Here is a 120,588-nt window from a genome sequence, read left to right as displayed (position 1 = left end):
TCGAAAGCAATGTCTCCTCCTCCAGCTGGTCATACAGTACCATAGATGTGAGCTGAGAGATGGCTAATGGGGTAACCATGAGGAGTGATATAGGAATCGGGGCTACTTCTTCATGCAATTGTTTGTGCCCTCTGGTCTTGCTCATGCTTGGTTCTGGATATACCATTTCATCTTATGTAGTTTTACTACTGATCCTGACCAACTTTATGACTTGTAAAATCCAAGAGGCCCCAACTCAAGATGGATAGTTCAGGAAACATTGTCATTTGGTGCCTTCTGGTCAACAGTTCTATCTCTATCAGGTCTTAGTACACTAGGAGCTGTTTTTCAAGATGTGTAATTCCTGCTATAGATAGTGTGACCCTGCTGAAAAGCCATAGGGGCTGGTATTGTGAGTTTCCTATTGGGTTGCTCCACATTGCATCGTTTCCCACCACTGACTCCTGGAAAATGATCGGGTGTGCCAGAGTGTATGGCCCATGCAGAAGTTACTTGTGTCACAGGTTTGGACCTGCCACCATGGCAGACTTCAAGATGTGACCTCTGCAGTTAGACAGGGCCTCTCTCTCAGAAGTTTCCCACGTTTGGCTTAATGCTTTGTTGTCACCATCTTGAAATTATTAACCATTTTATCTTTGAACTTATGTTTTGTTAAATGAAGTCTAGTGGCAGAGATCGTATGCATGAACAGAGGAGATAAAACAGGATGGGGATACATCAGGCAGCAGTCAGATAACAAGCAATTGTCACTTGCACATGCCTCAGGGCAGTCCAGGGAGTCTTTGGGCTCCAAAGCAAAAACAGAGCCCATGTTGGCGGCAGCCACAGCAGAGAGAGCAGTGTGAAGCAATGGAGAAGCAGTAGTGGTGGTGACAGCAGTAGGAAAGAAAAGGCGCTCTTTATAAGGCCAGTGCTGGGACTTCTATGGAGGTCTAGCTTGCCCATCTGTTCCCCAAATCCCATCTTTGCAATGTTTGCACAAATTTTTGAGAGCTGGAACAGAACTGCAGCTTTCAAATAATATACTTTGTCAGTAAATCATTACAAAATAAAAACACATATAGATATTGTAATAAAGCACATCAGAAAATTATTAGAATTCTTCAAAAAGTTTAGAGCCTCTGGTTTTAAAAACTTCTGTAACATGACAAATCAAATATCCACAAGCTTAGAAATAAACATTAAATTTAAAGATCATCGCATTTGATGGAAAAGAGTATTATTTTCATGTGAAGCTCCAGATGAACCAATTAGTAATGATAAAAACAATTTAATTTTCCCTTGTAATTGAAGATGCAGTGACAGAATGTATAAGCAAGCACATAGAAGCTTGAAGCCCCTTGCGGTTTCTTGTACACCCTTCACAAGTTACAGAAAATGTCAGAGGAAATATTACAATGTAGCTATTACACCAGCTATAATTTTGTAATTGCAAAATTACAATATTTATGATTTACATTTAAAATTAAATTCATATCAAAATAAAACTGATCTGTAGGAAGAATTAAAGTTTGTAGAAAAATTGTTTCACAAGAATCACCAGCTCTACATGTGCTAAAATTTTTATTTTAAAATAATCTGTCAAAAATTTATCCCATTGTTATACAGCCTATCAAATACTCTTAACAGCTCTGGTAACAATTACACTGAAAGAAATATCCTCCTAAAAATTAAATATCATCAAAAATTATTGGCAATAATGCATTTGCCAAGAGCAACTGACATTGCTTTCAAATATATCAACTAAAAATGAAGTTGCTAAAAGTACAGATTTTAATAGCCTAAGAAATAGATTTACAGGAAAGCAAGCCAGAAAAAATCATATAATCAATCAAGATATCACACTGATAAGGTATCTTTTTTGTATTATATAAATTATAACACCAAAAATATTTTTTGCAGTTTATAAGATTTCGATGTTGCTCATGTATCACGATAAACCCCACTGAATTTTGTAAGTAATATAATATTTTTAAAAGAAGAGGCTTTATTTTTTAGTACTGAATTGCCAGCATCACTACTCTTATGTTTTGGAGTTATTATTAAGTAAAATACAGGTTTCTTGAACACAAGCACTGCGAAACCTTGATAGTGGATCTGATAACCAAAATGGTTACTAAATGACTAACAGGCAAGGAGCATATACAGCATGGACACGCTGGACAAAGGGAAGATTCACATCCTGTGTTGGGTAGAGGAGAACTGGTACAAGAGTTCATAATGGCATACAATTTAAAACTCATGAAGGGTTTATTTCTGGAATTCTCCATACAATATTTTCTGACCATGGTCGACCATGAGTAATTGAAACTGCAGAAAGTGAAACTGTGGGAAAGAGGGAACTATGTGAGCCACGGCAGAATCCCCAGGTGGAATGAGTTATGTACAGAATACAAAAAGGTCTACCAAGCACTGTGCTTCCTTCTTTGTAGTAAGAAATGCAAGGTGCAGCAACTTGTTTTTTCTCTGGAGGCAATGCCCTGGCACACCTTTGAACCCCTAAAATTGTTAACTGAAGTGCCAAGTCCCTGAATTTTCATAAGGTCTATCTCCCACCATCTGGAGCACATGTGTTATATCAAAGATTCCAGCATGTTAGCTGCCTCTTATTCATTCTGCCTGATCAGCATTATATCATCAACGTAATAGATGGATATGTTCTGTAGGATGCCCAGAGAGTCTATATTATGACATATAGTCATAGTAGGTGTTTTAACACCCAGGTCTGTTAATTCCTTCATTTCTGTTATTATGTTCCTATGAACTGATTTTCCTGCTGGTTATTGGTCATATTTTCCTGTTTGGGGGCCTGTGTAGTTATTTTTTTTGTTGGATGCAAGACATTGTGAATTTCATATTGTGAATATTTAGATTTTGTAGTCTTCCTTTAAAGAGTGGGGGCCTTGTTTTGGCAGTTAAGTTATGGTTCTTGCAGATCAGCTTCCTATCTTGAATACTTGTTGTAAACTTTGTTATCATAGGCATACAGTACTTTTCACCCTTTTCTGGGTTCTCAGCTGAATGTCCCTTGTGATTAAGGAATCTTTCCCTCCTGGCTGGTTTTCAAACATCTCCAATTCCTTTGAAAATTACTGTATTTCCATAGTCATTCATTGTCTTACCTTATGGTGCCTTTACCTTATGCACACACACCTCTAGCGCTCAAAAGGATATTTATGCAGATTTATGGAGCTTTTTATCTACATAGCTTTCTCCGCTTTGGAACTTTGCCCCACAACTTCCAGCTGCCTCAGTTTCCCCTAAACTTAATCTCTGTTCCCTCAACTTTGTTCTTTATGGAATCCTCTTTCTGACTCCCTGGTTCAGAATGTGCCTCCAGGTAGAAAATTGGAGCAATACTTCCTTCTGCCTAATACTTGCAGTTGTATATATAGCATTTCGAAGTACTTCCACAGTTATTTTGACATTATAGTATAGTGCTTTCACAAGTTTTAAAAGATCTTTTGTGCTGAATAACCCAGCTTAGAGAAAATACACTTTGTTAGGACCCAGGAGGTACAGCCTGTTGTTGAGTTGAGAATAAGTCTTGACAGACAGTTCACCGTGTCACGGATATTTGTTTTCATAGACTTCAGCAGAGGGGCATGATAGAGCTGCTCTAGAGCTACCACAGAAATTTTTGAAGCCCTAGTTTCATGGAATTTTTCCCTAAAGGTTACTTAATAATGTGGTTGGGTGACCATGTTTCAGGGGTTTTGTTTTTGTTCAATGTGCACATCCTTCCACATCTTCTAAGAGGGTTTTCAAAAATTTACCAAGAAACATTAGGCTGTCAGGATATTCCTAAAATTGTTGGTTTGTTGGAAACCACTGTAAGAGCTGAAGAAGAATAATCGGGCTTAAGAGTTAAGAGACCTGACTTGAAATCCAGCTCCAAATTTAACAGCTGAGTTGTAGACAAAATCAAAAACGATTAAATATAAGGACCCCAATTAGTGTTCGTTGTCTTGGGAATTAAAACATAGTAGAGCCCCGACTTTACCCACCAGCTGATCTTACTATCTAGTAAATATATTCCTCTTTTCTCTTAATCGCTAACTTAGCTGAATCTCTCCTCCTTTTCGACTTATCTTCCCTCCATTTTAGTTTTCGCAAAACGTACTCAGAAACAGGCCCTGCCGGAACCCAACCCGAGCCTGACAATGACTGAAATATAAGCGCGCGCCCCGCACTCCGCCCGGGTCTTCGCGAATTTCGACCCACTTCCGGATTTCCCTCTCTGCTGCTCCCGCTCGCCCTTCTTTTCGGCCCGCAGCTCCGCCCCGCCGCTGTCACGTGGCCACACGGCGTGCTCCGCCCCAGTCCCGGCTCACGTGATCACGCCTGGGGAGAAAACGCCTGACTCTAGACCCCGGCCTTCACCATACGGCCTTTTTCTTCTTGCGGCTCATCAGCCTCTTACCCTTCAGCCACCTGCGGGTCTTTCGACACTGTCCCGGGGTCCTCCCCGGAGCCTTGTCCACCATGCGGCTCCTGCCTCTGGCCCCAGGTGGGCCCCGACGGCGCAGCCCCCACCACCTCCCCTCCTGCAGTCTAGCACTGCTGCTGCTTTCGCTGGGCTGCTGCCTGGTCTCCCGGGTGGCGGCGGGCTCTCGGAGGCCCAATGTGGTGCTGCTCCTCACCGACGACCAGGACGAAGTGCTCGGCGGCATGGTAACTCCTCTCTGTTTCTGCCCCGCCCCTCTATCTCTTGGGCTGACTCCCTGGTTTCTTGCCCTCTTTTCCCATTCCCACCCGACTCCCTGAACTGTCTGCTTTTGCCAAGCCAGGCCCTTTACGAGGTCTGAGGGGCCGCAGGACTCTCCTCTTCTTTCTCCAGCGGCTCTTCTGGATTGAAACGCATACGCGCACCACACAGAGCTACACAGAGCTACACAGAGCTTCTAGTCTGGACCGTACTGCTGCGGAGTTTGCGTTCATATCTCAAGATAAACAGGTGGACGCCAGTTAGGGGTGGGTTGAACCAATGAGGAGCAGGTGCTGGCTAAGAACACGCAAGCCGCGTTTGGTTTTCTTTAGGATTAGAGGCTTGAAAGACAAGTCAGGCTCCTTCTGTGAGGACCTAGGCCACCTCTGCCTTTGTCTTTGTGTACAGTGTCAGTGCTTGATATGTATAAAATAAGTGCTGAAATGGACTAATCTGGTTGATAGGTTTCGAACTATTCAGGGTGTGCTTTGCCTCTCAAGAATCAGGAAAGTCCAATTAGCCTAATTGAACACCTGGCTGATGCATTAGATACTGTCAGTGTTAGATTTTATATCAAATGGGTGTTGTCACGAGACTTTATTCTTTCCCAGTTCGTTTTGCTTCTGTAAGTTCTCAAGTTTATGACCCTCAGGAACATCTACCCAACTCCCTACTCATGAAGGCCCGGAAAGTGGCTTGCCTAAGGCACGTAAATAGTTGAAGCAGTCAGGACGAAATCTTGACTAGTGCTCTGCCCCTTGGATATAGTATTCCTCTTTTTAAGTGCTTAATTGCTTTCTTCATTTCAGTTCTCTTTTTGCTTTCAGCTAAGTGCTGAATTATGGAAACAGGCAAGAGGTTCCTAACTTTTACTGTGTGGTAACACCTTAGCTTAGTGTCCTTCATCCTGCTGATTTCAACCCATCGAGTGAGTTGTGAAGTCAGTTTAGTGAGTAGCTACAAGCATTTTCACTTTCCTATGATATAAAGTAGAATAGAAAGTGTATGGTACATGTGGTAAAGGTAAGCGTATCAATATGCATATATTTCTAGGTTGTGAATTAAAATGTGTTTCTTACTCAGGGCTGTGTTCAGAGTATGAGAGTCTTTTCTAGCTAATGTTTAAGATGCTTGCATTTTTGACTCCATACTTCCTGCCACATATGCCTCATTGCCTTTCAGTTTCTACTCAGCCACTTTGACATTGATGTGTCTTGACTTAATTGCCCTTTTGGATTTTATTTTGTTTTTCCACCATTCCAACAGCTAGGCTTATCCTCCTCACAAAACTTGTTTTAATTAATAATAGTTTAGCGACTAAAGCATAATTTAAAAATAAAGTTTTCACACTTCTGTTAAAAAAAAATTCATCACTTTTTAAGGTGCGTTCAGAATTCTCTTCAGTTCTTGTAGACCACAGATGTGGTCTATATATATGTATCTGAGGTCTCTTCCCTTTAGCATGTTAATATTTGCTTCTTTAAACCATAGCGGATTCTTTTTAATAAATGTTTATTTATACTGGACAGAAGAACCCAAATCTAGTGGAGAGAAGAAGACAGCTTTCATGTTCCCAACTACCTGGAGAATTCTGGCTTCTCTTGTAGACTTTTCTGGAATATTCTATTACTAGTTGTCAAATGGGACTTGAAGGGGAAGAGCTAAGACAGAAACAGCATTTGAGATCCTACTTGGAGCTAGAGTGTAAGGTGTTTTATACTTGTGCTTCAGTTATCGCAGGAGTCCTTTGCTGTAGGTATTATCCTTATCTCAAATCAGAGGAAATTAGAGTGGGGTAAGTAACTTGACCAAGCTTCGTATAGCTAATGAGGGGCCAAACCTGGTGTCTTGTGATCTCACAGCCCTGTGCTTTCTCCTGTTTGAGAATACTGTGATAATACTGACTTACCAGATGTCATTTCCCATATTCACATCACACAGTTACTTATACCATAGATTACACATTCTTTAGGTGACATTCAAGGGCACCAGGGTGGGTCATGGAACTCTTTAAACATAATTTTCTTTATATATTATCTTCATTTTTGTGGAGAGAAAGGAGGTCTCTGACCCCCCCCCAAAAGATTATGAATTGCCACCATAGTTGGCAAAATAGTAATTATTCCCCCAGACTAACTCAGGTGAAAGGATTATAGTACTTGTGTGATTGTGGTTTAATGTGGAATCTTACATCTTTGAAAGTCTTTACGGTTATTAATATAAATTTCTTACTATGCAACCCTGTATCATCCTCTGGCTTCTGCCTAACTCTCTGACCTTGTTTTATCCCACTCTCTTACAGTGCTGCTTCTGCCACACTGGCCTTCTTTCTGTCTCATGTGCCTCTTTCCTTCTCTGGCAGCCTTTGTACTTGTATTCACTCAGCCAATAAGCATCTTCTCCTGGACCTTTGCATGGCTGACTCATCATGTGACTCTCAGTGCTGAAGTAACCTTCTGAAAGAGGCCATTTCTGACCACCCATCTAAAGTAGTTTCCTCTTTTCCTTCCACCATATGTAAGCACATAATTCTGGTTTATTCTGTTTATAACACTTTTCACTGCCCAAAATGTTTGTTTACCTGAGTCCTCAAAAGTATAAGAATCATCTGGGGAAGGACATTCTATCATTTGCCTAGATCAGTGCCTGGCACAAATTAAGTGTTTAACTCATGTGTCATGATCACCATATAGTCTTACTATAAATCAGACATTCTTCAGTAGCTTTGCATATTTATTAGTTAGTTTGATGATTAAGTCCCATGTAATCGACTCACATGGTCCTTTTTCCCAGTTACACTTTGTCTTGTTTCCCCTCCCTATGTCCTCACTGTAACTCACATTGATCATCCAACTGATGTTTTATTCAGCCCAGTGTTCTTTACCTGAGGGTAGCACCCAGATCATGGTTGCTGACATTGCTTCTAAAGGTTAGCAAAGACATTATATATCTCTAGCATTTCCTGGGAACCTATTACGGATCTACTCATGCAATTATCAAAGCTCTTCTTGAATAAGAATTCTCATCCTTTTGAGCTTACAGGTTCCTTAGGTTTTTCTACTATCTATATAAAACAATGAGGAAAGTCATTTATACACTACTGAAAGTGAGGCCGTTGTTAACATCATTATATATTTGGATTATTTTTCAGGAATACAACAAAGTACACTTAAAGCTGCATTCAGTATGGTCTTAGATTTCAAAAGTACTTGAGTATCATGAACTGACTCATAATACAACTAAAATAAGCCTCCTAAATAGTTCTTGCTGTGTGGAATCTAAATGAAGATTAGTATTTCTTTGATTTGTATTTGAAGGACCGTCTTCATACTTTTATCGTCGCTATGAGATTTGGTATTAATAGTTCTCTGTACCTGTCTGTGTCTTTGATTTTAAACAAAATATAAAAAGCAAGGATAGAAAAGAAGTAATTTCTGAGTAGTCTTTTGCTTGACAGGGTTCTGTATACATACCTGTTTGCCATCCAGTTCAAGTCCTTACCTGAGGTGATTTATCTAGTGCAGAGGGCTGTGAGCTGTTAGTTGAAAAGTGCGTTTCTGGGCTCCACCACTGAATGTCTGGTATTTGAGTAGGTTTCAGAGCTTCAGGGCGTTGCTGGCTTTCAGAACCTGAGTATTATATTTGTTTTAAGAGGTGGAAGACCCTTTTTATATGATTTCCCACATCCTGCTTCTAAAGATGAAATAATAGTTATAGGTCTGCCCTATCTCATAAGGGGGCTGGCGATTAATGAGAAACGGGCACAAAATTTCATTACATTGAAATCAGTGTTGCTAGAATAATGCCATCAGCTGTGAACTTTACCTTCCTGCAAGCATTATGACTTCCTGAACTTTTTGCATAGGAAAGCGCTGACTAGCCAAACCTGTTTGCTTCATCTCCAGAATCACACTCTCTTGGCCATTTCTTAGTGTCAGACAGAGCTGATCGGTTGGGGAAAAAAAAGTTGAGATAAGATGCAAAAACCATGAATTTTGGTCCGTGTGTTGTAGTTTATTGGTTTAAAGAAATTGTTTAACAAATATTTACTTTACAGACACCACTAAAGAAAACCAAGGCGCTCATCGGAGAGATGGGGATGACTTTTTCCAGTGCTGTAAGTTTTGAAGCTAATTTGTCTTTATGTTCTAAGAAGAAACACTCTCTTTGGGGTAGTCTAGTATAATCTGTGTGTTTCTATCTAGTTAAATGCCTGATCTGAAGGAAGGACTTTATTTAATGTGATATAAATTCTTTTAATTAAATTAATACTTCTTACCGGTTGAAGATTAACTGCAGGTATTTTCTAAGCCAGTCTGATCTGTAACTCAGAACTAGAGAATTTTGAAACTGAGCTTTGAAAATGAATCATAAGAACCAAACATTCATGCTATGTAAACTGCTACATGGTAAAAGCTTGCAGGCCACTTTACAAAGCCTAATTAACCCTGATAGCCAAACATGACAAAGGTAATAGGAAAACAAAACCCACAACCACATATATGTGTGTATATATGTGTATACATATATATGTATGTAGAAAGCAAATAAATGTATATAAACAGATGCAAAGACTCAAAATACTAACAAATTCAAGAACCATATACATACCCAAGTAAGTGGTAGCCTAGCTTAATATCAGAAAATCCATTGAACAGCAGCATAGAATTGTGCTTAAGAGCATCAGCCCTAGAGCTAGATTGCCTAGTTTTGAATGCTCTCTGCCTCTTTTCTAGCTGTGTGACCTTGGGCGAGTTATTAACCTTTCTGGCCCTCGGTTTCTACATTTGTAAATGGGGGTACTAAAAGCTATCTCAGGGTTTTTGTGAGGTTAAGTGAATTGATACATGTAAAGCAAGCACTTATATCAGTGCCTGACTTACACTAAGTACAATCATCCCTTGGTATCTGTGAAGGATTGCTTCCTGGACCACCCTCCACCCGCCAAGATACCAAATCTGTGGATGCTCAAGTCTTTAAATTAAATGGTATAGTATTTGCATGTATATTGCACACATATTCCTGTATACTTTCAGTGGTCCCTTTTTGGCACCTGCGACTGGTGCTTTTATGAGAATCTAATGCCTGATGATCTGAGGTGGAGCCAAGGCAGTGATGATAGCGCTGGGGAGTGGCTGCAAATACAGATGAAGCTTTGCTCATTTGCCTGCCACTCACCTCCTGCTGTGTGGCCTGGTTCCTAACAGGCTGTAGACTGGTACTGGTCCGCAGCCCAGAGGTTGGAGACCCGTGCTTTAAATCATCTCTAGATCACTTATAACACCTAATACAATGTAAATGTTATATAAATAGTTGTTATACTGTATTGTTTAGGAAATAATGACAAGAAAAAAGTCTGTACATGTTCCATACAGACGTACCCATATCATAAACCTAACTACATATAGTTCACATCAACAACATAACTTTTTTTCCCGACTATGAATATTTTCAGTTGGTTGGTTGGTCGAATCTGTGGATACAGAACCCACAGATACTACATAATGGTGATTATTATATTGTCTACCAACACGGTATTAATAGTTGAAAGAAGGATAATTATATGTTCTTCTCAATAGATGCTTGAAAGTCCTCTGAAGTTTTAGCATCTTTTCCTGGTAATTTATTAAAGTATTGGAAGAATACATCCTTATGATGAATACCTCAGACAAATAGCACACCTTATAGTTAAGGTGAAAGACTCATGTCACTACTGTTAGGGAGAAGACAAGTGCAGAATACCTCCCAATTAATGTTGTTCTGAACTGTCTAGTTGTTGGCATACGTCTCATGGAATTAAGAGGTAAAACTTATGGGAAAAGACAAATATTTCCACTTACTTGGATTTTTTGCCTAGAAAATAGAATTGTTGGAAAACTTAATAGCATTTAGTAAGGTAGAAATGGAAAAAATAAAAATTTTCTTCCATAAAACCAGTTAGAGAAATATAGCGGGAGAAAAGTTCCCATTCATATAGCAGGAAGAATGTAGACTCTAGGAATAGCTGGTGGTGGCTAGTAATGGTTATTTAAGATCTATGTAAATAAAAGTTACAGAACTCTGTGACTGATATAATATGCTCTACTGGATACTATACTATAGTATGCAGATATAGGAAACAGTATGATATTGGCCTAAAAATAGGTCAGGAGACAAAAGGAAAGAATTAAAAGAGTTGCCAATGTAAAAATTACAAAAGTCAAACATCTAACAAAATTAAAGGGCAAAAGTAAAAAATGGGAAGTATCTGTAACACTACTGAATCCTTAAATTTTATGTAAGAGGCCAACAGCTCAGGAGGAAAAAATGTGCAAAGCACATGAACAAACCATTCACATAAACGATTGGTCAGTATGTGTGTGGAGAATGTTCATCCTCACCAGTATTTTAAAATGTCAAATGCAATTTGAAAGACCAAATAAATGCTAAGTATTTAAAAGGGATAATATGTAATTTTGGCAAGGGTGTGTTCAAATGAGCATTCCTACTCGGCTGGTGCAAGTATAAGCTAGTATTACCATCTGTAAAGTGGCTTGGTGATGTATATTAAAAATTATACAAATATTATTGGGTATAATGGGTTAAATATATTGATGACAGTAGCTAATAGAAACATAGCATAGAAAAAAAAATCCATATCCCGTGTGTAAGGTAATACAGGAAATGTGTAAAGCTATAGATCAACCTGAAAATTACCCTCTACTTCTTAGAGACATTACATTCAAGTAGTATCCTTTATCTTTAGTTAAGACCTGGTTCCCACCACACTGTGCTCCTTGCATGTAACTATTTCTTAGGCAGCTGAGATTAGAATAATTTATATTATCCTTCAGAAAGAAACCATCTGAAAAAGAAATCTATTCTCTTGGTTTGCTTTATCTCTAGTTTGTAACTTAAAGCAGCTCAGAAGTGTGTTATGTATAAAGAAAATCTCTATTCGATGGGAAACTGGAAATTTGAAATTAAAGTATTGAGCAGCTTTCTTTATTTTCTTTAGAAATGATGAGAAATCCATCTTTCTTGTGTAACTTTGTTCTTTTTGCTTCTGTTTCCTTTGTAGTATGTGCCAAGTGCTCTTTGCTGCCCAAGCCGAGCCAGTATCTTGACAGGGAAGTACCCACATAATCATCACGTTGTTAACAACACTTTAGAGGGGAACTGCAGTAGTAGATCTTGGCAGAAGATTCAGGAACCGAATACTTTCCCAGCAATTCTCAGATCGGTGTGTGGTTATCAGACCTTTTTTGCAGGGAAATACTTAAATGAGGTATGTTGAATGATCTAATCCTTTTTTTAAAAAAAGTAACAGCTGAATTAATGTAATTCATGTTAATTGTTTTTTAGTTAGCATCCATTCAAATTATGTTAAAGGGGTTTTGGTTTATGTTGTTTTCTCCTAATCTGCCTGTTAAATAAGAACTTACCTACATGAACATATTTACATGACTTGGTTACTACAGTTATTCCTTTAAGTAGTTTCAGGAGCATTTATTTGAAATTATCCCAGGACTACTGCTGTCTGATGCATCTTCCTCTTTTTCCTCAAGAATTCTGCTTGTCATGTGGCTGTCATGGTATCTTTGTTTCCATTTCCTCTTTATTAGGATCAGAGTGAATTATTTTTTCCTCTTACTATCTTCTCTGAATTAGAACAACTTATGCTTAACCCATTCTGCAACCTGAAAAGTGGGAATAAAATGTGGAGAAATCAATGATAAAGAGCACCAAGAGCCTGAGATCTTCAGGACATTAAAATTTACGGCCGAGTAGTTGGTTTGATGGCCTTGTGGACATGGATGAAGAGATACTTCATTGTGACCTGCCAGTGCCGGATTTCATGGCCTCACATCCACCACAGTTGGCCTTGGCTTTTAGAGTTCAAGCTTAAAAGAAATAGCAGATATGAGAATGTTTGGGGTTATCCCTTATAGTAAAAGTAGGGATGCCGGACAAAGAAGATGTACATTTTCTTATATGCTTTAGATCTGTGGTTGCTAGAGATTTTAATATCTGATCTGACATTTCTTTTACTTCTCCCCCTCCCCACAGTAATTAGGTGGGTTTGAAGGAAGATGAGCCAATTTGAAAAGAATTGTGAGAAATAATTAAGGATACTAGGTTATTGGGTTAAGGCTGTGGGTCATAAAAAGAACCTGTACTACTTTATATATGAAAGATCATCTATCCTGTATACAAAATAAAGAGAAATTTTTTCAAATAACAAAGATTTAGTTCTCAGGTATTAAATTCTGCCTTTCATGTGCAGTATTAAACCTTGTCACAATACAGTGGGATGATTCTATGGTTTCTTCACTTATTCATCTTATCAAATAAATTGAGTCCCAAAATAAATTTCATCAGCAGGACAACTGAAGTTTTAGGCTGATAGTTCATAGTTGGATTAGTTTCGCTGTTAGCCACAGGTCATGCTCTCAGTAGTACAGCAAATGAGCCCTGTGGACTTTTTCTATATAGGGCTAGAAGTAAATAGTTTAGGCTTTACAGGACAATATATCTCTCTTGTTGCTATTCAGCTGTGCCATTGTGGCCTGAAAGCAGCCATAGACATGTAAACTAATGAATGTGGCTATGTTCCAATAAAACTGTATCATCACTGCAATTTCAATTTCATGTTATCTGTTGCATGTCACAAAATGGTCCTCTTTTGATTTGTGTTTATATTTTTAAATGGCTGGAAAAAAATTCTTAGCTTGCTGGCCATACAGAACAGTAGACAGGCTAGATTTGGCCCATTGACCATAGTTTGCTAACTATTGCTTCAGAGGTTTCTAAGAGTATAGTTTTCTTTACTTTTAGCTGGTTTATATGTTTGGGGAAAGTGAGCGCTTAACTATGTTTCAGGGACTGATGTAAAAAGATTCCAAAAGTTTCCTGTTTCTTTGTGCTCTGGTCATATCTAAGGACTTCTAATGCCCTGCTTCTCTTGTTTTTCAGTATGGAGCTCCAGATGCAGGTGGTCTAGAACATGTTCCTCTGGGATGGAGTTATTGGTATGCTTTGGTGAGTGATTATTGAAGTGAGTGACAATTACATACAGTCCTACCGATGCAAAATATGTTTACTTTCTGATTTAGCTCTGACGTTGAAATAACTTGTCCACTTTTGTGATTGGCTATTTTATCTCCTTAAAGGAAAGTCTTTTGACTTGTGAGTCACTTTTTTGTGGGATACTTTTCTTGCATTACAGAAGGTTTAGCAACATTTTGCTGTTCTACTTGACCCACTCCTGGTTTGTTTGTTTTTTAAGTAGGATATATTATTGAAACTATGTTAGAGGTTAATAAATGCTAGTTGAAAAATCCAATGTTGACCTGAGTAATTATCTTTTTTACAATGTCTTATCACTCTTTAAACAGAGTATAGTTTAGCCCAGCATGGTTTCTGACTTTCATTTTGTGTACTGACCTCATAACAAATTTTATTTTTGTCTGTTTAAGGAAAAGAACTCTAAATATTATAATTATACCCTCTCTATCAATGGGAAGGCACGGAAGCATGGTGAAAACTACAGCGCGGACTACCTGACGGATGTTTTGGTGAGTTACTGAAGCTCTGTCCTTGCAGATTTGGCTCACACTTGATTGAAGACTCTGCCTAGAAAACCTGTAGTTATATTTATCCATCTTGGACAATGTGAATGAATAATAACTTGATCTAACTGCCAAAGAATATTTCCAACTGATTAAAAACTCCTAAGGGTATTTTTCTTTGTATATAAGCCAGGCTCAGATCTAATGTTCTTGAAATCCCAGCAACAAATCCCTTTTCCCAAAGCTAATCTCTAAGACTATAGAGATTACTTCAGAGAGGTTTTATTTTGTAAGGATTTCTACTCTTGACTCCAATTTTACTCATAAGCTATAAGATAGCGGCTTCATCATAAGGGTTGGAGGATAGGGAGATGGGAGTTCTTTAGGCATTGGGTATTTATATATTAATAAAAAATTCTGAAGTTGGGTGAATTTGGGACTTCCCTTTCCTGTCTAAGGTGTTCCTAATGATAACTCCTTAGAGCATTCATTCACCAAATATTTCAGCACTTATTATTCAGCAGGTATTCAGCAGTAAATGAAGCAAAGTCTTTGATTCTGTGGAAAGTAACTTTTTAGTGGCTGATTTTATTTATACGTATGTGTATGTACATACACCTTCATTGTTGTTTTGTTAGATGCTGATCAGTTAGAGAAATGATACAGGCTATGGGGATTACTTAGGTAATATTTAAACAAAATCGTGAGGGAGAGGAGAGTGAACTGTAAAGGTCAGGGGAAAGAGTGCCACAGACAGGGAATGAAAAATGTGAGGGCACTGAGGCAGCAGTTTGCCTGGCATGTTGGAGAAACCACAGATTTCTGACAAGGCTAGAGTAAATTGGTAGGCAGAGTGACGATAGGCAATTAATACAGTCAGTATCTTTCAAGTTTAGTATTGGGAATAAATGAGGCTATAAGTCAGCTAGAACAGAGCTTGCTTTGGCAACACATATACTAAATCAACTAGAACAATTCGCATGTGTGGGATGCTTTCATTTTCATAAAGTATCTCCAGATAGCAAATATAGAATATACGTCCATATAAATTAAAGCCCTGGTGTGATTTACTTGGATTTAATATTACTGATTTAGCTTAGCTACTTTAGCTGACCTAACTTATGATATCAACTCTACACATTTTTGTAAGAATAAGGTAATATACCTTTTTCTGTTGTGAATTAGATTGACTATATTCTTTAAGGTATCAAATGTATATACTCTAAGCTGCATTAATGTAAGTTAATACTAAAATGGCCAAATTACTATTTCTTATGGCAAATAACACTTTATTTTTAGATCATGTAAAATCATCAAGATTTTAATTGCTTTTTTAGGATGGTGTGCTTTTCAGTTTTTATAAGTATTGCCTAAAAGCCAAATATTTGTTCCAACAATATGCTTGCAAATGACCATGACATAGATTATATGCTAAGATTGGTTAAAGGCTAATAGGACCTTGTACCTTCTGTTCACCAGAGAACATGTATCTATCAAGTCCTCAACTAGTGGATAGGGTAGGAGATGACAAATCTTTGTATATGTCAGGCTAATGTCTCCTTGGACTTCCTGGATTACAAGTCCAACTCTGAACCGTTCTTCATGATGATCTCCACTCCAGCGCCTCATTCACCTTGGACAGCTGCACCTCAGTACCAGAAGACCTTCCAGAATGTCTTTGCACCAAGAAACAAGAATTTCAACATTCATGGAACGGTAGCTTCCCTTAATCCTTGAATTAAGCTATACTCAATATAGTTAATTGTATACTAGTCAGGGAGCCTTTGAGCTTATAGTTGGTTTTCCTTCTAGATCTTTTAAAGCTAATTACACCTGTCTATAATACAATAGATAGTATAAACTTGCTTCAGAAGTACAGATAAGATTCCTGCCACATATCCAGTGAGCAACTGGAGAGTCCACAGGGAACGTTAAAGAGATGCCATCTTTCTTGACTACAGGCTCTCCTGATAACCTCTGTGCTGGCTCTCCTCTGTCTGGCAGTGGCTAAGACATGTCTTTTGGGGCCAAGTTGGGCCTGCAGCAGCCTACTCTGGGTGGCCCTCACCAGGCCTGAGGCATAGGAAAAAGAGGGGTGACACAGTGCAATATTGTTGGGAAGGGAAGTTGAATGGTGAGATAGATAAGGTAACATAAGAGCTACAACCTATATATTTGCCTCATATGCCAGTTACTTATCCTTCCCTTGGCACAGGGTATTGGCACTGGTTCAAATGCAGAAGGCCTCTACTACTTCATACCTCTTACTCAGAAATCTTAATTGCTTATGAGTTGGTGGAAAGAATGAGTCTTGGAGCTAGTCTCAGCACTACTACTTTCTGGCTAAATGACCTAACCATGAGGTAGATGCTAACTTATTTTTCTATCTAAAGTGGGAGATCCTAATCCTCAAGGTGACTGCTATATGGATTAAAGTACATAGAAACATCTAGCATATTGCCTGGAATATTGTAAGCATGCACTTATTAAGTATGATTTTTAAAGCTGAGTGAACTGAGTTTTAAACTAGAAGGCCATCTCAAATTGTGTTCCAGAAGAAATTGATAGAAGTTCTCAGGACCACGTAAGTTTATAAACTTTAGATTAAATAAGTCACTCTGCTATAGGATATTTCAGTTATTCAGATTCCAACATGAATTTTCAACAGGAGGATATGCTATAACAGCATTTCTCAAACATATTAACTAAAGAACACTTTGAGGATCATAGTTTGGGAGATAGTAGCTTAGGATTTTAAGAACAGGAAGGAAGAAGAGAATGGTGTATGAGAATATTTTTGTTTTATTAAAAATTTGATTTTTTAATTTAAATGAGAAGAACCCTCCAGATTTAGACTTGAAATTTTAGTGACAAGATTTTCCCCAGGGTTTGGGATGATGGCTATCTTGGGTAAGAAAATAGAAAGCAATAAAATGTGGACTTATTAGGCAAAACTTAGAGGAAAATAAAGTTAATATTTATCCTTTTGGAGTTTGGGTAGTAGACCCAAAGCAGAGACTCAGTTAAAAATTTAATCTCCTTTGAGCCAGTAGTTTCTCCTTATCTCTCACTAAATCTCTTATTAATGCTTATCAATTCTGTTGACAAAGGAAAAATCTAAGGAATGAGTGATAATCCACAGAAAATATTTTTGAGAACACGGGAGGGAAATGAGGAAGAGAGAAAGTCTGAAATAGCTTGAACAGGTTCCAGTTAGTTTTTGCTAAAGTGTAAAATCCTTTTAATTATCTACTCTAGTAGATTATTTGACTGGATGACTCAGTGTTAACATTTTTTTTTCTTTGAAATTTTAGAACAAGCACTGGTTAATTAGGCAAGCCAAGACCCCAATGACTAATTCTTCAATACAGTTTTTAGATAATGCATTTAGGAAAAGGTAAGAGCCGCTATAGTCTCTCTTTTTTTTTTTTTTTTTTCTTTTTTAGGCCAGGCAACCCTTGGTTGACCTCACAGATTGCAAGGAACTTGTCGTCTTAAGATCCCCTTTTTTTTATTTTTTACTCCTACAGTACCTGGTCTTCCTAGCTGATCTCCCATCCAAGTACTAACCAGGCCCAACCCTGCTTAGCTTCGGCGATCAGACGGGATCGGGTTTGTTCAGGGTGTCATGGCCATAGACAAGCTGCTATATTCTCAATCTGGGTGGTCTTTGAGGACCCTCCAAATCAGCCTATGAACGGGACTGTACCACATGGTTATCCTTGAGACAAAATCACGTTGACGGAGGAGACTCTTTCATAGGGGATCTGCTGCCTCAGAAGCAGAGATTCCTTAACATTCAGGGGTATGAGGTGGCCTTTGGACCCCACAACTAATTAAATAATCCATTTTTTTGCTTCATTAAAACATATTGCAAACTGGAGCCATTTGATTAAGAAAAAAGTTTTCTCCATTTAAAGAAAAAGTAGCTTTGTTAGAGATCAGTCCCCTCAATATTTGCATAAGACCCAAAGGCTTAGACCAGAGCAAAATATTTACCTTTGCTGTTTGGAATTTTCAAGACATTCTTTTAAGTCATTTTTTAAAAATCCATTACTTTCTCTTAAAGGTGTATATTTTAGACCAGGGGTTGGCAAGCTTTTTCTGTAAAAGGCCAGATAGTAAATAATTATAGGCTTGCAGATCATTTCTCTGTTGCAGCTGTTTGGCTCTGCTGTAGGAGAACAAAAGCAGCTCTAGGTAATATGTGAGTGAATGAGCATGGCAGTGTTCCAATAAAACTGCGTGTGTATAAAAACTGAGTTGTCATTTAATATGGTACGAAGTTTCAGATTTGCAGAAGTTTTGGAAACCTGTTTCACTATGTGAATATACTTAATGGTACTGACCTGTACACTTAAAAATTGCTAAGATGATAAATTTTTTGTTTTTTACCACAATTTAAAAACTGAAAAAATGGGTAATGGGCAGGCTTTGGCCCCTAGCTGTAGTTTGCCAACCCCTAGGTTAGACCAGTAAACACTGTTGTGGCACAGGTCTATCTGAATTAATCTGTATTACTCAGTACTGAATTGACAACTTTCCCTTCCAGTTGTCTGTACTCTCATCACCAGTGGTAGTAATAAAGCTAACTAGTAATAAAAAGCCTTAGTTATTTCTTTGGAAACAGTTAAAGTTGGAATGAACTAACTATATTCTGAATTTTTCTAATCTGTTTTTTTGCAATGAGGGCGTCTGAGGAAAGGAAATATTTGGGATTTGAGTGTTTGGGGAGAATGCTTTAGAGGTTTTGTGGGTGTCCTTCAGCCACGTTTCTGAGGTCCTATTGCTGTCCACATCCAGGTGGCAAACTCTACTCTCAGTTGATGACCTTGTGGAGAAATTGGTCAAGAGGTTGGAGTTCAATGGGGAGCTCAACAACACTTACATCTTTTATACCTCGGACAATGGCTATCACACAGGTAAGGGGCATGGTTAGGTACTCCTGTGACCTTTGCAAGGTGTCTTTTTTTTTTTCCACCCAACCAGTAGCAATGGCAGGAGCTCTAGACCTTTTATAGCAGTGGAGAGGCCAGAGGGAGGGTCTTCCCTTCAGGACCCCTCTGGTTAAGGGCCAACTCATTCCCACATGGAGAGACCATGTTTCATTATTTGCTACATTATATGCTAAATTACATGATATTCTAGGAGTCAGGAGCAGAGTAGGCTTGATGGGTCGGAGGCAGGATTTAAGGAGGAGGTAAACTGAATTAGATTTCAAGGACAAGTAGATCTTAGAGAATAGAGGTAAGATACTTTCCACAGGAAAACCAAGAGAAGGTTGTCTTGTGGCAAAAACTCTTATGAAATTGTGAAATTAGTTATTTTGATTTGTGTGTGTGTGTGTGTGTATGTGTATGTATATGTATGAGTGGTTTTTGTTTTGTTTTTTCTTTTCCAAACTGCAGTATAAGTCAGCCCAATGCCCTTGACTTTCATCCTTTCTACTTGGACCTTCTGTGTAATTAAAAAGCAATGTCGTCTTCTTTCCCCACCTATAAATTTCATAAACTTGAATTAACCTGAGGCTTGCTTATTACATAGGAGCAGATTGACTGGGCGTTTAATGTAGTATTGTGAATATTTTTAAGCACCCAAAGTAGAGACTAGTAAAATAACCTCCATGTGGCCAATCTTTTCAATTCTCTCTACCCTTCCGTTTCTTTTTAGTGAAGTTTTGAAGAAACCCCATACATTGTGATTCCACACATCAACACTTGATTTTGCATCTGACTAGTGTATTATGTGTGAGGATCTAGAAAAAGTCCACGTTACCTTTAGGTTTTACAGGTCCTAAAGTGTCATTTGCCACTGATTTATTGGAAAAACTGGTCTTTTGTCCTGTAGAATATCTCACATTCTGGATTTGGCTAATTGATGTCTTGTGGTGTTCTTACTTATTTATATCTGGCATTTTCTAGAGATTGGTAGTTAGATCTAGAGTCTTAACAGAAATTTACATTTTCAGCAAGAATGCTTTGTTGGTGATGCTGCTGTGTACTTCCTATTGCATCACTTCGTGATGCCTGTGGTATCTGGTTGCCTTACTTTAGGGATATTAATATTGATTGATGGCTCTTGTGGTATCAGCTGGAGCCTGTCCTGTGAACTTTTTGTGGCTAAAGCTTCTGTTGATGATTGTTGCTTAAATCCATCATTCCCTCAAATTGCAAAATGTTGACTTCGTTAACTCTGTCCTTTTTCATTTATTAGCTGGAATTCCTCAGGGAAGAACTTTCTCTCATCAGCTGTTTGGTTATCTTAACATGCAGTTTATTCAGGAAAGGCCAGATAAATGTTTTTGTCTCTTTATTTAGCAGTTTTTAGAATAAACTCATTAAATTATGATCAGGTCGAGTATCATACATAAATTATCTTTGTGTTTCAGTACTTTCCAGTCTTTCTTTTTGCTTAATTTTTGCTATATTAGACCAGGGAATCCACCTAGGCATTTATTTAAAGAAGACGAACTAATTGTTCATCCTGCCTTATAGTAATAAGATAGATGCTCAGGCAAATTTAAGCTTCCTATTAAAACACCATAATTTAGTAGAACAAAGTTGTTTTGATTATTAAATGAACAAATGCATGAGTGATACTTCTATCTTGGCTCCTTCGTTACCCTATGTGTTTTGTTTTCAGGACAGTTTTCTTTGCCAATAGACAAAAGGCAGCTATATGAGTTTGATATCAAAGTTCCACTGTTGGTTCGAGGACCTGGGATCAAACTAAATCAGACAAGCAAGGTAGGTGCCTGACAAATGATTCTGTTTATAGGTAGCACTTGCTTGAGAAAAGAAAGCTAGTTCCTCCAAAAAGGAGGCCGCTTAGATTTCTCTTCCTATGAAGGAAAAAAGGTGATTGGCTTAAAATCTTTTAAGTGGATTTTATTAATAAGTCTTGGAAACAGTGACTTTTTCTAAACTCCTGCCCCCGCCATTAACTGTATCCCGCTTCATATATATATATACACACATATATATGTGTATATATATATGTGCGTATATATATATATATTTCAACACGAATAGCTTTTGTCTTTTTATTTATTTTAAATTATAGTTACATACAATATATATTAGTTTCAGGTGTACAACATAGTGATTAGACATTCATATATCTTACAGAGTGATCACAATAAGTCTAGTAACCTTTGGGCACCATACGTAGTTTTTATAGTATTGGCTATATTCCCTAGACTGTATTTTACATCCCCATGACTAACTTTATAACTGGCAGTTTGTATTTCTGAATCCCCTTTACCTTTTTTGCTCCTCCCTTCATCACTATTCTATCTGGCAACCGCTAGTTTGTTCTCCATATCTATGAGTTTGTTTTTGCTTTGATTTTTTGTTTAATTCGTTTTTTAGATTCTACATATAATGAACCATACATTATTTGTCTCACTTACTTCACTTAGCATAATACCCTCTAGGTCCATCCATGTTGTTGCAGATGGCCAGATTTCATTCTTTTTACGGCTGAATAATATTCCACTGTATATACATACGTACCTTCTTTAGTCATCTGTTGATGAGCACCTAAGTTGCTTCTATATCATGGCTATGATAAATAATGCTGCAATGAGCATAAAGGTGCATATATCTTTTCGAGTTAGTGTTTTGGATTTTTTTCAGATAAATACCCACAGGTGGTATTGCTAGGTTATATAGTGGTTCTACTTTTAATTTTTTTGAGGAACCTCCATACTGTTTTCCATTATGGCTGCACCAGTTTCCCATCTTACCAGCAGTTCATGAGGGTTCCCTTTTCTCCACATCCTCATCAATACTTGCTGTTTGTTGATTTACTTATAATAGCCATTCTGACAGGTGTGAGGCGATATCTCATTGTGGTTTTGATTTGCATTTCCCTTATGATTCGTTATGTTGAGCATCTTTATTGTGCCTGTTTGCCATCTATATGTCCTCTTTGGAGACATGTCTACTCAGGTGCTCTGCCCATTTTTAAATTGGATTGTTTGAATTTTTTTGATGTTGAGTTGTATGAGTTCTTTATATATTTTGGATATTAACCTCTTATTGGATTTATTATTTGCAAATATTTTTTCCTATTCAGTTGGTTGCCTTTTTGTTTGGTTAATGGTTTCCTCTGCTGTGCAAAAAAAGATTTTTAGTTTGATATAGTCTCATTTGTTCTTTTTTTTGCTTTTGTTATCATTGCCCTAGGACATATATCCAAAAAGATATTGCTAAAACTAACACCAAATAGTTTATTGCCTATATTCTCTTAGGAGTTTTATGGTTTTAGGTCTTACGTATAAGACTTTAATCCATTTTGAGTTTATTTTTGTATATGGTGTAAGGAAATGATCTAGTTTAAATTTTTTTTGTATGTATGTGTTCATTTTTCCCAGCATCATTTACTGAAGAGACTGTCCTTACCTCATTGTATATTCTTGCCTCCATTGTCATACACTAATTGACAATATAAGTGTGGATTTGTTTCTGGGCCCTCTATTCTGTTCCATTAATAGATATGTCTGTTGTTGTGCCAGTACTATACTACTTTGATTACAGTAGCCTTGTAGTATAGTTTGATATCAGGTGGCGTGATACCTCTAATTTTGTTCTTTCTCAAGATTGCTTTGGCTCTTTGGAGTTTTTTGTGGTTCCATATAAATTTTAGGATTTGTTCTAGTTCGGTGAAAATTGCCCCTGATATTTTGATAGGGATTACATTGAATCTGTAGATCGATTTGGATAATATGGACATTTTAATGATATTCTTTCAGTCCACTACAACAGTCTATCCTTCCATTTATTTGTGTCGTCTTTATTTTTTTTCATTGGTGTCTTACAGTTTTCAAAGTACAAATTTTCTACTTCTGTCATTGAATTTATTCCTAGGTATTTTATTCTTTTTGATACAATTGTAAATGGGATTGTTTTCTTAATTTCTTTGTAATAGTTCATTATTAGTGTGTAAAGCAAAACATTTCTGAATATTAATTAGTGTCTTGCAACTTTACTGAATTCATTTATTCTAACAGTTTTTTGATGGAATCTTTCAGGTTTTCTATATATAATAGCATGTCATCATCAAATAGTGATAGTTTTACTTCTTTCTTTCCAATTTGAGTGCTTTTTATTTCTTGTCTAATTGCTGTGGCTAGGATTTCCAATACTACGTTAAAAAAGGAAAAAAGTGAGAGTGGGTATCTTTATCTTGTTTATGATCTTAGAGGAAAAGCTTTTCAGCTTCTCATCATTGAGTATGATCTTAGCTCTGGATTTGTCATATATGGCCTTTATTATATTGAGGTATATTTCCTTTAGTCCCACCATGCTGAGAGTTTTTAACATAAATAGGTGTTGGATTTTGTCAAATGCTTTTTCTGCATCTGTTGATAAGATTATTATATGATTTTTATCTTTCATGTTATTTATGTGGTGTCATGTTGATTGATTTGAGGATATTGACCTGACCTTGCATCTTGGCAATAAATACCACTTGATTATGGTGTATAATCTTTTTAATGTATTGCTGAATTTGGTTTGCTAATATTTTGAGGATTTTTGCGTCAGTGTTTATCAGGGACATTGGCCTGTATTTTTATTTTTTTGTGGTGTCTTTGTCTCATTTTGGTATCAGGGTAATGCTGGCTTTCTGGAATGATTTTGGGAGCCTTCACTCCTCTTCACTATTTTGGAGTAGTTTGAGAAGGGTAGGTATTAATCCTTTGCTTGGTAGAATTCACCTATGAAGCCATCTGGTCCAGAGCTTTTGTTTTTTGGGAGTCTTTTGATTATTGATTTTATTTTATTAGGAGTTATCTGTTCAGATTTTCTGGTTTCTTCCTAATTTAGTCTTGGAAGATTGTATGTTTCTAGGAATTTATCTATTTCTTCCAGGTTGTCCAATTTATTGGCATAAGATTGTGGTATTTTCTTATAATCCTTTTTATTTCTGTGGTGTTACTTGTCACTTCTCATTCATTTCTGATATTTATTTGGGCTTTCTTGATGAGTCTGGCTAAAGATTTATCAATGTTTATCTTTTAAAAGAACTAGCTCTTAGTTTCATTGATCTTTTTTTTTTTTTTAAATCTCTATTTCATTTACACTCTGATCCTTATTTCCTTCCTTCTCACTTTGGGCTTTGTTCATTCTTTCCTAATTTCTTTAGGGATAAGGTTAGATTGTTCGGAATTTTTTCTCATGTCTTGAGATAGGCCTATATTGCTATGAATTTCCCACTTAGAACTGGTTTGGCTGTGTCTCAGATTTGGGGTCTTTGTGTTTTCATTTGTTTCAAGATATCTTTTGATTTTCTCCCTGATTTCTTTGTTAACCCATTGATTGTTTAGTAGTGTCATTTAGCCTCTATGTGTTTGTGTTCTTTCCAGTTTTCTCCTTATAATTGTTTTCTAGTTTCATACCATTGTCGAAGAAGATGCTTAATATGATTTCAATCTTTTAAAATTTATTGATATTTGCTTTGTGGCCTGACATGTAGACTATCCTGAAAAATGTTCCGTGTGTGCTTGAAAATAATGTATATTCTGCTTTGGGGTGAAATGCTTTAAAACACCGATTAAATCTATCTGGTCTAATGTATCATTTAAGGCCATTGTTTCCTTATTATGTTCTGTCTGGATGATATATTCATTAATGTAAGTAGGGTTTTAAAGTCTCCTACTATGATTATAGTACTGTGACCTCTCCTTTTATGTCCGTTAATATGTGCTTTATGCAGGTAGGGGCTCCTATACATTGAGTGCATCTGTACATTGGGTGTATAGATGTTTACTAGAGTTATATTCTCTTATTAGATTGGTCCCTTTATCGTTACATAGTGCCCTTCTTTGTCTCTTGTTACAGCCTTTATTTTGTTTATTTTGTGTGTGTGTGTTTTATTTTTTGTTTACACTCATTTACTGCAAGCAACTATATTGCAAACTCATATACTATCTGATTTTGTCTTGCTCCTTAGGATTCATGGCCGTGCCATCTTTTTCAGCCTTTGTCTTAAAGTCTATTTTGTCTGATATATTGCTACCCCAGCTTTTTTTTATTTCTGTTTGCATGAAAAATTGTTTTCAATCCTTTCAGTCTCTGTATCTTTCTGAAATAAGTCTCTTCTAGGCAGCATATGTATGGGTCTTGTTTTTTTATCCATTAGGCCACTTGCTGTCTTTTGGAGTATTCAGTATTTACAATTAAAGTAATTATAAATGCTTATTTATTGTCATTTTATTATTTTCTGGTTGTTTTGTGGGTCTCTATTTCTTGCTGTCTTCTCTTGTACATTGACTTTCTATAGTGATATGTTTAGATTCTTTTCTCTTTATTTTTTTGTATATCATAGGTTTTTGGTTTGTTATTACCATGTGATTCAGATATATCAACCTATGTTTATAGCAGTCTGTTTGAAATTGATGGTTGCTTAAGTTCAAATATATTCTAAAAGCATTACTTTTTTTTCAGTTTTTATATTTTATTTTCACATCGAAAACCAGTCAGATTTGCTTTGGCCTCAAAGAGCATGTTTATGTAAAATTAAATTAACACTGGCAGTGAGTCAGCTTTTTTTTTTTTTTATGGTGACATTGGTTAACAAAATCCAGTAAGTTTCAGGTGTACAATTCAACAATAAGGCATATACATTGCATTGTGTGTTCACTGCCTATAGTGCATTACATTTTTTACTTACCTTCCCCACGTTTGTTTTTGTCATATTTTGTATCATGTATGTGTATCTCTTAATTTGTTGTATTTACACGATCTTAACTACTTCTGTCTTCTAATCTTTATATTAGCCTTATAATTATTTAATCGACTACTTTTACTGTTTGCAGTGAAATTTTTTTTCTTGTATTATTTTAGCTTTGGCCTTTTTATTTTCACTTAAAGCCCCTTTAACATTTCTTGTAATGCCAGTTTAGTGGTGATGAACTCCTTTAGCTTTTGCTTGTCTGGGAAATTCTTTCTCTCTCCTTCAATTCTGAATGATAACCTTGCTAGGTATAGTATTCTTAGTTATAAATTTTTCCTTTTATCACTTTGGATATATTGTGCCATTCCCATCAGCCTGCAAAGTTTCCGTTGAAGAATTAACATATAGTTATAGGGGCTCCCTTGTATGTAACTGGCTGCTTTTCTCTTGCTACTTTTACGATTCTTTAACTTTTTAGCGTTTTAATTATGATGTGTCTTTTTGTGAGCCTCTTTGGGTTCATTATGTTTGGTACTCTCTAGGCTTCCTGGACTTGGATGTCTGTTTCCTTCACTAGGTTAGAGAAGTTTGCAATCATTATTACTTCAAATAAGTTTTCTATTCCTTTCTCTCTGTCCTCCTTCTGGACCCCCTATGATGCAAATGTTGGTATGCTCAATGGTGTCCCAGAAATCCCTTAAACTACTCTCATTTTTCTTTTCGCTGTTCCATTTGGATGTTTTCCACTACTTATCTTTCAGATCGCTGATTTGATCTTTTGCTTCACTTGATCTAATGTTGATGTTCTCTAGTTTATTTTTTCATTGTGGTTATTTTATTCTTCAGTTCTAAATTTTTTTTTATATTCTCTATTTCTTTGTTCAAGTTCTCACCGAGTTCATGTATTCTCCTGAGTTTGATGACCATTGTTTCTAACTCTTTGTCCAGTGGGTTGCTTATCTTTGTTTCGTTTAGTCTTTTTCTGGAGTTTATCCTCTTCTTTCATTTGGAACATATTTCTTTGTCTTCTCATTTTGGCTCTGTTTGTTTTTATTTATCAGATCCACTACATTCCTGGTCTTAAAAGAATGTCTTATGTAGAAGATGTCATGTGGGACCCAGTAACACAGTCCTCCTGGTCACCTGAGCCAGGTGACCCCTATGTGGGTTGTGTGTGCCCTTCTGTTGTAATTGGGCCTTAATTGCTGCTGGCACAGTGGTGGGTGGGGCTAACTTGTGTGAGCACTAGCTGCAACTACAGTGAATAAGCTGTTGTGCATAGGCTGACCTTGTAGAACGGGAGTCACTCTAGCAGGGCCCCAGTTCCAGCCAAGACCTCCTATGTGGTGTATTGTTTATGGAGCCACTTGGGTGGGACTCCAGAGCAGTGTGAAGTTGGCTGCAGGGTACATTGGATCTGGAGCCTCTTGGGCAGAGCACCAGTGCAGGCTCAGGCACTTTGCTGTGCTTGGAGTCACTTGCAGGACCTACGTTATGAGCTGCAGTTCATTGATGCTTGTGTCAGGCTTGGATGCACTCGGGACAGGCTGTTACGCTAGCTGGGACTGGCCGCCAGTTTTGCCATGGTTGGGACTGTTTGGTTGGAGCTACAGTGGGAAAGGCCAGCCACCATTTGTGCCAGTTTTGGGGCCTTATGACATATAGATATTATTAGCCTTATTTTATAGATGAGGAAACCGAGGTACAGAATAAGATACGGAAGTTAAATGATTTGCTCAAGATCATATAGCTAAACAGTATCAGAGTCCTGTATTTGAACTTGATCAGTATGGCTCCAGAGTCCATATACTTAACCATTACACTGTAGCTCAGACAAGTATTTATTAAGTCTTTTCTTGTTCCAGCACAGTATGCCAAGAGTCTTGGATACACAGCAATGAACAATCAGGAGAAATCAGTTCTTAATTCTCTGTGTCAGGGAGAGCCAGATACTTTAAGGACAGTTATCAGTGAAAGTCTCTGAGGCATTTGAGCAGAGACCTGGATGTTAAGAAGGATTTAATCATACAGGCATCTGTGAGAGGGTGTTCTAAGCAGAACAGTAAATGTGATGGCACAAATTAAGAATGAGCTTGGCTTGTTCAAGAGACAGAAGGTGGCACATGTACTGAACTATCTTCACTTCCTGAGTGAACTATCTTTCTCACTTCTTTCCTCTCTATGACTGACTGTTCCTTTTGTGTGGAATGCCCATTCAGTGCCCCTTTCACCAGTCTACATTAATTGTCCTGTAAGGCTTCAGTTTAGGGGTCCCCTCTAGGAAGTCAATACAGCCCCTTACCACCACATGGAGTAGGTGCCCTTCCCATGTTCCCAGCTGGCCTCACACTTATCACACCCTACTGAGTTTGTCGTTTTTACTTTAGGAGTTCCTGGAAGAGGGGCACTATCTAAGCTCAGAATACCCAGTCCTTAACATATATTGGGAGACAGCCACGTTAGTTGAATGGATATTACCAAGGTCACATAGTAAATGGCAGAACCAGGACTGAAAATGAACTGTGTCTATTCTTAAAATTCATGGTTTTTTTACAATGTGCTGACAGATATAGTTTGAGAAGTATGAAATGTCTTGGCTTTCATCTAGCACAAGAATGTCAGAGATGGTGGGTGATTCGTCATGTGTTGGCAGCAGTTGTCTCAGTGCCATTTGTTCTTTGTGAGTGGCATAGGGTTGTGAGTTTGGCATAATGAGCTGAGCTGTCAGCAGCCTAATGGCAAAAACAAGGACATGTTTGACCAGTGGATTTAGCTTCGTGTTGGCTCTTTGGGAGAACAAGGGCAGGTGGTATGTGTAGTTGCCAAAGACTGGCTGTCGAGGTTTTCTCCTCTGGCTAGAAATTATTCTAACTTTCAATTTGGTGATAGACATTCTTCAAACGTGTTTTAAGAAAGGAAAAGATTAGTAGGATAATTAAAATGACACAGCATGATCCAAGAGAAATAGAACTGAATTGGGAGTCAGGAAGACCACATGTTGGCTTTAATACTTTGGATAAAATAAGCATTGGTTTCCCTGTGCGAAACTGGGAGACTGTTAAGTGCACATTCTGAAGTGTAACTAGAAGACACCATGGCTTCTTCCTGTTAGAGAAGCTGGGACTGAGGAGCAAATCCGGATGAAGCAGCCCAAGATGTAGGGAGTTCTTTGCTTTCTCATGCAGTTCCAGTGCTTTCCAGTAAATGGATTTGGGTGCTCTCTGATGTGCTTTGAATTCTTTAACATCAAGGCTTAAATGAATTCTTTAACATCAGGGCTTTTAAATGTCTGTTTGGAAACCCAATGTATCTTCCTAAGAGCCCTCTTATTCTTTTCAGTAATTCTGCAGCACTGTCATTTTTCCAGAGCTAAAAAATAAGCAGATTCAAGGCATGATATCCCTTGATTTCATGCTCCAGAGTTTTTTAGGGGCTTTTATTTCATCAGAATGTCTATGTTTTAAATCCCAGGGACATTCCTAAATAAACTATGAGGCTATGATTTATGAAATAATCTACTTTTGGTCTTGTCAAAGCTTTTTCAGTTCCAATCCATAAGTAGATCTTTGAGTTCATACTTCATGGTAAAACCAGTACAGACAGTCCCCAACTTACAATGTTCTGACTTAGAATTTTCAGACTTTATGATGGGGCAAGAGTGACACACATTCAGTAGAAGCCAGCTAGGCTAAGCCATGATGCCTGGTAAGTTAGGCATATTAAGTGCATTTTCAGTTTTTGATATTTTCAACTTATGATGGGTTTTTCAGGATATAACCCCATCATAAGTCAAGGAGCATCTGTACCATTTTAGAAACTTAAAACATTAAGATTTCTAAAAGTCATTATGGTAATAGACCTATAGTATCTATTCTAATTCTTGGTTGTGTAAAAACCAGAGATAGATATAATTGTTAATACTTTATACTTGGTATTCACTAGAAGTCTCTCATCTTGTGACATTTTGAGACTCTCTACTTATTAGTCCAACAAAATCCTAGAAGGGAAGAGAATTTGTCCATTATTTTTAGGGGTGATGTGATTATTGTGGCTATCATAGATGAAAGAGTCCTGGGATGGTGTTTATGGTACTTGTGCCAAATCTTAGTGTCTCTCCATGTGTACTGGAACTTACAGAGCTTTTCCCTTTCCCCCATAGAGCAAACCACTATTATGGAGAGCCTCCCATCAGGCAGCTGATGGCCCTTAATTCCTAGTAAGACAGGCAATCAACATTTTATATCTCTGGGTTTTATTATTTTGCCGTTTACCCTTGTCTTTATATAACTGCCATGGACATATTAGTAATACCTGTGGACTTGGCTTCACTTTGTTAATATTCTGATCATCACTGAAGATCTGTTAGTCACACATTAGGGTCTTGTTGCCTTAATCTGATTCTGTACGTCATGTTTCTCCTTGTCTCTTCTCTCTTGACATGATCTCTTCCATATTCATACTCATTCTTGTTGCATTATTCCAAGCTGCTTGGTCTGCCCAGGGGACTCGGAACTAGGCAAGATATCTCTAACCTAGGTCTCTAGAGACGTTGTTGTGGGGTTTTCTTTTCCTCCTCGTAACATATGGATTGCTTTTCCCATGAGCTGCCTGACACTGAGTTGTCATTTCTGACAGCTGCAGAATTACACTAATTCAGGCCAGGATCTGTATATCACTGCCTTCTTAGCTATCAGGAAGCCTGGCAGTGGTCTGAAGATGTTTTCTTGCCTTTCATGTCTGTACTATGGTGTTTTTTTGGTTTTGTTTTTGTTTTCATTTTAATTAAAAGTACGAGGATTAGTAGTAGGATATTTTTCGTTTTTGTTGTTTTTTAGGCGAGGCAACCCTTGGTTGACCTCACAGATTGCAAGGACCTTGTCAGCTTACAATGCCTTAGTTTTTATATTTTATGCCTACAGCACCTGGTCCTCCTAGGTGGTCTCCCATCCAAGTACTGACCAAGCCCGACCGTGCTTAGCTTTCAAGATCAGACAGAATCGGGCTTGTTCAGGGTGGCATGGCTATAGACAGTAGGGTATTTTTTTTAATCCCCATTTGGCCTCTCCTAAGATGATATAAGTTTTCTCAACAATTTTGAAGACTGTTACTTCCTTTGAGTAAATGATAGCTTTTATATTTATAAGCTGTTGACTTTGTTTCAGTTACTTCTATTTCCTATGCATAAAATGGGGGAAATACTGCATCATAGGATTGTGGTAAGGCTTAAACGAGGATAAATACTAAGTACTGGTACAGAATAGGTGCTTGGTAAACATAAGTTCCCCCTGTCTCCCTGGTGGATTGCCTTCACCACTTTAAAGCTTTTCCTAGCCTATGACCAAAGTGACTTCCATGTGTATGCTTAGGTTCTACATAGGCCTGCACTGTCTACTACAATAGCCACCAGCCACATGTGGCTGTTGAACCAAAACATATATGAAATAGTCCAAATCGAGACTATTTAAAATACTTGTTTAAAATACCAGATTTCAAAGACTTGGTTCAAAAGCAAAAAAGTAAAATCTCATTAATTTTCTTGTATTGCTTACATGTTGAAATAGTAATATTTTTATATATCAGGTTAAAATAGGTACAATTTCCCCTTTTTTAACTTTAATGTGGTCACTAAATAATTTTAAATTACATATGTGGTCCTATTATGTTTCTCTTGGACTGTGCTTATTTGAGTCCTGAAGAGGCATTGTATGCAGAAGGAAAATAGTCTCACGAACCAAGGAAATAGGCAACGTTTAAATGCAGATGTATAAATACAAGAGAATACATGTAATATAACACATTAAGCAGTTATATTTAATTTCTAGAATATTTGTTTAAAACATCTAAGTTTTGTGCTCTTAAAGGAAACTTATTGATGCACAGTGGAAATAAGTTTTCTCCAGTGTTCAAAGCTTATTACAAATAATTTTTTAGCAATGTTGTCACTTTGAAAAACTGAAGAGTTATATCTTCCTTGGTGGCAAGTATTTAACCTTTGAGGTCTTTGAAAATGTCAGGAGTTCCTTTGAAGTCAAATTTAAATGAATAAGAGTAATCAAGTTGTAAAACACTTTGTATAAAATAATTAGACCAACATTTTTCTCATGATTCATAACAGACTACAGGCAATCCCTGTGGAGTTTTAAAAAATGTTTTGATCAATAAAAAATGTTTTGATCAATAGAATAAGTATATAACTCCCCAGGGGCATATATTATAACCCTTTATGCCTTTGTTTTGTTTTTTTAAAATTATTATAGTTATATTTGAATATATGAACCAATAAGACCTAAGTAAATATGGGCTGTACAAAAGAAGTGCTATTTGTCTAATGGGTGGTGTGGGGGGAAGAAAGTATAGATAGAAAAGGAAAACGAGACCAAATTTTCTACATTGCTTGTTTTTTCCCTCATGTTCATAGATGCTTGTTGCCAACATTGACTTGGGTCCTACTATTTTGGACATTGCTGGCTATAACCTGAATAAGACACAGATGGATGGGATGTCTTTATTGCCAATTTTGGTGAGTATAAACCCCTCTATCAGGTCTGAGCCAAGATTCTGAAATAAATTCCAGGTTGTGTAAATTTAGACTTAAAAATTTAAATCTTAAAACTGTTAAATTTGGGGAACAGATAATAAAATTTTTCTTTTATCTGTAGCAAGAAGTTTTCTTTTAAAAAAAGACTGGACCACGTATAAAGAGTCTATATCCTTCCTTTCTCTGCTCATCCCCCTCCAAAAAAAAATCATCATAAACAAGGTTAAGACAGGTGATAAATTGGGAAAATATTTACAACTTTTGTGGAAGAGGTTAATAAATCCTAATGGATGAGTTCTTAGAAAGCAACTATTAATATCTTAATAGAAAAATGGGCAAAAGAAGTAGTAACTAACCAACTCATAGAGGAATTAAAAATGGCCAAAGTAAATGCAAAAAGATTGTCAGTGCCAAAGAAATGTTTAACCGAAGGAGGCCTTTATCTCCTGTATAACTGGCAGAGATTAAAAGGATTAATACCCAGTATTTGCAGAAGTCTGAGAAAATGTGAACTACATAGACTCTGTTCATAAGAGTGTAATCGGTATAAGCTATCAGAAAGCTAATTTAACAAGACATATCACTTCAGAATACACACATCAAGCAGTCCCATTTAGGAATTTATTTTAAGAAAACAAAATTCATTCAAAAAATATTCAAGTACCTAATTATGTGCCTGGTACTGCACAGAGCTAAATATAAAAAATGTACAAATAGTATTAATAGAAGAAAATGGAAAACCTAAATGTCCAGTAGGGAATTGGTTAAATTGCTGCACAATTAAACAATAGAATATTAAACCAACACTAAATGATATAGATCCGTATATGTTGACTTGGAAAGACGCCTGTCACATACTATAGGGAGAAAAGGAGGTTTTACAACAGCATCTCTTCTCTATTAAAAATGTATTTGAATATGTTTAAGCATAGAGAAGTTTGGAAGGATCAGTACTAAAATATTTTAGGCATATGGTGACTCTTACTCATTGATATGTCCAAATCTACTACCATTTATTATTAGGTAGCATACTCATTCAAGAGAATACATGTAACTCACATTAGTTACGAAATACAAGAAATACCCATGAACCCCTTGTCCCATTTAAGAATTCGGTTATTCCCAGTCCTAGTGCGTCTACCAGTGTGCTCCTCCCCATCCTATCCCTCACCTGCCCCATGGGAGTGATCACTTTACTGAATGTCATGGTTATCATTCTTTGGCTTTTATTTTTTAGTAAGTATTATGTACATATCCCTAAACAACTTACCTAGTTTTGACTTTGTTTCGCGCTTTAAAAATGACATCCTATTGGATGTCATCTGGGACTTTTTTCAGTTCAGCATTGTTTCCAGATTGATCCATGTTGGTCACAGATGCCTAATATTCCATTGTATGAATGCATGACAACTTACCTGTTTCCTTGTCAGTCAGTGGACATTTGTGTTGTTTTAGGAACAGTGCTGCTATAGTATTTATACATCTCTCCCAGTGAACATGTGTGTATACCAAGGTTACAGGAACTGCACATGTTCATTTCTACAACTATTACTGAGTTAATTTACAAAATGGCCATTAACTTACATTCTCACCTGCTATGAATAGGAATTCCTTTTCTGTATGAAACTGTTAGACAACTTAATTTCTGCCAATCTAGTGGGTAAAGATGACCAAAATTATATTTAGTCCTATAGTGCATTTCTTTATTAATAAGGTGAATCTTTTTTTCTAATAGCTTAAGTCACTTACCATACATTTCACTAAAGTTTACAATTCACCAGTTTCGGGTATATTCACAGAGTTGTGCAGCCACACCATAATCTAATTTTAGAACATTCTCATCACCCCCAAAACATTAGCAGTCACTCTCTCATTGCTCCCTCTTCCAGCACCAGGCAAGCACTAATCTATGTTCTGTCTCTATAGATTTGTCTATTGTGGACATTTTGTGTTAAATAGAATCAAACATGTGACTTCCTGTGACTAGTTTCTTTCACTGAGCATAATGTTTTCAAGGATCATCCACAGTACTTCATTAGTTTTTATTGCTGAACAATATTCTGTTGTATGGATATACCACATTTATTCATTCATTCGTAGGTTGATAGACATTTGGGTTTCCCCTTTCTGGCTATTAATAATGCTGCTGTGAACATTTGTGTACAAATTTTTGATGGACAGATGTTTTCAGTTCTCTTGGTTATATAACTAGAAGTAGAATTGTTGGGTCACATGGTGACTTTATGTTTAACCTTTTGAAGAACTGTCATGCCGTTTCTGAAGCAACTACACCATTTTATAAATTCCCACGAGTATTATACAAGGGTTCCAATTTATCCACATCCTCACCAACACTTGCTGTTATCACATATCATGGGGGTGTAAAGTGGTATCTCATTGTGGTTTTGATTTGCCTTTTCCTAATGACTGATGATATTGAACATCTTGTCATGTGTTTAGTGGACATTTGTATGTCTTTGGAGAAATGTCTATTCAGATCCTTGCCCATTCCTAATTGAGTTTTTGATTGGTGAATCATTTTTATATATGCCTTTTGTGTATCTTCCTTGTGAAGTGACTGTTTTGTCCATCATATTCCCCATTCGTGACTTATCTTTTCCCTTCATTAAGATATGAGAACACAGGAGTTGAATGTATAAATTGTCTCTTTTATGATTAGTGTTCTTTGTCTCTTGTTTATAAAAGTGCTTCTGAACCTCGAGGTCAGAAAACAGTTCTGGATTTTCTTCTAAACTTTTTGTGCTTACATTCAAGTCCTGGATATATCTAGAATTGATTTTCTTGTACGAATTGGGATCCCATTTCAGTTTTTTCTCTGTACTCAAATTGTCTTTTCTAGTCCATGGATCTCTCATGCCAGTATCATACTGTCTTGTTATAAAGCTGTATAATTTAAGTCTTTGGGCACACCTCTCTCACTGATCTTAGGATCCTAGCTACCACTTACATAAACTTCAAAAACAGCTTTTCAGATTACCTGAAAAATCATATTGACCTTTGGTTGGAATTGAAATTTTACATCTTTTAACTTTCTTCATATAATTCTTATTACCAGATACTGTGGGGGCCCAGGCAGGCTGCCCCAAGATATCCCACAATGGCGTGTTGATTGATTAAAGTTACTTAAGAAACTGCCTGTTCAAGAAGAAAACCCTGACCTCTCTATCCCCCTGTAAGCAGGAGATGAATCTCCCATTTGATAGCTGCCCTTTTTGCTTCGGAAGGTTGAGAGACAACCTTATCACAGAGTTAAAAGAATCCAGAGTCAAAAGCTTATGTAAACAAGCTTTGTACTGCCTTTAGTAATTTACTACCGAGGCCCAAACTTTGTTTAGATTCCTAATGAATACCCAAACCTGGCTTAGATTCCTTTCTAATGAGCACTAACTTTATTTGTCCTGTCAGTTTGTCACAAATTTATAGTTTGTCTAAAAAGTATAAAAGTACCTGGTTCGATCATTTCTTTGGGCCTCATGATCTGAGCATCATATTGCAATTTCCCCATGAACACATATTAAATTGGTTTTTCTCCTTAGTCTTGTGTCAGTTTACTCTTGTACTTCTAGTCCAGTCATAAGGACTAAAAGGGAGAGGGGGGAAATTCTCCCCCTCCCCAACAAGTTCATGGTGTCTTTGTTCTGACCATGAAGTGGTACTTTGAACCCATTGCAGTCCTTAGCACACCAGCCCTGTTTAATATGTTAGTGCTTGTTCTTGTGTGTATTAAACTATAAATTTCTTAGTATGAGCTTAGAGTAGTTCTTATGTAGAGTTTATTGTTTATTCTAGTCTGGACTTCCAGCTTCTTGCCCTGTAACTGATATTCTTGCTTAGCCACTTTGTAGGTTCATGTTCCTGACCAGCCTCACAGAAAGTCTTGAGCAGTAACTATTAAACGTTCAAAGCATTTGACCATCACTTGTAAGCGCTCTGTAAATACCAGACATGATACTCAGTAGCTTTCATATGCATCAGTTGTAGTCTTTCTCTTTAGTTACTTAGTGAACAGTATAATTAGTTGTGACTTCCAAATCCCCTTTAGCGGAATACATAATTTTTTGGTCTTTTTCAGTCTATATGTCTCATAGGAACTACTTTTGCTCTTCTTTCTAGAAAGGTGCCACTAATGTGACCTGGCGATCAGATGTCCTAGTGGAATATCAAGGAGAAGGTCGTAATGTCACTGACCCAACATGCCCTTCTCTGAGTCCTGGAGTATCTGTGAGTAATAGTTTGAGTTGGCTTAGCTTTCTTACCAGCAGCACAGCGAGGCATTAGTATAGATAGATGTCAAGTACTGAAACCTTTAATCTGAGTCCTACTCCTCCGTCACATGACTGTGGGAAATTAATAGATGCACAATGCAATAATTCTGAAAATGAAAATAATCCTAAAAATGATGGTGCTGACCTGTTGTCATAATGTGTACTTCAAATTCTTCTAATTTTTGTAACAAGTGCACACATCTACCTATATTTCTTTATCAGCACCCCTTCCTGTTTTCCTACCCTTCAAACAGCAGTACCATTTTTTATTAGGAATGTTATCAGTGGCATCCAATTGAGACATGGGGATCCCATCTGTAGCCGTGCCACCGTGAGGGTCTTACATTGGTGGCTACCAGGCTGGTCGTGGAGGTGATAACAGCATCGGCCTCACTTTGGAGAATGAAAAATAGGCTTCCATTTTAGCAAGGTGTTAAGCTATAGTTAAGAACCAATCAAAAGTCGATATAGGAGAAATGAAGAAATAAGTTAGAGTTTAAGTCTTTTTTAGTGATAAGAACACTCATAACTAACTTACTGCAAATGACTCCACAAAGCTCATTTTAGCCTTGGATGACAGTTCCTAATATATCTTATAAGTGACTCATTTGAATATTGATTTCCTCTCCTTATGAACTACATTTTACAGGTGCCCATTACAACTACTTCTTGTCAGATTAGCAGACAGGCATGGCAACAGTCTATAAACACACACCACAGTCATGTGTTCCTTAGTCAAGTTAGCCATCAGAAAGGAACAAAGCCTCACATCTATTTTGATTCACTTCTCCGTGGAAGATTTCTAATTTCTATCCAGTTGTATGTCTGGTTTGAGCCAGCTTGGTTGCCCCTTCAGGCAAGTAGGTAGTTGTTACTATCTTCATTTAACTTTTTAAATATCTCTACAGCAATGTTTCCCAGATTGTGTGTGTGAAGATGCTTATAACAACACGTATGCCTGTGTGAGGACCATGTCAGCGCTGTGGAACTTGCAGTATTGTGAGTTTGATGACCAGGAGGTAAGAAGTCCTGCTGCCTTCCCTACCCTTGTGTTTGTGTCTTTTGCAAGAGTGCTTGGATGGCAGAAGAGCAATTCCGAGGATTCTCTAGAGAAGATGTGTTTATCTGTACTTCCACTTAGGTTTCCTTCAGTTAAGAAAATAAAATACCCCAAGACTTCTTTATGACCTTTCTGGATGGGGCTTTCTCCACTCCTACCACCACCTAGATGTACACTTTAAATGCACAGGCCACTTTTTCAGAATGCTGCATGCCTACTCTGTTTGCTTCCCTGCTACTTTGGGATAAGGGTAAGACACTTCAACTTGCTCAGAAATTTGTCCCCATGACAGCATGGTCCAGTGCTGCTCAAATAGGTTAGTAGTGGGGGTCAGAGGCAGGACCAGGCTTCTAGCCAACACAGATCAGTGTGGATTATCTGAAGGATCACATGAACTCCAGTCCCTTGGGGTTTCATACCGTATCAGAAGGTGCTAACCAGCCCCATCTGGCAACCCACAACTTGCCATATGGAGCTGATGCTCAAGTTTCTCAGAAATTGACTTACTCACCATTTGCTTGTAGCTTGTAAGCACTTTAGACAACAGGCAAGAGAGTTCCCCTCAAACTCAATTCCTGTTCCCCTTCTCCCATAACATTCATGTTTATCAGTGTCATAACTATAAATGATAGTCTGAGGGCAGCCACTTGAAGCCATTACAGGCAAAATTTACCTACCATCTTCTTAGCCTATCACTTGATTCCAATTTGGAGAACAAGTACAGATGGCGGGGCCGGGGGCGGATAGTGATACTAGACATTGTTGGAAAGAATAGTACCTTTTGGAGATACGTCCAAAACTCTTTTTTAAAATAAGAAAACTAACACTTGTACAACAAAGGTTAGAGTCTTTCCTTATCTATTCTCATTTGAATCTTTATAATTCTAAGGCAAAAATAAACCTTCACATGTCAACTCCTGTTCAGTAACTTTATAACTAAGTCTAGTTTGAGACCTTGCCATTTGAGGGTCCTGCCTTCTGCTCTCTGCTTTAATTATAGAAAGTAAATCCCTCCACCCCCACTGCTCCCACCTGACTCTGCCTGAAACAAGCCCTTCTCCAGCACGTGGGCCATAGACCCGAAGCAATTTAACCTCCAGAACAGATGCTCCATTGTCTCATGTGTACCCTTGGGCTCTTTGAGCATCTTGAGACCAGATGATATTTTCTTGGGCATTGGTGGTTTGTCTACCTCCTTCCTCCCCTTTTATAAATAATTCACATGAGGAATATTTCTTTCAGTGTAACTCTTAGTCTTTTCTCTCATCCATCCTTTTATTTCCTGTAGGTGTTTGTAGAAGTCTATAACTTAACTGCCGACCCACACCAAATCACTAACATTGCTAAAAGTATAGACCCAGAGCTTTTAGGAAAGATGAACTATCGGCTAATGATGTTACAGTCCTGTTCTGGACCAACCTGCCGTACTCCAGGGGTTTTTGACCCCGGGTAAGTTTCCGTTTTCTTCAGTGACTTTGCCAAGCTGTTTCTAGCAGTCATGCTCTTGAAGGCAGAGCCTGATGGGCCCTTTTTGCTTTGAGCCGATCTGTGTATCTCATTCTTCCGCTTTAGGGTGGAAATACTTGGTGCATTAGCCTGCTGTGCTGGGAAAAATAGCTGTTTGAATCTTGTGCTCTTTGATGCCAGTCGGTGCTTTAGTTAGCCCTGCTCCTCACTACTGGGGCTCTTCTGCCTCTCCACTTGGCTGTGCTGCTTGTCACTGTACCAACTGATTGCACTACTGACACCTGGGACTACTTTAAAGTAACTGACCAAGTGTTACCCTGCTCCCTAGTGCTTCTAAGAGCATATTCCTTCATTTCTCAGGCACCCCAATTATAGAAATGTGAATGTTTGCCAGTAAATGTAATATATTAGACAATGAAATAGGTGTAAACTCTCAAATGTTGAAATGTATAAGCCCACTGCAGTATGTGAAGGTAGAAAAGATGTTTAACTATCGCCTATTAAGTCAGCTCTTTTCCTCCCACTCTCGTAAACAGTATCTTTTCACCAGTAACACCAGGCTCAGCACACCATGCATTTGAGCCGCCTTTGGCAAGAAGCCTGTCATCTTTTGCTTTAAAATTATGAAACTAAAAATCAAACTTTCATTGGGAAAGGATTTTTCAGTTCTTATACTCTGTGGGAGAGAGGGAAGAATAATGTCCTACGCTGATAGAAAGTAGTAACTTAATTTTTTAGCGATCTCCATGAGAAGTGATATCTTCAGTCTCAATGAGAGGGGCATGTAAGTTAATGAGTAGAGAAACTGGTGGATTATAGACTACTTATTAAAAAATGTAATACTTTTGTTTTTAAATACGGCTGACCCTTGAACAACGTGGGTTTGAATTGTGTGGGTCTACTTATATGTGGATTTTTTTCAATAAGTATAGTCGGCCCTTCGTATCTTCGGGTTTCACATCCATAGGTTCAGCCAATCATGGATCAAAAACGGTATTTTTGCATTTCCAACCATGGATCAGAAATATGTACCGTTTTTGATCCGTGATTAGTTGAATCTGTGGATGTGAAAGTCTGACACTTGGATTTTCAGCTGTGTGGGGTTTGGCATCACTAACCCCCAGGTTGTTCGAGAGTCACCTGTCGTATACAGAGTCAAAGACACATGGATGCCAGCAAACTAAAACTATGTAACAATACAGAGATAACATTTTTCATAATTTTATATCATTTAACCTAAATAACTTTTTTATATGGATATTCTTGTTAATGCACTGATTGGTCAAGCCTTCTAACTGCCCAGCTTTGGTCTTTTCTCCAAGTTAGTGAGAAGTGGGTCCTCACGTGGTATCAATTACTTGAAATAGGAAGTTCAGTCTGTAAGATAAAAAGCGTAAGACGCCTAGTTGACACATGCTGATTTTGCAGTTTACAATAGCTACTTTGATCAAACCAAATAAAGTTAGATGTCTGTAGTAGTGTCTGGCTGACTCTTGGGGTTTAAGGCCAACATCTAATTAAATCTTGAGGATCAAGGGACTTGGGCATCTTGGACTAGGGTGTTTGGCCAGCATCCCTGAGCAGCTGCTGCTAGAACACAGACCTGCTACACCAGCCGGCATCCAGTTGGCCGGGACAGCAGCAGCAGCCACCCCGTTTCTTCTGAGCATCTGGCCTTAATGTTAGAAGGACTCACCCACAGACCTTCCATACAACCCTTAGAGCCCAAGCAGGTCCATTTCAAATGCAGAGGTAGAGCTTAAGAGTCATGATTTGCCCAAGGGGGTCACCCTATTAGGAACTGATAAGATCTCCTGACTTCCAGGCAAACTTTTTTTTTTTTTAACACTAAATTGTGTTGCATACATTTTAGAAGCTTATAACTAAGATTCTAGATGCTGGTTTTGCTGCTGGTATGAGCTTGAGCTATTGAAACTCTGATTCTAGGAGAAGGGAATGATGTCCTAAGGATGGAAAGCAGTAACTTAGCCATCTTCATGTGAAATGATAGAGAGGAATATATGTGAATGAATAGAAGAACGGATTATAGTTTTAGAACTGATTTTCTTTTAAATACCTTAGCCATAGCTTATTCTTTCTTATCAAACCTTTAGGCATATAGATTCCCACGGGCCCAATCCAGCCACCACCTGGAACACAGTCACAAACATTCATTTACGTATTGTGTGTGGCTGCTTTTACGCTTCAACAAAGTTGGGTAGTTGAGACAGAGACTATATGGGCCTATAAATCCTAAAATATAATCTGGCCCTTTACCAAAAAAAAAAAATTGGCCAGCCCTTGCTCTAAAATAGTTTGTCCCAAGAGATAGCAGATAAAAGTAAAATACAATGTTATTTCTAGCCTGCACATGTAAAATCTTTTTCTAGCCAATCTGTATTCTTTGCATCTGCCATGTCTCAACTCAAGTTACCATTTGGCATTTATTCTTTCCCTGGGATAGCAAAATAAGTTATTTTATGTGCCAGACATTGTACATGAATTGCCTTACTATTTTATGGGTAGCTAGAGGGGTTAATGACTTACCTAAGTTCATAATGAGCCAGATTCAAACTCAGGCCTGCAGTACATACCTGTGCTCTTATGCACCAGAGTCTGGGTCTTAACTGTAAAAGAAGAAAGGGCTTTGAAACTACTGGTAGGGCTTTCAGCAAAGGCTAGACTCTTCCATCAGGCTGCTTTATACCTTAGGGATCACCCCCTCCTCAAAAAAAAAACTCAAATCTTGCCTCCTCCTATAATGCTTTCAGGATTAACCTTACTTCAGCTTCCTTCTCTCCTCTCCACTTGTATGACATCGCCTCGTGCTCACTGCCTTGTGATGGAAATGCCCTTAGTAAGCACTCCCATTTTGTACTAAGAACTTTGCCACCAGATTCCCTTCTGGTGATGTAATTGTTCCTTTTATGTCTCTTCCTGCTGTCCCTTCCACTTAACATTCTAAATGAAGTACTCGGTGGCTAACATCAGTTTATGTGACATCTTTTATTTTTCTTCCCTAGATATAGGTTTGACCCGCGTCTCATGTTCAATCATGGCAGTATCAGGACTCGAAGATTTTCAAAACATCTGTAGCAACCTCTGCAGTTGGATCTCTGAACACCTTTCTGATGAAGTGATTATAGTAGGTGTCTGTAGCTAGTCTTTAAGACCATGCCTGGAAGAGTTTCTGGACTGGCTTTAAGTCCTGTTCTAAAAGGCAGCCCAATCAGCTGGCTTCCTTGTGCAATGTGTTAATACTGTGAACCCTGCCCGTGTGTCAGGAGTGGCTGTCCCTGGTCTCTTAACTCAGCTGATAACAGATGCTCCTGAGGTCTTTATTCTCACCATACTGTCCCCTATCTGTCTTGGCGCTCCAGTTCCCCATTATTCCTCATGTGGTCAAAGTCTAAATTTATAAATCTATTCAGATAAATGCAATACTTTAGGGGGGAAATGTTTTCGGTATACAGCTTGACCTGAAATCAAAGGACCTGCATATAGCTTTTCAGATTGAGCACTTCACAATCAAAAGTACTAACATCACATGGCTTGAAGAATAACTTAGAGCTGACTCATCTGATTAAAAACAAGTACATTGTTTTTAGGTTAGGAGAAATATAACATCCATCACAGTGTGATAAGGTCACAAATTCAAAATGTGTCAACCAAGCCCTTTTCTTTTTTTTTTTTTTTTTGGAATTCTGGGCTGGTGCTACACTGAAATAGAACAGTAAATTTTTAGTGAAGGCTAATTCCAGGTAGTTATTGAAGGTGATAGCCATCTACTTTCCAGTGGCTGCTAACCACATGGAGTACCAGTTAACACCAGGGCTACTGAGGGAATGTCTCTTCTATGAACACTTTCCCCTGAGCTCTGAAAAATAAAGTGGCTTAGGTTTCTCAGCAGAGAAAAAATTCCAAGGGTTAGTGAAGGTTGTATTTTCTGAGGGCCTTCTGTAGATAGGGCTCTAGTTGGGATGCAGTAAGTGCCTGTCCAGCAGGGAGTCTGGGTTTCAGCCCTAAATGAGGTTGCTTTGACCCTCTCTGCATTTTACTGACATTCTGTTTAACATATAAAAATTTCTTACAGTTGATGCAAAGTACCAACTACTTTACCCTACCGTCTTCCCTTTCAGATAAGTTCTTCCCGAGTTTTTGGAGTCTTGTATAAGTTGGGCCCCATTAGCTATTTTCCTGTCAAAACCAGATCTTGAGGATTCATCTTCTCTGCTTGTGTTCAGAACACCTACATTTTTATGTTTCTTGGCTCAAAGGCCAATTCTGTTTCCACTGTTTTCTTCACAAGAAAACTAATCAGTGATAGGACAGCAGGGGAGGAGGAAGAGTTGTGGTTTATAACCTGTTCAACTCAGGCAACAGTCATTTTAGCTTTAAGATCTTAGGTTGAGCTTTAAGCACTTTGTAAGACATGGCCATAGCAGCTTTTCTATCAGAATTCCAGATAGCCATGATGGGTTCATAGCCATTGGGTTTATTCCTTTACCTCGTGCAATCTCATTAATTGTGGTATTTAGAGGTGAACTAGGCAAATGAAATGAACACCTCTGCTGTGAATATAGGGGAAAACATACTTAAAATTTCGTAACTGAAAGCAAACTACAATGTTGAATATGGGTATTGGCTTCATTCTACACTTTTGATTCATAACATTAATCAGTCAACTTCTACATTAATGCAAGTTGACCATAGTTATTCCTGAATAAAAAGAAACCAACTCTTAACCAGGTCTTGTACTGTGATGTTATATTATTAATTTATGATGCTGGTTCCTGAAAGTCGTAAGAGTAACACACAAGTCAGCTGCCAATAATCTCCCTGCCACACTGCTCTTACATTCAGCAGACTCCTGTTTGGGTGGTGGGGATGTGGTTGAGGCCCTCTCTGCACCTCTCTTATATTTGGTACATTTCCTACCTAACTTTTGAATGGCTTCTAATTTGACTTTCTCTTGGACTGGCTTCATTCTGGATCTGTGCTAAAATCTAAATTCATTTTTTTGTTAACAGGCCTAGCAGACTACAAAACACACTGAACTTTTCAGAATGTCTATGTACCCACTGCAAGAGGCTTGCCTTGTTTCTCTCTTAATTGTACTGATTTAAATTTTGATTATTTTGAGAAGGCCAGGTTCTTATCTGTGTCCTTCAGAATAGACAACTCTATTAGTAATGAACAGAGGCCATAGGAATGAAGAGACTTTGCCTTATAAGATTACCTATTACAAAGCTCTTCCTCAGACAACAAAGTGGGCAACACCTTTTGAATATCTCTGAATTCGACCAACGGTGCTGTTGCAAAATACACTTTTTTTGTGGTCAGTACATTTTTTTGTCAATAGAAATTGACAACACTTGGGATTTTGTACAAAATAGTAACCATAGTCATGGAAGTTGTACCTTAATCTGTAAGATATTCTTAAACTTAAGTGTCTAAATTAAGGATTAGTACTTTTTTAACAAAAGATGAATTGTCCCAGGATCCTTATTAAGAAAAAGCAAAGGGTATTTAAACTGATCCACCAGTGGAACTTGATGGGAATATTTGGGTTCTTTAGTTTTACCACCACTTTGGTCCCACTGAATTTTGTGACTTCCTATGTTCTCATCATCTGTTCCTAGAAGTTATTCTGTCCTGGCTATATGTCACTTTAGTCATTTGACTTAGAAAGTGCCCTTCAAAGGACCCTGTTCACTGCTGCACTTTTCAACGAATTAAAATTTATTTCTGTTCTAGTGGAAATGTGTCCTTTGTTTTAGTCCACAAGCAGTAATTTTAACGTGATGCTGTTTTAATGATTTAATCACTCACCTAGTACTGAAGGATGGGCCGTTTCCACACCGGTTACCATAGTCTTTACCTAGACAGCTCTTCTGTGGTCCCTGCTGACCGAGATCCCTAAGTGAGCACCATGGAGAAAATCTTTCCTGAAAAATCTGTATGCATTTATAGGTTTGGAGAAAAATTGTCTAACATTGGCTGGCTTTAAATTAGATAAACTAAGCTCACCTTTGAAGGTGCTTTGCCTTGATGTCTAGTCATGTGATCAGTTGCCCCAAATACAGAATGACTTCATAGGGGAGTTGGAAAACTTTCCTAAAAGTTAATATTTTAGGCTTGCAGGCCATGTAGTCTTCTGTTGCAACTACTTAACTCTGCTGTTGTAACATGAAAGTAGCCCTACTTAATGAGTAGCTGTATTCCAACAAATCTTTATTTACAAAAACAGGTATACCATGATTTGCCAACCCCAGACCTAGTAGGTTGCCTCATATTATAAATTATGAAGGCAAGTAGAGCTGTTAGAGTACTCCCATGAAGTTGTGAGATTACTACTAGAAAAATAGGTAACAGGTATATCACAATGCCTAGCCATCAACGAGGGGGGAAAAAAATCTATTTGCATAGACTCACAAAGTGAGCATAAGTATAGACTCTACCAGATCCATTTTTCTAATTTGCCCCACTTATTCTCACTGAGACCACCCTGCCCTATAGAACCAAATTACCTGTGGAATATTCTTTGTTTCATCTTTCTCTACTAACAATGAGTTTAAAGAACTGATCATATGATTACCCTGAAGTCTGTGGAGGCGAGAACAGACAGGCCCCAAGCTGAAATAACTGTGCTGAGACTGCTCCTGATGGCCTAGGAATTATGTAAGACAAGATTTAAATCTGAGACGTGGGAGATTGCTCTTAGAGTATCAGAGTAGATAACCATTCTAAATCTTGGTCTTTGAAAGTTCATGACCACCTTCCACCCAGGAGACCTGAGGTCCATAGATGCCCTCTTAACTTGCAGCTCTCTGATGCTGATAGGTCCTCATATGGTAGAGAGATACAAAAGATACTTGTAATTAGTATTTATTATGATAAAAATAGCTCTGCAGGATGGGTTTTGTTTCTCCTCAGCTTAATTTACCCAAGCTCACAAAGCTAATTAGTCCAAGAGTCAAGATTTCAAAAATCTGGCTTCAAAGCCATCTTTCTGTTAAACTGCTATCTCTGTGATCTAAGGATTGTCCCCTCCATCATATTCCTGAGTGCCTACTCTGCCTGATAGTGAGCTTGGTTATGAAATAGTTATTCTATTCCTAACCTCCAGGACATTAGGTTGAAAAGAAAAAAAAACTTCCAACCAAGAATACTCTATCTGGCAAAGTTATTCTTGAAGGAGAGAAAAAGTTTTCCAGGCAAGAAAAACGGCTTTAGCGTCACCACTAAATCAGCCTTACAAGAAATGTTAAAGGGACTTCTTTAAACTGAAAAGAAAGGGTGCAATTAGTAACTTATGAACGTATAATTCTCACTGGTAAATGTAAATATATAGTAAAAGTAATGAGTTAATCACATTAAGTTAGTGTAAAGGTCAAAAGACAAAAGTAAAAATTAAGGGATACACAAGATAAAAAATGTAAAATATGACATCAAAAAGGGGGGGAGGAGTAGAAGTTTAGAATACATTCAAATTTAACTTATATATAAGCGTCAGGTAACCAGAAGGCAAAAACCTATACTGTATACATAAAAGAATCTAAGCATATGCTAAAGTCATCAAACCACGAACAGAGGAACTACGAGACAGCCATAAAACAACAAAATGGCAATAAGTACATACTTATCAGTAATTAAATATAAAGACTAAATTCCCAAATCAAAAGACAGTGGCTGAATGGGTTAAAAAAAAAAGCCACCTTCCACTCCCACCCCTATCTTTATGCTGCCTACAAGAGATTTCAGATATAAGGAAACAAAGTGAAAGGACGGAAAGAATACTTCATACAAATGGAAATCAAAAGAAAGCTGGAATAAACTTTAAAACAAAGACTGTAATCAGAGACAAAGATGGGCATTACATAATGATAAACGGATATATCCAACAAGAGGAAGAAACATTTACGTACCCAATATAGGAGGCACCTAAATATATAAAGCAAATATTAACCTTCTGAAAAAAATATATAGAACTTGTCCCTGATACCTATATTTAAAGGGAAACTACAGTTTCAGACTAAAAAGGGGAGGTATCACTACCTTTCAAGTGGCATCTTGTCTCACTCCACAGCATGGCGATTGGAAAATAAGTCAAAACAGCTCCTCTCTTTGTACCTCATTTAACTTTCCAGCATGGCTGTGGTAAGCCAGTGTCCAAGTGGCTCCTGATGATCCCCCACAATGCATCAGCACTGGGCCGTGCAACTAACAAGATAGAGTATATGTGAGAGTGTGACTTCTGAGGCTAGATCACAGAAGACACAACCACTTCCATCTTGCTGTCTCTCAGATTACTCTGGAGGAAACCTGCTGCCATATCATAAAGACACCAGAGCAGCCCTGTGGTGAGGTCTGCGTGGTGAGGATCTGAGGCTTCCTGCAAATGACCAGCCCAACCTGTCAGCTATGTGAGGGAGCAGTCTCAGATCTTCCAGCCCCAGTCAAGTTCACATGACGACATCCACCCCAAGCCAACATCTTAACTGCAACCTCATGAGAGACCCCTAAGCCAGAACCATCCAGCTAATCTCCCAAATTCCTGACCCACAGAGACCACAGGATATGTTTAATGTTTTTAGTTGCTGATTTTGGAGTAAATTGTTATATACCAGTAGATGACTAACATAATGACCAAAGCTGGTTTACCAAGAGAAAAGCTGGGGCAAGCCTTTTGTCAAAACCTATCCAACTGTAGTTACCTGGGACAGGGCAAAGCCATCTAGTGGGAGAGATACAACTTATCTCCAAAGAGAAAAAAAAAAAACATCCTATGGACATTATATATTTGATGAATATAAATAAACACTGGCTCCCGGCTATTGTTACTAAAACCAAGTAGAAGCTGCTTTGTTGAAGTGGTTGCTAAAATGTAGTTCCCAACACATGTTGGAAAATATTTTAATGGATTCTGTTGGCTGGCAGGCTCCAGTCACAAATCCAAGTCTTCTCTCCAGGGGGTCTCCATAACACACAAGCTGGTGTGGGGGAGAGCAGAGCACAGGGGCAGAGCAGCTCTTAGCAGCTGCAGCATGCCAGGATTCTGGCTTGGTTTCTGAGACACCTGTTGTCCAAATCAAGATTATCAGTCACTACTCCCTTGCCTGGTCCCAAAACTGGGAAAATTGCTCAGAAGTGCAATTGATTCTGTTTCTGCTTAGGTCCCTGCATGAACACCCCTAGTCCCAGCTGTTCCCAAGTAGCTGTTTTGTGTACTTTTCTTCTCCAGTGCCTCTATCTCCTCAGCATCTCCCAGAGTAGGTGAGCAGCAACTCTATGAGGTCTGAGATCAACCTGACAACCTGGATTCTTTGAGCAATCTGGAATGAAAGACTACTGACCGAGTCGTCTATCGGCAGCCTTCAGCCTTTGACTATGCTTTTATGGATGCTGTCACAGAAAACGGAAGCCTGGGTGCCAACTCGGGTCCTCTGCACAGTAGGGGAAAACAAACACTGGGGCCTCGGTCATCTTGCCCCTTTCTTCTTCCTGTAATGCCACGGAAGGCCCTAGTTAAGAGTTCAGCCGGGGTGAACACTGACTACATACATGCACGAGAGGCAGGAAGCTGCAGCTCAAGGTCAGACTATACAGGAGCCTTTTCCTATCTCAAAGCAGCCCCAGTGGCTACTACCAGACACATCTATGAAATGTTTCAGTCCCACAAATGTGCCCTGCAGCTGGGAGAGATACAAAGTAAGCTGAAGATATGGTCCAGTTCCCCAGGAGATTACTATCTTGGGGGAGGATTCACATGCATAACAACACTGACCAGAAACAAGGATGAAGGCCCCCAGATTGCACTAACACGCGGCTCTCTGGTCTGGATGTCTCAGCATCACTCTCACCTTACAGGGACATGACGGCACGAGCATCCCTAGTCCCAGCTGTTCTGAGAATGTTGGTGCTAACTTGTCAGAGAAGAAAGACAATACTCTGCCACTTATTTATGGGGAGCAAAAGGGAAGGCACTAAATATGATTTCTTGATCTACCAATTGTCCTGGCATCATCAGTGTTTTGCTTATAACTCCATTTCCTTCCCTGAGTTTAAAAAACAAAGTCTCTGCTTGGAAAAGTGTGCTGCTTGGCTCTCACATCAGAGATGATGCTTCCAGCTGAATTTCAGTGTCAACATGATTGGTAAGCATCTTGCTAAAGCAGACATTAACACTCCTGTAGGAACGAGAACTTGGAAAATAATACCACCGTGCACCATATCGGGCTGTACAGAGTACAAAGTATCTTCACATTCATCATCTTACTTGGGCCTCACATCAGCCCCGTGAGATAAGCAAACATTTTACAGGGGAAATAAACTGGATATGATCCACAGCAACTGCCATTGTAAATTTTAACCATGCCCTTGTTATTGAACCCTAGTTTAAGTTCTTTGCTCAAATAGAGGAAAAATAGCAAGAATGACGCTGATAAAACATGCTGCCAAAAGACATCAGAAACCAGTCCCCATCATGTAGGAAATTTTTATGTAAGTTACTAATTCTGATTGGTAACTCTTACTCATCCTTAAGATCTCAGCTCTAAATCACTTCCTCCAGGAAGCCTTCTCTAATCACCTAAATAATAAACTCTCATAAAACTGTCCTTTATCTTCATGACACTTACCAGTTTGCATAACAGGTAGACTCTGGTTTCCATGAAGATAAGGGCTGTGATGTTCTTTTTCACTGTAACTACCCAACACCTAACATCCTCGGGGGGATTTATAAATATTTGTTGAATGAAAAATAAAACACTTGGTGTTCTACTCAACTTTCTTTTTTGTGCAAAGAACAGAATATAAACTGAAAGTTTAAAACAAAGGAATGGTTATAAGAATACAGATTTAACAGAACCCAACAGTAAACCAGATACACTCATTCCTCAAATATGATTACAATTAGTTCCAAGGTGTTGGCTGGGAAAGAAAAAAGGAAGGGGAGGGGAGGAAGAGGAAGAGGGAGGAGAAGAAGGAAGGAAGGGGAAGGTATCATAACAGTAATTCTCATTTGAATAAATGTAAACCCTACTGTTATTTCCAATATGAAAGTAAGCTTAAATGTTAGAATATCATTGACCATATGCATTAAAGCTATACACTGTAGATAACTGTAAACTGTAAATTCCTGAGGGAACTAAGAAGTTTGTAGTAGCAGCAACATCAGTGTTTGTCCCTTGGCAAGCTTTTCAGACATTAGGCAAAACTAAGAATGTGTAGAACTCACTTTTCTGCACAAATTAACAGTAAATTTTTTAAGGAAATATTTCAATACGAGGACCTCGTTTTGTCTTGAAATGTCTTCCAGCAGATCCTAACACTGTCCTTTTCCAACTACCAACTTCACAACAAAAACTTTTTCCAAGACCTGCTTATTGTGTCTCTGGCTTCAATAGCCTTACTTGCAAAAGAAAATATTAAAAAGCATCCTGGAAGAGGAAAACGCAAGGGTGACACAGGTCAGAAACAGTGTTCCTGGCCTCACTCACACCTCTACATACTAGCTGGTTATCGTCCTTGAAGCTCACTCCCTTCCCCAGCACATGCCTACTCCCATACAAAGTTTATTTGGAAAAAAGGCAGTGGAACTTGGACTTTTCTGGAGGCTGAGACCCAAGTTCCTCGATTTCTATGGCTGCCTTTATATGCTAGACAAGCATCTTAATTATTGATAATGCATTAGATGACATGCTCAATTTTACCTAAATATAACTGACTTTGAACGTTTTCCTTGAGAGATCACACATGCAGGAAAAAGTTGAAATGTTGGCCATTTTGAAAAGAATCTGAAGACACTATAGTTGAGTAAAAAAAAAAAAATTTGAAGCTGTTGCCTCCCCTCCTGCAATCATAATACTTCATAAAGATTCTAAGTTTTGGAACGACACTACAGTTTGCTGCTCCAGAATTCATAGAATTTAAGCAAAATTTTTTTGCTTTTTTATGGCACTTGAAAATCAGAAAGTCCTCTAGGGCAGAGTCCCCTACAATCCATTTCAAAGGAACCACACAAATCTTAATTAATCCCACATGTCCATAAAGGGTGTCTAAATTGAGGAGTACAAACGGGCCCAGATCTGTGCCACTCAAGAGGGAGGCACATTAAAGGTCAAACCCATTGTTTAGAAGGTAAAAAGTATCTAACTACCCTCATTATAGTAACTCCCTCTCCAAAACAAAGTCAAAACCCCAACTTCTTTTGAAGTACACAGAGAGCCCTGATGTTTTGCTGTTTGTGTGCAAGCCATTTGAAACTTCCAATACTCACTTTTCTTGGAAATGCGAAGAGAGGAGCTTTAGGAGTTCAGCTGCTACCAAGTGCTACCTCAGCCAAGTCTGAGAATCACAGCTGTCTTTGGAAACTATTATTTAGGATGAAAAGGGTCTGTCCCTCTACCCTGCCATTTTCATTTTATAGAATTAAAGGGAGAGATGTGCAAGGAAGGAAGGAAGAAGGGGAAGGGAGGAGAGAGTAAGGGAGAGAGAAGGGGAGAGAGAAAGGAAGGAAAGAAGGGAGAGAGGGAAGAAGGAAGGGAAGAGAGCAGGAGAAAAGAAACCAAAAACCACTAGCCCCAAACAAAACCAAAAACCCTGCAGTCCTTATCAATGCCCACACCACTCCCCCTGCTCTTATCCCGCCTAGTCCTTATACAAAGCTGCTCTCTTGCACACTTAAACAAGTAATAATCCACACAAGACAAGTGTACACCTTAATGACTTTAAATACTTAGGTTCCTATGTTACTCTGAAGAGGATCGTCCTTGATGGGGAGTAAAACTCCAGCCTTGCAAGTATTTGCTGGCTCCTCTGGAACTTTGAACTCTGAAGCTACTTTTCCTCTGGTGGTTCCAGGAATTATCTTGCTAATTGCGGTGAGAACACTGGGTTGGGCTACCTGTCCTGTCAGTTTTGCCCATGCGACAGAACCTATAAATGAAAACACAGGCAGGTGTTTCACTCTGTGTAACTTGGTATACTATATCACTTGAATGGAATGCTAAATGAACAAAAACAATGGATGATAAAGCATTCTGCTATCAAGGCTGCCCTTTCATTTCCCACAAATCCCAACTGCACCAAAAGAGACCTGCTTTCAGATGAATTGCCCATTAGAGGCCACCCAAGAGGCTTTGAATAGGCAGTTTAATAGAAAATCTGGAATGTGCTCATAGGAAAAGGCAGTGGAGAGGCAGGGGCAGCTCAGCTGCCAGGACCTGGCTCTGCCACTCACAGGGAGCCATAGGCAAGCTGCTGGACCTCAGTGCATGTCTGTTTCCTCACCTGCAAAATGGGGACAAGGGGGAGGAAATGAGTTAATATATATTAAGCTTTTTAGAGTAACACCTGGCATACGGTAAGCACTTTGTTTGAATTTGCTATTATCATATAGAGGCTTTTCCTCTTCTATATAAAAAAAAGGTCCCTAATTGGAATCATCTGACACAGTCCCAAACACAGTACACAATTCTTAAGAGCTAATTTTGCAATATAAGAATATTTATTAAGTTATTGATCAGCAGCAAATCCTGAAGAGAAGCCTCGGGCAGAAAGCTGATTCCTTTTAAGGGGTAAAAATTCAAAAACACTCCCCTGCACCTTGGGTAATAATAACCTATATAATAACACTCAAATTAGATTCCTCTGGATATTTCAGTGAAAAAGGAGCTCTGTAGAGAGCTATCATTTTCTATCATCATGTTTTCACCTGTAAAGGTGCTCCTGGCTGTAGCTGAAATGATTCCGCTCACCAATCCGTGCAGCCTCGCTCCTTCATCAGTGCCTCTAGGGGGCAGCGCAGTAGTAAAAACACTTGCCTACAGCAGGCTTGGAGGCAAAAGTAAACCCAGTCACCGCTGCTGACCACCAAACACTCTCTACCCATATGAGAGAGTCACACTGGCCACAAAATACAAATACTTTATGTTGAAAATGGTCTGTTTCAAGGATGGGAGACTTCAGGGGCAAGAATGGCAAGGGGGGAGGGGCGGGGAGAAAGAGAGGATTTCTAAGGAACCTACAATGTTCTATTTTGGTAGTAGCCACACGTAGCAGTCCACTACGAAATAATTCTTTAAACTATTCACACACTTTAAACACTTTTGAATGTATATACATTTCACAATTAAAGCAATTGTTTTAGGATAGTATTGTATGGGCGGATACTCAGCTAGGGTTATTTTCACCAGAGGATAAAGCAAAGGAAAAATGACATTTGGAAGAACAAATGTGCCCGCTCGAACTTAATAAAAGTTGTCACATTCTGGCACATGTCCCAGTTTATCTGCAAAAGCTGCTCACCCCACTCCCGTGGCGTTCTTTTATCTGGTATATTATCATAAATAAAAACACACAAACATCAACTAACAACATCGACTTTTAATAATGGAAACAAATTGCCATTCCAAAAACAATTTCAGGGAAGAAAAAAATCTTCCCTATAAAAATAAACTCATCAAAATTATAAATATTATAACTTTTTTATGTCTGTGATTTAAAATGCTCCCCTGCAATACTTACCCCTTCATTTAACATCATTCCTGTACCATCACATATCGAAGAGAAAACAGTATTACAGCAAAGCTTAGTTTAATTTAACATAAGAATTTGTACAATGATTTTTAAAAATCTGCGGCCTTAGTGGCCCTCCTTCTTTTACACATCAACAATGCCGCTGCAGTAACCAGTGTTTGGGAGAGAACATCAGTCTTCAAGAACCACGAACTGACAGAATTTCAGTACAGTAAGTTTTCCAAATTGCAACTTGTAGTGCACACGACAATGAGCGAGGTTCTGGATAATACAGGTCAGGATGCCTATTTTAGACAATCTACTTCAAGTAAAAAAAAAAAAAAAAAAAAATTCACAGATACCCATCAGCTACTAGTTTAGGTTCTAACAGTGTCTTAAGCTGAGAAACAAAGGCTTCACAAAATATAAGCTTATTGGGATGGGTAATTAAAAGACCAAGCGGTTGGTAATAGTATACTCAAACCCGAGCCATAGTCTGAATAGTAAAACCAGTATAAAAACCATGAAGGCATTCCCTGAACAATAAAGGTAAAGTGTTGGATGACAATGACACTAAAACCTCATCAATGCACCAAAAAGAAGTTACATGCAAAATTAAACAAGATGTGCCATACATATTTTATACCTAGTTTTACTTTTTTCCCCCAACTTTCCTTAAAAAGCTTAGGAAGATATGATTGTTTCAACGTGTGTGGCACAGCATAACCAACACTTACATCTGCCTCCAACAAGACAGGTGTTCTCTGACAAGTCAGAAGAGCCACCAGGAGGGAAAGAGAAATGCAATGAAAGGCACAGTTCACTTAAAAGGCAAAGAACTGAAGCACCTTGGAATTTCACAAAGAATCCATTAGGTGTCACCAAAGTGTTAACAATTCCTTGGGAATTTATAAACAAAAAAAATATATATCTAGACTAAAAATAGACTGTAAATCCCCCTCTAGAACCACAGCACACCTTTCCCATTGTTTTCAGATTAGCTGCTGCATAAAATGAGGTTATTTAACCTGCTTTAAGGAAGGTTTCTATTGCACATGCATTTCTTTGGTTACCAGGAACGTGCACTTTAGTTAAAATATTTCTACGAGTCCCTCTGGTCAACTGGGGGTGGACTTTCTTTCCTCCCTTTCCTGCTGCCCTCCTCCTTACAGTCTAGTCCCCCTTTGGAACTGAGGGTCTGATAGTACTAGGTCTTTAATCCATATCCCTCTTCTCCATTATGTAAGAACAGACTTCGATTTATAAGAGAAAAGGAGTCGGAAAAGAAGAGACAGGGAGAGGGAAGTGGGGGATGGGGGAAATGGAGGGAGTGACTGTCATAAAGGTGTGCTGTGAGCTCTTTACTGGACAAACCTCCCGGCTAACAATCAGGGAGAAACTGCTGCCCTTACCCGAACTCCTTTTCGGCTTTGAAAACCACCTTGGGGAAAATCTATAACTTAGCAGGAGTCAGCAAATGGTCACTGCTCCACCCGCCCAGAGAAGCTGTTCCCACTGACTTTCCACTCCAGGAAGGCGAATCGTGGCGGGGGCGGTCCACCGAGGGCAGCTCCAGCTCTCCGCCTAGGTCTGGAAGACCCACCTGCCTAAAAGCGGCTTTTCTAGCCAGCTGCAATTCCAAGTCCCTCCTTTTTGGTCTAGCTCCTACTTTCTTTGGCTCCATTCCCACATTTTACTCACGAAGAAATCAAACAGTCCTATAGTGGGATCAATGACTCAAAACTCAATGCTTTTAACTCCCTTACAAGCAAATATACCTTTCTCTCTCCACCATCGACTCGTCAGCCAAACCGCCATCCCTCAGAGTGCCCCACTCCTACCCACTCCTTCTTCCAAACCTGCCTTTTACTTTCTTTGTCAAGTTCCTCCAAAATCCTTCACAAATTCCTCAGAGTTCCTAGCTTCCTGTGCCCTTCAATTCACATGGATGTTTCCTCTGATATTAAAAAAAAAAAAAAAAAAAAATGAGAGACAGGTAGTTTCAACATAAGACAAGTGTTCAGACAGGTTCCTTGTTAAGCTTTTAAAAAAATCATTTGCACATCCTTAAGCTTAACATCATCATCACATAATTCAAATAACTAAAAGAAAATAAGAAAACGAAAACCCAGAGTCCATGCTTCAAAGCACTCTAGAATGCTCCAGATGAGACGACAGATTCACAGCTTGCCGAGAGGTAACACCGCAGTCTGTAACAGAACAAGCTTGCAGAATCCCTTACAGAAGATGCCAAACGTGCAGGATGTTGCGTGACCAAGTTTGGAGAACTAAATCTAGAGATAAAAAGGGGAAGACCCTCGCATCACAGGGCAAGAAAACAGCCCTCCGAGAAGAGACCTTTGCTGCTGGTCCTGCACCAGCCCTGGGTGACAGGGTCCTGCACCATCCCTGGGTGACAGGGAGCCCCGCACTTTAATCGGGTTTCCACACCTCGCTGAGGGCTTCTTCCAGCTTCTGTCTGTAGGCCGCGTAGCGCTTCTTCAGGTTTTGCAGCTGCTCATCTTCCTCCTTGTCCAAGATCCGCAAGAAATTCTGTAGTTCTGGAAGGCTGAAGGCTTCCCACTGTGAGAGAACGCAAAGAAGAAAATTGCCAGGTGTTTAACTCTGTCAAGACTTGGGAACACTGCCCATGAGCACGGGGTGGGGGTGTGGCTGCCCTCCCCTCTGGGGCACTCACAGCTGGGTGCCTCAGACATTGTGGTTCCCGGGAGCTGAGCAGTGTAACCAGCCCGGCCACCCCCTCCACTCCCACCCCCACCTCAGCCTGCCCCACTGCCCTCCTGCTCCCCTCCTCCCACAGCCCTCCAAAAGGGTCCTCCCTAAGGCCGAGGACTCCCATATCCTGAAGTCCACTGGACACATTCACTCCTGATTGACCCCCAGAAGCATCGGAAACGACTCCATACTCTCTCCAATTTAAAACACTCTCTTCCCTCTACTTGGAGTCATCATTGTCACTGTTTTCTTTCTCACCTCTCACAACAAATTTAGTCACTTCCTAAACAGTTCTCCAATCTGCCTGCTTTTCCCCATCTCAACTGCTCCCTAGCGCCAGTCACCATCACCTTCTCCTACCCTGGGATGGCCTCCTACCTGGCCTCCTCACTCCACTCTTATGCTCACTTGCCAGTCTATTCCCCAAACAGCCAGCCTGAACACAGAAGTCCCCCACTCCTTACCCACAATATCGTTATCCATGGTTTCAGTTACCCACGGTCCACCGCGGTCCAAAAACATTAAATGTAAAACTCCAGACAAACAATTCATGAGTTTTAAATTGCGCATTAGTCACTTAGCAGCTGTCTTGGTTATCAGGCTGACTCGACTGTCCCAGTATCCCAGTGCCTGTGTTCAAGTCACCCTTATTTTACTTAATAATGGCCCCAAAGCACAAGAGTAGTGATGCTGGCAATTCAGACATGCCAAAGAGAAGCCTTAGAGTGCTTCCTTTAAGTGAAAAGGTATGTCTGTATAGGGGGAAAAACTGTATACACAGGGTTTGGTACTATCCAAGGTTTCAGGCATCCACGGGTCTTAAATCATGTCCCCTGAGGATTAGGGGGTACCACTTGTACTCTTTATAAAATGCAAATCTGGTCGTGACCCTCCCCTGCTTAGAATCATTTAATGGCTTCCCTTTGTTGTTTCTGCTAAGTGTGAAAGACCCTGACTTCTCCTACACTGTTGCCTTCACTTAGTACCCCAAAGGGCTTTGTACATATTCTCTCCTCCTCCACTTTACCTGGAGAACTGCTAATCAACCTTCAAGTCTCAGCTTAAATGCCACTTTCTCTAAGAAGTCTTCCATGATTTCCTCCCATCCCTTCCCATCCAGGACTGAGTCTCTTATAAAGCTCTCACTGTGCACTGGTAATCCTGATCACAAAAGATAAAAATTATAATTATTTGTTTAGTATCTCTTCTGCCTACACCTTACCTACACCACAGCTGTCATACTTTTCACTATCTAGGCTTTGTCTCTTGCCCTTGAGACTCTGAGTTCTGTCTCCCTAAAAGCACCCACTACTTAGCAGGCACAAAATAAATGTTTGTGGGGTTGTTTGGGGCTAGGTTTTTGGTTTTTTTTTAAAGAGCAGTACATGTCAAGAAGGGTATGTGGTATCACCCTGTCCCACTCTGGGAGGTTTGTTTTCAAACTCCATATTCTCCCCTCCCAATAGGGAGCCCTGAGTCCTGGCTGAGAATCACAGCCACGACCAGGGACAATTCTGATGGAGAACCTCCTGGGCCGTGGGCCAGGGCGAAACCAGGAGATAATCTAATACAAGTGAACAGAGAAGAGATGAAATAAAACCACCCAGTGAGCTCAATGACAGAAGACTTCCCAGAGATGAATTCTGAGCTCGTTATTAAAGAAAATGAGAAACATGGACTAACAGAGCAAAACTTTCCACATTAGAATATTCTGTTAATTTTTAAGTTGTTTTAATTAATTTTTTTTCACATATGTTCTCTAAAATAAAGTAAGTTCCTCCCACTCCCTGACAGCTATAGAAAGTTTCTTCCCTCAATTCAGTTAACCTGAAAAAAAAGAGAGAAACAAGAACACCATAGAGAGATCTAATAAAGCAGTTTGGAACATTAAAATACAATGTAAATTTCAAAACTAAGCCAACATAATTCCTTCCCAGACAATGTGGCTTTAATTGCACTAAACTATGTGCAACACTTAAAAGACCAATACCGAGGAAAATAAAACAGTGATAAAACTATGCTGATACGACTGGCTTAGGCTTTCAGAGAGAAGGTTGACATGTATCAAACTATAAAGCCAAATTAGACTCCTGCACCCAGTTCTTTCCCCAAAATGACAGTGAATTTTAAAAACTTCAGAACATCAGAATCAAAAGAAATTTCAAAAAAGTCCAAAATCACTATCTTCCTAAAACTCCCTAAAGTTCCAATTTACACTGACATATAAACTTACTATTTAGAAACATGTTTATATATATTTCTAATTTATGACTTAAAATCACCTTTTAAAGTCCTTAGTCCCGCTTTACAGATTTTAAAACCAAGTACTGAAAACATTAGTTTTACCCAAGGTCACGATCCTAATCTAACAAGAGAGTAAGTAGAAAGCAGAGTCCTGGTTTCCTCACTTTTAACCTAGAAACCCTATTCTCACTACATCACAAAATAGACGATTCACACTACTTCCTGGTCCAGACAAAAGACTAAGACCCAGAGCTTGAGAGATTTACTCAAATGTTTTAAAGTTGACACAGGATCTAGAAGGACAGTCTAAAGTGCTTTCTCCTTCAACTGAACTGGCCTAAATACACTCCTCCCTGGAGAGAAAATGGCAAATGTTCTTACACACACACACACACACACACACACACACGTAATTTCTTAATCATCTGGGCAAAGAGGAAAAAAGATTCTACAAAGTTAAAAGTCTTTCCTGGTAAAGAAATTGAATTCCTTTTTATTTCCCTTTAGAGCAAATTAGCCTGGAGACTTTTGTTAGTAGCAAACATATGGAGAGTATCAACTTTCAAAGTTCAGCTGGATTTTAGGAATTTGGAGGTAGAAGGGGTGAAAATGACTCTTGGGGTGGAGATCAAGTGAAAAATTTTAATTCTTCCAACTCTGATGATTAGAGACCCATATAATGAGTGCTGTAAAAGAATTATATTGTAGACTAACTTTGGGTTCGTGTCTAACAATTCAAAAACATACAGAAAGCTGCCCTCCACAGGACCACCTCTCCTCCTCCCATGACAGCAGACAGGAAGGCAGGCCGACACCCATCCCTCACTTTCACCCCGCTCACTAGTCCTTTTCAGTGGTAAAGTCACTAGACTAGAGCAATAAATAACACAGGGTCAACTGCTCTGTATCGTTTAAAGCAATAATATGCAATCGCTTACCTCTCCAATTTCATGTTCACGGAGAACAAAACTAAGTGTGTCTGTTTTTGGCCCGGCTACCAAACGCAGGTAGAGTGGATGTTCCCGGTCAGAGAGCTTGCAGGCGTAGACTGGCGAAGGAAACAAGGAGCATGTCAGAGACAAGAGTATTGAATCACTCCCTAGACCACACACTCCCCGACCATCCCTCCTCCAGATCGAGGCAACAGTCCGTGTTATCCTAGCCAAGTCACCATCCTGCCCATCTTATTACTAACAGCCCACAGTGGAATGAAATCTATACTATCCTCATTCCAGCTGCACAATATAAACTGTGCTTTGATCAAAAAAGAAATAATCTCCAAGAATGAATTTAAATAGTTATTAGTTCCCAAGTGGGCTTATAATTAATTCTGTTCTTCTTTTTGGGAAGTAAGAAACTTAAAGAATCAGCAACCCCTTTAAAAGCAATAAAAATATACCATCCAAAGAACATGAAATCAGAGCTCTAGGAGAAAATGTCTCTGCAGATTTATTTAGAATTAGCAGCCACAAACAAACTAAGCAATCAGAATACAAGCTCTGGGGGCTTTAAGCAGCTATATGTGTCTTACGTTACACACAGACACACGGTACTGGCATTGCCTGAAGTGTTGAGATTTGCCAGCCACAAGGGTAATATTTCAACAGGGTGCTATTACAGTCAGACAGTACAGCTGAAATCCAGGTGAGCAGGCAAAGAAGCTGGCAAGATAAAAATGCCGTCTGGGCTTATATACATTATTCTGGCACTTCTGGATATAGCCGCATTGTAGGTGCCGTCTTCCCTAGAGCTATAAACTTGCCCACACTGCTGAGCCTGTGGCCTCGAGGGTAGGAAACTCTGCCTGTTCACTTTTGTATTCTGCAGGGCCCAACCCATGGTACGTGTTCAAAAAATATATGCATGCTCAGCAACTGGCTGGGTTCATCCCCATGCAACTGAAGGCGTTCCTACCATGTCAGTTAGTATATTTTCTTCTAGAGCTGCTTTAGGCTTTACCAGAAAAACTAGAGAAAGTGTAAATAGTTGATTGCTCACACACACACACACACACACACACACCATTTTCAAATTAGCACTTAGTGAGTGAATCACTCAATTATCGTTGTCCACCACCAGTATCAATTTCTACTCTAGTACCTGACCTGGGATATCTTATTCCGTTTCACGCAGTAAGTAAGTCAATATTCTCTTTTTATCCACTGAATGCGGATATTAAGTTCAGACAGGCAGACCTCAGGCCACAACGTTATTTCACCCACTGTATGTGCCTCTGGGGGGACTGATTGCCAAAATGCCCCAATGTAATGGCCAGCAAGATAAGCTGAAGGAATCAGAAGAGCCTGGGGCTGGGTCACGTACATCAGTAAGTCTGAAATGTGTGTGATAATACACATGTGCCTCCCCATCCTCAAGGTCTTAGAGAACTCCAAGTCTCCCAGGCCACTCCATGTTCAGACGCTCATCAAATGTGGAATGTGCTATTGAAATTTTCAAGCAAAGAGGATTCTTTTTTTGTCCTAAAGCACATTAAAATAAAAAATGATTGGAAAAACAAAACAAAACAGGAAGTTCTGGTCAGGATGGCAGAATAGCTAGACCCCGTGCTTGCCTCTTCTCATGACCACATCAAAATTAAAATTACAGATAATCTACAGAACAGCCATCATTGGGAGTTGCCTGAAGTTTAGCTTAACAAAAGCCCTACAACTAAGGACACACAGAAGAGGCCACCTCGAGACTGAAGAGTGGCATAATATTGACAAAAGTTAAAAAAAAAAAAATCAAAGCTATCCCCCTGTGCACATTACAAAATCCTCCATAAATGCTCATCACACACGGATGCCTCTGAGCTCCTCAGATGCACAACTGTCCAACTCAAAACTATGGATGGCCAGGAGGCATTAAGCACATGCCATGATCACCATGGCTTCCAGCATCTGTCCCTGGCTCTGACATAATTGACACAGATACATCCATTAGTCTCCCTTCTGCTAATGAGAACAAAAAACATAAATAAAAGCAGAGACCATCTGCATGCTAAGCGTGGCAGTGTACCTTGATCTTCCCTGTGGCAACGCTTATAAAGTGCAAACTTGGCAGGGCTCTCGGTCACGAGAAACTTTTTGAGCAGGGCCTCGATCACTTCCCCAACAGTGTTCGTGCTGCTGATGTGAAGCGTGTTCATACAGCCATTGCTACTGGGAGCGGGTTTTCCAGAGTTGGGAGAAGTCTGTGGAGGTTTGCAGAGTTCCATCTGTACTTTAATGAAGCCAGTGTAAATCCCATTTGAATTCTGAGGTGGGAAAAAAAGCACACACTTAGCTGGGCTGATAGTGGCATTTTAGAGAAAGAGCACATCAAAAAAAAAAAAGAAAGAAAGAAAAAAAAGAAAGCGAAACACTCTTTCTCTTGTTCCTGTCTTTTACAGCTCCGCAGCAGAACTTCACTAGAGATTATCCCTAAGGGAATGACCTCAGAGGGAGGTTAACGCACCCCAGCAAAGTGCTTCCAGAGGCAGGGTCTGCAGGGCAGATGTGGCAATGGAAGACTGCGGCCGACAAGCCCCAGCCTCACACAGCCTCACACAGCCTCCCAAGCCGCTGGAGCAGCATGTGAAAGGTCAGGGCCCGCTGGTGAGGTAATGACCCGCTGAGGCAGATGCTAGCCAAACCACAGGCTCATTAAAGCTTTGGGGAGAAGTCTAGGCTAAATGCTCAAAGGAAACGACCCCTGCAACTGATGACCAGCTATTACACAAAAAAGGCGGGCCACAATTAGGACTTTGAAATTCCTAGGTCAACAAGGAGTGCACAGTAAGAAAACAAGCCATTTTCAATCCTACTGGCTATTATAATGTGCACTAGATTACCAATTTTTCGTAAACTCTTTTATAAAAGGTATATACCATAAAGCACAGGATACATGATAATGCTTTTCAGGCCCCTCAAGCAGCAACATTTGTAAAACAAATTCAAGTTATAGTGTGAAGTATAGATATTAATAAGCAGCTGTCTTTTTTGTTTTAACATGATACTTATGTCTCCTTCTATATATACACACATGTATTTTAACAGCTTTAGTGAGATAAAATTTTTATACCCAAAAAAACCTGTACATATTTACTATACACAATTTGGTGAGTTTTAGCACTTGTCTTAACTTATGGTAGAATTATTATTTCTTAGTTGCCAAAAATAGTAATAACAATCTTGTCTTCATTTTTTTTTTGATGTTCAGTATATCTAGAAAAAAAATTATTGCAATGTTTTATTTAAATAAATCCACAGGTGTTATATAAAAAAAAATATGACACAGTTAAAGTAGGACATTAAAAACCTCTTTTATGGTCCATTATTTTTCTTCCCTTCCACAGGATCAATTCACAATACTAATTCACTTGTTCAGTCTTGTGGAAAGTATTATATAGCTTTTAAAATTTTTTATCTTTGAAACTTGGCATCTGTTTTAACCTCCACGGGTGAGGGGTGGAATTTTTCTACTTTGATGAAAACTGTGTTTGAAAAAGGAGAAAGACACATCCCTGCTGGAATAATGAAGAATAATCACTAGTCTATCTGCCCCTCCCCACTCCCTGGCAGACCAACTAGTGAGGGACCCACCCTTTATCACGAAGTTGATATTTAAGAGCTCCTCTTCCAGGGCCACAGAATTCAGTAGGGCCTGTTCCAAACAGGTCGCCCTGTCCTTTGCTGAACTCTGTCAGTTCACAGTCAATAGACCAAGAAGGCAGGGGTCCACGTGCCCTGGAAACTGACACCAAAAGATGGCAAGTGCCTCGAGGAAAGTCACCAAATGGGTGGGTGAGGCACAGACGCCAGTCCAATTTAGAGCAACATGAATACTCTAGCTCTGTTGTCAGCTCTCCTTTCGTGGTCACCCAGCCCTGTGCGTCCCCATTCTATACCCTCACTCCCCACTGAGCTGCGAAGTGTTGGTACAATGTTGCAGAAGCCTGAATGAACTATATGTAGGAAGCTGAATATTACATACCTCATCTTATTTTGACAACCAGCTAAGAAAAAGTCTTAGCTCAATTATATCCCAATCCATTGGCACAAAATCCTTTTCCTGATACTTCCAAATTTATTTACACAAAACTTACCTACGGCCTTATTAGAATCTGAAGTACTGCCTATCTGTTAAATAGGCAATGATTATACACAATGCTAAAAATCCTTTAAGGGGAGCGGGTTCCCACAAAATCTTTTAAAAGTTAACTTCATTTAACATAAAGCTACTTCGAAATACGGCTGTAATTTGAAAGATGCAGAAACATACCATTTTCCTGTCCTACCTACTTTGACCACTAAACTTTTGCAAATGTGATTCAGAAGTTTTAAAACATACAGATAGACTGTAATACCAACAACTTATATTTGTCTTTTGCCATTGATCAACCTAGAGTACTGCGGGTGCTTACCAAGGTCATCTTCAACTTGTCTGTGACTGCCAGGTTGTACTTATGAACTTTCTCTTTGATTTCCTCTTTGCTGAGGTGATTGTGGGTTTCCTTCTCTTTCTCCACATCCTAGAAGAGAAGCCATGCCAAACATGAGCAATCATAGAAAAATGCACATAAGCCAGAATTCCTGATACACAGGACCACTATGACCACCTATGGAGCACTTTACCTTAAAACCCTCCCCTCCTTCCCCTTCTCCTCCCCCTCCCCCTCTCTAACACTAACCCTAACAGAGGGGTCCCCAACTCCCCCACCACCAGTCCGTGGCCTGTTAGGAACAGGCCGCACAGCAGGAGGTGAGCCACAGGCAAGCAAGGGAAGCTTCTCAAAGCTAGCATCACCGCCTCAGCTCCACCTCAGATCATCAGGCATTAGATTCTCATATGAGCACCAGTCCCTGGTGCCAAAAAGGTTGGGGACCACTGCCCTCAAACATTCACCCCCTCTAACTTTCAAACTCTCCAGGCTCATCCACCAATTATGGTTCTCATTCCTTCAGACTACAGTCTTCCTGAGTGATATATCAAATAAAATTAATGTCAGTGGCTGAAAGCAATACTTTATTAAATACTACTTTGCAAAACTATCTTTGCTAACTTTCCCTTCTGCAAAAACACCATGACCTGAGAGTACCTGCTACATTGGCTATTTCCATTTTAAACAATATTTAAAGACATACCTTTAGCTAAAAGCTTCTCTTTAGCAAATTTTATGACCTTTATGATCTTTATAGCTTTACAATATTGTACAGAAGTTAATAAATGTTAACTGGCACTAATCACTGACCTGTCAAATTATACACAACTACCAGAGGGTAATTTATCTTCCCTCCCCCCCCCAAAAAAAATCCTCATGTCAAGATGCAAATAGCCAGACTTCTCCTAACCACCCACTCTGACCCCTGCCTCTCCACTCTCTGGAGGGGAGTTAAATGCTCTTATCACCATGAAGAATCCATTAATGGTTTAAAAGAGTTCAACCAGTGTATGACATTATGCCACGACCAATGTGACCTCAGACAGCCAAGCTACTGTGACCCAATAAAGCCAGGTATATCAGACACCTGACTTACATCACATTTAATTCTCCCAACAACCTAACCAATTAGATTTTATTACTCCAGGGCTAAGTAAATTAACCTGCCCATAGAAACTTAATTCTGTGGCAGTGATGGAACTTACCTGAAGCCAGATCCCAAAGTAACGCCAACCATTTGCTAAAATCATTAAATATCTTCCACAGAGTGTCCTCACTTGATCCTCCAGATAATGAGCTAATTAGCATCCCCGTATCACAGACAGGCACACTGAGACTCACAGAGGTCAAGTGGCTGTCCCAGGACAACCCAAATAGTTAAGAGACCAACCTAAATTCTAATCCACGTTTCTACTAAATCGAACAGGTGTCCACTGTTCCCACGAGGGTGTTTGAAAGGTTAAAGAAAGGCTGCACAATCAGATTCGAACCTGAGTAGCAGCTCGGAAAAGATGAACGGATCTGACAATCTTCAAGACAAAGAGAGGAAGAGCAATTAAAGTCAGATGATTTATCCCCCCAAATAAAACCTTTGAAGAGATGCTGCTTTCCCAGCCAAGATACATCACACCATCCTCACAGCTGGAGATATCCAAGCATCTGTTCCCATCTACTCACTGTGAGCTACTGTTTCATATATACACGCTTGGAATGACTACTACTACAAAATTTGTGAGAACACTATGAGTATAAAATAACTCTTGATCACTCAGGTCTCAGGTTCTTTGATTTTAGACCCTGAGAGGGGTGTGCTGACTATAAACTATCTCAGTAACTTTTCAATTTCAGCACTGTCTTGGTGAAGTCTGACAGGTCGGCAGTAGATAACTGGAAAAATATCAGCACAAGACAGTATGGTCCTTCCCTAGCTTCAGGAGCCAGCCTCACATTCCCCTGGGAGCATTCTATCTGCCAATGTAAAATCCCAAAGCAATCTTATTTTTGGTGTCACTGGTTGGAGGGGAGGGAAAAGCTGTAGATTGAAATAACTTTTCAGAAGCTTCAATGACTATTTCCAAGGAAATTTAAAACACATGTGGCATCTCTCTGCTCGCCCTGCTCTTCCCAATTTATTTTGTAGGTGTGGGAGGGCAAAGGGTGCTGTAGAAAGTGCCCCATTCCAGCAAGACCTGGGCTCTAATCCTGAGTCGGTCACCGATTAAACCCTATGGGGCTTACTAACCTCTCTTAGTCTGCTTTCTCATTTTCCATCAAATAAAAGGACCAGAGCAGATCATCATCCTGAAGGCGCCTCCTGGCCCAACTGGATAATTTTGAAAAGATCTAATGCTCTTCTCACTGGTGTGACCAACGGGGCAAGATGTTTCCATTTGAAGAACTAAGGAAACTAAAGACTCGGTATTAAAACGTTACAAAATAGCTAACTGCACAAAAACTGTGGTATATATACCCCAGGGGCTTACTAAATAAGAATAGAGAAGTCTACGAATGAAGAGAAGATGGGGTGATGGGAGCAATTAGGAGCAAAGAGCAGGGTCAAGTCAGTTTGGTCAGATCTTTTTTATTATTAAACGTATGGGGTAACATTGGTTACATAAATTTCAAGTGTACCACTTTATAACACAACATCTGTGTCCTCCACTGTGTGTTCACCACCCAAAGCCGAGCCTCCATCCATCAACATATATTTGACCCCGTTTATCCTTTTCCCGCTTCCCCTCTGGTAACAGTCATTCTGTTGTCTATATCTATGAGTCTCTTTGTTTGTTCTTTTGTTGCTTTTGGTTTTAAATCCCACATACCAGTGAAATCATACAGTTCTTTTCCTTTTCCGTCTGACTTATTTCACTTAGCATCAGTGTGGTCAGTTCTTAACTACAGGTTTGGGTGATGCTTACTGGACTTAGCATCCACCCTTAGGCCCCTCACGTCAGCATTCCCAGAAAAATGGAGGAAAATCAAAGGAGAAAGCCAGTCTGGGAAGAGAAGCATTCTCTGGATCGTCCACAAATGGATAACTGAGACATGCTTGTGCAATAACCTCTCAGAGATTAAAAACCCAGGAAACTATAGGGAGTAATAACAGAGAAGAGCTGGACCCAAGGACCTCCAAGATCTCTTCCAAGGCTAAACCCTCGGTATTAAAAGATCAACTGGAAAGTAAATCCCAGAGAAGCACCTTAAACCTAAAAGGCTATGATCTTGTTTTTTTTGTTTTTGGGGTTTTTTTTACTGAGATATAATTGACATACAACATTGTATTCACTTTTGGTGTACAACATAAGGATTTAATATACGTATATATTACAAAATGATCACCATAATAACTTTAGTTAACACCTATCACCTGTTTATTTTTTTTTTCTTGCAATGAGAACTTTTTAAGATCTACTCTCTGATGTGATCCTATATTGTAAGTCCACTGATGCAGCATTTGTACACCAAGGCCACAGAACAAGGCCTGCTCACTGACTAAATATTTGCTGAGCTTCTGCTGTGCACCAGGCACTTGCCTGACTGTGGGGATGTCACCTCCACTCTCATGCTGCTTACTGTCCAGCACAGGTTGATAGGAGTGAGGACTGTCAAAGAAAAAAGGCTTCCAAAATGGTAACTGAGCACGGTTTCTCCGAGTGGAGGAATCCAGCCGCAGGGGGAAAGACACAGGAGTCACAAGCTTAGGCCCTGGAGCGAAGGACAGTGGTTTCTTTTAGTGTCAGAACTAGAGAGTCTCCCGATTTGGAAAACTTCCAAATTATTTACCCCTTTAATAGAGACCTCCTTTCCTCGAACATAGGGAAGAATCCTCCAGCCCTTCCTCCAAATACATTGCCTTTGGGAATACAGCTGTCTTAGCAGGAAGGAGGAGAAAAACATGGAAACCAGAAGGGAGAAATTAGGTACAATGAGTACGAAGGATGAAGGCAAGGAGAGGGTTAAAAAAAAAAAAAAAAACCTGTGTGGCAGGCACAGAACTGATAAAACAGAGGATAAACATTAATCTTTAATTGCGTTGGTGAGGAGAGGAAACGGCATGGGTGCAGCGTGTAAACGCAGCGGTTATTGTTCTTGGCAGCAGGGAGGCGTATGATGCCACCACACCTGAGCGTGTGTGTTTGGGAAGTTGCAAGTCATCTTTTTTATAAGCGACTTTTCTTTTTATACTCCCCCAAATCCTCAAGTTTCTCAGAGGGAGAGTTCTTCTGCACAAAATTATAAACCTCAGACTCTTCTCTCACGTTTTCATCCAGCAAGTCCTTGAGGGCTGTTCTTGGGTTACTTCAGTTCCTGGGTGGGGTCACACTGCTGTTTTCTTCACCGGTGAACTTTCTCATAGGGGACACACCCTACCCCACAGACACACAGGAATCCTCATGCAGCATGGCCCAGGCCGTGCTAAAGGAGTGTGGCCCGATCTCATGTTAAAACGGCTCACAAATTAAGATCCTCCAAGAATATATTTCTATAAACATGGCCAAAGGGTCTGGGAATTATTTATACTCTTCTTGCTAACTTTACTGTTTCTAAAATTATGTCAAAACTTTAAAAGACATTTAAGTTAAAAATATAATAACAACTATATATATATATAAAACAACTGGGAGTGACTATATTCAAGAGAGGGAGCGAGAAGAGGAACGTGACCCTGCCACTCCTTGTTTTAGCCTATTGAAGGCCTATGGACCAGGGTTTGGATATACTTAGGTCTGAAGTACAGCCCTGCCACGTTCTAGCTGTGTGACCAAAGGCAAGTTATTTAACCTGCCTGAGTCTCAGTTTTCTCATCTTATTAAAATGTGCAAACCAACACATACTTTATAGAACTGTTATGAAAATGATACAACCTATTATTCGACTATTTATTGACTGCCTATTGATGCCTGGCTCTGTGCCAAACACTTAAAGCTGGGGAAGACAGTTGTGGTTCCTGCCTATTCTGCCTTTTCTTGGCTGACAACCTAATCAGGTTTGTCTTATCCCCACCCAATCCCTTTGCTATATTTTTCTTTGGTTGTCTTTTTTGGAGGGGGTTGCATCACAGACCTAAGAAATAATACTGACCCTTTTTAAAAAGTGCAAGTAGCATAATTCTCTAATTGAGTGGGAACAATACATGCACAGTGCCCAATGACAGGGGCATGACACACTCAGCATCAGTAAATGGTGTCATCACCTCTCCACTGGTGGTCCCACAGCTTTCACATGGAACTGCTGGAGCTGCTCTGACTCCTGGCCAGGTTCAGGGTCCAGCCTGTGTTCGTGGAGAAGGGTAAACTTACCAGGCTAACAGGTGCGTTCTCTAAGTGAGGCTAGATTCCAAACTCATGGATTCCTACTTTTCATCTCATTTCCAGGTGTGGAAAAACCCCAGCCTGATGTCCCAAAAAGAATTGGGTACCTAGTGCAATATAGAGAGAACACATGCCAGTCCTGCATTGTGTACAGAATAAGACATCAAGCACCCGTCATCCTAAGACCACACTTCCTTGGAGCAGGGGGCCCTGCTGCAAACGGAATTCAGGGATAGCTCGAGCAGAACGGAGTCTTGGTTTTGGTAATGACCCCATTAGACGTATTCCTTCCCAACTCCCTTCCAACAGAGACACCAAATTAAGTATTGTGTGCTGCTTGCTGCTGTGTTCTCACGGCACCAGTATTGACCATCGGCTGGGTGCCACGTCTAGAGACTCACGCTTATCTTGGTGTCTGGCCATGGCAAGCTGATTCATCTTGGCCATGCTAGGATTTTTTCCCCTGCCAGGATAGAGTTAGGGCCCCTTTCTATTCATGTGAGGATTCAGGGGCACATCTTGCCCGAATTTAGCTTGTAGGAAACTGTTCTATGCGGCCCCATGTTTGCTCTTCATGTTTTCTAATAGTAAAGAAAAAGGAAGGGGAGGGATGTAACAGCCCCTCACCTCTGTGTATCAAAAGATGTATCACTTATCTCAGAGTAAGAAAAGTAAATGGAAAATTGGAGGGCGGCTACTAGGACAAGGACAATGCACACAGCACTGCCAAACAGGAGGGCACCACATTCCCAAACAGTGCCTCACGGGACACTGATTCTCCAAGATGTTCTACAAACAGAAAGGGCACTCCTCTTTCCTCCTCCTCTTCCCCATCTCTTAGAGATTCCCAAAGTATTTTAGAATGTTAAAGGCTCTGAGAAGTCCTGCAGTTAAGAAAACTGTAAGCGCATAGCAAGAAAACTTTGAGAACAAAGTTGTAAGTGTGGCATTCATTATTACAAATGGTGCATTATATAAGAACAGATATTTCTTTTATTAATTATTCACTTTGTGAGTGGATTCTGTATTCATTAGGAGATAATAGCACACCCAAACCACATCTGTTGAACTTGACAATTTTAAACAACCTCTTTATCCCCAAGGCTACTTGTTAAACAACAAGGAACAGCAGAAGGGAGTCTAGGTGGGTATCTTAGATAACTTCCAAAAAAATGGACTTCAAAAATAGAACCAGGCAGCGACCTTATAAGGATGCAACACTGTACTAGCCTTCTCTCAAATGCACTTGAGCATGAGAGAGAGAGATCTAAGTGTGCCATCTATTGCCTTTAAATTCTTCCAGCCTTATCCCCTCCTACCATGCACAGCCCTACCACTCAGCCATACTTAACTCTCAAGTTAAGAGCACTCCTAAGAGCACCACGTGCACCCCACCCTGCACCTCACCTTGTGATCCTCCCATTCAAGGCCCACCCCACCCAGGAAGCTGGCCTACCCACAACAGCCCCTCACTTACCTCTGTCTTAGAAACCCCAAACCCCTATGCTATTCCATCAGGGCAGATTTCGCATCCACAGCACCTTGTACGGTTTGCTGTTTCTATGTTTACTCTTGCCTCCAAACAAATGAACAGTGTTTTTAAACCTCCCTCCTGAATACTGTGCTGGAACTAGCTCCATGCTGGGCATGCAGGAGGGGCTCTGTTCCTTTCTGACTGATTCTATCTGGTCACAGAGCCCACAGCTACAAGACTGTGTTTACAATCAATCCTCTTTTGTACATCTTATCAATCTGCATGAGGTTTTTTGTTTGCCTCTCAAAACTGGATGAATCTGCAAGGGCACACAAAAGGCCTTTATAATACCAGATACAAAGCTTTATACGCTTCTGTTATCCATCTGCACCATCAAAGAAGAGAGTCCTTCAAAGCATGCCCCTTAAATACCCTTGCACACCCGGGGCAGTGGGAGCAGGCACAGGCCCAGCATGTTAATAAGATTAATTGCAGTTGTGATACACATTAAAAGAGTTTCATCTGGGCCTCCTATGACCTCACTTTTCAAAACCCCTGGTTACCAGTCCGCCATACCCTATATGGTTGTACTTTGAAAACCAGGTCGCGTGCCAATAGTCAAACAGCCACTCGTTTGGAGCCAGAAAACAAACTTGGAGGTGGACCAGTCTCCCCAGAGTGCCCCAGCTTGAGGTCCCAACCTCAAGGCATACCAGATTACACTCAGAAATCCCAGTGACATGTTTTCAAAGGGAGTCAATTAAGATGCTATTCATTTCTGAAAGGTGATACATTTCACAACTGGTTTTAACTTTCTTCAAATTCTAGGTGAGCTAGGTAACAAAGAACTGAGAGATTATTAGAGGCCTCAGAGCCAAGTACATCCAAATCCAGCCAATCAGCTTTGATAATTAGAAAAAGACCGTGGCCGAAGGTGAGTCAGCACTCCCGCCTCAGCCCACCTCTCTTAAGGTCTCCATCAGAATGGAAGCAGCAGTGAATTCTCATGTTATCACAGGAAGTCATGTCCTCAAGTACTCGGTTCCCATGGTTATTAAAATAGAGCACTGGACTATGGTCCCTTCCAGCAGTGAGTGTTCTAATACCCTATACCAGCGGTCCCCAACCTTTTTGGCACCAGGGACCGATGCTCGTATGAGAATCTAACGCCTGACAATCTGAGGTGGAGCTGAGGCGGTGATGCTAGTGCTGGGGAGCGGCTGCAAATACAGATGAAGCTTCGCTCACTGGCCCACTGCTCACCTCCTACTGTATGGCCCAGTTCCTAACAGGCCACAGACCAGTACCGGTCCACAGCCTGGGGGTTGGGGACCCCTGCTCTATACCATCTACAACACTACTCTAATCAAGTACCTACAAAAAGTCCATTGGGTATTACGCAAATTAACTGGAAAAATAAATATGAGACTGTGGAAAAGCCAGGAGGGAAGTTAAAATTGACACTACAATGCCAGGCAGTGACACAGCGCCCAGCCTAAATTCTAGATTAAACATCTCAATGCTCATGGCTCTAAGGGTCATCCAGCAGCACCCCCATTTCCTTTGGCTAACAGCAATTACAACTGTGGCTCTGGAACCACTGTCTACTACTTCAGGTTAGCCCAGGGATACTAGAGGCTCTTACGAAGGTCAGAGTTTGGATGCCAGGCCTCGTGACCACCTTATCCTTTATGGAACCTTTGAACCTTGGCGATAGGGGTGGTTCGGAGAAAGGAAATGGGCAAGCTCATTTGGAGGTGAGCCAGACAGGAAGCATGAAGGAATTCTACAGCAACTACAGAGAAGGCAGGTGGAGTCCATCTGGGCAACTCAGCAGGCTTGGGGTTCTCCAGCCCTATCAATGTTAGGAATCTGAAAATCAAGGGCCTTGCGAATAAATGGAGTTGTCACCTTGCCAGCTGACACCTAAATTGAACAGAGCATGGAGAGTCTCAAGAAAATTAGAAATGTCTGTAGACCAGCACTCCAAGAAAAACTGTGAGAAGCAAGCTTAGCCAAATATTATCTGTTGTCTTCTTCCTTGCCAATTACAATCTGGAGTCTAAATAATAAAAGATTTTAAAGCGTCTTAGGTTCTACGTTTTCAGGCAACAAAGAGTTAAAAAGTATAGATGATGACTTACTGGTTCAGGATGACAATGTCCAGGGACACAACACAATCACAGCAACTCTTTTAAGGCCTGAATTCGTAAATCCTCAGGTATTACTCCCTGCAGCTTCACTAATGCACTAGTCCCAACACACCTGCATAGCTTTCTCACATACCATCCGAGGCACAGGGATGCCACGGGAGAAGGGAGAGAATCGGCAGTCCTTCTAAGCCAGGTGTCCAGATCATGAATGTTTCTTTTAATAGGCAAACTTGAAAGTCTGAGGGGTCCACAAGAAGTTAAACTGTTTTATAGCACTCTTGTTCTCATTAATTCAATCCATCCCCTCTTCCTGAATTCTCCTCCCCTCTTACACTCCACTCAAGATGGCTCTTTTGATTAAGTCTGTTTGTAGCCCTTAAAAGGCATGGCTGAAGTACCAAGTGTACAAGGACTCATTCTTCTGCCACAGGCAATACATGAAGAATAAAGATAGATACCCATATGTTGCCCTCCATTCTCAGAATGACAATGATATGTGCAGAAAACGGCACATGAAGGACACACATATCCAGCTCCATCCACCTCAGCAGCCATTTCTTTACAAAAGCAGCCCAAGGTGTTGGTTTTAACTGAGGAATCACCTTCTTCCTCCCTATGAAGGAGGTAAAAGGACTCTGGAGTCATAAAAAGATGTTGGAGCAATTCTGATAAAAATCAGGTGGATTAGTACCTTCAAGAGCTTCACGTAAACAATTTCCTTCTAAAGATACTCTTTTCTACAGAAATCCTCTCCTGCCCTCCGCCTTACAGATGGGGTGAGAAACACAAAAGTCACCAGGAGAATGTCGGGGACATAAGTTAGTCAGGCAGGGGCTTGGGATGAGTCAGGCGACACTCAAAGAAAGACCAGAAGGGGAGAGGACCAGGGGAGCAGACCCCCTACTAGAAGAATGCCCAAGGGCCCATACCCCTGGCCCACCCACCTCCCCAGCCTCACTGAACCCGGCCAGGGGCTCACTCCCAGCCCAGACCCTTGAGGGTTCAGGCTGTGTCCAAAACAAACACTTGAACTTTATACTTAGAAGGGAGGAAAAAACGTCTTTTCAGTACACCTCCCCCATCTGGCTTCCTTCTCCTTTCTGGTCCCTCTTCCAAACCCTGGCCTGGAAGAACTAACCAGCCCGAAGCCCTGAGGGGGACAGAGGAAGGGAGAAGGGTGGCTGCAGCTGCTCTCAGTGAACCTTATCATCACCAAGTTCCAAAGTGCCACACCCCTCACAATCTGACTCGGAATTCTCACAATAACCCTGGAATTGGGTACTACTATTATCTAATTTTGCAAATAGGAAAGTGGACACTTATGAGAACTAACGTGCATTAAAGTTCCTACTCAGTTCTGTCTGATTCAGAGCCAATTAAGCCAAGAAAGTGGGAGGAGAGTACCTCCGATGAGGATAGGGGACCCTCAGGTTTGCACATCGCTGGCTTCTGGAGGGTTCGTGATTTTGATATACAGTATTCAAACTGAGTTTTGGAAGATGAAATACTAACACAACTAGCAATTTACTAGGGAATTAGTAATCCCTCCAGAACCACAGAGAATTAGTTTAAAATTTATGCCTAGCTTTTAGGAAATAGCTAAATAAATACCTTCAGATCTTAAGAGGGACCATATAGTAGCAGTTAACATGAAGCCAATAGAAGAGTTTTTTAACTGGGAAAAAACATCCAAGGAGAAACTGTATTATCAAGTATGACAAACTATGTGCCTAAAGACTAGAAGAAAATATTCTAAAACATTAGCAGTGTTTATGCCTCATCGGTGAGGCTCAAGATGGTGTTTTTTCTTTCTGTACAACTCACAAAATTTTCAAAAACTCTCTCAAGTCTATGACTGTTCACTGGTATGGGCGAGGGGTGGTTTAAAATCTAGGGAGAAAAAATTGACTTTCATGCATAAAAAAATAAATTTACAAACCAGCCTTGGAAACAAAAGTCAACACAAAGCAATTCAACACTTGGCCAGAATAACTGAACATGCTTTGATGTGTCTATAGCCCTCCATGGGGGGAGCTGCCCCCAGATAAACAACTCTGCCGTTGAGAACAGAGGCACCAATGTGGCAAAGCTATCCACTCTCCCGACAGCCAGCTGCACTTACGATGTTCAATGTATGGAAATTGCTAGAGAGCAAACCAGAGATCTCCCAGGTAAAAACAGGCCATTGTGATCTAGGATATAAAAACAGCTTCTCTAACCATTAAAATATAAAAATAAAAATATAAGACACACTGCTATTGCCAACAATTGCCAAAATAAAAGGTAAGTTGTTTAACATCACCCTATCAGTTCGCCGATTTAAAGACAACAGCTACCCTCCAGTTGCCCTGGAAATAGACCTGCCAGTAATTTTTTTTTTTTTTGTAATTTACAGCAATTTAAATTTTCTTTTTTGTGCAGGAGTATTTGTGTTGTTTATTTAACCTGAAGGTTCACACACCCTCCAGCTCTGTTTCCCTCCTGGTGCGCACAGGAAGTCCAAGGCCCAGGAGGAAGTGCCCTCCCGCCCCACCTTTCCTCAGTGCTGAGGGTCAGCGACCCAGCCAGCACCACCCTCCCCCAACCCCCTACAACCCGGGCCAGGTCAGCGGAGAAAGGCGGGGCAGGGGAAAGAGAGAGGCAGCTCAGCTGAGAAGTGTGGACTGTAAACCTGCTGAAAGTAAAATGTGATTTGTAGTGGAAGAAAGAAGGGAAACTGAATTTAATTTAATGAATGTATTAGCGTTAGGGATCTGAAACAAACGTGGATCAAAGTCGTGTGGACGCGGCTTCACAGTTGTGTTTCACTAATGGTCTGGACAGGAAGCAAGTAGCAGGCTCTGACAGAGGAGGGCCCACACAGTATTCCACACAGGATGTACGCCTGCTCAGAGCTGCATCCTTAGCCGGAGTGGGGTGTCGCCTGAAACAACAGTGTCCCTGAGGGCACAAGGAACTGTTTTATCCAGTACCTCAGACAAGAAGGTCTATATTACATTTTGCAAGTCCTGTACCAGATCCCTCTACACAAAGATGTGAATATTTCACCTATTTTGCCCCTTCGAGCCAGGCCACCAATCCCCCACCCCCACCCCACCGCCACTTTTTCATAAAGTCCTCTAACTACAAAACAAAACCTTTAAAACAGCCACTTAAAGAATGTCCTAGAAAATAAATGAGAATATTTTGAGCTGAAAGATATTTGTTTCCCAAGGTTACACAGGCCACATTGTTTGACTCCTGACTGCAAAATCAATTCCAAGCATAACGTGAAGTTTTTTTCAGGTGCATGTGATGTGTAAAATTCTTTTAATTTAGGACTTCCTCAAAAAGATCAAAATTAAAACAGTCAACTTCCAAGTCCTACTCTGTTGAGAACCACTCCCCAATTACCATGTTTTTTGAGGCTCCAAGCCAAGATTAAGAAGAACAAAGGGGCTGGTAAATGCCCTGGCCTGGCTGGGTGATGTCTGCATTACTGATGATGAAGAAACGGAGGCCAAATACTGGCCCAGGTTATTCAGCACAGATTAGATCTCATGTAACCCTCCCAAGAGCACGTTAGGTGCGAATTTTAACCCCATCGGACATATCTGACGGAGGCTGAGGTCACAGAGATAGAATGTGAACATGAGTCCTAGCCAACTCCAAAACCATGCTCTTTCTATTCATACTGATTGGCCTCTAGAGCCCAGGACAAAAATCTGTTGCCAACTAGCTGTGTGACCTCAGGAAAATATACAACCTCTCTGGGTGTCTTTTTTTTAAAAAAAAAAAACCTCTTAACAGGGAAGGAAGGTTTCCTCTCTCCACCCATTAGTCTCCCTTCCCTACAAGGACAGGATCAGCAAGCACAGAAGGAGAAAGTACATGCATAGCCAGCCCATCCCTCTGTCCTCACTTGGGGGCCAACATTCTGCCCCTGGTCTGTAGGAGGGCCATCTATAGGACACACTGGAGGACAACCTCAGGAAGGCCACTTGCCCACAAGAATAAGCCACATACTTCATATCAGCTTTATCTGCTATCAGCAATAAAGATAAATTTTTGGTCTCCACCTTCCTTACTCCTGTCTGATTCAGAACTCCAGCAGGAAAACAATGAAATTTGGCCCTCCAGGAATACCCCAACACCTGTAACATGGGAACATTTCTAAGGCAGAAATTCTATTAGTCTAAAATACAAGCGATGACTCCCTTCTCTCAAGGAACCTGTAACAGCAAACACACACGCACACACACACGCATGCACGCACGCACACACACACCTAGGAACAACTGGAAAACATTTCCAGACAAATGGAAACTTGACAAAAAACACCTACTTTCATAAAAATAAACATTGTTCCCCAACTGAGGCAGGCACACCACATTTTTGAAAGCGCAGATATTATTTTAAAAACAAAAATATGCCTTAGAAATATCCAGTGCCATCCAGGGCTCAAGCAGAGGAAAGGCTGGTAGTGGCTGCCCTCCCCACCTGGTGGAGACATTCTCATCTGGCTCTCTAATCAAAAGGCTTCTGCCACCACACCCTGACCCTGTCAACACTTCCCAGCCACTCCCATCTCAGCTGGTTTCTCTCACTTTCTTTTCTGTCCCCACTTCCTTTTAATTTTCAAGAGAAAAGATTAAGTCTCCCTGTGTACACCACTAACAAATAATATTTGCTTTTCTTTCTGCCTAGTAAATGGACTCATTCTGGCATTTGACAGATACTTGTCAAACTATTTACCAAAACGTTGTGTGAGGCACTGGAACAGAACAATGAACCGAGAACAGGTTCTGCCCTTCAGGGCAGGAGTGGGACAGGAAAAGTGATGCTACTGGAGGATAAAGTGACAGGTGGTACAGAGGGAGCACAGCTGAGAAAATCCTTAGGAAGGCACGCTGGAGGAGGTGGGATCTAAGCACGAACCCGCCTCATATTTGTAAATTCTTTAAAAAAGGATAAAGTCATTCCTACTTTGCTTCCCCATCAAACATGTTATCCGGAGCTCATAAAACCACAGAGAAAAGTAGCTAGAGCACCTAATGGAAGGCTTTAGAAAACCAGAGTATACAGCTCAAATCAGCTAATTTTAGACAAAGAGAAAATACTGCGGCATGCTGCTAAAGGGTATTTTTAGTCTGTTTCAGTTAACTACTCTGACCTTCTCAGTAGAAAGAAACTCTATTACAAGGAAAAAAAAATAGTTTTCCTTCTTTGTACCTCATTTCTTTCATCCTAAAATGAAAAATAAACATTGGCATTCTGTAATGAAGTCCATTCGATACCTAAACACACTATTTGCTTAGTACCTGGGGAAGAAAGTTGCCTACAGCTGTTATTTCTCACTGCCTATCTTGAGAAAACAGTGAACAATGTAAATGCAAGAGGCAATAAATTAGCACAAAATGGTAAGTTTCCTTCCCTTCCCAATAATGTCCAAGAACAGGCTCCAGCAACATTTCCTAGCTAAAGGGCAACCCCAAGACTACCCTACCTCCTAAAAACTCTGACTAGCCCAGCCTGAGACCACACCAAGTTCCAAAGTTTGGAATGGGAACTTCCAGAAAGCTCAGCTTTTACCATGCACAACGGTACTTGCTTATTTTATGCAAAAATATGTCTGTCTTGGAGATCTTGGCTGTATCACCCAATGCCCTGTCCCTCTTTTTTTTCAGATCTGTTATTAATTCAGCCTAGTAAGGTCCACAAGAAACCAGATTCCCCTCATCCTTTGATTCCTGCCAGTCAAAAAGTCTGCAAGAAAAACAACCCACGTTCATATGTCACTGCTGTTACACTACTTGTGCTGTTCACATTTTTCCTATTCATTTAACAGAGATTAATGAGTGCCAGGCACTGTGCAAGGTGCTTTGGGGAGATTCAAAGACAGACCCTGCCCTTAAGGAGCTCAGTGTAGGGGAAAGGACGGGGATAACAGTGCAGGCTGATTTCTCAGGAATGCTCTCCCTCCCATTCAGCAAATCTTACCGTGCATGTTCCTGTGTGTCAGGCACCAGGGCAGATGTGGTTCCTGCCCCCAGTGGTTTTAACCCCATCCCTGTGTAGGAAGTGAGCTTTATTTATTTTTTGTAGAACCACTTCTAAATTGCAGACATAACACTCTACCTCTACATCCTTAAGCATGAATCTTTGAAGAATAAGGACATTCTCCTACATAATCAAAACACCCTTATCATACCTAAGAAAATCAATAATAATTTCTTAATATCATTCAATAACCATCCCATATTCTGAGTTCCCTGTCCCAAAAATATCGTTCATAGTTTTTTGATCCAATCAAGGTTCTCATATTGGTTTGCTATGTCTCTTTGGTCTTATTTTAAAATACTGAAATCAACATAACTTCACTCCATATTCACCAAAATATCAACATTTAATTAAAGAGAGGAAATAAGCACAAATATAAGCGGGGGAGGGGGAGTAATGTTGCATTCTAGAACTTAAGTTTTTCATTTCCAGGTAACTGGAATACTGGGTATATCAAAATTCTAAACTGCTAAATGCAAAGATGGTTAGCTGCTGATTCACCACAAGTTCCCAGTTGCCTGGAGAGTCTCAACATCAGGAATCTCAAAGGAAAGGTTATTGTGATACAAATCACAAGCATCTCAGCCTGCCAAGGGTGTCTCAGCCTGTCCAGAGTGTTGATGACCAAACTAGCCTATTTCATTCCCTGCAAAACAGAAATTACAAGCTGGACTGTCATTCCTATGGGAACTAATAGTCAGCAGTAGGCCAGTTATTTCCCAGGTGAACAGATCAACTTAGAAGAAAGCAAAGTTAGAAACTTCCTCGGACTTTTCAAGAAGACTATGCAAATACAGTCACGTGCCGCTTAACAATGGAATACATTCTGAGAAATGTGATGGTAGGCAATTTCGTCCCTGTGCAAACATCAGAGTGCACTTACACAAGCCTAGATGGTATAGCCTACTACACACCTAGGCTACCAGTTATAGCCTATTGCTCCTAGGCTACAAGCCTGTACAGCATGTTACTGTATGACACACACGAGTTAAACTAAGCACAAGAGAACGTGATGTAATCAAGAGACACAGCAAACATGACATGCATGAGGCTGCTGCCAGCATAATAGGGTGTACTGCTTTACAGAAAGATTTTTTTTTTTTAATAGAAAGAGTACACTCTAAAGTAATGACAAATAGTATGGTAAATACATAAACCAGTAACATAGTCATTTATTATCAGTATCAGTTATTCTATACTGTACATAATTATATGTGTGGTATGTATATTTTTATTATATACACACACACACTCATACACACACACACACACACTATACTTTTACACAACTGGCTGAGCAGTAGGTTTGTTTATTCCAGCATCGTCACAGACACATGAAGGATACATTGCTCTATATTACTAGGTACAGAAGAAATTTTTTGGCTCCATTAATCTTATAGGACTGCCTTTGTATCTGTGGTCCTTCCTTGACCAAAATGTCACCAGACTTTAGGATTCCATTCAATCAGTATTCAAATGGCCCATTACTATATGCATGAAACATGGTTAGGTGTCGTAGAGACTGGAGGATGAGAGTATGAATAAACAGAAATCTCATTTAAATTAGAGTTGAGAGGGCCTGTAGGAGGAGCTCTCCTACCTTACCATTCATTGTCAGTTACCCCAAACGGAAGAGCCTTGCCTTCTAGCTCCAACAGGACCACGTTTTTCTACTCTACTACACCAGCCGAAAAAAAGATCTTTTCTTCACCTGGCAAACCCTCAGCCAATGAAAAGCCACTACACTTTGAACTTCCAGTTTCTTCCAATGGACGCTTTGTTTACAACAGTCTCTGTGGAGTTCACATTTCCTCTATAAAAGAAAGTTCCTCTCCTTTGTTCTCTGGCCTTGGCATGGTTTGCCATGAGACTGCATGTGCCTAGTTGCAATTCTGTGTTGTTCTCAAATAAACCCATTTTGCTGGAGAAATATCTGGCTGTCCATTTGTTTAAGGTCAACAAGAAATATCTGGGTGTCCATTTGTCTAAGGTCAAGTTGGCTTTTGTCCTGCAAAACACTGAACTGATCCAAAAAAGAAAGCTCTTATTTTTATCTTTTATAAGCAACCTCCCATGACTTTTCAAATCATGGTATCTTGACCCCAAAAAAGTGATCTTTTAATATAACGTTTTTCTTTCATTACTTTAGAAATCTCTTAATCTCACTTAAGCTTCAGTTTCTTGTCAGCAAAATGAACATAATAAAAATAGCTGCCCTCAGACGGTCCTTGTTCAGAGTAATGTCGGGGCCCAGGGAGGCCAACCCAAAATATCCCACAACGGCATATTATTTTTAATTAGTTACTTAAGAAACTGCCAGTGCAAGAACACTTTGATCTCTCTCTCTCTCTGTCTCTCTGAAAGCAGGAATAAACTTCCCATATGAAAAGTGCCCTCCCTGTACCTGGAAGCTAATAAGAGAGACATCCTGATCACCACAGTTAGAGAATTTAGGGCCGTAGAGCAAATATAAACAAAATTTGTGACTCCTTTACTAATTTAATACACAGGCTTAGATTCCTCACTAATGAGCATCCGAAACCTAAGTTTCTTTGTCCTGTCGATTCTTCACAAATTTATTGTTTGTGTAAAAGATATAACAGCTGCCAGCTCTTGGGCACTCACTGAGCATCATTTTATGATCTCCCGTGCATAAGTATTAAATTGGTTTTTCTCCTATTAATCTGTCTTGTGTCAATTTTATTATTAATCCAACCACAAGAACCCAGAGGGAGGGAGGGAGACATTCTCCCACTTCTCAACAGTAACCAAAGTAACCCATATAAAGCACTTTATAATGTCTGGCTGGCTACCATCATCGTTACTACTACTACTATTTGTAATAATAGTAAATAAAGTCGGTGTTTAATAATAACATTAAATTAAAATCTAACATTAAAAATTAATGCTTATTAATTGGGCAATCTGACTGAGGGTTCTCAAAATCAATATCAGGAGTGTACAAACTATTTCTGACACAAGCCAAATCAGATTTAATTTTAGCATCTACCTTGTGCCAGACACACATATATCCATTTAATCGTCACAACCTTGTGAGATAATAATTATTTCACATGTGAAAAAACTGAGCTGTAGAGACTAATCTGCCCAAAATTTATCCATGCTAAAAATTTCCACTAGACTTCATTGCTTTCCTGATTTTAGATGATTTAGTTCACAAAATACCATAACCAACAGAGAACCACAAACCTTTTAATTCTGAACTTCTGATTTTTTAGGGAGGGGAGATAATTCTAACATTTTCAATGAAGACCTATTAAAATGACTTAGTGACCACTGTTAAACTGAGGTTCACATACCACATAGGGAAGTGAATTAGCAGTAGCGTCACTAAAGTTTTTGAATATAATTTTTGATACCAGTAATGAGAAATTGCATATGTGAGCAACATAGAATAAGCCTGCATCCCTGAATGAATTTCTGTATTTTCCAAAACCCAAATTTAGTCACTAAACCAGCTATACGTAGTTTAGGAAAGCACTGTATTTTGTCCCCCACTAATCAGCATAGACCACGCCTTTACTACATTTCTTATCCTCTTTCCCCCTTTATCCATGTACATTTTTTAGAAAACTAACTCTGCTTTGATAATATGTTTCTTCCTTTTGCCTGACTCACTAGATGACAACACAAGCTACCTTTGTTACATGCATTACCTAGGTTCCTGCCTTAAAATCTAGTCCTCCAAAATGGCCCCAGAGGGTAAAATGGGGGTGGAAGAGAGAAGGAGACAGGAGATTTGAAGAAAGAAGTACCAGTCTGGGAAATATTGGGGGGAGGGTGGTCAACATTAAGTCTATGCTCCAAACTGGGCACCTTTTCCAAGAAAGTGGCTGGGTTTCTATTTAAAACTTTGAGTTTTATAACACAAGATATAATGGCTAAAGCGTTAATATATAATAGCTAAATTTTATTGAATGCTTGACAATATTCTAAACACTCTCCTAGTATAGCCAAAGACCAGACACACACCCTCTCAAACCCCAAACCTTGTTGCAAGAGCCCTCATTCCCAGCGAGGCAAGATCCAGAACCCACCTCACCCCGGAAACACCATGCCAGAGACAGCGGGGATGGTCCATTTCAGCAGAGGGTGAATTCTGGCCTCCAGCTGCAGCAGTAAAGACCCATCACACATGAAAACCTGCAGCTACACTGCAGGTTAAATAATTCAATATTCTCTCTCTCCCGGCACACACACACATAAACACACACCCTTATCCTCCTTCCCTTGCTTTACTTTTTTCTCTCAGTACTCACCACTATTTACTACATCACATATTTTAGGCATTTATCTTGTTTATGACTGCCTCCCCCACGAGAATCTGAACTCCCTGAAAACAGAGATTTTTCTGTTTTGGTGTCCTGTACCTAGAGCAAGGCCTGGTACACGGTTGGTGCTCAGATGTTTATGCACATAGCACCTAAGGAGAGAAGTCTGAGAACCTGCTCTGCATGAGGTAAATCAGATCACTTTACCTAAGAAATGTTATTACTAAGCACGCATGAGTAAACTGCATTAAACTTGTCACAGCCACAATTCTGCTGAGTTGTGAGTGGCGACAGAATCTGAACCCAAATTTGAACCCAATGCCTCCTTGCATGGGGCTCCTTCCTTCTACAGAAGCGTTCTGACTTCATGCCTCTGACCCAGACACAAACCCTGAGAACACACCCTCACGAGTAAAGGGCTGCCGCAGAATGTTCTGTTAACGTTCTGTTACCCGAGACTACGGAATTTAATGTTTAACAAATTCAAAGCAAATCTCCTTGAGCTCTCCATGAAAAAGACAAGAAGTTGATGGGGTGAGAAAGGATAACTGCCTCCCAAATCCTCCAAATTCAAAAGACCAGAGAGAACTGCCTCCACTGTCCCTGACAAGCCCTCCCCTCACAAACATGTCCTCTAAACCAGAAAGGTCGGTATAATGGCAAAAGGCAAGTCACAGGGACGAAGCTTGCTCAAAACAAAACTAACAGTTATCATGAAAGAGACTGAAATGTCTCCATTTTTTATTTCCAACATTTCTGTACTGAGTATGTATTATTTTTGTCACTGGGAAAAAATACATTTTAAAAAGAAATGTCCCTGCTTTTATAAGAGAAAACAAATGATAGTATCACCACCTATTTTTTTTAAAAAAAAAAAGAAAATTTTGATTCATGACCTACTTACTCTTTAAAGGTCAGGAAATTAGATTAATGGGCAAAGTATTAACCTTTCTTACGAAATGTGAAGTTGTATTTGTCCCTAACATCACCAAACCAGGTTGACAGCGGTTCTGTCACAATGTTAGCCAACACAAACTCCTCTGTATTCGCACCCTTAAACACAATGATAACTTTTTAATGGTTTCCTTTAAAATGCCTATTACAATGGTTTCTAAATGTAACTAGTTAATGATAATGGAATTGTGAATAAGTGAAAAGAAAAAGTATCACTTTAAGTGTATTTTCTAGTTTTCCTTTTCAGGATGGGATTGGGGGGTAGGGGACAAAGGATTTGTTTCCAGAAACACTGTTAATAATCCTTAGCATTTGATTTTTCAAAATTTGCTATTATTTGACTTGGAGCAAACTTCCCAGACTCCCTCCCCACTATGGAAAAGTGAAAGGAAAATAAAGACTCTGATTTACTTTTATTATGAAATTCACAAACAAACCTCAAAACAAAAAAGGTAGTCCACAAAAACTGATTCTCCCTCACCTGAAGCCAACTTTTTTTTCCGGCTTTATTGAATAAAGCCTACTTTTTTGAGCGTGCTCAGGACACAACTCGGAATTCAGCACAAGAGCCAGAAAACCAGTTCTTCCAAGCTTTTCAGTTTGCTTTTTGACTATTTCTTTCGTAAGAGAATGACCACAGTTCAGGTTTAACCATCTAATCTTACCAGGAAATTATTTTGTATTTCAAACTGTTCCAAAAATATCACATCCTTGCCCCCACTTCACCTCTTTTCCACCTCCCCAGTAAAGAATTTATTTAACAGATGAAGACTGCCTCTGAGAATGATCTCTCTGTAAAAACATGAACAGGACTACGATGTGTTTTGAAAATAAGGTCTCTGAGCTCATGGTCACTAACCCGCCTGACTTTCATGCTTCTCCTCTGTCAATTAATTCTCATTTCTATACTGCTTTGTGTTATAGATTAAATGTTTGTGTTTTCCCAAAATTCATATGTGGAATTCCTAACCCTCAAGTATTAAGAGGTGTAGGGCCTTTGGGAGGTGATTAGGTCATGAGGGCTTGGTGCCCTCCTAAAAGAGACCCCAGAGACCTTCTATCATGTGAGGATACAGCAAAAATACTGTGGTGAACAAGGAAGTGGGCCCCCACCACACACCAAATCTGCCAGCCTCTTGATCTTGGACTTCCAAACTTCCAGAACTGTAAGAAATAAATTTCTGTGGTTTATACGCCACTCAGTCTATGGTGGTGTATTAGAGCAGCCCAGATGGATTAAGACACTCTTTTTTTCAAATTAAATACATTGTATTTTAGTCTTCTCCATTGACTAGCCTATCAGTCTCCTAAGGAGCGAGGTGTGTCTTTCTTCTTTTGCTTCAGGAAACAGTAGCCATCAGTTCACCGCATCCTCATTCTGGTGGCTCCTCACAAAGAGAACACAGTTCCTCTGGCACCATGAGAATTTCTTTTTTCCATGAAGATTTTTAGGCTATAACAAGTTTTATTCTTATAGAGCTGCTCTGTCTTTTTAAAGAGTATGTCTGCAGGTATCAAATTTCAGCCACATGTTGATTTTACTACTTTAAATTAGGTTTCCAGACATGACACTGTCACCCACCAAATACTACCTAAATAGTGCCACCCACTCTTCCTACCACAGATGAGCACAATGCAATGTGACAATTTTTTTTTTAAGCAAATGCATCTCTCCCAACCTCCCTCTGGATTATAAATGCCCTGAGGTGCACGCACTTTTATTCTTCCCCAGCACCAAGCTCCATTTCTGGAACACAAGAGATGCTCCATGAGTGACTGCTGGAAGAACTAGAAGGAAGGTGGAGCAGGTAAGGACCTCGAAAAGCATCCTGGTTGTCCCTCACACACCCACAGGACAAGAGCAGAAGTGAGACCATCACAAAAGGTGTCCAGTCTGGTAAAGAATCCAAATACCCTGTCCTATTCTCTTTTCTTCTAAGTGGCTTTACTCTTATTTTAATTGTGATTAAATATACATAACATAGAACTTACCGGCCTGACCATTTTTAAGTGTACGGTTCAGTGGCATTAAGTAGGTTCACATAGTTGTGCAACCATTACCACCATCTATCTCCAGAATTTTTTCATCTTCCCTTACTGAAACTCTATATTCATTAAAAAATGACCTTCCTTTACTCCCACCACTCCATAAATCTGACCACTCTAGGTAGCTCATGTATGTGGAATAATACAGCATTTGTCCTTCCGTGACTGGCTTATTTCACTTAGTGTAATGTCTTTAAGGTTCATCCACTTGCAGCATGTCAGAATTTTACTCTTACTTTAAGACCAGGGGTTCCCAACCCACAGGCCACGGACCAATTCAGGTATGTGGCCTGTTAGGAACCGGGCCGCACAGCAGGAGGTGAGCAATGAGGGACTGAAGCTTCATCTGTATTTGCAGCCACTCCCTAGAGCTAGCATCACAGCCTCAGCTCCATCTCAGATCATCAGGCATTAGATTCTCAGAGAAGCAACGGTCCCTGGTGCCAAAAAGGTTGAGGACTGCTGCTTTAGACTACTACTTTGTTGACAGCCCAGAATGGTCCACTAATTAAGGGACCACTATCAGGAAATCCCAGATTCCCCTCCAGGCAGGCCCATTTCTCTGGTTAGTTTTTGCCTGAGTGGGTCTTCAGCACTTTTATCACTGGGCTTACAGACTCAGGCTTGTGTAAACAACTTCCACCACACAAATTCAGGGGAACTCAGCATTTCCCCACCACCAGGAGATATGAGTGTTTGGCATTCTCATCTTTAATTTCACCTACTTTGAGTGAATGCAAAAAGGCATGCAGAAACCACAAGTAATTTTGGAATCTTCTCTGCAGTGCAAATTCATTAAGATCTTTTTTAAGCATCATTATTGAGACACAACTCACATATTATAAAATTCACCCATTTGGAGTTGACAATTCAGTGACTTTCGTATATGCAGAGTTGTACAACCATCACCACCATTTAAGTTTACAACATTTTCATCAACCCAAAAGGAAACACTGTACCACCATTACTAGTCACACACCTCTTTCCCATGAATATGATCTTAACGTTTATATCTAGTTGATAGTCATGTACTCCTTCTACATTTCCCACAGTACTTAGCAAGAACTTAAAAGTCCAGTAACTACTTGTCCACTATCATCAAATGCATGTATACATGTACCACGAATAACCCCGAAAAGAATTCTTTCCGGTAAACATTGTGTTCAGAAATTTTGTTACTAGGCACATCCCAAGATCTTGTTCTCCTTGAGTAACTTGAGTTTATAGTTAGGATTAAAATATTTTATGATTAAAAAAAAACAAAAAAAACATTAATGTATGTTCCTAAAACAGTAGTATCTTTTAGTTTTTGGTTTTGTTTTTTTACAATTACAAGTTTTTAAAGAGGTAACAGTGGCTAAGATATGTACTTCGAGAGAGACTCCTCTCTAGGATCTCCAGGTCTCTTCTGTCCCCAGCCTCACCGTCACCATGGAGACTATATCTGCCTACCTGTTCTGCAGCACTTCCTGCCTCTCTCCCATCAAAATGGGAGTAGGGTTCTGTGTGTTTGTGTGTGTGTGTGTGTGTGTGTGTGTTATTATGTGCTTGGCGTGAGTATGTGTTTTAATTCTGATGTTGTGTCCTCTTAGATGATGCAATAAAAAAATGTAATCACAAGCTTTTTAAAAAGAGAAATTATTTACTTATAATCACAGAGAGCTAAATACTAAATTAAAAAACTTGTGAGCATTATGTAAGATTTGAAAGCCTCTACGGAGGCTTTCAAATGAAACACATGCTTTCCTCTAAACAATACTGATATAGATCTATGGATCTATATCAGTATTGTTTAGAGGAAAGCATGTGTTTCATCCATAAACCATTTTGAATTAAAGATCTTCCTTTGCTCTCATTTCACCTTGGAGCTGATTTTTCCTGGGATAGGTACTGGTGTCATTCGTTCTTCTGTCAATAAATCTAGCATAAGTAGTTTCTTATAATAGTACTCACAGACGTCAATATAATAGCCAAGGAAACATGACTGAAATTGTTCACTTGGTGAATTCATTCCAGGTGGGATACAGAGTTTTAATTATAAAAGTTAGACTACTGGCAAGATTATTGTGCCAAGGTAGTAGAAATGACTCATCCCAGGGCTACTGAATTGATTTTAGTGGGATGAGAGTGGGGAGAACAGCAGAACTGGCAATCTGACACTGGAGCAACGATATCCTTTGCCAAAATGAACCTGCATTGGCCGCTCCCCCAGTTGGAGGGCTGCTCAAACACCAGCCGGGGAAGCAAATTAATCTGTCTCCTCTAGAAAATGGACATAATGCCTGTAAAACCGTGGTCCAGGGATGTGTTTTAAAAAGAAAAGTCTGAGTGCCTGCAATGAAGAAAGCACTGTGCTATGGCAAACTCCGAAATATACAGAAAGTTTAAAAGTGGACAGTGTCTTTAAAGAAATCACAGATCTGGTACTATAAAGCAAAATTAAAATATATCATCTATTCATAAAATTACATCATTCAAGAAACCATAAGATTGCAATGTTTATTCTGCCATTAGAACCTCAGCCTTAACTTCTAGCTAAGATAACGCTTCCTCATTGGTATTCAATAAGAAAAGGAAATGGCTGATATCTTGGAAAGCATGGTTATCCAATATCTAATCAACTCGTCTGTTGCTACAAATGTTAAAACTATTGCCTTAGCACTTCTAATAATTCAAAATAAGAATGTTTTAACAATTTATACGTGTCATCAAGTCTACAATTAAATATTAAATGGAACCTTAAAAATAACTTAATATATTCATCTCAAGGTACGATGGTCATTATCTTTTTCTACTGCCTCTCCATAGATCCTGGGCCTTAAATTAAGTAAGCTAGCAAAATTCCTGACATTTAGTCAGCACTTAAACCAAAGAAAAAAAAGAAGGGGCACCAGAGAGACACAGCCTGTTAAGAGATTGCTTTTTCTATTATTAGACTTGAGTGTCTGAAATGCAGTAACATAGCCTTAGTAAGTTAGCTCTGCACATAGTTATAGGGCACTTTCAAAGACCAACCTCAAATCTATTTATATCAAATTCAGCAAAGCACATATAGCAAATACCTCTAGAAAGCTGCTTGATAAGCATATAAGAAATCAGTGTTAGTGGCAGCAGAGGTAAAAGGCAAAAAACCAACCATGTAAACACTCTTACATGCCCAATCCTAAAGTTTACAGAACAATGTGACTAAAAGTAAATACTCAGGGCCGGGACTTTCCAATGACTACAATATAGTTTAAGCAAAAATGTGTAAGAATCAATATGAAATTATCAAAAACAACACATCACTTTAGTGCCAACTGCTTCTTTAAGGTACAGGAAAAGACAAGATCCGTAAAATTCCCTTCCTAGTAAACATCTCCTGGGGTGAAAAGGCAATTTTTTTATTTTAGCATACCAAGTACAACTCATTAGTCAGGCATTAAATATTAGAATTTGGTCTTATCTGTCAGCTCATAACTGAACACGTTATGAGTCATGTGATAGAGACATCCAGGCAGCCCTGCCTCAGCCTCGCTTTAGGCACTGCTTCCCATTCTGCTGGGAGAGGATCAAATTTACTTATCAACTTGGCAAAAAAAAAAGATAGCTGGGAGAGGGGCCAGATAACACAGTTAAGATGCACAAGCTCAAAGAATAGAAGAATCCAAGATGAACTAAAGATATAGCAAAGGTCTATACTTGAGATCCCACTGTGCTCTCTCAAAAAAAAAAAAAAAAAAATGCAGAAGTGTATTATCCATATAACAAGAGAGGACTAAATGGTCCCAATCTACTTTGTGCTGGTCAAATGCCTAAATTTGGGGATGCCTTATTTGAAGAGCAATAGTGGCGAGGAGGAATAGTTTAAAGGGGATCAGAATGAAGGCTCTGAAAACTACACAGAGTACACTGAGGATGTTTGGTGTGGGGAAAAGGAACACTGGGGAACTGTAGAAACTGTGTTTATAACCATAAGGAGTATCACAGGTAGGGAGGACTAGCCTTGTGCTCCCAGCAAGACCCATTCTTTGAAAGCTATACAAGGAGACAGTTGGCATATTTCACCAAAAAGCTTCTCAGATCCTTAAAATTGTCCAAAAGTGGCAGCCTGGGAAGTTGGCAAGTTCTTTGTTCTGGAAAGGTTTACAGCAGGGATGGCATGACCACTTTGGAAACAAGACCTTTTGGGAACATTTAATACTGCTCCCTTGGCAATCAAGACAGAATTTCTGTCTTCTGATTCTCCTGCTCCTGAGATGTGAAGGTGTCCTAGAGGGGAACCCTAGACCCATATTACTCTGATTCTTACCTGCAGAGTGAGGAGGTAAAAGTGCATTAGAACAAGCCAAGGTGACTGCTGCTGTGAGCCCAGAACCACCACCAATCAGAAGCTCTGAGTTTGGCCCGGGCCAGTGTAATTTCAAGAGCTCTGTGAGTGATTCTGACACCCACCCTTGGTTAGCCCCAGTACTCAAGAGCTCTAGTTAGGAGAGTTCATCCACTCCCACTGCTCCTACAACCAGTTTTGTGTCTATTTCCCCAATCCCAGATCTCCCTCCTAACCTTCAGTCCCAATGGCAGATATCCTATTGCAATGCCAAACTCGGCCCAACTAATCTTCCCAAAGGCTGCATGGCCAGACATTCAAGAGTGAGCCTCCTTGACCTGCTTGGGATCTAGGGGGTACTTATCTACCAACTTTGCGCCTGTCACACATTTCATGCCCCATCAAACACAAGTCCTTGCAATTTGGGGCACAGAATCCACTCCCTAACCGGTGGCCCACCTCCGGCCCCCATGTCTGAAGTCCAGCCACTTTTAAAGGCATAGGCCAAACACCTCCGAGACAAAGCCTGGCACCTCGGCAGCCACAATACTTCATCGGGACCTCCCCTGCATACTTTCTATGCCATGGTTGGTCATTAGCATTTCTAATCTTCAGTACTCTTGAAGACTGGACCTATTTCCCATTCATTGTATTTTGCACTCAAGGAAACTAAAAACAATTAACTTTGGGATTAAAACAAATATGCACTTCATTTATCTTTTGGCAGGATGGCAGTGAAGGAGAGGAAAGCTCAGTTAAAGAGACAGCACGTTGGTAAATCATAACTATGTAGAGATCTATCATTTAGTTAATTATTGACAAACTAGTTATCATAAGGAGGGAGTCTAATTTTGCCCTTTGTTATTAGATAGACTTGGATTAAAATTCCAAATTCCAGCTTCTGCAGTTACTACTGGATAAACTTGGACAAATTACCTAACCTCTCAGGGCTTTAGTTTCCCCATCTGTAAAATGGGAATAATAACAGTACCTATCCCTCACTGGGTTGCGATAGAGTAAATGAGCTAAGGAATACAAATTGCTTAGCACAGCCTGACCCAAAGGAGGCCCTCAACAAACACTGTCATAAATGTTACTGGATCATCAAATTGTTACTGGATCACAGGCATTTTTTTTTTCTGGGTCTTTCACTCCATTTCAACATAAGAATAAATGGAGAGAGGAGAAATCAATGATCTTTTTCTCAAGTATGAGGTTTCCTGTAGGAATTTGAAGTAAAGTGATTTTTTAAATATTTCAGCATTAAAATGGAAGGAAAAGGGATGATGAGTCTCTTATTCTGGAAAAACAAACAAAATTGGACTAGAATTTTGACACAGCTGGCTTAAAGTAAAAGTGGATTAGGGTAGAATCTATCTTTTTTTTTTTTTTGGTCACTGAAACAGCTGATACATCTGAATAAGTTGCTAGACAAAGCTTTATGGCCAGTTGTATATTGGTAATTTATCTTCATCCCATCCAAGTCACACCAATCAACAACCTTCTCCCAAGCTCCCTATTTGAAGATGCAATTAAAATTCAAACATCTAAAAAAGATTGATGGCAAGGATGTGGAGCGAATGAACGCTCATACATTGCTGGTAGGCATGCACACTGGTCTAACCACACTGGAAAACGAAACACAGTTGATCTCCCCTTATGCATGGGGGACAGGCCCCAAGATCCCCAGTGGATGCCTGACACTGTGGATAGTACTGAAGCCTTTGTATACTTTGTTTTTTACTGTACATACATACCTACCTATGATGAAGTTTAATTTATAAATTTAGCAAAGAGATTAACAATAACTAATAATAGAACAATTATAACAACCTACTGTAATAAGTTACATGAATATAGTCTCTCGTTCAAAATATCTTATTGTACTTTACTGAACTCACTCTTGATAATGTGAGACAATACAATGCCTACATGATGAGAGGAAGTGTGGTTCACAGAATGATGCACAATTTAAAACTTATGAATTATTTCTGGAATTTTCCGTTTAATATTTTCGGACAGAGGTTGATCAAGGATAATAAACTTTGGAAAGTGAAACTGTGGATAAGTGGAGACTCCTATACCTACTATAGCCAAACATATGCCCACCCTACAATGCAGCAGTCCACTCCAAAAGGCATGCACTACAAGGACATTCAAAGCAGCTGAAAATCCAAGTGTTCATTGAGAAAATGGATAAACTATGGCATATTCATCAATGGAGTATCACACAATAAAGAACTACTGACACATGCAACAATGTGGATGAATCATATGACATTACACGAGGCAAAAGATGTCAGCTGCAAAAAAACTGCAAACTGCCTGAGCTGAGTTCATTTATTTGAAGTTCAAGATGAGGCTGGTTAAATTATGGTGATATAAGTCAGAATAGTGGTTCTAGCTGAGGAGTGAGGAGATTACTGATTAGGAATGGACACAAAGGAACCTTCTGGAGTGACAGACGTGTACTGTATTTTGATATGGGTGGTCGGTATGGGGGGAGAAGAAGAGGAGAGAGTTAAAGGAAGAGAAAGAGAGCGAGGGAGAGGGGAAGAGGGAGAGATGCGTTAAGCTATACAATTAAGATTTGTTCAGTTTAAATTTTTTAAATTCAAATATCTACATGAATAAAGATCGAGATTTTGTGTTTGAAGATACGACATGCTCCATTCTTAACTGCAATCTTTTTTCTTTTTTTTTTTCCTTTCCTTTTCTTTTTCTTGGTAAGAGATAGCAGGATAGAAGACTAGTAATAAAGTTTTACTTTGGGGGGAGGTAGAAAAGGGTAAAGGGGGTCAAATATATGGTGACAGAAGGAGATCTGACTTTGGGTGATGAATACACAATGGATACACAATGGAATATACAGATGATATATTATAGAATTATATACTTGAAACCTATACAACTTTATTAACCAAAAACTTTAATTAAAAAATAAAGTTTAAAAGGTTTTACTTAATAAAATAGAATAAATACCTAAAATACACAAATTTTCAAAATGAAAAAATTTTTAAGAAAGGATAAATTAATCTCTAATGTACTCTCTCCTGTAAATGAGGGTGGTAACAGTACCTATTATATAGGGTTGCTGCGATAAATCACTAAGACAATTAAGCACTTAACAAAGTACCTATTCATCACTTGATAATTCATAAATTCAGTACATATATATTAAAACAGCACATATTCATCACTTAATAACGATTTGACATATTTGTCTATTTCCTCACTCCCTTTCAGCCCAACCCACAAAAATTCTCAACCCAGCAGGTGTTCAGTATTTGTTGAATAAACTCAGAGAAGCTCTCTCAAAGCATGCAAACCATAAACAATCCCTACCTGAATCCATGATACCCAAGCTGTCTAGGCCTTGCCTCTCACACCAGCATATACACAAACCTCTGGGCACTCCAAGGTATACTGGAAGTTAGGATAAACATGGCATATATACCTGAGGCAATCTCACTTAAAATTCAGAAGAAAATATATTTATATTTAAACAAATATTAAGAAAGTTACAACGTTTTTTAAGGTAACATGTGACACTGCTGAGATTTGAGCTCTCAGCTGCCAGTCACTTCCAGCTTCACTCCCTGGCTCTCACTCTTCCCTTACCCCAGCCCTCAGCTACTCCTTCACTTTCTCCATCTTTATATCAGGAACAGTTTGAATAGCATGGGCACAGGAAGTGTAGAATTCCTGGCTCTGTACCTTATAAAATTCTAATAAAAGTACTGCTAGCTTTTTATGTGATTTCAACTGATGACAATTTAGGCTATTTCCTTGAATTATAAACACCCCACCATCTGGCCGACTACCCCACTGAACAAAATATTTATTTTCAGAAATGTTAACATGCAAAATTGAATGAACAGGAAACTATAGTTAAGAAAAACAAAATACCACAATAAGATGAACAAACTATATACAATTTTAAGGATACCCTTAGGAAATTGTATTTGTATGAAAGTGTATTTTTGCCACCATGAATCTTAACTTTATTTAAATAGTCACAGGAAACAAATAAAACTCTGCGATAAAGTGAAAAATAAAATTGTTCTTTTTAGGATTAACCCTGCCAGTGACCTTTGGGTGTTTTCACCCAAACAACTCAGAATAAAATTTGTATGCAAAAAAAAAAAAAAAAATTTTTTTCCAGTTATAAAAGCAAAACAGGGCAATTACAGGAAAGAAAAAAACAGAAGCAAAAAGAGATTATCCTATCAACCAGGTGTAGGCCTTTCCAGTTATTTTCTATTTTTATATTTAATGATAAACTATACATGCTGTTTTTAAATCTTTTCCATTTTAAAATTTCATAAATATCTGTGTATTGAATACTTTAACAATAGCTGAAGTTTGTTGGTTAAAGGTAGAAAGTTGTCCTTACGTAGGGTGAGTCTAAAGATCTATCGTATGGTGTGATGACTGTAGTTATAATACTGTATTTAATACTGGGAATATGCTGAAAGAGTAGGTTTCAGGTACTCTCATCACAAAAATGGGTAACTGTGAGGAGATGACATGTTACTTAGCTTGACTGTAGTAATCATTTCACTATGTATACATATATCAAGTTATCACATTGTGTATCTTAAATACACCTAATTTTTTATTTTAAAAGTGTGTATCTGTCTCCCCATATATATGAATATGTATTCTACGCTTTTTACATGTATTAATACTTCTTTGATATTCAAATAATCCAAAGATAGCTGTTAGTTACAATTATCAGTTCTATTAAGAAACTTGCCCACATTTGAATGCATTTAATGTCTCTTAATTATACACTAAAAAGGGTTAAAATGATAAATTTTATGTTATGTATATTTTACCACATTAAAAAGGGAATAAAATAAAATAAAGAAACTACCCAAGGTCACACAGCTCTAAGTGGCAGCACCAAAATTAGAACTTACATAGTCTGGTCCCAGAACCTGTACTTTTAACCACTGTACTCTCCAAACAATTTTAAGTAGTTCTATGTCTATATATCTGACAGGTTTAATGTTTGGCCTTTAAACTGTTTCCAAATTTGCCACTTTTAAAAAGGATGCTCTGATGAGCCTTCTTCTAAGAGATCTTTTAATGTATCCTCCTTGTTAGGTTTTTTTGTTTTGTTTTGTTTTTTAGGATAAATTTTTAGAATTGCTAGGTCAGAGGATAGAGCAAACAATTTAAATAACCAGGTGAGCTGTCAACCAGAGCTCATTTTGATCAGCTTACAAGGAAGCCTAATGCAGTAGAAAAGAAAATTTGCAACAAATTGTAATTAGGTGGCTTCAAATACAGGGAGAAAAATCACTAGGTACCGCAGAGTCACAAAGGAGGCTTGGTTACACAGTACCAAATAAATGTTGGTAGGTATTCACCAAAGGATTAACTGCTTAAATGTCCCTTGGAATCAGTTACTTCTCAAACCCAGTCTCGACAACTATATAGATGCACAGGAACCCACATCCATAGGGTTTCCCATTTGTTCTTAACTTTAACTATCACCTGCTTTAAAGTTCTGAGTCCAAACCTGTGGAGGAAAATATAAAAGGCCTTCAGAAGTCTCAGATGAATCAGTTAGTGATCTACATTCAATCTACATAAAATGCAAAGTTTACTCCCTCATTTCTTCATCATAGATGGCAAGGAGATCATTCATGTTGCATTTCCTCAAAAGGTCTCTCTCTGTCAATAATGACAGACACATCATAGAACTTGTGGCCAAGATCCATGAGAAGGAGCTCGCTTATTAATTCCTGCCAAAAGGAAATAAATGTTTGGAGAAGCAACTAAATCCTACTAGCAAATGGTCTGAGGATCTTATTGAAGAGCATTACGATAAATGTTCTTAAAAAAAAAAATGTGAAGGAAATATGAAAGCACTGATATTATCAGCCTAAAGCCAGTCCAACAGGTATCGTGGGAACTGCAAACTAAACCTGGGCAGCTTGAGCAGGAAGACTACAATAAGAAAACAGAACCCTCTTTCACCAAAAGGGAACATACCAGTTTCTTTCAAAAAGATCCTGCTTTGATTTAAGCCATTCTTCATAATTCAGACACCTGTTTTCTTCTACTTGACTGCCCTGAGACATGAGTGTTTAGAGATACAGAAAATTTTAATGCCACAAATATGTTATCTATTCAAAGTCTCCCCGGCCCCACTAGGCCACACTCACTGTAACTTCAAGTGTGCGCTGAGAATCTAATACAATTTAATTTTTTTTAATAGAAATCTTTCATTGTGGTTCTAGAAGAAAATATGCAACCATGTATTTTTCAATGAAACAAACTTACAAAAATTACAAAAGTTACTGTGGACCCTGAGAAAGAAGATAACTACCAGCAAAGGTTCCTGTGGCTAACTCGGTTCAAATTTTAAGACAGCCTAGCAGTCATAGTGGAGGGAGGCCTCACACTGGGGCCACTTTGCCCCGAGACCACCCGACCGCCCCGCTGTTCCATAACTGAGCTGTAACACTATCGAGCTGTTCTACAGTCATGCTGTATGTCTCACAACCGAGCTGTCTGCACTGAATAGTTTCTTTCTTCACCGCACCCCAAACTGGGGATTCCTGTTGGCTTTGTTCCCCCACACGCAAGTAGCAAACGTATAAAATGGGCGGCAATGATTAAAAAAAAAAGTGGAAAGAAAGAAAAAGAGAAAAAGAGGAAGTAATTCCAGGGGCTTCGACTGTATCTGCAATGTTTTATCTTTTAAATAGGGTGGTAACAAAAAAGGTTTTCATGCTACTTTTATGTAATAAGTGTATTCTGAATTACTTTATTGCTTTAATAAACATTTCCTAGGGAATGCCTTTTTAAATTTCCATTAAAGGCTGGACAGCTAGCGACCTAGTCCCCTTTCGGTCTACCCCATCCACTTCCAAGCCCTCTGCATCCCAGCCTGAGGGCCAGAAATGCCTCTGCCGGATTCCATTTCCTGGCGACCCATTAGCTTTAAATTGGTGCCAGCCACCATCAGTTGACATCACAAACCATTAACACATAATAAATATTACTTATTCTGTATCCCATTTTCCCCCAAACCACAAATTTGCACAGTTCCATTATAGGGTCCAGAAAATATTAGCATACAAACTAAAAGGAAATAATTTCTTAATTTTCAAGCTTTCTACTTTAATGATTGAGTTCATGCACTTACCTACAGCAGGTGCTACCTAAGGCCAATGAACATGAAGATACAATCCCTTACCTATGACTAAGCAATTCCACTCCTGGGATCATAACCTATAGAAAGTCTCACACACATGCAAAAGTAGAAACACAAAGATGTTTATTTGTTATAGAGAAAAATGGGAGGAAATAACAATTAAATGTCAACAGGAAAATAGATACACCATAGTGCGTTCAGCAGTTAAAAAGAATGAACTAGAGCAATAAGGATTGATCTCAAAAACAAGGTTGAACAACAGAAGTGACCTATAGAAGAAAACATGTAATATACCACGTCTACAGGTTTTAAAAGCAGTAAAATAACACTATTAATGTTGAAATTTACACAGACACAAGTAGCAAACGTATAAAATGGGTGGCAATGATTAAAAAAAAAAGTGGAAAGAAAGAAAAAGAGAGAAAATGAGGCCAGGAAGTAATTCCAGGGGCTTCGACTGTATCTGCAATGTTTTATCTTTTAAATAGGGTGGTAACAAAAAAGGTATTCATGCTACTTTTATGTAATAAATGTATTCTGAATTACTTTATGACAGTGAAAAAAATACTATTTCCTAACGTTTTGACCTGCTTCAAGAAATTCATATTTACTCTGACAATATAATAGTTCAAAATATAATTTCCTTTAATTTCCTTTCTATTACAATCTTGGACTCTCTTGCAGAAATATCTGATTTGATAACTATGGGAAAGAGTAGAAGGGGACATCCTAAATTAAGAGCTTTCCCAATCTCTTACACATTCTTTGCGGTGTTTTTAGAAAGTAACTACTCATACTACCTACCTACCCCTGGAGATGATCCCTATGAGAGTCACACAGCATTTCTGAAACTAAGTCTATAAAACTCATTGCTTTTGAGGCAATCTAAACCTTTCGAAACACACACTAGTACCTTTTCTACAGAAAAAATAAATAAATCATTGTTTGAGCTTCCATCCTTCTAACACCCAAAAGCCAAGCTTCTTCCACCTTCAGGAGGTATTGCCAATAGGTCTGCCTCTTTTCAGTCTCCAGGTGCCCACTGCTCAACAGTTGCACAAATGAATAAATCAAGGGTATTTTTATGGGTCTCCTAAATGTATTCATCTTAATGTCTTCTGGGTTGCTCTATGCTCATTTCCACAGCTGTTACTGTTCACAAGTGGCATCCTATTATGTCGGTCTCCCTATAAAATCCCAGAGAGTTCCTTATACGGAAGGAGGACTCTGGTAATAAACCCAACTGTATTTAGTACTAAGCTCTGTGCATGGTCCCTGCTCAGTAATACTTACTGCAAATATTTGAGCAATCTCGGTGTGCCAATATGGGTGTGACTGACTTACTTTAATTTTTGGAACACACCCAGGTCCTTTAAATTTTCTTTCTGATCTGAGAGGAAAACAAAAATGCAGCAGTATACAATTAGCTTCTAGAACTCCTTCATTTACATCTCTTGAAACGAATTTCCAAAGCCTACTAATTACAGACTGCTCTTTAAATTAAAATAAACCACGCAGAAACCCCCAACATTTTCGGAATTGTGAGCCGCTCCCATTATCATCATCATAATTTCTACCCATGTTATACATGTACTTTCGGGGGGATGACAATGAATGTAATCAGTATGAAAATAAGAACACTATAAACTAAAAGGTCCTAGGCTTTCTCCGAATGTCCGTGGTAAACGAGCAATATATGCAAAACTATGTATTTTTAGGGATTTCAGGGTAAACCTTGATATAAAAGGAGTCGCTGCCTATTTTCATAATCTGGTCTCCATTGTCACCTTCTAGCAGCTGACTTCAGGCTAGTCCATCCAGGCTTAACTTAACCTTAACTCTTTGATTTCCTCCCCTCCTGTCGCCCCCTCAACTCTCAGCCCAAGCTCCATGCACTCAGCGTTAAGTCCTCATCCCAATTTTGCTAATGCGGCAGAGTCACACTAACTAGGCTGACTGCCACTTCCTCACTCTTTGAAAGTGTGGGTTCTCATACCATACTGCTCAGTTTCTACTTATGGTTCCTCTATTTACCAGCTACTATTTAATCTCTCTGTGCCTCTTCTGTGCAAAGAGAATAACCTTGCCTACTTCACTGAGTTGGTAGGATGAACTGAACCTATAAAGGTAAAATGCATTTCAAGTATGCCACTAACGTGAGCCATCATTGTTATCAGCAGTCACTATGTCTCTTCCACAGGTATCGGCAATGGTCTCTTTACAGTTGAAAGAAAAAACTTTCTGTACTCTGCTCTACTACTCATAAAACTTCACTTCTGACACCAGATATGTGGAGTTTTCCCCTACATCAAGCAATTCTCTGCAGATACCACCAGGGTGTTCTGCAATTTAATTAAATTCTGACATTATCTACCTGGGGTTAACGTGGACCCCAGAAGTTAAGGGCTCAGTCCCACAAGTCTTTCTTCCCACTTCGGATGCCCACGGCAAGTCCAGGTTGTCACCTGTGCTTCTGACGGTCCCACAACCCCCAATTCGGGTTCGATAATTTGCTACAATGGCTCACAGAATTCAGGAAAGTGCTTTACTTACTAATGCCCGCTTAATATAAAGGACGTGACTCAGGAATAGCTAAAGAAAGAGATGCACATGGCAAGGTGTATGAGAAGGGACTCAGAGCTTCGTGCCCTCTCCCTGTACACCACCCTCCCAGCACCTCCAGGTATCTACCAACCAGGCAGCTCTCCAAACTCCTTCAGTAAGGATTCTATGGAGGCTTCATTATATAGGCATGACTGATTAAATCACTGGCCAATCCAATCCTTGGTCCCTATCCCCTGCCCAGACTCTCCAGTCATGTGGTTGGTTCCCCCAGGCAACTAGCCTCCCAATCCTTAGGGGTTTTCAAGTCACCTCATTAACATAAACTTAAGTATGGTTGAAAGGGGCTTGTTATGAATAACAAAAGACACTTCACTTTTATAGCCCTTAACAATTAGAAAATTCCACGGGTATTAGGAGTTTTGTTCCAGGTGGAAATATATATTTATTTTAATAAATCACAATATCACAACAGCTCTTTATGACTTTCCACTACAAAGTATGCTCTTGAGGGCAAGGATATTGGCTTATTTCTTTCTGAATCCCTAGAGCCAAGCACTGGGTATGAAGCAGCCACTCAATAAATGTTTGTTGATACCATAAAAGCAGGAATAGTAATCTCTCTCCTACAGCATTAAATGAAAATGGAACTAGTACAATAATTCAACAGAGAGTAGCAGGGGGTTGGGGAGAACACTCACAATCACTCACATCCCTATATAAATTCTAGAACGCCCACCAAACTGCTGGAAATTCCACAGATTTAAAAATTCACTTCTGTTTTAATTAACATTTCCACAGAACAGAAATATTACCTGCTTACACATTGTAGGAAGGAAAGCAAAAAGAAAAAAAGGTAGATTTCATGGGAAATCCCAAAGCAAGGTTCTACAAATCAGTATTTAGCTAAATATAAATTGTAATCAGCCTATTTCCCCAAAGGAGACTTAAACCACTTTGTTTTTTAATTCATCTCTGGACATTGCATCAATATACCTAATTATTAGTTATCCACTGGTACAAAAGCAAGGGAATAAAATGCAATGATACCACATTCAACACAGTATATTTCACCTTCAAGGACTTTTTAAAAATACAACCAGTTATTCCCCACCAGTCTTCTGAAGTCTCTTATCAAAAATAATAAAAGGATTGAAGACACAAATTTTAACCTGAGAAGAAAAAACTAAGATAACAGCATTTCTACTGAAATTTCTCAAATTTATTTCCTAATATCTTGTCATGTTAATTTTCAGCTATTTGGGGCACATGTCCACATCTTGGTCATCTGGAGGCTTTTTTCTAAGAAAGTTAAAAATATGCTAAAGTAGTCTGAGAAGTTTACTCTTAAAGTCCATAGCCACATCAAGATTTTTCTCATTCCTTCAAATAAATAAATCTTAACTATTTCCAATTCACGGATGATGATCTCACCCCACGACCACTCTCCTGCACTTCAGACCCCTAATTCTGGTTGTCAGATGAACGCTAGCTACACAAAAGTTCTGTAAATGTGCCTAAAACTGAACTGTCCCACCCCTTCACTATACCTGCTTCTCTTCCTCCGTGTTCTCTACTTCCACAATGACAATGACGTCCTCTCAGGTACCTTCCACCTCCTTCTTCTTCCCTTCCCTCTTCTCCTTCCTTTCCCTCCCCACACTGGTCAACAGGTACCAATCTGCCCACTCAAACTTCTGGAATCATCTCTCCCGCTGCAAGTGCCCCATTTAAAGCCCTAATGACCTTTGCCCAGATTACTGTAACAACAGCCTCTCAAACAATATTTCTCCCTCTCTCTCTAAACTCTGCCATAAACTGCCATCGGTTTCAAAATCATAGATCCGGCCAAATTACTTCTCCCTACATGACTCCTCCTTACTCAGACCACACCCACAGCATGACACCATTTGCTCCACCCACAACCCCAGCTGGTTCTTCAGATAGATCAGCACTCAGTCTTCTGCCTCTGAACATTTCTCTACACACACACACGCACGTCCTCCATTCATGCCCACCTGCCACTAATTCAAACCCCTAGTCACCTACCCACCCACCCTTTTTAGCATGTGCCTGCTTCCAGATTTAACTGCCACCATCCTTCTCCAAGAAGCAGCCATCGTTTCTAAGCAGTCCTCTTCTACTTGTGGTCCAAATACCATCCCTCCCTCTCATTGGGAAGGCAGCCTTCTCCTTCAACAACTCCCTTCCGCTAACCCTTATCCTCACTCCTGATATCTGTTCTTTCCGTCCACTCAAGTCTCTCATCTAAAAATGGTGACAAGAGCCCTACAACCTCCCTCCACCTATGGCCTCCTCCCTTTATTACACTGTCTTTTCCTTCCCAGCCAAGCTGCATAGAAGAGCAGTGCACACTCACTTTCCCCATTTCCTCCACAGCTATTTGCTCCTCCTCCCACTGCAGTCTGACTTTTACCCTCCAGTTCACTGAAGAGCCTCTCAGGGTCTCCAGAGACTCCCTAAAGACTCAACCCCAGTCCTTCTTGGCTTTTCTGCAGCACTTGTCCTACTGACCAAACCCTTGTTCATTCTTGAGCTGGGCCCCTACCTCGGCTCCCAGGGCACCTACTCTCTCCTAGGTTTCTTCCTACCTCCTTAGCCACTCATCTTGGTTATCTCCAGAGACACAGCCTCCTTTTCAGCCTACCCCTTAAATGCTAGTATCCTCCATGCTTCTTTCTATCTGAAGACCTCGTGGCTTCAACAAATCCCAAAGCTCTCTCCCCAGATCAAGTCTCCTCCTCTGTCTTCTGGAGGACCAGCCTGGGAAATTTTGATATCCGACAGACATCTCAAATAACGCATCCAGATTCATTCATTCAGTATTTATTGATTACACTGTCAATTGAATACACTGTCTGAACTTATCTCCCCACCCAAATCTGATCTTTCTTCTTTATTCCCTTTCTTGGTGAATGACAGCATCATCCCTGCTGTCACCCAAGCCAAAACCAAGCATTCATTCCTGACTCATCTCTCTCATCACCCCCAACACTCACATTCAATGCTACCAAATCCTCCCGATTTACCAATATCTCCAATCTGGCCCATCCCCCACTTCATCCCTACTCACACTGCCTTCATTCCCCACCACAATGACTAAACAGCCACAGAGAACTGGCTAGAAGTAACTCCTGGGGTGGACACAACTGGATAACATGTGTTCTGACAGCCGCAAAGGTTCAATATTTCCAAGAAGGTGCTTAACTTTGTATGACTATTTTTTTTGGTGACAAATTACACATCTGGGGGAATGTATTATAGTTCAGTCCACATTTTCCTTTCTGATCATTAAAATTGTTAAAATCAGTAAGTGCCTAAATGAATGGAATGCTTATATATAAATTCAGATACTTCGAATAATGTTTAATAACTAACATTTAGGATCTGAAAACTCAGTGCTTTACTTGCCACAAAATGCTCACACACATTTTAGTTCACTAAATCATTTTGACATGATTCTCATTTCACATGGCCAACATTTCAAATTCAAATGAACACAAAATGTAAGAAGTTAAATCAGCCATCTCTTTATATTATCATATCACACATTTTGCAAATCTAAAATGCACCACAGATTTCAGGGATACAAGGATATGTTTATTGAAAAAAACAGGAGTTACAAGTAAAATATAATGTTCTATGATTTCCATGGCTGAAAACAAAACTTCATATAATTATGCATTTAAACACATTCAGTGTAGCTAAAAAAAATAGCAGAAAATCTCAGACTCTTCAGGTTTAAAGGAACCATTCCACCTAGCCCATATCTTTGGAGTTACAGTTACATCATTCTAAATTATCGATAATCCCTCAAATGTCAAAAAGCCCAATTTTAAAGAAATTATCTTTTGCTCTTTCCTCCATCCTGGAGCCTGTGGAGGCCTGCTGGGAACAGGACTTCTAAAATAAGAAATATGTCTAGAAGGCTGTAGTCCAAGGCCTACATTTTTGCTGGCTATAAGTGGGGTCTCTGGAACCAGAGGGAGCACACAGCTCTTCTTAAAATTGAAGGTGTTTATGCTCCAGATAAAACTTAATTCTATCTAGGTAAGGGATGTGCTTATGTGTATAAGGTAAAGAATGGCATAGTGACTCCGTGGTACCAAACAGAACAAAACCAGGGTGATCTGAGGAAAGGTAACTCGTCATGGAAACAGCAGCATGGTTTGTGCCAAATTCCAAAGCAACTTTCCTGCTAAGGCCACTGGACATGGACTCCGTATAATGCTGTATCCTTCAAGGATTTAAACTTATTAAAAGTAAATAAAAACGTATTGTCCTCTTGTTAAAAAAATAAAAAAGCAAGAAATATCTTTCCCCATAGGTCTTGCTAAAGATGTCCCCTGAAGTATATATGGAATTAGAAACAGATGAAAGTTCTAAATAAATTGCTCAGATTAAAAATAATTCTTCTTAGGAAAGACAATGTCTCAATAATGAATCACGTCAATCATCACACTCATGAATCATTCGACATGCCCTCTATAAAGCAAAGGTTCCTAGCCCTTAAAAGTTTTCATTCTTGTCGGGAAGGCAATACTAAAATATTTCTGTACAATCAGATGATAAGACATAGGAAATGTGCCTTGAACTTGGTATTCTAGGATCTGGGAATGGAGAGGCCAAGTAAGGCACTCTACACAAGAGGGGGTCAGAAGTCTCTGGAAGCCTCTATTAGACAATAGACTCTGGCAGTTTATAACAGGATTTAACTTGCTAAAAGTTTTCTAGGAACATTTACCTGGCAAGGGTAAGTGCGGACCAGCTGGAATAAAGGACACACTAAAAACAAAAAATTAAGGAAATTCCTCACTCCCACATGCCGCACACCAACCCACAAGCATCCACCCTTCCAGGAAGCACAGTGACTAAACTACCCACACTGTCCTAGCATTCTCAAGAAGCAGATGACTCTCACACATCCATCCTGCCCTGAGTTTGAGGAATATGGCACTGCTCACGGGCCCTTTCTTAAATACTTCTTGACACTCTATTAACAACTCTTGCAATATATAAGTTCGGAACAACTAAATGTTCCCTGTGGCTTGCATAAAACCCATCTTATTGACACCATATATGGATGAATTAAATACTCTACCCATGACCTCCCCACCTTGATTTCTTTTCCAAGGCATGCCCTCTTTAGGAAAAGAAATAGTTCTACATATTCTATTCATTTCTCAAACAGCAATGACTAATCAATTCACTTAAGTTCAACCCCACCCAACCAGATATAACCTAAGATAGCTGTTTCCAAACTAATTCATTTGGCATCGCAATGTATTTCATGGACTCCCTTTTAAATTTTATCTCTGTTACTTTTCCCCCAATCAGGAATTCAGCTCTGGAATAAATTTACTGTTTGTCACAGAACTGGACAGGGCCTTTGAGGAAGAAAATGAAGCCCAAAGTGGTTAAGTTAACTCGCTCAAAGCTACCTCCACTAGTTAATAAAGGACCAGGCCTAGGACCCAGGTCTCCACATCCCCAGCCCAATATACTTTCCGTTTCACCTACATGTCTCACTTTCACATGACACATAATTTATCACCATTGTTTACTATTACTCCCCCTGAAACCAAAAGAAATCTGCTTCACTGCCGTTACCCAACTTCTTTTTCTTGATACCTCTGACACAAGTCTGATCGAATGGAAATCAGGTGATCAATTATCAAATATTGACAGTCTCCTCTGTGCCCTACACCAGGCGCCACACTAGCAAGGAAGATCCAGTGGTGAACAAGACAGACATGGCCTGCCCTCATGAAGCTCATAGACAGGATAATTCGGAAGACTTAAAACCAAATTTGCTCAAGTCCCCGGACTCATCCAACAATGAGCTAGATATCATCTTTCTCAAAAGCATCCGAGTACCTCATAAACACCACAATCTAGTCATAAAGTAATTTAAACTTGCTGCTTAGATATAATTGTTCAGGTCCCCAAAACACAAATCACTGCTATGCAGATAAAAATAGACACACATGAATGAGATGGGGGAATATATTCATTTTTCAACAACTATTTATTAAATAAGTGTCACGTCCAATACTACTATAAGCTGAGAATTTATAATCAATTTACAAGAGACAAGATATATATTAAAAGTAGGAGAAAACAATTTTATCGTGGTCTCTAAACACCTGTGATGCTGTCACACTTGCAATTATATAATGATTTATAATCTAGGAATACTTTCCACACACATCATCTCATTTAATCCTCCTACATCTGTTTTCAAGATTAACAAACTGATACTCAAAGCAGTTAAGGAACCTGCTCAAGCTTCCAGAACTGGTAAATGACAGACCCAAAACCAAGACAGTCTCCCAGTTCTAGATCCCTAGACTTTTCTACTGAACTACAGTCTTAGTAAAAGCTCCTACCAAACTTTTTAAATTAATAATGCTAATACCACTAGAAATAATAAATTAACCTTTATTAAACATGTACACTCATGCTAGATAATGCTCTGAGTCCTTTATATGAATTAATGGTAACCATTTACGTAAGAGTGTATCAGTAAAACCACAGCTGAGTCAAATTTTAAAAAATCTTAAGTGACTAAAAATATTCACAGTGGTATTCAGAATATAAAGCCAGTTTTAGACAACCATTTTACTGTAAGATGCACAACCGAAGAAATGAGAGGTTAGGGGTGGAGAGGGAATAGCAAATCCCAAGGGGCTCACGTGTCCCAAAGGAAGAGGTTTCCCACCAGATTCCAACACTCATCCCAGTTTTACAGAGCATAAACGAACTCTCTGAAGAGTTAGCCAAACAGATCACATGACTGACTCACTGAGCTCTAATGCCTGCATTTGACTTCTGCATAAGGAAGCTTGTTCCCTAACTGCGGATGTGCCCGACAGCACAGAGAGGAGCTGGACATGCCATGGGTGGGAGACCAGAGGGCTGGGAACCCAGCCACAGCCCAGGGAGTGGGACTCTAATGACAGCCGCAGCATCTCCCTTTGCAGTGGTTACACAGTTCACATAAATTACCTCATTTGATTTGATCTTATGAAAACCAGAAACGAGACAGTGACTAAGCCCTAAACAATGAGCGCTCGGTGATCTAGACCTTCTGGAAAAAGGAAAGCCCCCAGGAAGAAGTGGAATTTGTCATGGGTCAAGCCAGCAGCCTGGGGCAAAACTGCAGCCAGTATCCTGCAACCAGAGGCAGATTAGAGCGGGAAAATAGAATTTGAAAAAATAAAAAAAACTTTTTAACTTATACATAAACTATTGGGCTAAAGAACCACACTTTCATATGCCTGCTCATTCTCTTGCCACTGGTGGCTTGCTTTAAAGGAAAAAGAAGTTGGCGAAGACTTTGATAGGTGGCCTAGGCTTGGTGAGAAGGAAACAGCCCCTTTACCAGAAAACAAAAGCACCAGAATGATAATGAGATTTTTTTAAAAAAGGAAAGAAAGAAAAATAAAAGGAAAGAAGGAAGGAAGAAAGGAAGAAAAAATTAAGCATCCAGGATGACTTAAATTCCTTCCTGATCAATTACATTGAGCTTCCCAATTCATTTTGATCGATTAAGCCAAAGAGATACAAACTAATCCCTGCTGTCTTCTATTCTTTGGCTGGATTAGTTCACTTCACATTTCTCAATCATTCAGCCTAGCATCCTCAAATGAGAAGTATACAATCACAGTTGTAAAACCTTTTAAATAACAATTGCTGACATTTATTACTGTTTGTCGTTCACCAAGTATGCTGCTACTTTACAGATGAGGAAACTGAGGCTTAAAGGGGTGTGATGACTAGCCAAAGATAACACAGCACTGATTTAACTCAAGCTGCCTTATATAGCTATTTGCAACCAGTCATCAATTAAGAATATACACCCTTCTAGCCTATCACAAAACTGAATCCAGTTCCCTTTCTTTTTCTCAATAGTAAAAGTTTTTAGCCCTCAGCTCAAAAGGTCAAGACCCGCTGTAATATTAATTTTGAAACTGTAAACAACTACCTCTGGTGGGAATGAATTTTAAGTTGATTTGCTGATATTGGTGATAGGTTGGCCTTTTTGAAAGGTACTCTCTTTTCTCTACCATGACCTACCTCCAAATCCTCTCCACCAAATGGCAGGAATAATCAATCATGCTTTGGGTAGAGTTCACAGAATAAACAGGACAGCCAAGGATCGAACCCCACGTCGCACAGCAGCACAACCAAACTCATTCCAACTGACTGCCCACCCCGTCGCCACTGCTGGCCATCAGCAAAAGCAGGACCGCAACTTTCAAACTTCAGAAAGATCTGAAAGGGCAGTACCTTCCTCTCAAAGGAAAACTGGCAAGAAAAAGCAATCCACAAGCCTGTTTAAAACAAACAGAAACAGACCTTTAACGGGCAAAAGTAATAGAATATTATTGTTCCTTAAATCATCTACATGATATTTACATTTTCTAATAGCTGAGAAATTAGTGACTACAGCCAAGAATCCCTGAATTCACTTCTGCAGTACCATTCAATCTGTATCTGCTTAAGGTCTAAACAGATAAAACTTTTGTTAGTTTAATTTCCTATCTCAACGTTCCACTGAAATTAGAATCCATGAAATCAAATGAATTTTAATTCCTTTGCTCTATTAACTGTAAAACACTATGGAATGTTAACTTCATTTTAGTATTAGTATTTTTCCTCCTGCATAATGCATGAGGAAATAGCAATGTTGTAGCAATGTTGTTTTCTGTTTTCATAAAGTCTGGAAATAGCAATGTTGTAGCAATGTTGTTTTCTGTTTTCATAAAGTCTGGGGGGGGGTCTTTGTTTTGCTGTTTGAGAACTATATCATGTGCATACAAATTTCTATGACAACTGACAAAATATCAAAAAATATTCCTCAACACAAGCGTTTATGGGAAATATTCAGAGTAAGCATGATCTGTCTAAGAATAGGAGGATTAAGAAGGGTTCACAATCTACCTAGTCAGAAGTAACTTCACATCTTTTTAAAAGATTCAGTTAAACCACTCTGAAAGAAGAAACAAATTCTATCAGAGCAAACTAGGAGTTAATCAGAGTATGAGAGATTAAGCAACAATTTTCTTCAAAGGCTAGCCTTAAAGTAGATTCCATTTACTTGAATTTTCCAACAAAAAACAATAAGCATGTATGTAAATAGTATAAAAATCCTCTTTGGTAGGGTTTTTAGTCATTTGTCCTATCATTCTACTTGTAAGATAACTTAGGTTCCTCCTAATTCTATCACGGTAGTTAGAAAACTGGCACTAGATGTATCGAAATTCAAAGATAAACAGGCACTTCAAGTCACCCTTTTTGGCATGCTTAGTAAGAGACATGTCATCCAGCTCCCCACCCTCTGTACTCCATGGTGTATACACAGGACGCTGATGCTTTCTTAGGAATGCCTTTCCTGTGTCATAATTATAGGAGTAACAAGCATTTTGCTCCCTGTTTCAGTGATGTCAGCCTTAAACACACTCTAAGGTATTTCAAAATGCCAGAATATGTAATGACCCTTTAGTACAAACAGTAAGTCAAAAAAAATAACCTGAAGTTCAGTTGACTGAAAAAAAGGGGAAGCATCTACTGAGCTAAATACGTATGCATAAAACTCAAGAGCAGTGCTCTCAAGATTTCCACCCACCTAAGAGACACATGGTCAAGGCCGTGCACGAACAATGCTCACTTCAAGAGGAACAGCCACTTACAAGTACAGAAAAATATTAATTTAATGTTAATTAAAGGAATGCAAATGAAATAATGATGAGGTGCCTTTACAAAGTTTTGCCCTCCATTTTAATGACTACTTCTAGTGGAGCTAAGGGTGCACAACACTAGTTAAAAAACATAGCCTTAAATTGGCAATATATAACTATAGCCATAAAAAGTCATACCCTCATGCTCTGTTAAATTCCATTTTATACATCCATCCTAAAAAAGTAATCCATAATGGAAAAGGGTTTCTTGCCCAAGATGTTCACTATATTATTACATACAGTAGCAAAAATTAAAAGCATCCAAGTTTTCCAATATATGGAGAATAATGCCTATTCAAGAAAACCCAATGCAGACCTGAAAACGACAGGTGAAAGCATGCAGCAACACCTCATAATTCTAAGTTTAAATAGTGGGATTTGAATTCATCAATACAGTTTTCCTCAAATAGCATTACCATATGATTAGCTAATGCCACCTCTGGGTATATACCTATATATCTGAAAAAATTGAAAGCATGGTCTCTAAAAGATATCTGTATACTCACATTCATAGCAGCATTATTCACAATAGCAAAAATTATTCACAATAGCAAAGGTAGAAGCAACTTAGATACTCATCCACTGATGAATGGATAAACAAAATGTGTTTTATGCGCACAATGGAATATTACTCAGACTTAATGGAAGGAAATTCTGACATGTACTACAACATGGATGAACCTTGAGTGAAATAAGCCAGTCACAAAAAAAAAAAAAAAAAAAGACCACATATTGTATGATTTTACTTATTTAGAAGGGGTACCTAGAATAGGTAAACTCATAGAAACAGAAAGTAAGAATGGTGGTTGCCAGGGGCTGGGGGGATGAGAAATGGGGAATTATTTAATGGGTAGTTTCAATCTTCCAAGATGAAAAAGTTCTGGAGATTGGACACGCAACAATGTAAATGCTCTTAACACTACTGGACTATATACTGGACTATACACTTAAAAATGGTTAAGATAAAAAATTTTATGTATAATGCCACAATTTTTTAAATGTCAGTACAGTATGATTATTACATAAAACAGACAAATGCCAGAAAAAAAACTAGGAATTTTAAGAACATATTGCTCTGACTATCCATAAAGCCAAAAGCTTAAAGTCCTTCCATTACAAAAAAAAAGATATGCTTATGAGAAATTACTCAGTTTCTTAGCATATTCAAAAAAGATGGAGCCAAATTTTTAATTAAGATTTTGCTTTTTACAATGGATGAGAGATGACCTATATAGACTAACTGAATTCCATGAGAGGTTTCAATCCGTTTTGTTCACCAAATCCCCAGTATCAATCTAGCTAGCACATTGTGAATAATCAACACACTTGGGAAATGAATTTAGAAAACCACCCTCACAATCTTAATACACACACACACACACACACCCCTCCTCCAGACCCGCATTAAGTCCATGAAAACACTTTGCTGATTACATTTTAAATCTCTTAAATTCAAGACCTTCTAAATCTATTCTTCTGGTCTCCAATTCTCAAATTCATCCTTTTTCCTCTAATTATCTCACTTTGTTTAGCATCTGGAAAAAGAGCTGAGTGCTGCAATATATAATTAGTAAATTATTCTTGGCTGACTGAATCATGTAGCATCAATAAGCAACTATAGTCCAAAAATGCATATTACTCTTGCTGTTTTAATACTCTGTGACATAATGAGCCCTATTTTCTGTAAACTGAGGAGGAAGTTGCAGTTTGAATATAGGGCAATTTTATCCTATCAGCTCAATGTGAAAAAAAAGGGAAGTTCCCCACACAAAAGTTTCACAGCCCCAAAATGCTGGTGTATGTGACCCAAAAATAGGCTGAAAAGAAACTACTTCCAACAGTTAATATAGGCAATGTTTGTTTAGCCAGAATAAAATCTCCTACTAGGCAATGTATATTAGCTCTTCAATGAGACAAGGATGCAAACAGGCAAAAAGGCAAGCTCCCTTTCACAGAGAAAAATCTTCCCAGAACACCAGACTGGCAACGCCATCCAACCATCCACCCACCCACCCACTCACCCATCCACCTGCAGCCACCTAGATGATGGAGATTCAAAACCCTAGCAAGAGCTAGCAGTTCTGCTTTAGCAAACAGCAGTGTCCAACAGAAGTCTAATGTGAACCATGTATGTAACTAAAACTTTTTCCAATAGCCACATTAGAAAAGAAATTGGTAAACATTAACTTTATTTAACTCAATATATCCAAAATGTTATCATTTCAAAACATAATCGATATTAAAAATTGTTTTGATATCTTGTATATTCTCCTTCCTTTGTCTTGGAAATTCAGTGTGTATTTCAAACTTATAGCACTCCACTCAAACTAGCCACATTTCAAGGGCATAATCACCATGTGTGTGGCTAGTGACTCCGGTATTGGACAGTATGGCTTTAGAATGGTGGTCACTTCGATTTCAGAATTATCCGTAATATTTTTACACATTTTAGTTATTTCACATTTTAATTATTTTTTACGAGCTCTGACATTCTTTGTAGTGCATCTCTGGCCCTCTCCACTTAAAAAAAAAATTAACAAGTAAACAAAAACCATTTGACTAGCCACCAACAGCCAAGCCAGAACTGAACTATTAAGAGAAACCTGTAAAATCAACCTCGTTCAAGAGTTTGGTAAACTCTGGTTAGAGTTATTAACTGTTTAATGCATTTTATATACTGAGCATGATCATGTTTCTGTTGGAACACAGTCACCTACAATTTTAAGATAGATGTCAACAGGGAAATGAGACTAGTTTTTCAAGGATACACTTCTCAGTCAACAATTCCACACCACATTTTACACAATAGGTGTGCTCCTGAAAACTGTAAACAGTTTAAAGTTTCCTTTACACTGAAGGAACAAGTTCTTTAAAGGAAAATCAGAGAGATGTTTTAATTTGTCTATTTGACAACCTCTTAAAAAAAATGTTACTAAGTGAGGCTAGGGACTTCATTTTGTTCACTGCTCTATTGCCAGAGCCAAGCCTATGTTTGTGGGGCACACAGGCAACATTCGATAAGTTGTTGAATGCATTAATGATGGACTTTCTTAAAATAAGTGGAAAATATAATGTGATTTATAGCTAACTAGTAATAACAGATGTCACCATTTTTAAGATATTGTAGAGACCCTATGGTCTAGCTGGCAAAAAAAAGTGTACATTTGTAAATAAGGAAAATTAAAAGAGTACCATCCATAAAGAGTAGCCTTTCATTTCTCTACTAACTGCCAGGCATTTATTTTATGTGTTGGTAAACATGCTAGTCTCAATACTCATTGAAGAAAATATAACAAATTATAATTTCTGCTATGAAGGAAAAGAGCAGAGGGCTTTAAGAGGAAGGGATGCCTATTTTGGACTGGAACACTTCTCTAAGAAGGTGTCATGTAAGTTGACATGTGAAAGAGAACTGAGGGAAGCAATTTCAGGCCCAGGTTCTGTGATGGGGATAATTTGGATCCTGAAAGGAACCAAGAAGGCTAATATGACTAGAATCCTAGTTATATGCTGTTATTTAAAAGATGTTGCATCAGAGAGCTGGGCCTTGTTAATATAGGCAATGTTTGTTTAGCCAGAATAAAATCTCCTACTAGGCAATGTATATTAGCTCTTCAATGAGATGAAGAAGCAAACAGGCTAAGTTAGCTAAGATATGTCATATAAGAGCACGCATCTATCATATATCCTATTCAGTCTTTTCATCATCCCTTCTAAAGAAGGGCCAGCTAGCAAATGGCCTTGGGCTAAATTAGAAGTGAAAAGCAAGCCTCAAACCAAGACCTTTATCAAAAGACAGCCACTTTATGTGGGAAGTTGGGAGTTAGCATGAGCTGCTGCTTTGGGGCTAAGAGCTGGTGATCAGGCCACAGTACAAAGCATTTGGTCAGCCTCGGTTTTTCTCCCAGAAAATGAATGTTTATAGTTATGACATGCACTGACTGCCAAAGGAAGTCTAAAAAGAATAACCATATTATTGGATATTTTTAGCTTTTCTTTTCATAAATGTTTTGTGTCACTGCTTTCCAAATAATTCCACATCTTCCGAGTTAGCCAGAAGAAAAAATGAGGTAAAGAATGTATTGTTCATAAATAAGAATATATGACATTGGTGACTAATTTTCTTTTGAAATTCAGTTAAAGGAATGAGTCTTTGTCAGTCCTGCTCACACAAACACAAAATTCCAATGGATTAATACTGTGTAAGAAGAGCAGAATATATCAGACATGGAGACAAGATGTGCAAATCACCATGCATCAAGCAACAGGACTGGTGGGAATGTTTACATTCAGTAAGATAGGGATTAACCCACCTCAGATTGAAAGACACACAGACTGAAGATAAAGAGATGGGAGAAGATAGTTCATGTAAATGGAAACAAAAAAAAAGCTGGGGTAGCAATACTTGTATTGGACAAGATAGATTTTAAAACAAAGGCTGTAACAAGAGACAAAGAACATTTCATAATGACAAAAGGATCAACCCAACAAGAGGATGTAACCCTTGTAAACATTTATGCACCCAACATAGGCAGGCCTAAATATATAAAGCAACTATTGGCGGGCATAAAGGGAGAGATTAACTGTTAATATAACAATAGTAGGTGTCTTTAACACCCCATTGTCATCAATCAATAGATCATACAGACAAGAAATATTGAATAAAAAAACAGTGGCCTTAAATGACACATTAGCCCAGATTTTTAGAACACTTCACACCAAAGCAGCAGAATATACATTTTTTTCAAGCGCATATGAAACATTTTCCAAGATAGACCACAAAACAAGTTAAGCCACAAAAAAAGTCTCAACAAATTTAAGATTGAAATCATATTGAACATCTTTCCTGATCACAATGGTATAAAACTAGAAATCAATTACAAGAAGAAAACTGAAAAACACACAAACATATGGAGGCTAAATAACATGCTACTAAACAATAAATGGGTTAACAATGAGATCAAAGAAGAAATCAAAATATACCTTGAGACAAATGAAAATAAAAACACAACCCAAAAATCTATTGGTCACAGTCAAAGCAGTTCCAAGAGGGAAATTTATAGCAATACAAGCCTACCTCAAGGAACAAGAAAAATCTCCAATAAACGATCTATCCTTACACCTAAAGTAACTAGAAACTGAACAAACAAAGCCCAAAGTAAGTAAGATGGAAATAACAAAGATTAGAGTGGAAATAAATTAGAGTCTAAAAAGATAATACAAAAAATCTTGGTAGTTTGAAACAAGACCTGGTTCTTTGAAAAGAAAAATGAAGTTGATAAACCTTTAACCAGACTCATCGAGAAAAAAAGAGGACCCAAATAAATAAAATCGGAAATGGGAAAAATGATAATGACATAGAGATTAAAAGTTAGTATAAAATGTTAGTATAGCCGAAATACTTTCAATGTTGTAAACATTCTTTTGCCCCCATGGAAACACTGAATACAGTAGGGTAACTCATTACTGCTGATTCTAGCAATAAAACACAGTACCAGAGAGCCATAAAAATATTTAAATTACAATAATGAGAGAATCCAAAGGGCCAGCTTGAGGCCTGTTATGTGAAGTCTTATGTGGAGACTTGCCTTCTTAAACAATTTTTCAGTATAAATTTTTGAAAAGTGTGAGTGGTTCAGAAGATAATTTCAAGTTTTTCAAGACCTCTTGGCTAATATACTTCTAAAGAAAAACAAGTGTCCCATTTTCTTATTCCTATTAACTACCAAAAGCTCAGGAAGAAAAGTGATCACCTTAGATATGGGGGAAGACACGCTCCAAAAGATTAATAATTTTAGTCCATTTCTACTCTTAGAAGTCTAAATAACAGGTCCTGTATTTTTAGGTAGTTTGATTTTGAAAATCAGGAAAGGAGAATTATGAATTACAAAACCGCCCACATTCATGGTTCTGCTTGAAACAATATAGTGAACCCGCAAGTATGAATTACAAATACTATAATAAAGATACATGCAGAAAGGGGGCAGGGGTCAACACTTTCTTAAGAAACTCCTAAACTATAGATGTTCATATTTACAACAGGAAAATCAAAATTTTAAATTATTTTATAGCCAAGAAGTAACAAAAAGAAAAGTGGAATTTGTGTAAGAAAATTGGAGTTCCAGCCTTTCTCCTAAGTGTGGCACCTTAGTCAAACCACTTAACAAGGCCTTACTTTTCATTAGGTTAATGCTCCGGAAGGTTCTTGGGAGAATAAGATAGGGTACACTTAAACCCTGTAAAGAGTCAATTACTATCAAACCAGGAAAGCATTCATTCATTCAACTAATACTGTATTCAATGACCAACCACTGTGTGTCAGGTACTAAGCAGAACCCTGGGGATACAGCAATCAACATGACATTCAAACTGCACAAATGGGCCATGTGTTCATTCCCTTTGTAACCAACCACCATACAAGTTTTTAACCCTTTTCTTAAAAAAAAAGAGGGTATCAACATAAAATAAGAACCAAGATAACAGTTGCGTTCTATCTGTAAAATTTCTGTTATTGTTGGAGACAGAAAAAAGTTGGGCTATGTTCCTTTGCCTGGCAAGAGAAAAAAGAAATTTCTCACCCCCTCCCTCCTCTCCCCATCCTCCATTTACAAACATCTTGCTTTCTCTGGATATTTTCAAGAGTTCTAGAAACTACATTTTCCTGGCTTTCCCACCAGGTGGTTCAGCACCAAAAAAGTCACTATTATCCATAATAGATCTTTATGGCAACGCCTCTCTTTCCACCTCTCTAGAGAAAAGATAAATTTCACTACCACACTTTATGTCAGAGTACATACCTTATTCTTAGAATCACCAGCTTACTAAAATGAAAAAGGCTTATCTAACCTTAGGAAAAAAATGTTCTATAAGAGTGCCTTGCTTTATATTTATAAATTCTACCTTCTTAACTCACAAATCTTATCAGGAATGTAACAGACTCAATCAACTCTTTAAATAAACTAATATACCTACTAAAATTCAGAGTGTGGAGCATTTTCTCCATCTACAAACAAGTCCTATAATTCAGCACTTAGCGTGTGTTATATTAGAAGGGGAAATACAGAAGCAATGAACCTTCAGAATACATGTTAAATTCTTCAAGCAAAGAACTAGGGCTTACTATCCTGATTTTCAGCACGATAATTCAAAATACATATTAATGTGAGATTAAATCTAAATGCTAAATGAGCATAATATATATGCTAGATGAATATTATGTAAATGAGTATAACACAAACATTATACATATATAAACCAAGAAAAAAATACATGTTTTTACTTTTTAAAGCACAACAAGATAAAAATACATGTTTTTACTTTTTAAAGCCCTAAAGCATTCTCAGATCATTCCAACCTATTTTGGCCCTTGTGAAGGAGCCTGGATAATCCAAGAATCAGTACGTTTCTGGAGTTTACTAGCCACCTCTGGAATAGACTTCAAACCAGCACAACCATCTCTGACAAGCTTCTGTCAAAGTGTAAAATGGTAAGAGCAACATAAGTGGAAGGAGAAAATACAAAGTGGAAAATGGAAAGAAGGGGGAGGCCAAGAAAAAAAGAAAAGTGAAAAAAGCATAAGAAAATGAAATTCTTCCATAACCAGTGGGGGGAAGCAGGGTATTTCTAATTTCCAAACTTCACGGCAAACTCTCACCATTAGAATACACCCTAATGAAAATTGCTATGGACTGAATGTTTGCGACCCCTCAAAATTCACATGATGAAGCCCTAAAGGGATAGTATTTGGAGGTGGAGACTGTGGGAGGTAATAGGTCAAGAGAGTGACCCCCATTATGGGATTAGTGTCCTTATAAGACAAAGAGAGGTAGCCCTTATTCCATGCAAGGACACTGCAGAAAGTCAAGGAAGAGGTCCTCGCCAGAACCCAGCCACGAGGGCACCCAGATCTTTGACTTCCAGTCTCCGGAACTGTGAGAAATAAATATTCATTTAAGTCATTAAGTCCATGGTATTTGTTACAGCAGACCCAAATGACTAAGACATCTCTTGAAGTGAATGTTAAAATAGTGCAGCCTTAAGACCTAGAAACAATAAAGAGGGGAACACTTCACTCAGTATCATCTGGACTTCACTCAGGGTCACCTGCTACTGAATAAAGGCACCTGACTTCATTCTTGCCCTTCGCTGTTCCTCTCCCCCTTCTTCTGGTTTGGGAGTTAAGAGGTTTTAAAAGACTAGAACTTCCGAATGAAAAAAGAAAAGAAAAGAAAGAAATTTGACCTCAGAAAGTGGTTAAAGAAACTTAAAAGGTCTGGCAAGGAAATCCTAGCACATTACTTGTCCTCACCCCTCCCAAAACTCATCATCCGGCCCTGAACGATTTTCCTTGCTTCTAGTCTCCAGGACTAAATCTGACAGCAATGTTGGTGCGCGCCTGTTGTTTTTTTTTTTTTTTTAAGAGCAACCAATTTGTTCCATTACAGCCTTCCCTAATCTGATGTGAGCCTGGCTGGATTGGCAGGGCTTCCTGGTGTGGCTCCAGGACCAGGAGGCCGCGGGGCTCAAGCGCCAGACTTAGAAGTCCAGCCCAAGTGTCCCTTTTGGGGAAAGCCTCCCTGAAAAACACGGTCACGGTCAGCGAAATTGGCCCAAGTTCTCTTCCCATCTCTTCTCAAGTCATGCTTCCCACAGAATGCTTCCTCCAAAAAAGGAAGAAACCGGCCTAAGGCTCAGCTATCGCCCGCTAGTATTTACCTAGTACCGGAACTTATGCGCCAAACATTCAAGGCGCCTATAAACTTGACTTTACAGGAAACGCACCACCTTGACTCTCGCAGTAAAGATTTAGTGAGCGCCTGCTATCATCAGGCCCCGCGTTTCTCAGCGATCCCCCACAACACACAGATGAGGCGCCTGGACCCGAAAGGTGGAAGACGCCAGGTCACCACGGCCACGAGACTATTACGCGGCCCCTTAAGCCGTTCAAGGGGCCACAGGCCATTGAACTGACCAATAAAAAGGGCCAGAGCGAGGACGCGGCCGTTGACCCTGGGGGGCACGAAGTGAGTCCTAGCACGCAGGAGAAACGCCGGGAGTGGCCCGGGGACGCCTCCTCGCTGAGAAGGGCTCCCCAGCAGCCGGCCGCCGAGGCGGAGCCGCAGAGGCCATCTGGCACGGAAGGCAGGGGCCGGCCTCAGCCTCCCCGCCCTTTCTCCTTTCCTCGCCTGGGGCGCCCCCAACGCAAGCCCGCACGCCCACATGCACTAGCTCAAGGCACGACCCCAGCATCCAAAGAGGTAGAAGCCACCTCTCGGCGGCCCCCTCCTTCCCTGCGAGCATCCTCGCCCCGCGGAGACACGTGGCGTCGGGGTCCAGCCGCGCGCAGCACTCACTTGCTGGCCGGAGCGGGGCTTGCCCTGGGGCGCTCTCCTGAAGAAGGAGGTCCTGGCGGTGAAGAAGAAGTCCTCAGCGTCCTCCTCCAGGCTGCTGTAGCCGCTGCTCATGCTGCTGGTCCCGTCGCGCGCGGGCAGCCTCCCCGGGGCGCAGGCGGCCAGGCAGGGGGTGCCGCGCCCGCCCGCCCCGCGAGGTTCCCGGCGCGCGGCCCCAAGCCGCCGGCGGGCCGTCCTGCTGCAGCTGCGACCGCCGCTCAATCCAGCCGTCCCGGCCCCTCCCGCCGCCTCCCCGCTGGTCTCCTGGCGCGGCCGGGGCCTTGGAGAGCCTGGTGACCCCGCCTCCCGGGGCCCCGCCCCCGCCCCGCGTGCCCCTCCGGGTGAGGCTCGCGACACGCCCCCGTGAGCCGCAGGTGGGGGCGGGCTACCCGCCTCCCCCGGCGCGCTGGTCTTCCCCTACAGCTGCTGTAGAACGGTGGAAACCCGGTTCGATGACTGCGTCTGGTGGATCTGTGTTCGGAGTCGCTCCCCCAACCTCCCGGAAACTGATCAGTCCACCCTCCCCCCCGCTCTGCGAGCTCGAGTTTTGGGGAGGGCCAGAGCACAGCAGGGAACTTTCTCCGCTGTCACCACACTGTTCGCCCCCACCCGGGGTCCAGTGGGTGGCAGTGGAGAGTGCCCGGCCAAGGGGCCCCCAGATCCTCGGGCGTTCTGTAGCGGTTTTGCCGGGTGCAGAACCGGGGCAGCTCGCCCCTCCAGGAGAGTTAACTTAAAAGTTAGCGGAGATCAGTGGGGAGGTAACAACTGGGTTGAGTTTATTCAAATGAAAACATCCTGTTAATTCAGTTGAGCTTCGGTCTTTTCCTGTCGCCCTTCTCTCTAGCGAGGGTTCATTCCCAGATAAGGACAACCAAGGTCGTTATGATCTTAGAGGCCACTTGGTGCAAA

General features: G+C 39.6%; 2 protein-coding genes, 1 long non-coding RNA gene and 3 pseudogenes across 3 annotated transcripts; 2 read left to right on the top strand and 4 right to left on the bottom strand.

The window, feature by feature from the left end:
• The first annotated feature begins 4,321 nt into the window (after window positions 1-4,321).
• Window positions 4,322-45,046, top strand: GNS (glucosamine (N-acetyl)-6-sulfatase). Its single transcript, XM_039865909.1, has 14 exons — window positions 4,322-4,674; window positions 8,766-8,825; window positions 11,769-11,975; window positions 13,664-13,729; window positions 14,167-14,265; window positions 15,808-15,975; window positions 17,574-17,656; window positions 19,063-19,181; window positions 20,902-21,005; window positions 32,357-32,458; window positions 36,611-36,718; window positions 37,671-37,781; window positions 39,111-39,271; window positions 42,313-45,046. The coding sequence occupies exons 1-14, from the start codon at window positions 4,486-4,488 to the stop codon at window positions 42,383-42,385; spliced, it is 1,650 nt and encodes a 549-aa protein (XP_039721843.1). The 5' UTR covers window positions 4,322-4,485; the 3' UTR covers window positions 42,386-45,046.
• On the bottom strand, window positions 17,781-17,899 carry LOC120605120 (uncharacterized; annotated as a pseudogene).
• LOC120605096 (uncharacterized) lies at window positions 30,849-30,967 on the bottom strand (annotated as a pseudogene).
• LOC120605018 (uncharacterized) lies at window positions 40,495-42,319 on the bottom strand. The gene is made up of 2 exons (XR_005653487.1): window positions 41,837-42,319; window positions 40,495-40,666 (listed from the first exon to the last, which is right to left on the bottom strand). It is a non-coding gene; the product is annotated as an uncharacterized LOC120605018 (long non-coding RNA).
• An 8,611-nt stretch (window positions 45,047-53,657) lies between the features above and the next one.
• RASSF3 (Ras association domain family member 3) lies at window positions 53,658-119,914 on the bottom strand. The gene is made up of 5 exons (XM_039865910.1): window positions 119,644-119,914; window positions 64,194-64,301; window positions 61,808-62,045; window positions 59,728-59,837; window positions 53,658-56,392 (listed from the first exon to the last, which is right to left on the bottom strand). Exons 1-5 carry the CDS (start codon window positions 119,752-119,754, stop codon window positions 56,243-56,245), a joined length of 717 nt encoding a protein of 238 aa, XP_039721844.1. The 5' UTR covers window positions 119,755-119,914; the 3' UTR covers window positions 53,658-56,242.
• On the top strand, window positions 104,465-104,798 carry LOC120605017 (60S ribosomal protein L35a-like; annotated as a pseudogene).
• Window positions 119,915-120,588: the final 674 nt, after the last annotated feature.

Source organism: Pteropus medius, unplaced genomic scaffold (genome assembly GCF_902729225.1).
Source record: "Pteropus medius unplaced genomic scaffold, Ma_sr-lr_union100, whole genome shotgun sequence".
Lineage (NCBI taxonomy): Eukaryota > Metazoa > Chordata > Mammalia > Chiroptera > Pteropodidae > Pteropus > Pteropus medius.
Note: the sequence above shows the minus strand (reverse complement) of the source record. Positions and strands in the feature narration are given on the sequence as shown.

What these genes read in the sequence shown, in the direction of transcription:
- GNS (XM_039865909.1), top strand. Translation starts at nt 4,486, where the DNA reads ATGCGGCTCCTGCCTCTGGCCCCAGGTGGGCCCCGACGGCGCAGCCCC. An exon ending in AACTAAATCAGACAAGCAAG is followed by an intron (nt 21,006 to 32,356) that starts GTAGGTGCCTGA and finishes TCATGTTCATAG; the next exon opens with ATGCTTGTTGCCAACATTGA. An exon ending in TGTCTTTATTGCCAATTTTG is followed by an intron (nt 32,459 to 36,610) that starts GTGAGTATAAAC and finishes TCTTCTTTCTAG; the next exon opens with AAAGGTGCCACTAATGTGAC.
- RASSF3 (XM_039865910.1), bottom strand. Translation starts at nt 119,754, where the DNA reads ATGAGCAGCGGCTACAGCAGCCTGGAGGAGGACGCTGAGGACTTCTTC. An exon ending in AGCCCCGCTCCGGCCAGCAA is followed by an intron (nt 64,302 to 119,643) that starts GTGAGTGCTGCG and finishes CTTCTCTTCTAG; the next exon opens with GATGTGGAGAAAGAGAAGGA. An exon ending in GTGAACATGAAATTGGAGAG is followed by an intron (nt 56,393 to 59,727) that starts GTAAGCGATTGC and finishes GTTCTCTCACAG; the next exon opens with TGGGAAGCCTTCAGCCTTCC.